The 140789-nt window shown below is 49.5% G+C and overlaps 9 protein-coding genes, 2 long non-coding RNA genes and 3 pseudogenes across 17 annotated transcripts; 9 read left to right on the forward strand and 5 right to left on the reverse strand.

Annotated features, from left to right (window-relative positions):
- The first annotated feature begins 8407 nt into the window (after positions 1–8407).
- On the forward strand, positions 8408–14088 carry LOC120700185 (5-methyltetrahydropteroyltriglutamate--homocysteine methyltransferase 1). The gene is made up of 14 exons (XM_039984406.1): positions 8408–8564; positions 9888–10241; positions 10330–10417; positions 10977–11104; positions 11181–11372; positions 11471–11670; positions 11751–11914; positions 12029–12109; positions 12190–12356; positions 12432–12537; positions 12677–12927; positions 13016–13088; positions 13188–13316; positions 13409–14088. The coding sequence occupies exons 2-14, from the start codon at positions 9892–9894 to the stop codon at positions 13775–13777; spliced, it is 2298 nt and encodes a 765-aa protein (XP_039840340.1). The 5' UTR covers positions 8408–8564; positions 9888–9891; the 3' UTR covers positions 13778–14088.
- Positions 14089–14306: 218 nt separating this feature from the next.
- Positions 14307–16197, reverse strand: LOC120700186 (vegetative cell wall protein gp1-like). The gene has a single exon (XM_039984407.1). The coding sequence runs from the start codon at positions 15875–15877 to the stop codon at positions 14522–14524; it is 1356 nt and encodes a 451-aa protein (XP_039840341.1). The 5' UTR covers positions 15878–16197; the 3' UTR covers positions 14307–14521.
- A 7217-nt stretch (positions 16198–23414) lies between these two features.
- On the forward strand, positions 23415–24993 carry LOC120701606. The gene is made up of 2 exons (XR_005686175.1): positions 23415–24652; positions 24743–24993. It is a non-coding gene; the product is annotated as an uncharacterized LOC120701606 (long non-coding RNA).
- A 1106-nt stretch (positions 24994–26099) lies between these two features.
- On the reverse strand, positions 26100–29735 carry LOC120700187 (annotated as a pseudogene).
- A 2081-nt stretch (positions 29736–31816) lies between these two features.
- Positions 31817–34170, forward strand: LOC120700188 (putative F-box/LRR-repeat protein At4g13960). 3 transcript variants are annotated; one of them, XM_039984408.1, is made up of 5 exons: positions 31817–32151; positions 32298–33189; positions 33336–33497; positions 33585–33738; positions 34026–34170. In XM_039984408.1, the coding sequence occupies exons 1-5, from the start codon at positions 32000–32002 to the stop codon at positions 34040–34042; spliced, it is 1377 nt and encodes a 458-aa protein (XP_039840342.1). In that variant the 5' UTR covers positions 31817–31999; the 3' UTR covers positions 34043–34170. The 3 variants fall into 3 exon arrangements, with proteins under 3 accessions (XP_039840342.1, XP_039840344.1, XP_039840343.1); XM_039984410.1 differs by having other exon boundaries at positions 33585–33723; XM_039984409.1 differs by having other exon boundaries at positions 32301–33189.
- A 10162-nt stretch (positions 34171–44332) lies between these two features.
- LOC120700189 (cation/calcium exchanger 1-like) lies at positions 44333–46753 on the forward strand. The gene has a single exon (XM_039984411.1). It carries the CDS (start codon positions 44789–44791, stop codon positions 46520–46522), a length of 1734 nt encoding a protein of 577 aa, XP_039840345.1. The 5' UTR covers positions 44333–44788; the 3' UTR covers positions 46523–46753.
- A 2999-nt stretch (positions 46754–49752) lies between these two features.
- Positions 49753–52108, forward strand: LOC120700190 (uncharacterized protein C57A10.07-like). The gene is made up of 3 exons (XM_039984412.1): positions 49753–50637; positions 51181–51305; positions 51463–52108. Exons 1-3 carry the CDS (start codon positions 50058–50060, stop codon positions 51781–51783), a joined length of 1026 nt encoding a protein of 341 aa, XP_039840346.1. The 5' UTR covers positions 49753–50057; the 3' UTR covers positions 51784–52108.
- Positions 52109–52520: 412 nt separating this feature from the next.
- On the forward strand, positions 52521–55256 carry LOC120700191. Of its 3 annotated transcripts, none has more exons than XR_005685793.1 (3): positions 52521–52715; positions 52801–54090; positions 54602–55256. XR_005685793.1 is itself a non-coding variant. In XM_039984413.1 (2 exons), the coding sequence occupies exon 2, from the start codon at positions 52805–52807 to the stop codon at positions 53765–53767; it is 963 nt and encodes a 320-aa protein (XP_039840347.1). In that variant the 5' UTR covers positions 52521–52715; positions 52801–52804; the 3' UTR covers positions 53768–55247. The 3 variants fall into 3 exon arrangements, 1 of the variants encoding a protein (XP_039840347.1); XR_005685794.1 differs by having other exon boundaries at positions 52801–54063; XM_039984413.1 differs by having other exon boundaries at positions 52801–55247.
- Positions 55257–55703: 447 nt separating this feature from the next.
- On the forward strand, positions 55704–58421 carry LOC120700192 (F-box protein At2g40910-like). 2 transcript variants are annotated; one of them, XR_005685795.1, is made up of 3 exons: positions 55725–55897; positions 55983–57330; positions 57772–58421. XR_005685795.1 is itself a non-coding variant. In XM_039984414.1 (2 exons), exon 2 carries the CDS (start codon positions 55987–55989, stop codon positions 57232–57234), a length of 1248 nt encoding a protein of 415 aa, XP_039840348.1. In that variant the 5' UTR covers positions 55704–55897; positions 55983–55986; the 3' UTR covers positions 57235–57516. The 2 variants fall into 2 exon arrangements, 1 of the variants encoding a protein (XP_039840348.1); XM_039984414.1 differs by lacking the exon at positions 57772–58421 and having other exon boundaries at positions 55704–55897; positions 55983–57516.
- A 2450-nt stretch (positions 58422–60871) lies between these two features.
- LOC120700193 (protein SINE1-like) lies at positions 60872–64252 on the reverse strand. Its single transcript, XM_039984415.1, has 3 exons — positions 64068–64252; positions 61973–63288; positions 60872–61577 (listed from the first exon to the last, which is right to left on the reverse strand). Exons 2-3 carry the CDS (start codon positions 63278–63280, stop codon positions 61104–61106), a joined length of 1782 nt encoding a protein of 593 aa, XP_039840349.1. The 5' UTR covers positions 63281–63288; positions 64068–64252; the 3' UTR covers positions 60872–61103.
- An 11233-nt stretch (positions 64253–75485) lies between these two features.
- On the forward strand, positions 75486–78390 carry LOC120700195 (annotated as a pseudogene).
- Positions 78391–80359: 1969 nt separating this feature from the next.
- LOC120700196 lies at positions 80360–84815 on the reverse strand (annotated as a pseudogene). The gene is made up of 11 exons (XR_005685796.1): positions 84658–84815; positions 84500–84553; positions 84283–84392; positions 83940–83997; positions 82719–82982; positions 82489–82626; positions 82339–82390; positions 81847–81926; positions 81330–81389; positions 81111–81191; positions 80360–80757 (listed from the first exon to the last, which is right to left on the reverse strand). The product of XR_005685796.1 is annotated as a cysteine synthase-like (transcript).
- A 2673-nt stretch (positions 84816–87488) lies between these two features.
- LOC120700197 lies at positions 87489–88396 on the forward strand. Its single transcript, XR_005685797.1, has 2 exons — positions 87489–87649; positions 87728–88396. It is a non-coding gene; the product is annotated as an uncharacterized LOC120700197 (long non-coding RNA).
- Positions 88397–94596: 6200 nt separating this feature from the next.
- Positions 94597–96555, reverse strand: LOC120701607 (desmethyl-deoxy-podophyllotoxin synthase-like). Its single transcript, XM_039985587.1, has 2 exons — positions 95587–96555; positions 94597–95494 (listed from the first exon to the last, which is right to left on the reverse strand). Exons 1-2 carry the CDS (start codon positions 96508–96510, stop codon positions 94859–94861), a joined length of 1560 nt encoding a protein of 519 aa, XP_039841521.1. The 5' UTR covers positions 96511–96555; the 3' UTR covers positions 94597–94858.
- Positions 96556–140789: the final 44234 nt, after the last annotated feature.

The following is a 140789-nucleotide window of genomic DNA, read 5'->3' on the forward strand; positions in this document are numbered from 1 at the left end:
GATGAGACCTCAGCTCGGAGTTGCATGTTCCTGCAGCTTGAGATCATGGTTTGGGTTGGACGGAGCTCATATAGGATACTTGGCAGAGGTAGAACATGAGACTTTTGTGAAATCTGAAATTATTTGATGCGCTCGCGTGATTGCACGGTTGGCCGCTCGTCCGCGTGCGGGTGTTGGAGTGGCAGCCACTGCCGGACGCGATCACCATTGCCGCCCGAGTTCCCCGGCGGAGGCGAACGCCGGATCGTCTCCCTCCGGGGCGCCTGTCCGCCAACGCAGCAGCGTTTCTGCCGGTGCTGGGAAACAGGCAGCGGGTCGCTCGCGGCGGCGCGGAACGCACGCAGGGGGAGCGAGGGGGGCGGCGAGTATGGCGCGCCGCGAGGCTGGCTGTCGCGGCTGCAGGGATCGTGCGCCGGTAGACGTGGGGTAGCGCCCGGCGCCGACGGTGCTGTCGCCGCGCCGTCCGGCGGTGGCCAACGGGGACAACACGCCGCCGGCGAGCAGCGCCAGCGGCAGGCACCCAGGCCGCCGGGTATCTGCTTTGCCGTCCCCCCCACGACCCCGGACGGTATTTCGTTTACCGTCCGGACGCGGAGTCATCTGGACCGTTGGATGCAAAACGTGCGGACCGGATCGACCCCACCGGTTGGGCCGCGGGAGGTCGGAGCGCTGTCTGGGCCGAGCGATGGCGGCCCAATTACCAAGGACCACCCAACGGCCCAACCATTCGTTTTCGTTTTCGTCTTCGTCTTCGTTGGCGGCCAGCCTGCGGCCGGCGCTCCTCGCCGACGGCAACGAGTATTCCTTTACTTTTTTTTCCTTCCTTCCTTCTGTAACACCCAGGTGTTAATCAACTTTAATTAAGTTTAATTCGGGGCATTAGTTTCGAACCTAAACCCTAAACCATGAGTTAGTAAAAATTCTTGTCAGCCTGGGCCGGACCGGTCTGACCAGTCGAGACAACTGGTCTGACCGGTCGAACCTGGGTCAACCGTTTTGGGCCCACAGTATTGAAATCACACTCTTCTCTCTCTCCACCAGATCACTCATCCTCACCAACTCTCACGCTAGCCCGAGCTCTCTCTCGAGCTCCCCCTCTCTCCAAACCCTAAACTTTGCAATCCTCTTTTTCCACTCGATCCAAGGCCGAGGGAAGCTTCAATCCGGCGTGGTGGATCATCTCTTCCATGTGCTCCTTCCCGGAGTGAAGTGGAATCCAAGTTTTTTTTGTGGGGAAGAGGCTCATTCAAGGTATTTTGCTAGGGATGGTCGATCTCCTCTTCTAGATGGTTTTAGGTGATTTCCTCCGATCAAATACGTTCCAATGTATCCCTGAACTGGTTCCTAGTAGGGTTTTAGGATTAGTGGCCGGATTTCACTACGACATGGATTTTAGCTTTTGTTCTGGGTAGGACCGGTCTGACCGGTAAGGGTCCGGACAGTCCGGCCATTTGTTCAGATACTCCGGGTTTGTGGTGGTTTAGACATTCCAGGTTTAGGCCCGGAAACTCCGGAATGGGGAGTCCGGATACTCTGAGTAGGTGCCCGGATACTCCGGATTTTTGGTCTCGAGTCACACACAGGCCAGACCGGTCTGATCGGTTTGGTATACCGGTCTGACCGGTGTGGCAGTGGTTGAGAGGGGTTAGTAAGGGATAGTTAGTGCAAATAAATGAAAATTAAGTTGGGTTATTGATTACATATAATTTTTGCAAATCATGCATTCATTCTGTCATATCATATGCATATGCACATGTGTAGCAGCCGCGGCGGAAGAGATTGTATACGAGGTGGTTGCGGAGCCACAGGAGCCGCAGGGGCAAGCCCCGCAGCAGGAGGTCCGTGGGGAGTCGGCCCAAGGCCCATCTCACCCTAGCACGGAGCAGCATACTCAAGGCAAGCCCCCGTGCACATCCTATTATTTGAAATTATGACACATATATATGTATTTATTACGTGTGCATTATGTTTCAGGAGTTGATTGGAACCCTAGTTGCATGATTCCTAGGTTTCCTTGAGTTATACTAGTATGTATAGGACGATAGAAGTGCTATGCTTAATGGTTCTCGGTAGAAGACGAGTGATCTCTGGTCACTCGCGAGAAATAGGATGATTAGAAGTCAAGTAATTTCCGGTTACTCGCGAGATACAAGATATATTAATATTTCAGGATATGAGTTGTTGAATTGGATATGTAAGGAATGGAGAATTGAAACCGGACGGGAATGATGAGGATATGTAGGTATGGCAGCAGGACAGGATTCCTGGGTGTCTTAGTCCCGTCTGAGTCGGTTAAGGACCGTACCGTTGTTGGCCCTGCTGATCATGTTTGAATTTGTACTAACCGCATACCGGGAGTAGGAGGTAGTCGAAACCGGTAAACCGAGTACTGTCTTGCTTCGAAAGTACAGGAATCCACACCCAACTCCTAGGGTAGTCGAGTAGTCGCGGAGAAATGGGGATGCATTGTTTACTTTTGGTGGTCTCACGTTGAGCTCGGCTGACCATATGTCGTTGGGCTGGTTCCTGTAGTTCGAGGCGGGGATGGGAATTGTTGGCATGTATAGTCCGACGGGGCAAATACGTGCCGTGTTGGTTAGGTCCACCTTGCAAGGTTAAATCGGATCGATTTGCCGTCAGTCGCTCTCGGATATGAGCACCTTGATCACTGCGTCGCATCGTAGTGTTATGACGAGATGATGAGTATATTTATATACATATGGTGATGAACACTTTGAATTATTATTGATTTCACCACCATGTTTGCTATAGTTGGTTCATGCAAATATTAGAATAGAGCTAATTTGTATAGAATCTGGGGCTAAAATACTGAAAGTAAGGAATTACTTTAGTCGCTCTTCTGCAAAATAACCACCAGCCAAAAGCCTTGCATGTCTAGATATGTGGGCTAAGTTATACACACTGGTCGGGTAAGTCTTGCTGAGTATTAGTTGCTCAGGGTTTGTTGCCACCAATTTTTGTTACAGGACACCAGGACGTGGATTTCTGTCCCTGCTGTGTCAAATTTATCCGCCGTGATGCAGAGGGGTGGGAAGTGGTGGAGCGAGACCCCTAGACTAGGGAGTTGCCGGGTTGCACACTTGTGGGCAGGGAGTGTGACATGCCTGTTTTATTAGGACCGGTCTGTGGACCAGTCTGACCGGTAGTCTCGGTGGGATCCATGCAGACCGGTCTGACCGGTTGGACTAACCGGTCTGACCGGTGGTGTAGGGGCAGAACACTAGTATAGTTCTAGGTTCTTTTCCGTTTGAAATTTGGCTACTCCATTGTAAAGTTGTAAATTATTTAGTTTATGTAAAGTATATTCACTATTTGTGTATTCGAACCCAGTTTGTAAAACTCGTTGATTATTATCGTATGTCACCTTTTTGTATTTTCAAGTTTTTGTCATGTTTGTACCATCTGCGCCCACCTTCGCGTGGGACTACCGGTGTTGCTTCGATCGGGCCGTGACTTGAGAAAGGACCGTCAAATTAAACCGTTAAGCTAATACATCCGATGTGTTCAAATGACGGCCATTACACTTAATTAGAGTTTTAATCACAACTTCTTTCCTCGGCATGGAGCGTGCTGTTACTTGCTGTAGGTCGCAAGTCAGCATCCCACGTGTCCTGCACAAGCACACATACAATCGCCATCGTCATCCCTTGGAAAGGCGATTTGTTTCTTGCAATTCTAAACGATCGGATCTCGTGGACAATGACAAGTTGTGGCAAGCCTGTGGGCATGGGCAAATAAATAGGGTCCATGTGCCCACTCGAAAAATCGTGGACCAGTAAATCGGATTTCGCAAAGGCAAAACGATTTGCGTTCGTCGCCACCCTTTGCCACGCCGCGCCGTACACGTGTAGGAGCACCTACCATACCACTACACTGCCCTTCTTTTCCCCTGCCGTCGTGGGCCCCGCAGTGACAAGAACAGAGCTAATGACCTCACTAATCTACCCGCAAAAAAAAATGACCTCGCTAATCCACTGAAAAGGCCTGGATCGGATTGGGAGTTGCTTGCATGATCCAGCCGGGCCTTCACTGACTCTGATGAGCAAGCAAGCAGAGTGGTGGCAGGCGAAGTGCGTGCAATGCATGATGCGGCCGGTGGGCGAGGAGGCCCATCAATGGTTGTTGCGGTGGTAGGAGGAGCTAGCAAGAGCAATCAGCTGGGAGCCTGGGAGTGTGGAATTGACAGCCTATGATTCGTAAGCTAAGACCTAGTAACTCTGACCGGCGACCTGGAATGGGATGAAGGTTTTTGAGGAAATTTAAGTAAGCAGCTTCTCGGCTAATGAACCCCCACTGCCGCTACTGGTCCGCCCTCCGGTCGCCATCACGGTTGTTGAGATGCTGGCCAGAAGCTGTATGGTGGGACTTGATCAGCAGGATCGGAAATCCGGATTCCTCCCTGAAGAAAGAGTACGCCTCCTCTGTCTCCGCATAGTAGTACTAGTACTGAATCATCGCTGCTCCATCCATCCGATACATGACGCGTCGACTGATGGGGGCGCTCGCTTAGCTAAATTCCCACCACTCTAACCTGGGATTTCTCATTTCGTTTCCTCAACCGATTGGGTGGTAAGTCTGCCGCTGGCTACTCTAACCTGAGATTCATTCACTGGTGTTTTGAACTGAATCACACTGCTAGTACTAGCTAGCTGACGCATCAAGGTTCATTGCACCTGGACGTGCTTGCAGATCCACTCTACCATCTGTTGTTGGCTTGTTGCACGCACAGACTAGTGGCTATTCCCAAGCCTGAAAAGCACACCACTTTCAGCTGAGCTCTGTGCTGTGCAAACCATGGTGGTTTTAACTATTCTGCGGGGGAGAATTTTGGCGGCTTGTTGCGGGCTGTCGACGCGCGCGCCTTCATTCGCCGCGTAGTGTCATTTTGTGGATCTCGTGACGGAAAAGGCCACCCGAGGCCCTGCCATTGGCCCGGGCCACCTCTCACTCTCTCAAGCGGTTTCTATTTTTCTTTCTTTTCCGGGCATACTATACAAACCCTTATGAGCAAAGCTGGACGCAACGCAACAACGGAGCTTGCAAACCTGCTGTAATTGTTAAGTAGACTACTGTTGATTGCTGAAGCAGATTGCGGCAACACGTGGCCGCACCGTCAGCACTCACACACTTCCTGCGTGTCACATGCGTGCTGTCCCTGTCCAACACAGCTGCACACACTCGATTTCTCTTCTCCAATTTCCTTTTTCAATTCTTCGAAAACTTGGCGATATTCGAAACTCGACTATGAATACACATGAACGTGATGAAATCCTCTCGCGTTACAAATGGGACCCACAGCAATGGCGGCCACTCACCTATATATCACCCGGCCTTTCTCGATGGCCGGTCGCCATTCATTTAATCCGATTATTTTTACAACACAAAGCAGGAGCTTTCCCCGATGGAGTTACCTTTGCATTTCAATGTGGGCCTTATGTATGCTGACACTTGACACGCGGAGAGCCATCTGTCTCTACGTGCTAGAATGGCATCAGGGACTTAGCGGCTGATTGGGTATCCATTTTCCCGATATTGGTATCCATTTTCCCAATATTGTAAGAGTATCTCGAAAAGTATCTATATCTTGGATCCTCCGTTTGCTAAAAAATTGGAAAAACTCAGGTAGAAGACGCATCCAACAGCCTCGGCATCATCCTCGCATAGCTATCTCGCTTAGCATCCTCGGATCCTCGTATCCAAAAAATTTCGAGCTGCTCCGCCTCGCCATCACGCCCCTGCTTTCCCCCCTCTCGCGCATCGTTGTTGTTGGATCCAGCCCTGCCCACCCCATATCCAGCAACCAAAGTACGCCCAGCCCGATTCTGCCACGGCCCTGGCATGGCGCGGGGCGAGGACCTCTGTCGTGTCGCGTCTCGCCGCCTCGAGCATGAGCTGGAGCCCATGTGGGGAGAGCGCGACAAGCGGGGCCTCGGCGGCGGCGCGGGGGGGGGGGGGGGGCGGGGGGTGGATGAGGAGAGGAGCGGAGACGACATGATAAGGAGAGGGGTGGTGCTAGATCAGGAGAGGAGTGGCAGAGATGAGGAGCTCGGAGACAGATGGCGGAGGCGAGCCACGGGAGGGAAAGTGGGTAGGGTCCATGTGGGATATGAAGACACTCATAACGCACGCACACTCACACATCTATGAATACACGTACGCAAACCCTACTCTTATGAGCATATTCGAAGACTAAGCCGGCAAATCCTCGAGATTGACGAAGTCACCACAGGCGTCTCGCTGTCGACGGGAACGTCGCCTACCACTTGATGCACAACGCCATTAAATCCCAGAATATTCGCTTTCATGGGGAGTCAAACCCAGGACCTCAGGTGCTATCGAGGGTCTTGTAACCACTAGGCTACAGACCCTTTCGCTACCGATTGCTATACTTGGGAGCGCAAAATTGTAAATGCAAAAAAAGCTTAGGGAGAGAAAGGCGCATGCATATATAGCTAGGTCAATTTAGATCTGCGAGCTCTGATAGGTGCGTGGGCAGGCACTTGTTCATAGGTTGGTTGGTTTTTTATTGTTACAATATTTCCTAAAAATAAAAGTATTTTAGCATACGCTACCTTCCTATAACATAGATAACCAGAAGCATAATGTCTCATTTTTTAAATAAAAATATAGTCCAACAGTAGTGCACGAAGGGTGGTAGAATATTGAGAAACAAATAATCGCGATGTTTTGTTTTTTTATTTTCAAAAGAAAAGTAAGCACTAAATAATAAAGCACAGTATGTAGTGCAAGTAGCGCGCCACTCTCTCACCAACCCCCAACCTTTTTTTTCGCGTCACCTACTGCCCGATGTTCTCCCCATCCCATGTGTTTGCTACACCAACCGCTACCAGTTCTCATGAGGCCTCATTTTGATTGGCAAGTTCATGGAGAATATTTCTCTTTTTTGTTCTAAAAAATGAGAGACAGACGGCCCATGTTCCTTTCTGTGCCAAACATGCTGAGGGTACTAAATGCTACTTAGTAGTAATGAATTACTATAGTGTTTCGTAAATTGCCATGCTGCATCGATCACGCATAATGATGATGAACCACTGAAAGAGAGATAAGCTTTTCGGAAAGCGTCTTTGTTCGGTGGAAACACATTTGGCATGCCTTGGACGCACACACTATCATCGTGCCGAGCAAATAATTCCTCCCTTTATGAAAGAGTGCGATTTGAATATCTTAACTAATTAAAGTCGAACAATGTGGTAGCATATTGCTTGGGCCGCTGATGGTAATACATTTTCAAATAAAGCGTCAATATAATCAGAAGCTCCTACGCAACCTATGGTAGCTGCTAAGTAGAAGTTAGAAGATGGATTAAAAATATGGAGCACATTTTGTTTTTGGTACACGAACAAATGCGGTTAAAGTAAAGTAAGCGGTCCAAGAATGAGTGCTAGCTTTGCTAGGGAGCCACGTAACTTGTTGATAAAGTCAATGTGAGAGTCAAGGTAGCCACTATCAACGTGGTTCAAAATAGGTAATGATGCACGATCTTTTTGGCAGGGCTCCAGCGCTCTGGCTTCTTTGGCGGCTCCTGTTGGAGCTCTACCAAACGCTCTAAAGGTGGAGCGGCTCCGTGCTGTAGATTGTAAAAGCCGCGAAACCGGTTTTACTTGTGAGAAGGTGGAGCAGGCGGAGCTAAAAGCTCCGCCTGCTCCAGCTCCGGCTCTCGAGCCGGAGCCCTCGTACAGGGCTGTAATTTCCCAAAAAAAAGAAGAAGAGTAGTAATGATGATGATGTGTTTATTATACTGAAGCAAGCCTAATTTTTACGGTGGCCTGCCACTTAGCATTGACAATTACCCTAACCGTACCCACACTAACGGACGTGCAAAACCAAACAGAACCACGGAGGTGCAAAGAATTTTAAGAGGGTGTACAGTACGGAGGTTCGTTAGGGGTAGGCGCCGTCATTTCCAGGGGAAAAAATGGCATGTATCCAAATTGATTTGATTTCCTTTAAAATTGGCATGTGCTGCTTCATGTATCAACTTCAAGCCATGGGCTGTTATAGACTTGGAGCATATTTATTTCGGTAACACACACACAAAAAAAAGTTTGTGATGATCCTGATGGGCATGAACTGCGCTGCATAAAAGACGAGATGGTCATCATCAAACTCACTGCTTCCTTCATCCACGTGTCATGGCCAACCAACGTGGCCAATCGGCCAATCCATGTCACTGTGGCCTCGCTGCCTTTCCTCTCCTAGGCCACAATAAATCGGTAAAATTGCCGTCGCTGCCTTTCCGGAGGCTGGAAAAGGAAATAGGATTAAAGCAGAGGAGTGAGAGGTGAAAAACTCTATTGAGAAAAACAAAAAATAAAAAACCTCCGCCACCAATCAAATCATCCCCCCCAACCTCTCTTCAGATCTCACCAACCCCCCCACCCATCCATCCCAAAACCACACGAAGCGAGGCCCTGCTTATAAATAAGGCTCTCCCAAACCCCTTCTCTTTCCCGTGCTCCTCCCCTCCTCTGCTTCCCTCCCCCAACCGCCGCGCCTCCCCTCCGCCGCTCCCGTCCCTCCGGGTAAGCAATCACGCGCCGGCCTCCTCGCCGTCTCCTTGCCTTGGCGTGCTGTCGCCGGTTCCTTTTCCTCGGGGGATGGAACGTGCGGGTGTCGTGGGATCCATATCCATTCCTCTGCTTCGATCTGCTGCTCCCGCGCGCGGCACCAGCGGGTGGAAGCCGCCCCCGCCCGATCCATCCCTCCGGCGGCGGCGAGATCAGGGGTGCCGATCCGGTTCGGTTCGCTTGGGTTTGGCTCGCTGGTGAGGGCAGAGGATGGATCGATCCGATGCGGGTCGAGTACTGCTTAGTTGGGGTCGCAGCTCAGCGGCTCGGCCGTGTAGATCTGAGCGCTTGTAGGTCGAATGGAGTCGGAATTCGATCTGCCTGCTTGTTTTTTTCTGTTTGGCTGCGTTGGGATTGGTCGATTAGATCTGCCCTTCTTCGTCCGAGAGAACCGCTTGTGCTCGCACTCATGCATCGAGAATCTGTTGTCGTTTGACTGCCCTTGCCTTTCCGTATGGTCGGACGGCCTCATCTTTCGGATTGATGGGATTTCGGGATATGCCATTAGCAAGGCTGATGAGTGAACGAGAGTGGACGAGTGGACTGGTACTGCCATGTGCCGGGCGCCCGTCCTAGATCCACCACCCACGGGTTCAGTGAGAGGGACAGTGTCATCCACCAATTATAGTTAGGTCAGGTGTATCAGTTGGCCGGCACCCACCCACCCACCCTCGGGACTCTGGGCCTACTTTCTGGTGGAGTTTGGTGCTATAAACATAGCCTTTTTTTTCTCAAACAAGTTGGGTAGGCTAGAGATGAAACTCGAAAGAAATAAGTTCAAGACTAAACTCACAGATACCTACCACATTAGGCTAAACATATTTTTTTTTGCCTTGAAACTTCAAATTTATTTATTTAGTTTTACTTTTTTATTTTTGGGAACCAGTGGATCTGATGGTAGAATCCCAAGCATAGGAATCAGAGGGGTTTTGTTCCAAATAAGATTCATCATGTATAGTGGTATAATAAGCATAATGTTTTTTCTTTGTTGGATCATCAGCGGTTCAACAAACATATAGCCATGAATAGATCATGTACTTGGCGTTTGATTTGGAAAGTATCATTCAGTGATTCTTAGTTTGATTTCTGTAACAGGATATCTTAGTACTATGCTAAACTCACAGATACCTGATCTCTGTTGCAAGATACCTTCAATGTGCTCTTTTACCAGCATGATCATAACTTTACAGTTCCCATGCATATCTGTGCACTCTGTTACAGTATCATTGCTTTCTTGTAGCCGCTGCATTTCTGATTGCAGTTATATTTGTGGCACAGAAAGATGGCGTCCCACATTGTTGGATACCCTCGCATGGGCCCCAAGAGGGAGCTCAAGTTCGCCCTCGAGTCTTTCTGGGATGGGAAGAGCACTGCTGAGGATCTGGAGAAGGTCGCCACCGACCTCAGGGCCAGCATCTGGAAGCAGATGGCTGATGCTGGGATCAAGTACATCCCCAGCAACACCTTCTCGTACTATGACCAGGTCCTTGACACCACCGCCATGCTTGGCGCTGTCCCGGAACGCTACTCATGGACTGGTGGGGAGATTGGGTTCGATACCTACTTCTCGATGGCCAGGGGCAATGCCACTGTCCCTGCTATGGAAATGACCAAGTGGTTTGACACCAACTAGTAAGTCCTTTGGCTTCCACCAACTGTAAGTTCCACTTCAGGTTTTTAATTCAAATTTTCTGAACAAACTTTTTTTCTACTTTTGCAGCCACTTCATTGTCCCTGAATTGGGCCCTAACACCAAGTTCTCCTACTCTTCTCACAAGGCTGTTAATGAATACAAGGAGGCTAAGGCGGTATGATGCTAGTATCATTTTTATTTTTGCTATCTCCATTTATTGACTCTTATATCTATTCTAATATTAATTCCCTGCTTGTGTACTTGATTGTCTCAAAGTCGCTAACACATGCATACTGATGTTGCCATCATAATTAGCCAGTAAAGTCATTCAATAGTTTATCATGCTGTCTTCTGATATTAGAACCTCAACTCAGCAGTGATAGAGCATTTTTTTTAATACTGCACTTAATTACTAATTTGGGTTAGCAAAAAAATACTTGTTTGAAGAATATTATTGTTATATCAATTGGACTTCAACGAACTAGGTACTTTTGAGCTTTGTAGTTCATGTTTGAACTTGAGCATTGGCAAAAAAGATGGCCTCTTCATGAGATTTTTAATATAGGAATGCAATTAAGAATGCTTTCAACATATTGATACAATTAGCTGCTAATTCGTTATATTGTGCTCTGCAACAAGTTGGTCTCATCTGTTGCTTTATTGTTATGTTTTTCTGTGTTGCAAGATGACGCCTGCTTGCTTGTATGGCTTATATGTTGTTGCTTTTCATACAGCTTGGCGTTGATACCGTGCCAGTTTTCATTGGACCAGTCTCATACTTGTTGCTCTCGAAGCCTGCCAAGGGAGTAGAAAAGGGTTTCCCTCTTCTTTCCCTTCTTAGCAGCATCCTTCCTGTCTACAAGTAAGATTATAAGCAAGTTACAAACTGCTGTTGGCCTCAAGTCTTCAGTTGATAATCTGATGCATAATGATTGTAGGGAGGTCATTGCTGAGTTGAAGGCAGCTGGGGCTTCATGGATTCAGTTCGATGAGCCCACCCTTGCCCTTGACCTTGATGCTCACAAATTGGCTGCATTCTCTGCTGCATACACAGAGCTTGAGTCTGCACTTTCTGGATTGAATGTGCTCGTTGAGACTTACTTTGCTGATGTTCCTGCAGAATCATTCAAGTATGTTATCAAATCGCTAGTGCATCTTTTTCACAACTATTGTTCCTTCTGTAGTCACCTTTGTAATGACATGACGCTAATTGTTCCTTTTCGTGCAGGACCCTAACATCTTTGAGCAGTGTGACTGCTTATGGTTTTGACCTTGTTCGTGGAACCCAGACTGTTGAGCTTATCAAGAGTGGTTTCCCCGCTGGAAAGTACCTTTTTGCCGGTGTTGTGGATGGACGCAACATCTGGGCTGACGATCTTGCTGCTTCCCTCAGCACTCTCCAGGCTCTCGAGGCTGTTGTTGGAAAGGGTAAGGATGCTTTCATTGTTTGTCATAAGGTTGGTTTAGTTACAACTGGCAATATCTGATGATGCCTACATTTTGTTCAGACAAGCTTGTTGTGTCAACTTCCTGCTCACTCATGCACACTGCTGTGGATCTTGTAAACGAGACTAAGCTTGACAGCGAGATTAAGTCTTGGCTTGCTTTTGCTGCCCAGAAGGTTGTTGAGGTTGATGCTCTTGCCAAAGCATTGGCTGGTCAAAAGGATGAGGTATGGCTGTTTCTTTTTTTCTTATTCTCTGATCTCTTCACTGGACCTGTGTTTCTTTTTGCCACATACAAAATTATGTTGACTTATATACATATCTTTAAATGTCATCTACAGGCTTACTTTGCAGCAAATGCTGCTGCTCAGGCCTCAAGGAGATCATCACCCCGTGTGACAAATGAAGAAGTCCAGAAGGCTGTAAGTATCTAGTTCTATATTACCTTTACATTCTAGTCCAACATTGAAATGTACCAACCTCTTTCTGTATACTGTTACAGGCTGCTGCTCTCAAGGGCTCTGACCACCGCCGTGCTACCAACGTTAGTGCTAGATTGGATGCTCAGCAGAAGAAGCTAAACCTTCCAGTCCTTCCCACGACTACAATTGGTTCGTTCCCGCAGACTGTGGAGCTCAGGAGGGTACGCCGTGAGTACAAGGCGAAGAAGTGAGTAACAGTTAATTTTGTTGCTTCACTTGACTCTATGTTGGCTGTATTGCTTATCGGAAATTCACATTGCAGGATCTCTGAGGAGGAGTACGTCAGTGCCATCAAGGAGGAAATCAGCAAGGTTGTTAAGCTCCAAGAAGAGCTTGACATCGATGTGCTTGTGCATGGCGAGCCTGAGGTCAGTTCTCCTGAAGCTATTCTGCTAGCTTCTGCTGCGTCTTTGAGAAAATAAATATGATCTCGTATATTGAAAAATTCAGTTGTTCTGCGCTAAGGATCTGTGCTCATATCTAATTATGTTGGTGTACGTTTTACAGAGAAACGATATGGTTGAGTACTTTGGTGAGCAACTCTCTGGTTTTGCATTCACTGCCAATGGTTGGGTGCAATCTTATGGATCAAGGTGTGTCAAGCCACCGATCATCTACGGTGACGTGAGCCGCCCCAACCCCATGACTGTTTTCTGGTCGAAGACCGCACAGAGCATGACATCTCGCCCAATGAAGGGAATGTTGACTGGTCCAGTCACAATCCTTAACTGGTCCTTTGTCAGGAATGACCAGCCAAGGTCAGTAACTTTTCAGAGGAGTTTATGCTGTTCAGAACATCATTTTCCTCTTCCTTTTAGAGGCTAACTTATGGTTCATACCTTCTAGGTTTGAGACCTGCTACCAGATTGCTCTTGCAATCAAGAAGGAGGTTGAGGATCTTGAGGCTGCAGGTATTCAGGTTGGCACTTTCACATTTTTCAGTTTCTCATTTAATCAAAAGGTTTCGCACAGTTATGGTCGATCATATTGCTCATATTATTCATCATTATTCTTTCAGGTCATCCAAATTGACGAGGCTGCTTTAAGAGAAGGCCTGCCACTCCGCAAGGCTGAGCACGCTTTCTACTTGGACTGGGCCGTTCACTCTTTCAGAATTACCAACTGCGAGATCAAGGACACCACCCAGGTAAACATTTGAACTGTGCTGTAGAGCATTGCCAGTATCATATTTTCATACCATGTCCTTTGACATTCCAACTGACTTCATTCTCTTGACAGATCCACACCCACATGTGCTACTCCAACTTCAACGACATCATCCACTCCATCATCAACATGGATGCTGATGTGATCACCATTGAGAACTCCCGGTCTGACGAGAAGCTACTTTCCGTCTTCCGTGAGGGTGTGAAGTACGGTGCAGGCATTGGCCCTGGTGTCTACGACATCCACTCCCCCAGGATCCCATCCACCGAGGAGATTGCTGACCGCATCAACAAGATGCTCGCAGTGCTCGATACCAACATCCTCTGGGTGAACCCTGACTGCGGTCTCAAGACCCGCAAGTACACCGAGGTCAAGCCTGCCCTGACCAACATGGTCTCCGCCGCCAAGCTCATCCGCACCCAGCTCGCCAGCGCCAAGTGAGAACTGTCTCTGTGGTGGATTTTTCGTTCAATTACAAGGAGGGTGTTCATCAAAGCCATTAAATGTCTTGAATAATCTGGGGTCTCGTGAATCCGCTCTTTCTGTGGTTAGCTTAGTTCGTTTTTCTTGGCACGATGATGGCACCCTGCTTATACCTCTGCTACTCTTACGAATTTGGTGGTTTTGACTTTTGAGGCAAGTTGCACGTGTACTTGTATTGTAAAACCGGTTGGATATCTGCAGTGTTTCATCTGCAACTCTGAGGTGTGTTAGGGCTCGTATTAATCATCTTTGTCCCGGGAAGAAAATTATCTGGCGCCATATGGCACTCTTTTTTTTTCATACAGTAGATTTTGCTTGACACATAATGAGGGTGCACGCTGAAGGAAACTTGCAGTTTCAGGGCACTCTGTTTTGCTTGTTTTCATACAAGAGAGATTTTGCTTTTGACACAATGGTTGGAACTCGTAAGAGTGCTGGATGCCTGCATGCACATTATGTGTCGTGAGCTTGCAATTGCACACACCCATAAGGAACTATTTTTGTTTCCATACAATAGTGTTTTGCTTTTGACACAAAGGAGCGTCTGAGAGCTTCAGTACATGTTTAGGATACTCTCATTCTCTGCTTGGTAAATCTGGGAATGACTTCTGCAATTGCAAGTTCAGAACAACACATAATTACAAGCAGCACTTTTAAAAGTTACTTCCGGTCCATTTCAAATGGGGCAGCTCTATCGGTCGCTCAGCTGCTGAGGTTGCGCCACGCCGTCCAGATGATCCCCACGAGGACGGCCGCCGCCGCGACAGCGTTCACCAGCAGCTGCCTTGCAGGCTCCGGCTGCGGCACCATCGTCGTCACCGGAGCATCTCCCACCGCCCGCGCTTGGCTCTTCCCTGACGGACCACCCGCCTCCTCCGTCCCCTTCCTTTTATTGCTCTTCTTCTCCTCCGGTAGACGAGGAGGCGGGGCTGCCGGAGAAGTAACATCTTGCCGAGTAGGCGGAGATGCCGGAGAAGGTAGTGACACAGCGATTGTTATATCCGGCAAGGCAGGTTCCATTTGCCCCGGAACAGCAGCTGGCGTCCCATGTGGCAACGGCGACGGCTTCGGCTCCGCGGGGGCGGTCTTTGTCCGCTCGTCAATGGCGGGCTTCGCCGGAGCTGGTAGTGGAGGCTGCTGCGGCGGTGGCAGGTATGAATAAATAGAAGGCTGAGGTGCTTTGGGTGGAGGCGGTGGCTCTGCGATAATAGGAGGGCGTGGTGGTGCCGGCGGTGGTGATGGACGTGGAGCCTGAGCCGGCGGCAGCTTATAGTGAGGAGGAAGGCGAGGTGATGGCGGCAGGGGTGGGGGTGACGGAGGCTGACGCGGCGGCTTGTCAGAGTAAGTTTGACGAGGCGGCGCGGGTGGTGGTGATGGACGCCGAATTGGTGGCTGCTCGTACTTTGGAGGTGGCGGTGGTGGTGCTGGCGGCGGAGATGGAGGCCGACGAGGCGGCGGCGACGGAGGCCGGAGCGGCAGCGGCGGCGTAGAATAACTTGGAAGAGGAGGTGGGGGTGGAGGCGGTCGCGTTGGAATTGGCGGCGCCGGTTCGGTATAACTTGGAGGATGAGTTGGTCGTGGAGGCGGTTGCCATGGAGCTTGTAGCGGCGGCCGTTCATAATCAGGAGCACGAGGTGGTGCTACCGGTGGAGGGCGAGGTGGCGGCGGGAGTGGCGGCGATGGACGCGGTTTCGGCGGCGGCGGCGGCGTCTCGGGCTCCAGAGGAGACGGCGTCGGGGACGGCGCCGCTCTGGGCGCGGCCACGATGGGGAGCGTGATGACGAGCTTCTCGCCCTCGAACCTGGCGCGGACGCCGTCGGCGTCGCAGTTGTCGGGGAGGCGGAGGTCCTTCTTGAACCGCGCCCACCGGCCGCCCCTCGCCGGGCGCTCCCCGGTGGCGCGGAGCACGCCGTGGTTGTCCACCTGCACCCTCACCTGGTCCTTGCGGAACCCCGGCAGCGAGATCTCCACCACGTCCTGGTCCTCCCCGGCCAGCTTCCACTCCACGGCCGGGTCGAAGTCTTCGAACTCCCGGGCGGCGCCCCGCCGCCGGTTCATGGTGGTCGCCGGAGACGTACGCTACGGCGAGCAATGTAGTCGCTTCCGCCGCGAGCGTACACGGACAGCGACCCCTCCGCTCGTGTTTATATATTCTCAGGGAGGAGGGATTCCATGGCGTGGCGTCGGCCGGAACTGCTGCTGTCTCTGAGAGGAATTCCATGGATGGATGCATGGTGGTCCTGGGACTGGGAGGGAGAAGAGGGGAGGAAGGGGATTGCTTGAGGAGGAGGATGCTCAGCAGCAGCAGCTGCTGCTGCAGCTGACATGGAGTGAGATGAGTGTGTTGGGTCACCTCCTTGCTTGGGCAAGGACATGATTCCTTTCTTTTTCTTGCCTCCATTGATCTGCTACGTACTAGGCTAGCTGCTACTGTAGTGGAGTGGTAGATGAAAATGGAGGCAAGTCCAGCAGCCAGAGCATCTGGCTTGCATTGCCGGTCTATGTTAATATGTTCTAACCCGGAATCAAATTATGAAATTAAGCTAAAAAATTTAACTCACTGACTAAGGAAAAAGGAATGCTTGGGTTGAAAACTGGTTGAGAAAACCTCATACTGTTCAAGGAGCAGGGCAATGTAGTAGTATGTTTTGGTTGTGATTATTGTTTTTCTGAATCTGAATATTCGCATTGCCCGGCAAACTTGGCTGCAGTTCTTTTGCAGCCTTGCGATTCAGACCTGCCGTGGCTATGTGTGCAAATGACCAATCTTGTCAGCAGCAAACTGGATGGGAGATTTTCAGTAAGCACCACGTACGGCTGAACACAATAAACAAGCGAGCGAGATCAAGGATTAGCAGAAAACCAAAAGTCAGGATGAGATCAAGGATTAGCGGCCGGGAGACGATCAAAAATCCGTTGGAGCCGGCTGCCGGGTTGCGCTCTCACCGCCGGGTTGAGGTCAAGCTGTGCTCTCTCTGCAGGTTCTGACCATGTCTCAACTAGTACTGAACTCTGCATGATGATCAAATTGCATTTCCGTCTTCGTACAACACCGGGAACTTCAAATCTGTGATCAACGTACGGTGCTTTGCGCCTTCGCTCATCTCATTCTCACACACTGATGCGGTGATGCCTGCTGCTGTTCTTCCTCTTTGCGAATGTTAACCACATCGAATGCAGGAGGAATTCAATCCAGGCCGGCCGGGTATGTTTGAAATACGAATGCAGAGACACACTAAACAAGTGCACAGTTAAATAGGAATTTAACTTTCTGTCTTGTTTACGACGTACGTGATATGAACCGCATGTGCATCTATTTGGATTTCGGTCATGCCTTGGCATGCAGCGTCAGTGAAGTGAAGCCAGCACTTCACCGGAATGGATCGACGACTCTGTACATGATGTTCTTATGCTGCACGGCCGGCTGCACTCGTGTTGTTCCTGGCTGGAGAACACTACTGATGCAGCGAGACCAGAGAGGATGAATGTGACCGACCGACAGACCGCAGCAACCAGCAGCCATGAAGCTTTGCTGACAATGGTGAGCTGACGATTGATCCATATCGTCCTTCTTTTCCTGATTACCACTTAAGCCCAAGAGGTGACTGACTGCAAGGTTTTAAATAGCCGGCAATAACTTCCGCTATAGACGGCTATAGTTTCTAGAAAGGTCAAACGCTATAGCATTTAGCCCGCTAAAGCCGGCTATAGCCCGCTAAATGCCGGCTATAGCCCGCTAAACGCCGTAGCGGCAGCTCTGCCGCTAAACATCTTAGCCGGCGATTTAAAACCTTTGACTGGTGAGCAAGCTCTACTTTTCCCTCTCTGCTACCCTCGGGCATTCATGCAGCAACAGCATACATACGCTCTGTTCTGCCTTTGAACGGAAGACAGGGAGAACAAGTGCTTCCTTCTCTGTGCCTTCAGGAGCTTTGACAATCAGGTGGGTGTAATATTCACATTTACCTTGCTATAATTCCACAAAGATTTCCTTGTCGTTTGTGTCAGGCCTCAGAATTATATGGTCATCGCGTCGTCTTCTTCATGTAAGCTCTTCTGACTAGTGATGCCCCCGAAAGTCCTAGCGACTCCCTGCCTGAAATTCACTGCGCTCATTGACTACTGGTCCGGAACCTGGTTAAAGATGACAACGGGTACAAAATATCTGCGTACCCGTACATACTAAATACGGGTCTAAGTTTGTGCCCGTGGGTCTAAACCCAATGGATATCTGCTAATGGGTTTAAAAAATTGATACCCGAATCTGCAAACTCACCGGACCCTTGACATATGGGTCCCAATACCAAGTATACAGGGTTTTAATTCATTTCTCCACCCATCCCCCAATTCCCACTCCCGGCTGCCGCCACCTAGCCTCCTACCGAAGTACTTGATTGTCCTCCTCCTCCCTTGATTTCGGTCTCCCCTGCGCCATTGCCCGCCTTCTCACCTCCTACGTGGGTCGCCCTGTCCTCCTCCCTGAGCGCCTCCCCACCCCTCATCAGCTCCTCCCTATGCGGCGTCCAACCGCCCGCTTTCAAGATCACTCGGCGGCCCAAGCGGCCGGCGCGCCGCTCCCCACACCCCTGACGGCACGGCGCGGCAGCGCCCACTGCAGTCAGTGCGCCGCTCCCCGCTCCCTCGACCACCTGGCACGGCCGCGCACACTACGACTGGCGCGCCACTCCCGTCCTACCCATCCACTCCCATCCTACCCCTCCTTCCTCCGGTCCTCATCATCCCGGCGCGACGACGCCACGGCGCCCCATGCTCGCCACACCGGTGTCCAGGGCCTCTCCCTCGTGCGCGCCCTACGCTTGGTGCGCTGCGCCCAAGCCCTTGGCGTGCTGGTGGATGGGCGTGCCCGCGAGTATATCAGATACCCGCAGATAGAGGATACAGGCACAATTTTGTACCTATAGGGGGTAGCGGGCGCGGGTACGGGTTTAATTTTTTGCTCATGGGTACGAGTATACGAAGTGTATATCCGCACGGATTTTACTCATTGCCATTTTTAGACCTGGTGGATCAACGCTGCCGACGATTCTCATTTTCAAGTGGGGATAGGACAAGCGAAATGTGGCGCCATCATACGCGCCGCTCCGGACGGCCATCAAGCCTAAGGCGGAGTCCCGAATACAAGCCGCCCCTTGGGGGCAGGGGGCTCCGAAATCCTTCGCGTCGCGCGAGCTGGGGATGCTGTGATGCGATACATGCAAGAGGAAGAAATGTGATGCGATACATGCAAGAGGAAGAAGAGGCACCAAAGGGAAGAGAAGCCCGACATGAGGCGGAGCTTCAGTGAGACGAGGTGGTGGACCGGATCGTGAACAGGAAGTTTGCACAAGACCCTAGGATTCGATCGCGATCCGATTCTTATAAAATGCCCCATGTATATTTACATTCGTCCCCCATATGGATCATGATTATTAATCTCGTTCTGATTATTTTTAAATTACCCCTAATATTTTCATTTAACCCCAGTTTGGATCCCGACTAACAATCGTGATCTGATTATTTGCAAAAAGGCCCTAGAATTTATAATTAACCCCCCTATTTTAGATCGCGATCCAGTTATTTGCAAAATACCCCTAAAATTATCATATAGCCCCCTAGTTCATATCGGGTCCGCCTCCCTCTATAAATGGCCAAATGGGCCGGCACGGCACGACTTGACCCTAACCCTACCTGACACGGCACGATTAGGTCCAATATGACTAGGCACGTGCAGTCAAGTGAGTTAAACAATTGTAAGGATCATGACCCCATTAAGCTATAATTATGATTCTGGTGATTGGGTGCGTCAGCACCATGGGAACAGAGGTACCCATCCTGCTGGACAAATTCAAGGCAGGAAGGTCAAGGAAACCTGGCCTGGCCCGGCATCAGGCCGGCCTTCTAGCTAGGGCTGCCGGAAGATGAAAAGGCATGGGAGGTCAACCGCCTCTCGAAAAGAGGGTAATTCCTTCTTTCCTTGGTCAAGAAGGAATTACCCTACCTTACATTTACTGCGCCTGCCCCGCCGTAACCATGCGGGGCCCGTAGCGGCGCGCCTTCCTCGTAAGATAACATGATTACGGGGAGACGTGGGTTCAGACGGTGCTCTGAGTCGGGCGGGGGGAGCCCACCTCCAGCTCACATCCCATCGGCTGGCAGTGGGAGGCAGGGGCGGTCCCACTACCTGCACCGTCCATCTCCCCTGACAAAAATCCCGGGGTCAGCACAGGACCTCGGGTCATCTCGGGAAGAAACTCGGGAGAGCCCGGGATGCTGCGACTAGGCTCCGCGGTGCAGAGCGGGCCCAACCGATGGGATACCGGGTAGTGAGGCACCTACATGTTGGACACCGCGTTCACACGAAAGGCAGTAAAACAGGGCATGTAAAATAGTAAATTGGCCTCCCCCAGGATATAGGATAGCCAGGCATGTTATAAAGACAGATCATATCCACCCGATCCAAGAGCAATCACAAGCTCAAACAGAACGTAGGGTGTTACGCCTTAGGGCGCCCGAACCTGTCTAAACCATCTCGTTTCTCTCTTCCACTTCACCACAAACCCCTCGAGATCCTACTGCGTGTTACACCCCTGGCCGAATCTCTAAACGGGATTCCCACGAATCCCTGCTTGCGGTACTCACCCACCGTCAGTGTGACAACATAATCAATAGGACTAACAAGTATGTTAAGCTCAAGTTGGTAGGATTTCTAGGTCCCATGGATATAGTCCAAACCACATCCAAGGTGTCCAATTTGTTGACAAGACATTCAAGTCACGGTGTGCAAATGATCGCAGCGATGAGTTGGATAAGTGGCAGCAGAAAACAGGCGCTCGGTTAAACCGACGCCACTCAAATAGAACTGACCGGTGTATCAGGCAATCAACTGGCGATCAAGTGCTGAAAAAAATTTCAAGACCGGTTAAACCGACACTATAGTTGAAGGCGACGATGCAAGTGTCAGTTGGTGCTCTAGGAGGTTCAGAAGATTGGAGTGATACAAAGCCATCAGGACCGGTTGAACTGACGCTATCAACCAATGTATCGGTGCATTTGTCAGTTAATGCTTCAGAAGGTTTTGGGAGTTGAAGCTGAAGAAAGTCTTCACAACCGGTTGAACTAACTGTGTGTCGGTTCAAGTGTTAGTGCAATGATGTTAGCAGACAGAAGATGTTGGAGTTCAACGGCTAGGAGGCAACGACAGTGTGACCGGTTAAACCGACAACTGTGACTGGTTAAACCGACGGCTATGACTGGTTGAACCGATGATTTCTGCTTTTTTCTGGCAGAAAAGCATGCAACGGCTAGGAGTGGATCTCTAACCTATATAAGGTCTCACCCTAGGTCATTTGAGACTGCTGGAGCTCAGGAGAAACACCCCATACACAGCAAAATGTCTCCAAGCCATCCAAGTGCAAGATTAATCAAATCCTTAGGTTTAACATAAGTTTTATGAGTGAGAGTGCTAGGCTACCTCAAGATTGAGTGAGTGTACAAGGTGTAGTTGCCTTGTGGCTGGTTCTTGAGTGAACCACAACTTGTATCTAGGTGTACCGGCCCCTTGGAGTTTTGGTGGCTCGCCGGCAAGTCATTGACGCTCCGGCTTAGTGTGGAGCGGCGACAACGACTTTGTGCGGGGATGTGGAGACCCCTTCCTTGGTGGAGAAGCACCTTAGTGGAGACGGCACTGAGGTGACCGGGACTTTGGCATGAGCCTTTGTGACTAAACCTTAGTGGCAAGTCAAGAGGTCCCCGGAAGAGACTTGGTGATCGAGAAACAATACTCTTTCTGAGTGCTTCAACATGGACTAGGGGTGAATTTGTGCCTACCGATACCACGTGATAAATCACGTGTCAAAGAGTTTGCATCCCCAGTTCTCTCTTCCTGAGTTCCCCCCTCTCCCCCGCTCAGCCGGCAACCCCGGCGTCCTTCGCCGCCGCCGGCAATTGGGGCTCGGGTGGAGGTGCGCCATCGCCGCCGTCGCTTGCCCCGGGGCGTTGCACCCCTGGTGGCTAAGATGGAGGCGCGGCACCGCCGCCCTTGAACCCTTGGCTGCTTGCCTCGCCCCCGGGGTGCTGTGCCTCGGGTGGCCGGGGGCCCTGTTGGTATTTTGCAACATCACGAATAAAATCCGCAAGCGCACGGATACCGCTGTAGCTTTCACCCAAGAGTATTCCAGGGTATCGTATCCACTGAGGAACATGAGTACGCTATCTACAGGTTCAGGTTCATCCAAGGACACACATGCTAGTGTGGAGAAGATAGAATAGAGGACTTTCTATATCTAGAATCTATGTCTAGAAGAAGAGATCACGTCGCCGTTATACTTCGAGCTAAAGGTATCGACCGGCTTATACAAGCCGATAGCTCAAATATGTGCTCTATCTGATATTCGAACATGGAGGATTACGAAAAGGCTCGAACAGGGCTGTCACCACCTGCCGGCTACCTCTACAAACCATGGGACTATCAGACAACTGAGTGGTATAGTCCAGCCTAGACACCACGTCTACGCCTTTCCCTACTAACCTTAGCCCTGGCCAAGACTACCCTTTTCTATCCGGGGTCTTAAGCTAAGATCAAATGCTACTCGCTAGCATACACATCAACTAATATAAGGCAGAAATAATAACTTGCGATCTAAACTCTAATTCCAAATTAACAAACAAAGAAAGTCTCGAACACTTACAACCGAATAAGCATCCATCGAGATACAAGCGAAGAAGAGTGCCGACAAACCCGGCACTTCCCCCGACTCCTCCTCACTCTCCTCCTCTTCTTCTACACCTCCTAGTCTACCTAAGCATCTAGGATGAAGGCCTCTAGCTCCAAGGGAGGAAGGGTGAGTTGAAAGGGTGAGATGTGTGTGTGTTCATTCCTCTACCCCTCCCCTTGTATTTATAGGAGGGAGCCACCCCGAGATCGCAGCTCTTCTCTGCAGAACCGACATTGGGAGCCAGTGAGGGAGCACCACGTGGCAAAGTTGAGGCGGTGGGGCCCATGGGCCTGGTCGGCCGACCAGTAGGTCGGCCGGCCACCCAGTGGGCCCACCGACCTCCCCTTTCGGTCCACAGGTTCCTTCCTGGGCCCACTTGTCATTGGCACAGGTATTGGCTTTTATACTGTTGGTTTCTTGCTCTGGTGGGCCATCTATTCCATATTCTGACACGTGTCACATCCTGATTTGCTGGAACGTTATGTCCTGGATCAAACCACACTATTATACTGCAGAATCAGCTGGAAATCACCTGCACACATTCTAGAACATCACCTGTGGAATCTGTTAGTAAATAAATCTATCCTAGCATTTATTCCACATTTTAGTCTCTTTTTGTGCAGGAGTTGACGGTCGAAATTGGTCGTTAATGACCGTCAACAAGCCCTTTGGCTCACCGCCACCGTTGCCCTTGGGTGGCCTTGGGCCCACGGTAGCCGCCGTCGCCGCCTAACCCGGGGATGCTTTGCCTCCGGTGGCTTGGGTGGCCAGGGGCCTGTGGCTGCGCCGCCGCCCTCGGCTGGCCGGTGGGCCATGGTCGCACCACCGCTCGCCGGGGGCGGGTCCTCGGCTCGCGCTACCCTTGTGGGGGGCTGGATGCCGGCCTCCGGCCTGGGGTGTCGGCGTCTACCTCCGCTGGCCTTGGCATGGATGTTTGTTTTCCTGGTGAAAACCATGTCCGTGCTGCGGACTGGCGACGATGGAGCCTAGTGCGTCATGTCCTTGTTGGGGGCATCGTTATATATGGAACACTTCCATGCCTCCTCTACTGCATCCTGTCTCCGGCTCGGCCCGGTGTTGGCATCCGCATCTCCACCACCGCCTTTGGAGACCACAAGGTTTGTTCCTTGATGAAAACCATGTCCGGTGCTCGGATTGGTGACAATGGCGCCTGGTGCGTCATGTCCCTCTTGAGGGTGTTGTCTTGGGACATCTCCACGCCTACTTTGCTGGTGGCCTGGTTTCCTTGTGGCATGCCATGGGTGGTCGCCTTTTTGGGTGTTGCCTACTTGTGCTCCCTCGACACATCATCACCATGGTCTACTAGTGCTGCGACTACTTTGGCGGATACTTTGCCGTCATTGTGCCGGCGGATGCTTTGCCGCCCTGATTCGCTTTGTCTGGCGGATACTTCACCGCCCTTGCTACTCCTACTCTGGCGGATGCTTTGCCATCATGGTTGCGCTGCTTGTTGGTCATCTCCGGCGGATGCTTTGCCGCCGTGGTGCTGCTACTTCTGGTGGATACTTGGCCACCCTCTGGTTGTTTCGTAGTCTCAGTAAGCAACCTCGGTGATATTGTTCTTTGTGTAGGTTCACCTGTTTTAGGTCACTTGGTTGGTCTTGGCAGGATGGGTGGGGTTTCCCCTTCTGTTCTGTGGTCGTTGTTCTGCTAGCTTTTGGCCGTTTGGTTTTTTGGCCTCTCTTCAGTTTTCTCTCTATTTTTAGTCCTTTGTGTGCTTGTACAAGTCAACTTCTGTTTGGCCAGCATCAAGCTATGTTTGTAAACTGCTTCCTTCTTAATGAAATATGTGCTAAGGCACGTTTATAAAAAAAGAATTTGCTTCCTCTCATCCCTCTTTTAAACTTCCGCATTTCACACTTGGAATTTGTGTGTCTTTATTTTTATAGAATAGTATCTTGATAGATTTGGCTATAGGTTGCAAAACTTATTTTGAGATGGGAGTTTCACTTAGTTGAACCCACTCTGGTTGCACATCTAGATAGTATGATCTAGTTTATGTTTTGTGCAAGAAGGTCCCTGGGCCTGCAGATCGCTACCATTTTGTGATGGATTTGTCCCTATGTTGTGTGATCTATTGGAATCTGAGGACAAACTGGTACTGTTTTCAATCCATCTTATTGAGTTTGTTTATAGCATGTGTATAGTGCTCTGCTTATATTTCTAAATGATGTAAATTTACCATTAGGGAGAATGTTGCAGCTTGCTCACCATGACTCTTTGCGGTTTAGTTGATCATCTTGACCAGCTCTGCCACCAAGGTGTAGTGGCTGCATTGCATCAGTTGAGACCTCCACACGACTACACATTATTCTTTGAGTTCTTCTAAACATTCTGAAATTGTGAAATTCGAACATAATTTTCAGTTACAAGTAACTGTTTGAAATACTCTTCTACAGTATCTCATCAGGAACATTAGTTTTCTTATTAGTTCTGCTATAGACACTTGTTGTATCGTTTCATCAATTTATTTGTAGGTATTTTAGCATGAATTTAGGTCTAAGTTGGCACCTTTCATTAGTGCTGGTAGTACAACAAAATCACATTGTAGTTTGTAATATATCCTGATTTAGGCAACACTATGTGTAAAAATCACACTATTAGGAAGATACTAGTCTATCAACCCGTGCTCCCGCACGGGCTAGTTAGAGATATCTAATAATTATCTATCTCACGCTCTTTTTAACCAATCAAATATTCTAATTTAGTACTATAAAGATACATATTTATCATTATGTAATTGTAATAAATGTGATAGGTTTATTTACTAACAATTTTTTTTTCACTTTGCATCGCACATCCATATATATTTGATATGTATTTTATTGAATACTTTGTTTGAGCTATATGAACAACATAAAAATTAGTATTCTTATCTTCTCTTATACATGAATATATGGTGACACACATTATGGTCAGTAGTTTTATATAAACAATAACATAAATAATATATTAATAATGATAGAGATAGTAATTTAGAATTTATATTGATGTTCTTAAAGATTTTATTATAATAATATAATTTAGATTTATATTTTGGGATTATTTTAACTTTTTATTATGTTATCGTTGGATAATATATATAAAAAGTTAGGGAATTATTTGATATATTTATAATGATATGAGTGGATAATTTACATGAAGATTAGGGGGTTATTTTAGATTATTTTTTATAATGGCAGAGGTGGGTAATTTAGATACATGTTTAGGGGGTTATTTTAGTTTATTTTCATAATGGTATAGGTGTGTAATTTATTAGAAAAAAATTACAGAACCAATGGATATTATGATTAGAGTTGCCGAATTGATGGCCAGATGTTTCTGATTTTTATGAGAATTTGTAAAATTTCTCTATTTTGTTATACTGTCCACCTAAGATCCTAGGTGGTTTCACCTGGAGACTTCAAAAGAAGCCTTCAATTAGTAATAGTAAGATAGATGTCCTTTTTGCTCATAGCAACGAACGAGCATTTAGCTATTGAATATATACGTGCGATCTATTTGTGCGTCAAATCTTTTATCACCCGTAGCAACGGGTACGACACTAGTTCAAACTTAATGTTAATTTGGCATGTCGACGATGGAATCATCTATGCTTGATTGCATAGTAATCACATACAGTATTACTATATAATAAACTATAGTGTGCTTTGGCCATAGTAAGCTCTATCTGCTCTTCTACTGACAATTTGACAAACCTCGTATTGACTGCGAAAATCAGCGAGACAAGCTTGCTGATAGCAAGAATTCCTGCTCCATACTGTACTGCCTGCTAGTGTTCCCGTTGGTCATTTGGCTTGGCGTGCAGTACTGCTCGGCTGAACCTCCGTGTTCTGTTTTCCTGTCTCTGTTTGATCTTAGTAACCTCTCCAGCTTAATCTCCACTTGTCTCATCGTTGGCCTATCTTCGCCCTTCAAGTTCAAGCATGTCGATGCCAGCTCTGCAAACTCTTTTGCTTCTTGCATACCCTCTGAAATTACTTGAGAATCTAGTATCTCACAAAGCTTGTCCTGAAGCATTAGCAAGTTGAAGAGTGCAATTAGACTGATACTACCTGATGAGCTGAAGACAGTTGGCTTCTGCCTTGTGAGCATCTCTACAAGCACGACGCCGAAGCTATACACATCACTCTTATCACTCAGTCTACCCGTTTGGTAATACTCAGGGTCTAGGTATCCAAATGTGCCTTCGATCGCTGTTGCTATGCCTTCTTGATTAATTGGGATACCTCGAGAGGCTCCGAAGTCCGATACTTTCGCTGTTAACCGATCATCAAGCAGTATGTTGGCAGACTTCACATCTCGGTGAACTATTGACACTGAAGCGGATGAATGTAAATAGGCCAAAGCACTAGCAGCTTCAAGAGCTATCCTTAGTCTATCAATCCATGATAAGGATCTCGGGCCTCGGACATGGAGATGATCACAGAGAGTCCCATTTGATATGAACTCATAAACAAGCATTGGAACTTGTGTCTCGAGACAGCATCCATACAATCGCACGACATTCCGATGGTTGATCTGTGAGAGGATGGCAACTTCGTTTATGAAACCATCAATCTCCTTCTGGATTGTAGCTTTTGATTTCTTGATGGCAACAACACGGCTGTTTGATAGGATGCCTCTGTAAACGGTGCCATGGCCGCCGCTGCCGAGCTTACGGGTGTCGTCGAAATTGTCTGTTGCCTTCTCGAGCACAGCCAAGCTGAAGGTCATTCTTTCGGCAATCACTCTATCAACCAGCTGTTGTAGTAACAATCCTCTGTTCTGCCTGAAAAATAGAGCTTTCAGTTTCGTGGCCTTTCGTGCCTTGAGGATGTACGCCATAGTGAGAACGAACACGAAAAGAGATGGAACGGCCAGGCCACAGGCACCTCCTATCGATAGTAGCAAACCTGTAAACAGAAATCTCCATGAACATTTGTTCTGCAACATAAGCATGTGAACCAAACCGTAGCCCGTAGGTATGCGGTATGCCACACAGGGTGAGAGAACTTCACTAAAATTTGGTGTAGATTGACCATATAAAATTTTATGTGTCGGATGTACCTTACTAGACTTGGCCACTTTATTACGCGTTAAAAAGAGATAATAGGAATTCTTACAATTTTTTTTTAAAAAAATCTGCCATCACTGAGTATGATAGCCATTAGAACTATCATATTTTCTAAAAAAAATTAACCATCTTTCTTGTTATGAAAATTGTTTAAAGTAACATCTTAAATCTTTTCTAAATTATCTTATCACTACCATTATAGAAAATAGTTTAAAGTAACCACATAATCTTTTATGTATAATACTCAACTATCCTATTATTTCAGTCTCAGTGGAGAGTATCATAAAAGTGTCATGAGCATTAAATAACATACCACATCAGCAAATTTGCTGACATGACAGTTATTTATGAGGAGAGAGGACTGGAGTGTCATGGGATGAGAGAGGAGTATCATGATGATGACACTCCTCCAGCACACCTCTCAAGTTTACAGTCTTGATAACTGTGTGATGACATCCCCACTAAGACTGAACCTTATAAAAAATGATATAAAGTAAAGTTTTAAATTTGCATCAAAAGTATCCACACTCCACCATTATTAGAGTAACCCATAAATATGCATTTGAATTACCTACCTTTATTGTTATAAAGAAAATACTCCAAGTACAGTCCAACTTACATTAAGCCTCCTCCAATAGTGCCAAGTCAGCTAAGCTTATAGAATTAAAGTATACTATTTTATCTAGGTGGAAGAGAGAGAAAGAAGAGATAGCTCTTGATCAAGAGAGTACAAGACTATGTGGGGCCGGTATGTGTACCCGTCTATATTTTAAACTATGTGTTAATAGTTAAATCATTAAAGAAGTTATCTCTTATACTATTTTTATTGCTATGAGCTAGTGGTTGACTCTAATAGTTGGAGGAGGCCTTATAAATTACCCAAATCTATCATTAATTAGTTAATATAGGAAACAATAAATGTACAAAACACTAACACAATGTATACATGCATGATGAGGGAAGTGTGAAGTAAAGATACTTGTCCATACTTGTGGGTTCCCACAGGTCTTGTGTTCGGGCGTCACCCTGGGTCCCACCCGGGCACAAACACGAAAACGTCCCCGGCCTGTTGGTGCATTCGCCGTAGCATGGGTACTCCTCTGGCAAGGGGCACTCATCAATATCTGAAAAAACATTTACAGCTCACCTCGATCAGTTGCGCATCCAAAAGCGAGAGCGTGTTCTCGCACTCGATATTTACCTTGGCACCCATCCACAACATAAGGGTTCCCTTGGTACCCTTGTTGGCACTGGCACGATGAGAAGCGCTGGTCGAGCTGCGGCAGAAGTTGTTGCTGCTGCGACAGGCCGTGTCGTTGGATCCGTGCGCCGGGCATCTTGATGTGCTGATCACCCAGTCCAGCACGGCCGGCACGACGCCCGACTGCCACGTCCCGAGCAGCTTACTAGCGTTGCCGTCGAACCACGCCTTGTCCACGATGAACACCAGCGCGGACCGGTTCACCGAGGAGGACGGAGCCGGCGTGGTGCTCCCGAAGGAGGACACACGGATTTGATACGACGTCAGGCTGGCGTCGATGGCCGACTGGCAGCAGCCGACACCAGCGCACTCGTCCGCTGGTTCGTACCGGCCGTCGTCGGCCGGCGCGCAGACGGTGGTGCACGCGCCGACGGCGTCGCGGCTTCCATTGGAGCCGGTTCCGCCGCTCCGCGAGGTAGTACGGACCGTCCGCTCCGCCGAGGCCGCGGCCCCATGCGCCGTCACCCGTGGCGGTGCCGTATCGGACTCGGACGGCGTCGCTGTCGATGACCGCCGTGGAGTTGGGGAGCGAAATCTCGAGTACCTTGACGGTGCCGTCGCCGAGGAACAGCCTCGGCGGCCGGTAGGATCTATCGCACACAACGTTGAAGCCGGGTAGGTGGCAGCCGGAGCCGATGCCGAACGGGAAGGGGATGTCTATGTTGCCGCATGAACTCGCGCAGCCTGGCAAGGAAGAGCACAGCGCGGTGGTAGCTTGCAGCAACAAGGCTACGGTGATGACAGAATACTCTGCCATCGAAGAGATTAGCTACGGTTCGATCTGCAAGAATCGATCGTCTTATTCCTCGACCGGGAGGAAGCTTGACCCGACTCAAGGATCAAACTTCCACGCATACAACAACAGCTCTTACTACTGCCTGCATGCCAATCTGTCACTGTGAGAAGCGGACGTTTTACCGTCTATTGCACGATGCCTCGTCGTGCCCACACGACCACACACGTCCGGGACAAGGACCGATATGGTAGGCTTGACTTCTTAACACGACTCGAAGAGAACCAACGACTTGGGTTCTCCGAAGAAATGGAGATAGACATCTCAAGGGACGCTGCATATTTTACGGATTTTTAAAAAACTCGATCAGGGAGGGATGAAACGGACCCCACCCGTATTTCATGAAGAGGAAGCGATACTCGGTCGACCTCACCCGGCCGAGAAACGCCCCGAACCCTGGCCCATGCCCACAAGGGCCATGCCTTGCGGCGAGCACAGCGAGAAGGATTTTTTACCCCGCGAACCGAAAATTCATCCCACGCAGGATTCGAACCCCGGCCGCGGGGGTGCCACCAGCCCCAGCCGACCATTCCGCCGTAGGGACCTTAGGCTTTTACGGATTTTAAAGGTAAGTGTCTTCTTTATAACTGTTAGATTAGACAAGCCAATGGAGAAAAGGGCAAAATTCCAGTTTAGCATTATTTGGTTATTCCCGAAATGGGAGGGAACGAAGGGGTTCGGAGCAATTAAATCCCACAACAAGTTAAACTTCCTCTCAATCCCCTCCAATCCCTCCCAATCCCCTTGTGAGGGGGATTAACCGAACAAGCCGGGGCCTAAACCTAACAAATAAATGCCACGAGCCTGCTTTAGGAATCAACTCACTGGGGGCACCTATGTGTCTTCCGGAAGGTACGTAGCCTACACATCTACAATCCAGCAACAGCCCATGAACGGCCCATAAACTATATCAGTTCGGACAGCTATTTGCTTAGACAACCAAACACTCTATATCGTAATTGGGTCATGGTATTGGGCAGCAATAGAAGCAGATGAATCTTGCCAGATGACTGATCATCGTGTGGTAGGCTGGTAAAAAATTATCGCTTTTTCTCTAGCACCAGTTACGTCTTAAAAACGTTGATATCCACTTTTGCCTAACAGTTACAATATTCAACATTTTGAATTAGAATGTCTAACATTTTTTAATTAAGTTCATCATTTTGGATAAACTAATTCAACATTTTGTATGAAAATGTTGAAATAGTCTATCTAAAATGTTGAAGTAGTGTATCTAAAATGTAGAACTTAAATATGTAAAATGTTGACATTCAAAAGTTTTAAAAATATAGGCATATTATATCTCATTTTGTTAAGAAAAATATAATAAATACTATGGTCTAAACGGAATTCAAATTGGATGGGGCATTAGAGAGAAAAATCAAGTTTGAAATTCAAAATCGAACATCGGGAGAGGTAGCAACCAACCTGTTAGCTGTCTTGTCCTTCCAGCATGCCTGGCATGATGTGTTGTTATCCTGTTCATCTGATAGCGTGCAACGCGAGAGAGGGAAAGAAATATCACCGTTCACTTTGACTATAGCACGAATCTCAAAGCAGAAGATAAGTAGATTTTCTATTTTCTGGAAGATGGATAGGATTTCCGTCAACTCAGGACACGATGGAGGGCGTCCCTATATGCCTTCCGGAAGATGTTTAACATCTATAACTATAAAGCCCATTAACAGCTGATGAAGCCCAACAACGAAGCGAATTCCCCCGCACTCACTATTCCGTCCAGTTTGTTAGCTGTGCGACGCAGAGTGTCCCTACATACTCGCAGCCCAAAGCCAAATGAACATGCTTACTTAAAAGCAGCAGCACCACACGGCCGACAGGCATGGAAACTTTTCATTTTTTCAATAAAAAAAAAGAAAATGAGAAAATATTGGATCAGCGTATTCAACATTCTATAATAATAGATTCAAACTTCTTCAGTTCTAATTTAATCATAGTAGATAAGGTAGTTCAACATTTTACGTAGCATTGTTGAAATAATATAACTAAAATGTTGAGCTAGTATATCCATAGTGTTGAACTCATACCATAAAAATGTTGATATTAAAAAAAATAGAAACTAATTCAACGATTTTGGGGGGGAAGATCAATATTATATTCAGCGAGCCCATGGAGCACGTCGACCCAGTGCCGCCCGTTTGACCCAGCCGATTTGCCCATCCATACCTCCCGGGCGCCACCGCCGCCGCCGGAAGTGCATAGCTCCACCAAAACCATCGCTCCAAAAGATCCTCAACCACCGATGGGACTGTCTCCGCCTCTCCGGGACTCCAGGAATCGCGGCAGCATCCGCCGGCCTTAGAAGCTGCTGGATACCATGGTGAACGGCTGCAGCGGCGCCGCGGAGCTCGCGCCCTCCGCTGGTACGCCCGGCGCCCACTTCACTCGCCGGCCGTCTCGTCCTCCGCGCCGCTCGCCGGTTGCCCAACTCCCGTCACCGCTCGCCGCCGCCGCCGCCCGAAACCCCCGGTCCGTCCCTAACCCTAATCCTTTCAATCCCCAACCTACTCTCCTACCAATGTGCACTAGTCTGCTGGTGGATCTTTCGCCTCTTGATCGTGGCAATCAGCTCCAGTTGGAGGCCATCTGAGACGCCCTGACCGCTATTCGTCCAGCAGCGTCGACGCCCGCAGCCTGCTCGACGGAATGCCTCGTGCCGAGAGCAAGAGAGCGGCTTGCTGCGACGGCATTGATGTCCTCCCGGACGAAGTTCTGCAGCACATCCTCGGCTTCCTGGAGGCGCAGGAGTCCGTGCGGACCTGCGTGCTTGCCCGCCGCTGGCGCCACCTCTGGAAGTCGGCCACGGGCCTGCGCATTGCCGCGGACGAGGGCGAGTTCTTGGGGTCCGTGGAAAAGCTCTGCGATTTTGTGGACAGTCTACTGCGACACCGCGGAGGCTCGCCTCTCCATACGTGCAAGCTCCGGTTCACTTCGTTCGGGCAGGTTATGTCAGATTGCTTATACAAACATGACGACCGCTTGATGCGCCTTGTGAACACCTGGTTCTGGCATGCTGTAAGGTGCCAGGTTCGTGTCCTCAGCCTCAAAGCATATGACACTGGTCGTTTCCTACAAGAACCCACCCTTGCTCTAGAGGACAGACCTATCGACTCCCGGCACCTGATGAGGCTAGATCTTTACAGCGTGGTGGTTGGCAGGAGGTTCGTTAATTTCTCCAACTGTCCGTCTTTGGAGCACCTAAAGTTTCGGAGCTGTTATTTTGAGCCGGAGAATGATTCACGCCTTCATATTTGTGCGCCAAGTCTGGTTTCACTACTTCTAGATGACATTTGGGGTCTGATTTCCTCGCTTGAGAGCATGCCATCGTTACTGAAGGCTGCTGTAACAACTGAGAATTCTTGGGAATCTTGTGACCGTGGCGATTGTAACTGTGAGTTCTGTCACAATTCTTATAGTATAGGTGATGACACTGGCAGTAACGATTGTGTGCTACTAAAAGGTTTATCCGAAGCTAAGGATTTGGCATTGATTTCTGGACCTGAAACGGTATGCCTACAATTTCATCTCTACCTCAATCATATTATGTCATACCACTATTTGTCAGGCAAGCTTTTGCCTTTTGCAATACTTGTCACCAAATGTTTGAACTCTAATCATGCTCCCTCCATCATCTTCTTTTGCGCTCTGTCCAGTTTATTTTCAAGAGGGATTTGAGATGGTGTCCGATGTTCAGTAATTTAAAGACCTTGTTGCTCAATGACTACTGGTGTGTGCCTGACGACTTCCGTTCTCTGGTTTGTATTCTTGAACACCCACCAATTCTAGAGAAGCTCACTCTTGAACTCTTTTCCAAGGTACATACTTCATAAATAGTCAACTGCTGCTTTGTAGAATTATTATATTGTCGACGGATCATGCTGAACAGCTTCTATTCTTTACAGAAGCATAGACAACAAAGGGAAAGGGAAGCAAGTCTCAGACCGATGGAGGGATCAGCTGTAATTTTGGAACACCTTAAGATAATCGAAGTCAGATGTCATGCTGTTGATGAGAGGATTTGTAAACTTACCTTATTCCTGTGTGCGTTTCACATACATAAGTTGACTTGCTAGTTACTGCACTCTCTATGCTTTTATGTTTCTGAGATTCGCTGCAACCTTTATTTGCATGAAACAAAGCAATAAGCAGTGTTGAAGTCAGTCTGCTAGAAAAAGAAAACACGATAGGGTATGATGCATACAAGTGGTCATGTTTTGTAGTATGCCATAGCTAGAAAACCATGCATCAGACAATTGACCATGTTTTGTGCAGTACCTGGTCAGTTCATTGTCTTTGTTGATAAATTTCTTGATCTAAAATGGTTGCACACTTTTTTTTTGCAGGTTTGAGCTTTACCTAGACGTGCAAGAAAACTTGGGCTGTTGATGGTTCTACTTTGCTGCCATGCTCATATGGTTTGTGCACATTTACCTGGTGACCTGGATCAATTAATTGTCCTAATCATACTTTGATTCAGCATTGAGATGGTAATAACGTAACGGGATCCTGTTTAGCTACCCCTTCGCTACTACGTGGTTGGCCAATTGCTTGTAAGCACTACAGAGTGATATCTTTGCTACTGACCATTTTTTTTTTTTTTTGAGATGTAAGGCAGCATTATATATTAAGATAACCGTTCGTTACACAATATGGTCCGGATCATCTCCGGAGGCTCATTAAACCAGACGGAATCATCAAACTTATCTGCTACCTTAGCTAAAACATGAGCTGCCTCATTACACCATCTACTGACATGAACAAAGGAGATAAAAGGATTAGCAGTGATCAAGTTTTTTACATCTCGAATAATGATTCCAACATGAGATCTGTCATAAACCTTGGAGTTTATCTTTTTTATCACATTTTGACAGTCCGAAGCCACCACCACTTGCTGGAAGTTGTTCTCTAAAGAAAAGGAGACTGCTCTTCTAATAGCAATTGCTTCAGCAAGCTCTGGATCATCAAATCTTTTTACCAGCTGACAGCTTGCAGCTATAAAATCTCCCTTATGATTACGGGCTACAAAACCAACACCCATGCGTGGTGGACTTTTGAATATTGCTGCATCTACGTTTATCATTAACCACCCATCCGGCGGCGGAGTCCACTTTGGAATGGAACAATCAGACTCACACCTATGTGATGTCGGTGGTTTAAATAAGTGCAGCAAGGCCATTTGTACATAAGCTTTCGCCTTCTCCGCAATTATTTTGGGATGAACTTGTTTTTCACCATTGCGAACTGAATTTCTTGCCTCCCACACATGCCACACAGTGATAGTAAAAATTGTTGCTTCGTCTTCAGTTGCAGTAGATAGGAAGTCAAATAGCCATTGCTTCATCGAGACTGGATATCGGATTTTACATTTGAAACCAAAAGACCTTTTAATTTCGCGCCAAACCTCAGATGCATACTGGCACATTAAAAAAACATGTTCAACAGTTTCTTCCTTGTGACAAAAATAGCATATATTAGGGCCAGTTATATTCCTGTGTTTGAGTTGAGTACCTGTTGGCAAACAGTCTTGAGCCATACGCCAAAGCACAATCTTCATCTTTGGTGGTGCCTGAACAGACCAAAGACGTTTCCATAATTTAGAAATTTCTTTTTGATTTGAACTCTCTCCCCTACCATTGGCACTCATATAGTTATGAAAACTTTCAAGTCTTATTAATGAGTAGGCTGATTTTACAGTATAAATACCTGATTTGGAAAGTGGCCAAGCTGGAAAATCGTCACATGATGTACTGCTCAATGGAATCTGTAGGATCTTTTCTGCATCTTCATTGCTAAAGCATGTTCTAATGATGGCTTCATTCCAATTCTTTGTTTCTTCATCTATAAGGAAATTGACTGTTATATCATCTTGAAGAGAAACTGTTGGTTTTAGTAAAGAGTAGTTTTGAATCCAACGATCATTTTTTAGCCTAATTTTTTTCCCATCTCCAACTCTCCACAGAATACCTTTCTCTAGAAGTTTCTTTCCATGCATCAAACTGCGCCATGTGTAAGATGAGCTTCTTGGCTGAGGTGCTTGCCAAAAATCACAATGAGGAAAGTATCGACCTTTCAGCACCTTTGAACAAAGAGAATCTTGGCATGTGAGAATTCTCCAGCATTGTTTTCCGAGCATTGCTTGATTAAAAAGCTCCATGTCCCGAAAACCCATGCCACCCATTGCTTTTGGTGTAGTCAGCCACTCCCATGAACGCCAATGCATTTTCTTCCTTCCGTTTTCAATACCCCACCAATGATTTGAAACTGTAGTTCGCATCTTATCACATATTCCAGCTGGTAGGCGAAAACAACTCATGACGTAAACAGGGATCGCTTGTATGACTGATTTCAGCATAACTTCCTTACCTGCACGAGACAATGGGCGATCACTCCAACCCCGCACCACTTTCCACATTCTTTCTGGTAGGAAATTAAAAGTATTTGATGGTGATTTTCCTACCCAGGATGGCATTCCCAAATAACTTGCCTGCCAAACTTCACTCTGCACACTAAGGATTGTTTTCACTCTTTGTTTGACATGCACCGGGCAACGATCAGCAAAGAAAAGTGCAGATTTCTGGAGATTAATTCTCTGTCCGGAACCATCACTGTAAGTCTGCAGAACGTCATTTAGTGCTTGCAGGTTCTTTACATCCCCTCTTGTAAAGAAGATACTATCGTCTGCAAAGAGAAGGTGTGATATAGGTGGACCGCTAACTCCATTCTTAATCCCTTTTAAATGCCCCTTTCTTTCTTCCTCCTTTATAAGACAAGACAACCCTTCTGCACATAGAAGAAACAAATATGGACTGATCGGATCACCTTGTCTTAATCCCCTTGATGGTATAAATGCTTGCGAGAGCTCACCATTTATTCGAACAACATATTTAACATTTGTTACACACCTCATAACAGTAGTGATCCATTTACTCGAGAATCCCAGTTTGGTCATGACTCCTTCAAGATATCTCCATTCAACCCTATCATATGCCTTCATCATATCTATTTTAAGGGCAAAAAAAGGATTGTTAGATTTCTGCTTTTTAATAGTATGCATACATTCATAGGCAATTAAAACATTATCTGTAATTAACCGCCCTGGGACAAAAGCACTTTGTTCCTGTGAGATGATAATTGGCATAATAGGCTTTAATCTATTGGCCAACACTTTTGAACCGATTTTATAAAGAACATTGCATAAGCTAATTGGCCGATAGTTAACTAATTTCTCAGGTTTTGATAACTTAGGGATTAAAACAATATTAGTATCACATAGACCATCAGGAATTTGATCACCTTGTAAGAAACCCCTCACAGCAGAGCAGATTTCTTCCTTAAAAAAATCCCAATGGCGCTGGTAGAACAGCGCCGGAAATCCATCGGGACCAGGCGCCTTGGTTGGTCCCATTTGGAATAAGGCATCACGAATCTCCTCATCTGAGAAGGGCTTGTCTAAATCCTCATTGGTGATCTGGTTAACCTTGCATGGGATGGTCTCAAGAACAACATCCATTCGCTGGCATGGCTCACTAGAAAATAAATTCAAGTAGAAGTCATGTGCCATGCGTTTGATTTCTTCTTTATCTTCACATTTTGTTCCATCTTCTTTGAGGAGATAAGATATCCTATTAGTGTTTCTCCTAGTTGTAGCTCTTGCATGGAAGAAGGATGTGTTGCGGTCACCCTCTTTGAGCCATTCCACTCTTGAACGTTGTCGTGCCATGATTTCTTCACACTCAAAAAGCTCACATAGCTTTTTCTCAATCGATCTTTCTTCTTCTGAATAGCCCGATATGGTACTTGAAGATCGAAGAGTTGCCAGTCGTTTTTCAAGCTTCTTGATCCTATTCCTGACTGAGCCAAAAGTATGCTTACTCCATTGCTGTAAAGAGCATGCCATTTTCCCCAGATTTGACCAAACTGATTGTATGTTTCTTGGACCTTCAAAACCTTCACTCCAACTCTTCTCTACTACTTCTTTATAATCAAGAGCTCTTGCCCACATTGCCTCATATCTGAATGGTCGTGATAAGGATCTATCTTCATTGCATTTTAGTTCCTTACCAACTGAAATCAATATAGCATAGTGATCTGATGAGTAGGTAATAATGTTCTCAACTTGGTACTCAACAAACAGCTCCATAAAAAGTCCATTTGCCACTGCTCTATCAAGTCTAACCTTCACATTCTTATCACCACTTTGCTTATTAGTCCATGTAAACTTTGGTCCTATGAAGCCCAAATCAAGCAGGTTGCAATCTTCAAGACAATCCCTAAAAAGCTTCATTTGTTGTTCTCCCCTTTCCACCCTGCTCAAATGTTCATCCCTGCTTAGTACTTCATTAAAATCCCCAGCACACATCCATGGACCCGCCCACTGCGATCTGATAAAGCGGAGAAGATCCCAAAGTTTGTAGCGTAAATCGGTTTTGGGCTCACCATACACAAAAGTAGATCTCCATTCCCCCACTGACTCCATTTTTATTATCACGTCAATAACATTTGTAGTATAATGTTTCAGCGACACAGAGCACTCTTTAACCCAGAACAGAGCCAAACCTCCACTGTGCCCTTCACTATTCACAGCAAAACATCCATAAAAACCTAAAGACCACAGAAAGTTCCTTACTTTATTATCCCTCATTTTAGTTTCCGATAAAAACAAGAGGGAGGGACGAAAACGCTTCACTAGAACGCGAAGCTCATGAACTGTCGAGTCTGTCCCGAGGCCTCGACAGTTCCAGCATAAGGTGTTCATGGCTGCCGGCGGGGCTGGGATCCAGCCACCGCCGAAACACTTAAAGTTGCAGCTTGCCCTTTCTTCTGCTTCTTTGACATTTCATTTTTTTCCTCCTCAATCAGTCCATCACCATCAAAGTGGTCTAAATCAAACGTTTCTGTTGGATGAGCAACCGTAATGGCCAATTCCATGGATTCTACACCTCCTGTATTTTCAATAGCCAAAGTAGAGCATGCTTCATCCTGTGATTTTAGCCCCTTCTTCCTCTTCTTTCCCTGATTTAGCATAGGGGAATCCTGGTTCCCAACTAACAGAATCCTATCACCTTTTAGAATTTTGGGTTCCATTCTAATAATCATATGTTGGCCATCTCCTCTCCCATCCTCGGAGGCATAGTTATTCTCATTCTTAGAGCTCATATTTTGTTGTCCTGCAGGGCATGTGTTCTTTTCTTTATAATCTGAGTGTCTACAAGTTGCATTTTCTGACATTGATTTCGACGAGCTTTCTGAATGATTCTTCACTTTGGATCTAGCACTCTGGCCACGTGTCTCATCAAACACCTTCTTCTTTTTTTCATCTAAAGCTCTTAGATCCACACTGTAGGGAAGCATGCCATTTTCATCCCGTTCAGCAGGAGAGGGACACTCTACAGAAGAATGTCCAATCCTTCCACAAGAATAACAGTAGCTTGGCAATTTTTCGTATCTCACTTCATACCACTCTTTTGCCTGTCTCTTTTTTGAAAAAATCGACACACCCCTTCGTAAAGGCTTTGTTATGTCAATCTTTACCCTTACTCTAAGGTAAGGCCCCCAAGCTTTGCCTTTGTCATCAACATCAACTATCTCAAAAACACCTAGCATTCCAGCCAATTCTTCTCCCCAAATTTTATTCATCAGACCAAAGGGAAGATTTAGAATTCTCACCCAAATTGACAAGTGATTGAGGTTGATATCTGTCAGCCTCAAATTGGCATCAAAATCCTGAACTAGAACTGCTCGGTTACCCACTGTCCATGGTGAACCATCCAAAACTCGGTCTTTGTCCTGTATTGATGAAAATTCAATAATCGCACAGCTCGATGTTGCTAAACCTTCTTCGACATCATCAGCTATCTCCAAAGCATCACTTTCCTCAGCTTCCATTTTTTCCCGTCCATCAGAGCACAACAACTGGTCTTTTCCCGCCATTGTTGTCTATTTTGAAGCCCTGCAGGCTGCTTGGGCATAAAAGCTCCTCACCCCCCTTTCGGACCTGCAGATCCGTGCTTCCAACCCCACCACAAGCGCAAGCCAAGGGCGGGCAGTGAAGCTAAAGTTCACCCCTTAGTCGCCCCGAACCGCGAAGGATGGCAGCCAAAGCAACAATGATCTACAATTTCCAGAAAGATTGAGGAGGAGGAGGAGCAGCGGTGCCCCGCAAGATGATCACGAGCGCACAGATCAACTCCCAACCTGAATCTCTGGCTAGACAAACAGAAATTTCAGTGGGGAGAAGAATCGCCTCTCTTTACTGTTCATACGAACAGGCTAGAGCTGGCAAAGCAGAAAGAAGAGGTTTGGATTGCGAACGGAAGTGCAAAAGCTGCAAACAGAGTGCGTCACGACATGATCATGCGCACACAAACAATCTCCCGACCTGGAATCTCAATCTGCAACAGATGGATTTTTGGTTGGAAGAAAAATTCGCCACTCTCTACTGTTCACTGGATAGAAGAGAAGGCACTCCGCTACTGACCATTTTGTGTGGACTGGGAGGCAGATGGACACCAGAATTCCAGATTAATTAACCTACTAGTTGTGTGAGGTGGTTCACTCATACCCTCGTACCAAAGGTGCTGTGAACAAAGTGGTAACAGGCACCTTAATTCTGTTTGTAATATAGCTTTGGCTTGTGGCTGTGGACACGCTAATGTGGTATGGTATATGTAACATGACATGATAAAATGCTATGGGATTCTCCCTCTTATGTGATACTGGCAGTGGTGATTATTATGCTCCCTGCTCATGCTTTGAGTTTGCCACGATGGTTAATCGTGTCAGGTTGTTATGCCCTTTTGTCGCATTTTGTGGCTTCCTTTTCGTTTTTCTGGTGCTCCGTCAACAGCCCCAAAATGTGATGGGTTTGTTTTCAAGGACGTGGACTCGAATCAGAGCTCCTTCATCGATTAGGCATGTGACCTGAAGTCAAAGTTACACACAGTTTAATAGTTTAATGGCACACAAGCTAGGAAGCCTTTCCGTAGAAGTCATGTCAAGTTTTAGTGCCAAATCACTTGATCAATAATTAGATAGGGTACTTAACTTGCAAGTCACAAATTACCATTGCATGCACTGCAAACCAGGCAAGAACATTTTGTAGAATTGACTGTAAGGGTTAGTGGCAACTAGCAAGATCACTGGTCACTTCCAGCTAACTCGTTCTAGTGGTAGTTTTTTTTCGTTTTTTTATGTTGTAGTTGAAGAGAAAAGAAGCTGGTGTGTGCGTCAGGTTTCTGACCTCACAGCGTGCCGGCAGATCACAGTGGTTGAGCCGTTGAGGACGAGCATGACTGAATCAGGCGAGCATGCGTGAAGAATCTCTGAAGCTTAGCCTTTTAAGGTTATGCTACTCTCTCCGTTTCAAAATGTAGGTCGTTTTGACTTTTCTAGATTTATATATTTTACTATGTATCTAGACATATGTTATATTTAGATGCATATCAAACACTATGAATTTAGAAAAACCAAAATGACCTATATTTTGAAACGGAAGGAGTATTATATTAGCACCACCATCAGTGTACTGGCCCGGCGATTTTAGTTGATACGTTCACACACAATTCACCTACCCCGAAAGATAAGTTCCTCAGATTATGACAAACTTGCAGGATCAGAAACCGATTTCTGACGATGCCAGGTACTCAGCTCACTACTACATACAGTATATGACTGGATCTGAAATTCTGAATGGTTCTTGGATCTGGAGCATCAACGTGCTAGAGAAGCACCGAACAGCTATAGGACAGCTCATAGTAGTCCTAGGTCCTAGTCTCCTAGGAAGAACACTGACACTGTACACACTGGCCGTGTTTGGTTACCGATAAAATTTTCCGCGCACGTTTTTCGAAAAGAGAATCTCATATGCATGGAGTACTAAATGAAGTCTATTTGCAAAACCTTTTCAGGGACGAGTGTAACTTTTTGAGACGAATCTAATAGCGGTAATTAATTGATGATTTGCTACAGTGATACTACAGTAACCATCCTCTAATCGCGCAGTCAAAGGCCTCATCAGATTCGTCTCGTGATTTACACGGGGGTTGTGGAGGTGGTTTTATAATTAGACTTCATTTAATACTCTAAATTAGCGGTCAAAGATACTACGGTAATTCCATGCAATCTAACCAAACACGGCCAAGTACGTGAGTTTTTGTAGCCCCAGCTGAGCTGGTCACCGTCGATTCTCGTTCGGACAAGCCAAGCTCTGGATGGCCACCGGTCGCCGCCGCTTGTCCTGGCTGGTGGTCCTGCCGCCGCCTCTTCTTTCTTGTCTGCATCCACGGCTGCAGCAGCAAGCATATTCTTTCAGATCACTCCGACCTCTGACAGTGTCGTCAGGATGGTTAGTTGGCGATGCCCGGATGATCTGATATCGAATTGACAGGACGGCGAGGGTTAACCTTGGAAGCACGACGAGGCGTGTCGTCCATGCAATGGCCAGGAGGAACTGGTGTGGCTGATTGCGGAGTACTAGCAGGCGATTAGCAGCGGGCAGTGCAGTGGTGGTGAATCTTTCAGGTTCCGTTCATGCCAGTCTGAAGTATCTGAATGGCTCACTCCCCCCTCCCTAGTGTAGGAGAGACTCTCAGAGCCAGATGAGTATTACCCACTTGAATTCTACCCACTTCAACCATTTTTGCTTGCTTGCATGATACTACTGTTATTGCTTGCTTGGTGAGTTTAGTGTTCAAGTTGTTGTCGCTGATGAAAGGTAGACATGGACAAGTGACACTGCAACACAGTGGTACCAGTAAACAAACAAACAATGCGGCCGGAACAGGTAGCCATCACCGGCAAGGAGAAGAAGACAGGAATCACAGAACTCTGGACGCCAGTGTTAAGTTAAATAGATTGCCCAGAACGCTTGTGCAAAGACCAAAGCGTCTGCCCTCTGTGGCACCTTTCGGAGTTCAGTCCAGTCAACTCAGCCGGTGAACGTTAGGCCAATCTGCTTTTGCAGACCTGGGCGGCTGTCTTAAAAAAAATACTAAGATGATTGTGCTGGCACGATTCGTTGACAGAGTCTGTTCACACACGCACGCGCACACACAGGGAGAGGAGAGGGAGCTCAGTCATGGCCTCTCTGGACGAATTGTTCCTAGGTCGATGACGCCGTTCGCAACCAAGTTGCAGGGGGTGTACTCTATCAGTCTATCTATGACTTGATCTGAAGATACGAACTGGTCAAGCTTACTCGGTGACCTAACCACCTGATGCAGTGGATGGATGGATGCCCCGGCCTGGCCTGTGCCATGTTTGGTTTAGGCGTGAAAAAGTTTTGATGAGAGAAAAATGATGCTTTGACCATTAATTAGAGGTATTAAATAAAGTCTAATTACAAAATTACCTCCACAACTATGGTACTGTAGCAGGTACTCTAACTAATGAGGCTTTTGACCGTACGATTAGTGAATAATTGAGCGCAGTCACTGTAGCATCACTGTAGCTAATCAAGACGGAACTTGAGTCATTAGATTCGTCTCGAAAAGTTACACTCATCCCTGAAAAGGTTTTGCAAATAAACTTCATTTAGTATTCCATGCAGACGTTTGTCTTTTTGTGCAAACTTGATTTGACTTGTATCAAACATGACCCTGGCCATGGTCGTCTCCTAGGCTCCTACTAGTAGCTCCTACCGCAGCCATTATCAGAACAACCTTCGCCGGCGGTGGCAGCAGAGACTTGACCTGTGACTTGTCGGTCGAGTGCCATGGAGAGTGTCAGTGCCACTCTGAACTCGAGCCAGGATTGACGCTACAGTTGTTCCGTGCTACAGCTACACTGTCCTGATTGCCGGCCGGGGAGAGCCTGCTGGTCAGGATGATTTCATGCTGGCAGCATCTCTATCCACTGATTTCTCGTGATCGAAACCGATCTTGCCGTTTCCAAGCCACGACCATATATCATCTCTGCAGCTGTAACTAAGGCCCAGTTCCCACCCATAAACCCGTAAACGCAAAAAAGCTGTCACATCGAATATTTCGACACATGCATGGAGTACTAAATGAAGTCTATTTATAAAACTTTTTGTATAGATGGGCTGTAAATCACGAGACGAATCTAATGAGCCTACTTAATCCATGTTTACAACAGTGATGCTACAGTAACCATCCGCTAATTACTGATTAATCATGGATTAATTAGCATCGTTAGATTCGTCTCGCGATTTACAACCCATATGCGTAAAAAGTTTTGTAAATAGACTTCATTTAGTACTTCAAATTAGCAAGATTCCAACACAAAAAGTTTTTTGCATTTCACCTAAACAGACCCTAAAGCCGAGGATCTTCTGACGTCTCGTCTACTACTACTGCAAGAAGAACCGCAGCTCGGAAAGGTTTCAGGAACGTGGACTGAGCTTTCAGGCACTTGCTTGCGGAGTTGCAGTCCCTGGCTCAACTCTCTGAACCGCTCAGAATCGAAGTCCCCAGCACGAGGGAATAGATGATCAGCTGAGTAAAACCAAGCAGCTCCTCCTCCATGGCGTTGTCGCCTAGTGCTCAGTTCAGGCGGCGCCTCCATGGTCCCTGAACGGCGCCAACGGAAGCAACCATTTTCATTTCTGCCTCAACTGACCGTGACTGGCCTAGGATCAAATTGGGAGCACGTGGTCAGTTGAAGAATAGGCACCACGATTGAACACGATAAACAAATGGGCGAGATCAGGGATTAGCAGAAAACAGCAAATCAGAACGAGATCAGGTAGGGGGGTGCGGATGATGGAGGGGATCTGTCATCAGGGAGGCCGTCAGGCTCGAGCTGAATCAGCGCCCGACCTGCACGCAGGGCACCTCGTGAGCTGCCACTTGTCCTTCCTTCTTCATCCCTTCTTCTTCTACCCCACCAACAACATTTTCCTGCCGAATTCCACACGCTCTCCCTCCCACGAGCACAAATCGAAACTCCCTTCTCTCTCTCTCTCTCTCTCTCTGGACCAACAGGCCAAGAACACACATACAGAGGCACAGAGACAAGCTGTTGCTGCAGACTGTTTCTTCTTCCCAATTCATTGCATTCATCATCCATGCCATCATAGGAAGATAGCTTATCACCACCAGAGATCAGAGGCCACTTCTTAGCTAGTACCTCACTGTGTCCGCCCCACATGGCGCTCCTGCACAGGCTCCTCAAGTGCCGGCGCAATGCCGCCGCCGCCGCGGCGAGCGCCTCCTTCCTGGTGCTCGTGCTCGTCTTCTCCGTCCTCCTGGCCGCCACGAGGCACGAGCACGGCGATTCCCCCGCGATCGCGGCGCCTTCCTTGCTGGGCGAAGAGGAGGAGCCGGGGGCCGGCTGCGAGGCGGCGCTGCGGCCGCTGCCGGACCACGCGGCGCGGTGCCGGTACCTGTCGTCGCCGGGGCGGCGCCCGCCGTGCGCGCCGGCCGGGTACGTTGACTACCTGCGCCTCTTCTACTGCGGCTTCGGGCGCGCGCCGTGGCTGGGCGGCGCGGCGCTGGCGCTGTGGCTGCTCGTGCTCTTCTACCTCCTAGGCGACACGGCGTCGCACTACTTCTGCGCGTCGCTCGAGGGGCTCTCGGAGGCGCTGCGGCTGCCGCCGTCCATCGCCGGCGTCACGCTCCTGTCGCTCGGGAACGGCGCGCCCGACGTGCTCTCCAGCGTCGTCGCGTTCGCGGCCGGCGGCGCCGAGAGCGACGCCGGGGACGTCGGGCTCAGCAGCGTGCTCGGCGGCGCGCTGTTCGTGTCCACGGTGGTGGCCGGCGTGGTCGCCATCGTCGCGGCGGGGAGGCGAGGGGACGCCGCCGGCGTGACGATCGAGCGGCGCGGGTTCGTGCGCGACGTGTGCTTCCTCCTGGTGGCGCTGTGCTACCTCGTGGCCGTGCTGCTCACCGGCACCGTCACCGTCTGGGCCGCCGCGTCGTTCCTCTCCCTCTACGCCGCCTACGTCCTCCTCGTCTGGACCTCCCACTGCTGCGCGGCCGCCGCGGAGGAGGACGAAGACCTGGGAGACGGCAGCAAGAAGCCCGCTGCTCATAATTCCGACCTCGCCGCCCCTCTCCTCCTCGACGGCGACGCGCCGTCTCCGCTCCCCGTCTCCTGCAAGGCTACCACGCCGCCGCCGAAAACCTTCTCCCAGCGCGCCCTGGACGCGCTCCACTCGCCGCTGTACCTCCCGCGCCGGCTGACGATCCCGGACATCGCGGCGCACCGGTGGTCTAAGCGCTACGCCGTGGCCTCGGCGCTCCTCGCGCCGCTCCTCCTGGCCGCCATCTCCTGCCCCTCCAGCCCCGCCGTCCTGCTCGCCGCGGCGGTGGCGGGGGCAGTCCTCGCGGGCGCGGCGGCCCGCGCCACGGCGTCCGCCGCCCCGCCGGAGACCCGGTGCGGCCGCCTCCCGTGGCTCGCCGGCGGGTTCCTGATGTCCGTGCTCTGGTCGTACATGCTGGCGCGCGAGCTGGTGGCGCTGCTGGTGGCGATAGGGCTGGTCGCCGGCGTGAAGGCGAGCCTGCTGGGCGCGACGGTGCTGGCGTGGGGCAACTCGCTGGGGGACCTGGTGGCGGACGTGGCCCTGGCCGTGCACGGCGGCGCGGCGGGCGCCCAGATGGCGGTGTCGGGCTGCTACGCGGGGCCGGCGTTCAACACGGTGGTGGGGCTGGGGCTGTCGCTGACGCTGGCGGCCGGGGCCCGGTACCCGCGGCCGTACGCGATCCCGGCGGACGCGTCGGCGTACGAGGCGGCGGGGTTCCTCGCGGCGGCGCTGGCGTGGGCGCTGGTGGTGCTGCCGGCGCGCGGGATGCGGCTGGACAGGGTGCTCGGGGTGGGCCTGCTCGTCGTCTACCTCGGGTTCCTCGGCGTCAGGCTGGGCTCCATCAGAGCATGGGGATGAATGGATGATTATATCGTTGTCATTGGGTAATTTGGGTGGCCATACCCATAGTCGATTATACATATTGATTGATTGGGATGCCAATTAATTCTTGGATAAGTAAATTACATGCATGCACAGAGATCGTTTACTGTTACAATTCTTATACTACCATTGTCAGGAACCTCTCTCGAATCAAATGAACATATATATGCTGTGAGAAGATTGAATGGATTCAAAATGACTGCATTGGTTGTATGCACAGCATGGGCACAGCAGAATGCAAGCAAGAAGCAGCATTATTGGTGTAGCTCGATCATCTCCATCCAGGCCTATCGGTGGTCTCACACAAACAGTATATGGTGGCTTGTAGCTGCTGACTGTTTTCTTGGGCCTTGTTTAGTTGCGTAAATATTTGGGTGTAAAACACTGTAGCACTTTTGTTTGTATTTGATAATTATTGTTCCGTCATGGGTTAACTAGGCTCAAAAGATTCGTCTCGCAAATTACAATCTAACTGTGTAATTAGTTATTTTATTTAGCTACATTTAATACTTTATGCATGCGTTGAAATATTCGATGTGATGGGAAATCTTGTAAAGTTTTGGAATTTTGAAGGGAACTAAACAGGGCCTTGGTTCGTTTTGTGAAGGAAAAAGCCTGCATCGCAAACAGTGCCTGCAGTGCATTATTGTACTGCTCCGGTCCACATCGTCACATCGATTGATAGATGTTGCATCGAGTAGAAACTGTCCTCTGCCTCCGGTCCATTAGTTACTTATCATTGCTAGCCTTAAACTATGGCCTGGTTATCTTAGTGCTTGGAGTTGATTATTAATTATATTGTATTATTAGCAGGTGCATGAGTCAAGCTTATACAGTATAAAACACGACTTCTCCGCAACAATAGTGGATCATCACGCCCCCCCCCCCTGCCGCCGCCGGAGCAGGGGCCCGGCGTGCGCCTGCTAGGAAGGTGGTGGTGGGGCTTCTCTTGTGCTCAACGTGCTCCCATCTCTAGTCTACGCACTAGCCCCGGGCCAGGAGATGGCGCGCGACAACCTAGGGCTCCACAAATCCGGCGTCATGTGCACTGGATCCGGTGCCCCTAGGGCCGAATGCAGTGTAGAGGCGGTGGAACCTTCCCCCGCGTGGCCGCGTGGGAACGACGACCACCTCTGCTACGGCTGCGGCAGCGGCTCGTGGCGGTGGGTGTTAAGGAACCTCGACGTCACCACTAACAAGGTGCCCCTCGCCGACCACCGAGACGTCACACACAACCTCCTGGGTGCAGTCCATGCCGACGTCAGGGGACTGCAAGGCGCACGGGCAGGTTCCTGTGTTGTCTAGCGGGTCCAACCATCCACACGCTCCTAGCCGACCTATTGACTGCTCCACCAAGAAGGCATGTGATGTCGGTCATGTCTACGGCATGACGAGGCACAACGGCGCGCCAACCTCTGGGAAGGCTAGGGGTCGTCCCGTGAGTGCCGTGCTGAGTATGTGCAAGGCTAAGGGTGGGATGTTATGGGCGAAAGCCTTTTCCAGCGATCTTGCTGGTGTCGATGGCGGCGGCGCCCTAGATCGTCATTCTTCCCGTTGTGGGCATCATCTTGGAGTCCAATCCCTACTGCACAGGTTCTCTTGGTGAAACCCTTGTCCATACTCTGAACGAACGACAGTGGCGCCACTGGCGTCGTCCCTACTAGTTCCTAGAGACCCAACTGAGTCTGGGGGATTTCTGGCTGGTTAATGGACAGGGGTCTCATCATTATCGGACTGGCTGCTTGCAGCGAACCATGGCGGCTGGCGTTGCTTGACAATTGTCAGTATGGCGTGGGGCTGCGCCAAAGGATGGTGCTTGCAACAATACTATCATAGGATGAGTAGGCTTGCAACGGACTGTGACAGGTGGCTCTGCTTTGCTGGGCTATTCTGGTGCAGTTGATCGTCAGAAGATGGCGCAAGCGACTACCGTGGCTTTCTAATGCTGGCGACGGCTGCTATCGGTGGCTATGCAATATTTCCATCCTAATGCCCTAGTGTGGTGTTTTTTCTATTCGTGGTTATGCCACAAAATTGCCCATGTGCTCGGGCTTGGTGTGGGTTTAGATCTAGTTTAGCTAGGTAGTTGTCAAGATTTTATTAGCCTGGATTCCCCAAAATAACCTAGTGATGTAGGGTTTTGTCTCTTTTTTTTAAAAAAATAATACCTTTGATCTATGGTTTGCCACATCTTTTAAATACAATTCGATGCTCTCCCACAAAAAAAATACTTATATAAGCCATCACCAGCTGACAAACAAAACAGGTACGTGCTCGGACATATATATGTTGGGATGTTCCCAAAAACAAAATGTATTTTTTTTTGCATCTATACCACCTTAAACTAACACAATCGCTTTATCATGCACGGAGTCATTATGGTGAACTAGTAGCTAGAGACAATTAATTAACAAAAGCCACCAACAACTACTCTACCATATTTGCTCCGATCCTCGCTCGAACAAAGAATCGAGTTGACGAGATCATCTTCTTGCTCGCGCAGACGACCGACGTTCGACGACTGACGGATCGGACAGATCGGCGACGATCTGCCGATATTATATATATGGATCGGAGCAGCTAACTTCTTGTAATAATTCCATCGCCATGCATGTGGCCTCCGTACATGCTGCTTGGGCATGCACCACTGCAGCGTGATCCTCATCTTATCCCATCAATCTCAACTGCTAGCTGCATATATAGCACAGCGATGTACATTATTATAAAGAAGCTACACACATGTGGGCATGCCAACCTTTTTAGGGTTTACCAAGACTTTGCAAATTTTAGAATAGCGCACTTGCTTAGTTGGGCAACCTTTTAAATTTTGCAACTAAATAAGTGCTAAACTTTGTACAATTTTTACCTATATTTTGGCATGCTCGCATTTTGGTAGCCAACTAATAAGCATGCTCTATATTCAACACAGACACAGCTAGCTACTTGCAGCTTGCACGTATGTATGCAGCTGGAGTGGATGCAGGCATGGCACACCATCAACCCAAGATTCATCTCCCTGTTGCGTGGCGTGCCCCGTAACACAACACCTCCCTCAATTCTATAAAAAAAAAAGCGTTGTGTGATCGATGAAGCTGGTGACAATGGAACAATGTTGAGAGTTCCAGGGATCTCTGCTTGCCTTATTTGATCTTGGGCTTTTTCGTCCTCATTTCGGTCCACTTGTTTTGGGCTCGTTTCTTTAGTCTTGAGCAACACAAGTTTTCTGTTGACCGACCGGCTCCCATCCCTTGTCTCTGCCTCTCTCCTCCTCTCTTGGCCGGGGCCCCCCTCTTCTCGCGGCGAGCCGGCGACCACTGGGCGAGCGGCGGCGCCATCCCCGACGTCTTCGCCGGCGACGAGCGCCCGCTAGGTGTTCCCTCCCCTTCCCTTCCTGCTGGGCGAAACGGATCACCCTAAATGTAAGCAAGCTACGCGCTTTGTATCCGGATCTGGGTCGGTCCGCCCCTGCGTGCTGCCCAAGTGATCTTGTGAGGCGGAGTTCTTGCGCGGGATGAGCGGCCAGGGGTTCGGTCCGGGGAGCCCCAAGTCCTTCCGTTACCCCACCAGAGCCGTCGGCGGCGACTTCGACCTCGAGGCCGGGATCTCCCGCAAGGGCCGCAAGCCCAAGAACCCGCACCTCGAGGCCTCCGTCGCGATGCGGCTCCGCCACTTCTACGAGGCGCACCCCGTGGCCGTCGCCGCCTCCCTGCTCGCCGCCGGGCTCGCCGCCCTGGTCCTGCTCTCCGTGCACGAGGCCCGGTCCCGGGCGGCGAGGCCCGGCGGCGCGTGGGCCGGGGAGGAGTACCCGCTCCCGAGCCTCCGGAACCTCGTCATGGTGGCCGGCCACTCGGTCTACACCAGCGCCACCTGCGGGGGCACCGACCGCGAGGAGTCCTGGTTCCTGGAGCCGTACCAGAGGCACCCCGGCCAGGCGGCCACGTTCGTCGCGCACATCAAGGAGGGCGTCGACATTGCGGCCAGGGACGACGGCGCGCTGCTCCTGTTCAGCGGCGGCGAGACGAGGAAGGACGCCGGGCCCAGGAGCGAGGCGCAGAGCTACTGGGCGATCGCCGAGTCCAAAGGCTGGTTCGGTGAGTTTTTCTCTCTCTCTTTTTGTGCCCCCTCCTTGGACATTTCTCCTTTCGTTCATTCATGTGCTTTGATAAGATCAGCGGTACTGTATATGTTTGGAAATGTTTAGTCCATGAGTCTCTGCTTGGTTTAATCACATCACCCTTATGGTATGAAATTACTTCTCATCACTGAACACTATGTTGCTCTAATCAGATGCCAAAACATGCACCATCCTTGTGTCAGGGTGACATGTTTCTGACTGATTTTGGAGTTGAGAGTAGAGAATTAAAAAGATGTTAAGCCTTGTCTATGGGATACCATCACTAAGTAATGGGTGAAAAGTTGAGTTGTCTGGTTAATTATGTGAACAAGTATAACACATGAATACATATCTGAGCATGGATAGTTAGAATACAAACAAGCTAATGCTCCCTGAAAATCGATGTAGTTTACTTTTTCATCTGTCTCCTTAGTGTGGTATTAACACCCGTGTTCATGCCCCCCAAGTTTGGGTTTCTAGCTATCCTCTGTGAGATACTCATGGTTTTAACACTAAACAGGGAACGATGAGAGTGTTAGGAGCCGGGCACTCACCGAGGAGCATGCCCGAGACAGTTTTGAAAACCTCCTGTTCAGTGTTTGCCGTTTCAGAGAACTCACTGGAAGATACCCACAAAACATAACAGTAAGCTTCTCTTCTTGTTAAATCAGTCTTGCAAAAACATCATCACCTTCGTGCATATCAGTAACTGGAGATGATTTTTTCCCCTTCCGAACTTCAATGCACATTGTGTGAGCTGAGTTCTGACACTAATCAGCACTTCTAAACGTTCGCTGTTCAGGTTGTAAGCTATGATTTCAAGGAGGAACGGTTTGCGCAATTGCACAGAACAGCACTCGGATTCCCAGAAGGAAGATTTTTCTTCTCAGGTACCCCAGCAACTCCTGCCGCAAGGGAGGCTGCTCTGAAAGGTGAAGCCGCCGTCAGGGCTCAGTTCCTAGAAGATCCATATGGATGCCTAGGCTCTCTCCACGTGAAGAGGCTCAAGCGGGATCCATTTCATCGTACCATTCCATACCCTGAGGGTTGCCCGGAGTTGAAGAGCCTGTTCTCCTATTGTGGCGCAGTGCCGTTCCCTGGTCTGCTCCCTTGGGCTGAATAGTTATATGAAGGATCAGACTGCTGCTGCCGCTGCACAATTCCAACATAGAGCACTTGCCCTGTGCCAATGATCTTGTTCTCAACTGACGGGGAAGAGGATATTTACACTAGCGACAATTGTTTTTGCAAAATAGAAGTAATGGTACATGACCAATATATAGATTTTCCTCTTCTTTTTTTTCCTTCCCTGTTGTACACGTGTTATGTAGAAAGAACTTTCCTTGTAGCTGAACCTGCGCCTGTTGTGATAATCTGGGTATACCATGAACATTGGTACTAATTGATATCCTGCTGTTTTTGCAAAAATACTGATCCTTCAGAGTTAAGTGTACATGAATGCACCCATGTCAGTGCTGTCCGTCTACTACTGGTGATCGATCCTGCTGTTTTTGCACTGCTGATCCTTCAGTGTACATGAATGCATCCATGTCAGTGCAGTCTGATACTAGTGATCGATATCCTGCTGTTCTTCCACTGCTGACCCTAGGTCATGTAGGGTTGCTCCTGTGTGTTGGGTGCTCCTTTGCAGAAAAGTCTATGGAGCAAACATGTATAGAATACCATATAGTCCTTCCTCTACGTGCATGCATATTTTCAACATTTCAAAAAAATTATGCAAGGAGGGGATTTTGGGCCGGGCTCAGACTCATTTGTAGGCCTTGGTCTGTTGCTATCCGCGGCCCAGCCCAAAAACCCACCATCTAACCCTAATCCCCCATTCCCCATTCCCCGTTGCTCTCTAACTCTAACGCCGCCGCTACGGCTTGTTCTCGCGGGGGATTGTCCAGTCGTCGCCGGCGGCCGCGGCTGGGAGCACGCTTCGTCGTGACGCTCGGAGCTGAACCTAGAGAGAGAAGGCATCGGTGTCGGGCCGCCCAGGTGGAGGGATCGGGCGGCGGCGCCCGGCGACCCCCATCATCCTCGGCGCGGCCGGTAAGCTTCCCCATCTCGGCGACCGCCGCACTCCTATCTGCCGCCGCTCATCCCCTCACTTCAAGCTCCTCCTTTTCGTTCGCAGCGGCATGGACGGCCCCAGGAGGAGCGCGGCCGCGGCGGCCTTGCTGCCCGACGACTCCATCGTGGAGATCCTCTCCCGCGTCCCGGCCAGATCCCTCTGCCGTTTCAAGTGCGTGTCCAAGGCCTGGCGCGACCTCATCGCCGACCGCTTCCGCTGCAAGAAGCTCCCCCAAACCCCCGAGGGCTTCTTCTACGCCTACGACGACAACAAGATGCGTGGCTGCAGCAGTAGCGATGATGGCGGTAGTAAGGGAAACGGCGGCGGCGCGAGCTCTGATCGCGTCGCCCATGGGCACTTCATCAACACATTGGGTAGATCTGTGCCCCTCGCTTCCTACTCCTTCCTGCTGGAGCAGCCTGGAATTGAGGCCATCGGTCTCATGCGTTCCTGCAACGGCCTCCTCCTCTTCGGGCACAGAAGGGATTCGGACACCTATGAATCACTGGGCTATATTGTGTGCAACCCCGTCACCGAGCAATGGGTGGCTGTGCCCAGCTCCGGCTGGGAACCTTTATACCCATCCGATGAGAGCGAGGACTCTGACTCTGAAACTGGATATAACTGCCCTCCTTTCACCTATTTGATTTTCGACCCTGCTGTGTCCTCGCACTTTCACTTGGTCCAGTTCTGGACGTACGATGATGTATTCGTGGAAGAGGTTCACACTTACTCGTCTGAAACTGGGGTATGGTCTGAGTGTACAAGTGAGTGGTGTTCAGATGAGGGCTTATCATTCTTTGCAGGAAGTGCCTTTGTTCATGGCATGCTGCATTTCAGTGTCACCCGCTTTGGTGGGGAAGGGAAGAACTGTCACCAGGAGCAAATTGTTGCAGTTGATGGGGAAGGGAAGAAGTGTAGGATCATTAGCGGGCTGGAGAAGCCTGGTGATGCTGTTTTTGTTGGTCAATCCCAAGGACTCCTGCATTACATGAGTCAACACAGAGACAACACTCTGCCACATGACTGAACTGTCCATTTGGGTTCTTCAGGACTACGATACAGAAGAATGGGTTCTGAAGCACAATGTGTCCTTTATGCAGCTGTTTGGAAGAACGAGTTGCCAAGTTGAACATGACTACAGTATGATTGCCATTCACCCAGATCGCAACCTGATCTTCTTTTTTCAGGACTGGGACCTGAAACTGAAATCATATGACATGGATAGCAAGGAAGTGCGCACTCTCCGCACTCTAGGGGTTGGCTGTCAGAATATTTTACCATATGTTCCCTATTTCATGGAGTCATTGGTACTTCTACTTCATAGTAAGCACTGAAATTGTGCCTTGTGAGGTACTAGTCAAATTTGATATTCCAAGTAATGTGTTCCAGCACAGGAGCATCTAGCAACATAAATATATCTGTAGAATTAGGTAATGTGTTCTGATGGTGCTTCGATGTATTACTGCTCATGCATTTTGTGTGCTAGATACTGCAAACAAATACTCGAGGCACGCGTGTAAGTTACCATTACATATGTATGTTATGCCTAAGTTGCAGAATGTATGATGTTTGAAATTCAAGTTCCTAAGTTCTGCTTTTCCTGTTTCCAGAATCATAATGGCTGTAGCACTTTCTTCAGTTATATTTTTCACTGAGTGTTCAAGAATTGTGAATATTTGTTTCCTCTGTTTTTTGTTTGTGCTGAAAGGATAAATCTTCCTTGTTGCCAGCAATGCATGGTATTGCAAATTTCAAAATTGAAAACTCCACGGCATTAACATCAAGGGCTGCCCTTGCTGATATTTATTACATTTTGTATTGAGCTTCCAGATCATTTCTTTTCTAAACTTTCGCTGTTCAGGTTGTAAGCTATGATTTCAAGGAGGTGGGGTTTGCGCAATTGCACAGAACAGCACTCGGATTTCCGGAAGGAAGATTTTTCTTCTCAGGTATGCCAGCAAGACCTGCCACAAGGAAGGCTGCTCTGGAAGGTGAAGCCGCTGTCAGGGCTTAGTTCCTGGAAGATCCATATGGATGCCTAGGCTCTCTCCACATGAAGAGGCTGAAGAGGGATCCATTTCATCGTACCATTCCGTACCCTTATGGTTGCCCTGAGTTGAAGAGCCTGTTCTCCTACTGTGGCTCAGTGCCTTTCTCCGTGCACCTCCCTTGGACAGAATAGTTACATGAAGGATCAGACAGACTCCTGCCTGCCTCTGCAGAATTCCAATTCCAATATACTTGCAATGACCAAGTTCTGAACTGACGGGGAAGAGAATATTTACACTTGTGACAATTGATTTTGCAAGGTAGAAGCAATGCTGCATGGTCGATATATAGATTTTCCTCTTTTTTCCTTCTTCCTTTCCTGCCAGTCTCCTTGCCTCTTGCACACGTGTTATGTAGAAAGAACTTTCCTTGTAGCTGAACCTGCTCCTGTTGTGATAATCTGGGTATATCATGAACATTTGGTACTAATTGATATCCTGCTGTTTTTGCACTACTGATCCTTCAGAGTTCAGTGTACATGAATGCACCCATGTCAGTGCTGTCTTCTCTTATACTACTGAATCTCGATATTCTGCTGTTCTTCAACTACTGACCCTAGGTCATGTTGGGTTGCCCTTGCTTTTGCTCCCGTGTGTTGGGTGCTACTGTGCAGAAAACTCTATAGCAAAATATGGATAAAAGACCATATAATCCTTCCTCTACGTGCATGCAAATTTTGAACATTTCAAAAAGATTACTCAAGGAGAGAGAAAAAAAGGCCAAGACCATATAATCCTTCCTCTACGTGCATGCAAATTTTGAACATTTTTTTAAAAAAATACTCAAGGAGAGAAAGAAAAGGCCCAGCCCGACAAACTCTTTGCGTGCACAAACTTGGGCTCAGATATGGCCATGGCCTGTTGTTGTAACGTGGCCCAGCCCACAAAACCACCATCTAACCCTACTAATCCCCCATTCCCCACTTCTGACGATCGCCGGCCGCCGCAACGGCTTGTTCTCGCGGCTTTCCCCGATCGTCGCCGGCGGCCGGCGGGGAGCACCCTCCCCCGCGGCGCTCCTAGCTGAGCTTAGCGAGAGAGCGCAGCGGCGTGGGGCCGTCCAGGTGGAGGGACCGGGCGTCGGCGCTCCCCATCGTCCCCGGCGGCCGGTAAGCTTCCCCATCTCGGCGACCGCCACACTCCGATCTGCTGCTGCTCATCCCCTCACCTCATGCTCCTCCTTTTCGTTCGCAGGGGCATGGACAGCCCCAGGAGGAGCGCGGCCGCGGCGGCCTTGCTGCCCGACGACGCCATCGTGGAGATCCTCTCCCGCGTCCCCGCCAAATCCCTCTGCCGGTTCAAGTGCGTCTCCAAGGCCTGGCGCGACCTCATCGCCGATCGGCATCACCGCAAGAAGCTTCCCCAAACCCTCGAGGGCTTCTTCTACGCCTACGACGGCGACGGCGACGACGACGAGATGCCCTGTGGCAACCCGGGCGATGGCGGCGGCGAGGGGGATCACGTCGTCCACGGGCGCTTCATCAACACGCTTGGTAGATCCGTGCCCCTCGCGTCTTTCTCCTTCCTGAGGGAGCAGCCGGGGATTGAGGAGCTCGGTCTCTTGCATTCCTGCAACGGCCTCATCCTCTTCGGGCACAGAAGGGCTGGGGACACCTACGAATCACTGGGCTTTATCGTGTGCAATCCTGCCACTGAGCAATGGTTGGCCGTGCCCAACTCCGGCTGGAACCCTAGTTTGTTTCACCTATGGGATGAGAGCGAGGATTCGGACTCCAACTCCGACGGTGATCCTAGCTGCAGGTTCACCTATTTGATTTTCGATCCTGCTGTGTCCTCGCACTTTCAGTTGGTCCAGTTCTGGACGTACGATGAGATATTCGCGGAACAGGTGCGCACCTACTCGTCTGAAACTGGGGTATGGTCCGTGAGGACAAGTGAGTGGAGTGAAGATGATGCCTTATCTTTCTTCGCAAGATGCGCCTTCGTTAATGGCATGCTGCATTTCAGTGTCTTCCAATTTGATGGTATAGAGCAGGAGCTAATAGTTGCACTTGATGGGGAAGGGAAGAAGTGTAGGATCATCAACGGGCTGGAGAATTCTGGTGATGCTGTTTTTGTTGGTCAATCCCAAGGACAGTTGCATTATATGAGTCAACATAGAGATGACACTCGTCAGATGACTGAACTGTCCATTTGGGTTCTTCAAGACTATGATACAGAAGAATGGGTTCTGAAGCACAGTGTCCCGTTTTTGCAGCTGTTTGGAAGAATGAATTGCCATGCTGAAAATGACTACAATGTTGTTGCCATTCACCCGGACCACAATATGATCTACTTTTTTCAGGACTGGGACCTGAAACTGAAATCATATGACATGGATAGCAAGGAAGTGCGCACTCTCCGCACTCTAGGGGTTGGCCGTCAGAATATTTTACCATATGTTCCCTATTTCAAGGAGTCACCGGTACTTGCTAGTAAGCACTGAAATTGTGCCTTGTGAGGTACTAGTCAAATTTGATGTTCCAAGTAATGTGTTTCAGCACAGGAGCATCTAGCGACATAAATATATCTGTAGAATTAGGTAATGTGTTCTGATGGTGCTTCTATGTATTACTGCTCATACATTTTGTGTACTAGATACTGCAAACAAATACTCGAGGCACGTGTGTAAGTTACCATTACATATGTATGCTATTGCCTAAGTTGCAGAATGTATGATGTTTGAAATTCAAGTTCCTAAGCTCTGCTTTTCCTGTTTCCAGAATCATAATGGCTGTAGCACTTTCTTCAGTTATATTTTTCATGCAACTAAGTGTTCAGAATTGTGAATATTTGTTTCCTCCGTTTTTTGTTTGTGCTGAAAGGATAAATCTTCCTTGGTGTTGCCAGCAATGCATGGTATTGCAAAGTTCAAAATTGAAAACTCCACGGCATTAACATCAAGAGCTGTGCCCTAGCTGATGTTTATTACATTTTATATTGAGCTTCCAGATCATTTCTTTTCTAAACTTTCGCTGTTCAGGTTGTAAGCTATGATTTCAACGAGGTGCGGTTTGCGCAATTGCACAGAACAGCACTCGGATTCCCGGAAGGAAGATTTTTCTTCTCAGGTACGCCAGCAAGACCTGCCACAAGGGAGGCTGCTCTGGAAGGTGAAGCCGCTGTCAGGGCTGAGTTCCTGGAAGATCCATATGGATGCCTAGGCTCTCTCCACATGAAGAGGCTGAAGAGGGATCCATTTCATCGTACCATTCCGTACCCTGATGGTTGCCCTGAGTTGAAGAGCCTGTTCTCCTATTGTCGCTCAGTGCCTTTCTCCGGGCACCTCCCTTGGACAGAATAGTTACATGAAGGATCAGACAGACTCTTGCCTGCCTCTGCAGAAATCCAATTCCAATATACTTGCAATGACCATGTTCTGAACTGACGGGGAAGAGAATATTTACACTAGTGACAATTGATTTTGCAAGGTAGAAGCAATGCCTACATGGTCGATTTTCCTCTTCTTTTTTTTTCTTCTTCCTTTCCTGCCAGCCTCCTCGCCTGGGGGGCACGTGTTATGTAGAAAGAACTTTCCTTGTAGCTGAACCTGCTCCTGTTGTGATAATCTAGGTACACCATGAACATTGGTACTAATTGATATCCTGCTGTTTTTGCACTACTGATCCTTCAGAGTTCAGTGTACATGAATGCACCCATGTCAGTGCTGTCTGTCTTATACTACTGATTCTCGATATTCTGCTGTTCGTCAAGTCATTTAGGGTTGCTCTTGCTTGTTCCCGTGTGTTGGACTGTTGGGTGCTACTGTGCAGAAAACTCTGGCAAAAATATGGATAAAAGACCATATAATCCTGGGGCCATCTAATACGCGCGCGTGCCAGTAGCCAAAGTAGCAAACGATTTCCGACAAAGTATATATTTCCTTTTTTAGTCAACTACACGTGTATATGTGACGTAAGTATCATTTCCTTTTCCAGCTTTCCTCACACAGACCGCGGCCCATGCATTTCCTATTTTCCTTTCCGCGCCCAGCGTGGATCCAATGTGACGGATCATCCACCGTGCCTATCTAAATTGTATACATAATTTATATACATAAATTTATAAATAAAAAATATGCACAAATATTATAATAAAAAGTATTTATACAACAAACTTATGTAAAAATAATAATACTAAATATAATTATATAGCAAGCTTATATACATAACTTTTATAGAAACAAAATGTATAATAAAGTTTTCTGAGAAAAAAATATAACAAGTAAAATTGGAGAAAAAGTTGTGCAAATGCAACACTGAACAAAAAAATTGTTGATATAACTTATGCAGAAAAGATCAAAAACTTAGCGAAAAGAAAAGGTTAGAAGAGTTTTGCTACTAGACAAGGATAGAAAAGTTTTGCTACTAGAAAAGTTATCTAAGTTATATTTGTAAGTTGTTATAAAAAAGTTATATTTATAAATTTTTCGGGGCAACAACTTTTCAAGAGAACTGACCCCCCACGTGCTCGCCGGGATCACCTCCCCCGAAGAGAGATGAGAGAGAATGGAAATGGAGAAAGGGAAGGAGAGTGAATGGATAAAGATAAAGAGAAGAGAGATGACGCGGTGCGCGACGGGAATAAAAAATTGTTGATGGGCCCACTCACGTGAAGGCGAGCTGTTAATCAGAAACGAACGCTTGCTAGCGCCCGCGCGCGGAACTGGATTTCCGTATAATCCTTCCTCTACGTGCATGCCAATTTTGAACATTTCAAAAAAATTATTCAAGGAGAGAGAAAAAAAGGCCGAGCCCGACAAACTCCTTGGGTGCACAAACTGTGAATATTTGTTTCCTCCTGTTTTTGTTTCTGCTGAAAGGATAAATCTTCCTTGTAGCCAGGAATGCGTGGTATTGCAAAGTTCAAAATTGAAATCACCACGGCATAAACATCAAGAGCTGCCCTAGCTGATGTTTATTACATTTTATATTTAGCTTCCAGACCAATTTTTTTACTTATTTACACTGCTGAAGGATAGAACCTTTTAACAGGATAATTTGGACTGAGCAGGTTACGCCTCTAGATACTGTTCGCTTGTGTCTGATAACAGCGCTGTGAAAAATGGCTACAATATTTAGAGATGCCACTTTCCCATTGGTTGCCAAATGCACCGATGGTTTATAACATCACAAACCAACTTTATCTGCAGCATTATACTTGTAAAATTTCAGAACCTTTTTTTGTTGAAAATTTCAGAACTTCAAGTAAATCTCAAATGCCAAACAAATTCATAACTTATTGCTATAGTTCACAATTTTTTTGTACTCCTCGTGATGAAGTTTTAGAGCAGAGGCAAGGTGATGATGATTTAGAAGTGCGCAAAGGGCTGGCGTTGAAGCATGAGTGTTTAACCCTCAAGCAAAAACTGAATAATTTAACGTCCAAGCAAAAATAATAGTGCTGATGCTTGCTATGATGCTGAATATTCTTTCTCATGGAGCCTGAGCCATTTGGACTGAATCGTCATAGTATCAGAGATACCAGCTTGAAAACTAACATAGGCCCTACTATTCCACAGTCTCCAACACAGGGGAAGCTGACTCACAACAATCGTGTGGGGGATTAGGAATTTTCCATTGAAAAGATGCAACCAAGTCGTAATGTAGCAAGCACCATTCCTTAAATCTTTTACTACTCTTGTGTACGCCGAATCTGGTTGACCTGAAGTGATGCGCACAGCTGCATAGCTTTGCGTGTACTGCATATAGTCTAGAAGACTAGAACGGTGCCATCAAGGTCAGACCTCGAGCAGCAACACCAGGACAAAACGCATGCTGATTAATTACCAGGTTCAGAATCCACGGGAGGCTCAAAGTACAAACTAAAATAATCAACATATTGAGTAGCTACCAATTACCAGTTAACAAATATTAGAGGTTAAACAAGAAACTGCTCGTGCATTCATAGTATAAACAAATAAACACCTTATACGCCCTTTACAAAGATTCAGCAAGTATGCTGATATCTGTCAAATGATGAAATTAACATGATTGAAGATTCAACAATCAGCATGCATAGTTGCTAGCTTTCACAAATCACAATGAAGCTCCAGCAATCATACCTCCTCAAACCACATTCCGAAGCACAAACAAGCACACCAACAGAACTTCAACCAATTTCCACAGCTTAGAAACAGTTTATTCATTTTCACCTAATAAGGACCAATCTACAACATTCTCATGTATACTGACAGATCTCTATATGGTATGACATCAAACAACTCCTGAAAGCCACTGGCTTGATGCACCAGGTACAATGCCACCGAAACGAAAAAACTTCTTACAAAGAGGCATGGTTATAAATAGATAGATGCTATGTAGGTACAAAATAGAGCTCATTACTAGGATGCTGCTTCCACCAAGCTAACAACAAAGCGATGATTAACACGGCGCAGACAAAGGAAATTACCCGACTGCTAAGACAGTTTGTTTCTCTTTTCTTCGTTCCACACATCTTTTTATTCTCTGCAGCATCAGCAGCAGCGTGGCGTTCTTCACATGAAGTCCTTGCACTATCAGAATGCCTGCTGTTGGTTGGGAACTTCAGGTCTTCGGTCAGCAAGTCGGAACTTTGTGCATGACATTGATTGCCCTGTTGAATTGACTTGCAGTAGCCTATCTTTTCCTCAAGTTCACCATTCTTTTGAAACAAAAGATGGTCTTGGCACTGTATCTGCCTAAAAGCTAGACTTTTAGGTAAGCGGTGGCTCTCTCTTTCTGAATCACTGCAAGAGGTGAAAGAGTAGACCTGCTTTCTTGGAGTTGACAAAGCTTGACGCCTGTAAACCTGGGTTCATGGTAAAACTAACTATGAATTCACTTTAATCTACAAACTCCGTAATACTCTCAAACTTCATTGCACAAACCAAAGTTCTGAAAAATGAACATCACCAGACACAAATATTTATACATCTATAGAATAACCATGGCCCACCCAATCGATGTAGATGACATTTATTGCACCATATTAAAAAAAGGCTTATCAATAGAAAAGGAAGATGAAAATATCAGTTGCTTCTGCACCAAAATTCAAAGTGATCATTTTCAGTATCATTCAAGGAACAACGTAAATACAGACAATATTCCAAAGGGCAAGAATAGTAATTCATATACCATGCCTTAACATGCTAAGTATATCAAAGATCTAAAATTGCTCAATTTAAATGATGATCTGCCATATACCTGATTAGTAGCTCGAGGTGTTAAACAAGTAGGACATGGGTCACCAACTCCTGTCAACACATCTGAGCACCTCCTACTTGCCTTAACAAGACCAGCAGAACTGGATTGTCCTATTATACCCATAGTATCACGACAATCAGGTGCCGAAATGTGGAAAAACTCATCATTGGACATTCCATGTGAAAAGTGAGATCCATTACTCCAAAGGCGCCGCCTTGCACGTGTACTTCCAAGAATATCAGCACATTGTCCAATTGGCAGCTGAGAATCAAAGTCATTAAACGAACGAACAGATTGCACATCACAAGGAGATTCACTAGAGCCACTGTCTCTAATATCCACATCATCAAGTGGAGAATTTGACCCCTTCCTGCTATGCCTCCCACTACAGTTTACCACCTGACTAAACTTTTTGTGGTCTCCACATTCCTCCTGCCTCTCAAGTAGCTTAGCAGTCTCAGCCGCCTGAGAAGCTGCAGTGCAGATATCTGCATTATAGCCAGCTTGGCATTGCTCCAAAGCTTGGATAATGCTGCTGATCTCAGAAGATATTATCCTCACATCCAGCCTTTTCATGATGGAATGTATCATTTGAATGGATGACATAATCATCTGAGAATTGCTAGCCTTAGTGCTATGATCCAATATCTGTAATCCTGATCTTGTCAATGATCGCCCATATGGCTCAAGTGTCAAAGGATTATATTTTGACAGAGCAACCACCAAGCTTAAGTGCTCAACAGTGTGACAGTGAACCTCCTCTAGAGACCCCGAGACCTTCAAGCAGACATCATTGACCAATTCACTGGATGCAAATTGCCAATTGTTAGACTGGACAAGAGCAGTGATACGGAGAGCTGAACCAGAAGAGATGCTCTTGTTGGTGTTCATCAAGTAATCTGATAAGGGATGGCAAAGGGAGCTAATGATCTCAGATTTCTCTTCTTCCCTACCCATAGGATCAATGCCATAGCGGGACAATGCGCAAACCACCTTGGAGCAACCAGCACTATGCGAAGACCCTGATGACATAATCCTGATGATTGCTGAAATAATTTGTCCGATGTGTGGTGCAATGTTGCGGCCATGAACTTCTGCTGCAGTCTCAAAAATGCATAGGATCTCCTCCTCAGAGTACGAGCTTGGCTTGTCAGGGGAGCACAAACGGGCAAGAAATGGAGGAAGTGTGTTCGAATCAAGATCTTTCACATACAGTTTCCAGCCTCTGAAGGCAGGCTTGTGGCTGATGGGATCCATCATAAAATCATCCAGTTCTTGATATTCACCCAATCCAATACTTCTAGACATTGCATACACTGGATTCAATCAAGAAACAAAAAAGAAAGAGTTGTCAGCAAAAGTAAATGCATTTCTGGGAGCAAATAAATGAATAAGAAAATCTATGTGTGACTGTTTCTTCAGTTAAAACATACGAAAAAGACAACGCAAAATTTATTCAGAGTTTTTAATTGATTTGCCGCCCAATAACAATATATGCAGAGCATGCTCATATATTGCCGCTAATTACTAGTGACTATTCCGAGGTAGAGAGCTTAGACGTTAATTTGTTTAGAGCAAAATCAATTATGTACAGATGCTACCCTCTTTTTTTCAAAAACAAATATTTCGATCAGCCATTCAGAGAAATGATGCCGGAATCATCCTGTACACTATGGACGCAAAATCCTCGATAGTAATTACTTGCCGCTCCTCACTGGCACCACCCGTGGAGCGTGGCTAAGCCCAAAAACCTCATTTGAACCCGCCCAAGAAATTCGAAATAAACAGCACCCGCGCCTTGCAAGCCCATGGATACGCCTCCTACACCCATACCAATCGATCTTGCGCGCGCTGAGGAGGAAGAAAGAGAGACCAATCGAACCGAACAAGTCAAGAACCGTCGAGGGCGGATTCGATTGGCGCACCAGCACGAGGCAAGAAACCGCGCGATGCCCCAGATCTCCCGTAGAACAGGCGACCGAAAACGATAAAGATTTTGACTCGACTTCCCATATCAGTTCGAACATCCCGCAGAACAATCCACGGTTCGGGGGGGGGGGGGAACACCCGAGGCGAGGGAGCAAGGGTTCCTTACCAGCGAATCGGGACGGATCCCCGTCCCCACGCCAATCCAAGGCCCGTGAAGCGGGGGAGGGCTACGGCGAAGACGGACGAGGAGCTCTTGCCGCGGCGGTGGGTCGCCGCCGGAGTGGACGCTCCGGTGGGTTGGTGGGGGGCGGGTTCGACGGCGCCGGCTCGGAGGGAGAGGAAGGGGGGAAGGCGGCGGTCTGAGCGGCAGTTCGAGTTTTTCGAGGTCAAACCGTCTATGTGCTTTGGGCTTCGGCTTTTGGGCCCTTTTTGTTGCGGCCCAATATAGTGAGGCCCAAGGCCCGAAATGTTCAATATGTTCTCTCTCCCTTTTTTTCAAAAAAAAAGATGAAATTCTTTCCAATCCCAATCGACCTCACATGCATTCCCACACTAATGAACGTTGGATTGAGCGGATAATTGGGCAATCATGCTTGTAACATAGTATTTTTTTTAAAAAAATGAACGGCATTATTGGCGTCGGACGTTGAATCAGAATTTTTTCATCGGACGGTCCGTCGTAACACTAATAAATAACAGTTGCAACATCACAAATCAACACTTGCAATATTATAAAAAAATATTTATGCAAATAATTCTGATATCCGATTTGAGAATAGAAATTCCCACGGCAATATTGACACTATATTTCGAGCAACATCCGCTAGAAACATAAAGAAACCACAATTGCAACATCAGTGACGGTGTCTTGCAATATGTGTTGAGCGTCACCGATGAACAGATATCGGATCGTCTGATCAGTAACGTTACCGAAGAATGAAATGCCGTTGTCACTGTTAGTTGTTATAACTGGGATGCCATTTCTTGTAGAAAACCCGGATAAAGTGGGCACTGTTACTAGAGCCAGTCTCATCTGACGTATGTTCAAATTTTGGCGCAGCCAGAAAGGAAGGACGAACGCTCTGTGCTCTCAAAAAGTCATGATGACAACATGAAGGAGGATCTTGTTTGATTACCGGTCACATCAAAATTACACAAAAAGACGAATGTCCGTATGTAGTGCTAAATGAAGTCTATTTGTAAAACTTTTTCAGAGATGGGTGTAACTTTTCGCGACAAATCTAGTGACGGTAATTAATCTATAATTTGCTACAGTAATCATCCTCTAATCGTACGGTCAAAGGCCTCATTAGATTGGTCTCGCGAATTTACCAAGGGTCTTGCAGGTGATTTTATAATTAGACTTATTTAATACTTTAAATTAGTAATTAAAGGTGCAAAAAGTTTTCGCGAAATTTTTTCCATCCCAAATCAAATATGGCCCTCGGCAATTTCTCCTCAATTTACTTTCATGCGTTTTTTTTTCTAAGCAGCACCGATGTTGTGCAGTAACATTTTTTTAAAAAAAAACACGTCCTTGTTTGCCTGTAATTTACATTTTGAATTTGAAACTTCAGGAACTGTGGGTGTGTTTAGTTAGTGAAAAAGTTTTGATTTTGGTACTGTAGCACATTTCGTTGTTACTTGACAAATAATGTCCAATTATAAACTAATTAGGTTTAAAAGATTCAGCTCATGCTAATCAATTAAATTATGTAATTAGTTATTTTTTCAACTGCATTTAATATTCAATACATGTGTCCGAAGATTCGATGTGACGGGTACTGTGTAAATTTTTTTGGAAACTAAACAGGGCCTGTAAATGGGGGCTAGTAAGATGAAGATTGCAGTTACAATTTGCTGTAAGCTTTGGTCTCTTGGAAATGATGCAAAGGATGTAACACCCAGGTATTAAACCTCGGTAATTAAGTCAATTAAAGTGATTAGTTTTAAACTCACACGGTAGAGCACAAACCAAAACATTTCCTGTCAGCCTGGCCCGGACCGGTCTGACCGGTAAGGGCGACCGGTCTGACCGGTCTAACCCGAGTTGGTGGTTTTTGGGGCCCCACATCATTTAAACCTCACCCTCTCTCTCCCAACCCCTAAGTTGTGTTCAAATAATTGATTTTCGACGATTTCTTCCATGATTCGGGTGTTAGTTGTAGTCAAGATTTTTCTTAAGTAATTAGAAAAATGTAACAAACCCAATCATGGTTGAATGCAGAATGGGAGAGCCACCAAACCCTCCTGAGTTGGCCCAGGCCATCGCGGCCATGCTCACTGGCCGCGATGAGCAAACGGCACTCCTCCGTGAGCTTGTGGCGCAGGGCAGAGCGCCGCAGCCTGAGCATCACCACCAGCCACCTATCCCTGGATATGAGCAATTTCTGAGTACTCAACCACCGCTTTTTCATAAAGCGGATGAGCCATTGGAGGCGGATAGTTGGCTCCGGACCATAGAGTCCAAGTTCACCCTGCACCCGTACCAGGATGGGGACAAGGCGGGATTTGCAGCCCAGCAGCTCAGGGGTCCTGCACGCACGTGGTGGGACAATCACGTGGCCATGTTCCCTGCGGGCACTCGGTTCACCTGGGCGGAGTTCAAGAATGCCTTCAGAACGCATCATATTCCTGCAGGGGTCATTCGCAGGAAGCTCACCGAGTTCTTGGCCCTGAAACAGGGTAACAACAGTGTTCTACAGTACTCCCAGGCCTTCAATAATTTATCACAGTACACGGGATATCATGTAGACACCGATGAGAAGAAGCAGGCATGCTTCAGGCAGGGGCTTAGCAGTAAGCTCCAGGATCGCTTGGCTATGATCAAGTTTGATACTTTTAGTGAGCTAGTCAATGGGGCTATCATTCAGGAGGACGCCCACCTAGCTCACAAGGCAGAAAAGAAGAGAAAGGCACCGGCATCGGGATCTTCTAGCAGTGCTCCTCAGAGGTTTCGCTTGGTGCAGTCGGGCCCACAGTGAGCCCCCTTTCAGCACCAGCCACAGCAGCAGTGGAGATACAGGCCCCCACAGTACACTCAGCCACTGGGGACTGTCAGGCCTCCTGCTCCTCAGTAGAATGAGCAGAAGGTCTGGGTGCAGCAGCCGGGGGTACGCCCCAATTTGTTTCCGTGCTACAACTGCGGGCAGCCGGGTCACATTGCACGGAGTTGCCCAATGCCACCCAAGCAGGGCCAGCAGTCCGGTCAGCAGAGTCAGAAGCAGCAAGTGGCTCAGTTCAATCCAGGACAGGTGCACTACACCACCCTTGATCTACATAGACCCCATGCAGATCCATGCAAACCGGTCTGACCGGTCGGTTGCACCGGTCTGACTGGTTGAGCGCAGACAGAGACCCCTAAGTTGTGTTCCAATAATCGATTTTCGGCGAATTCTTCCATGATTCGGATGTTAGCTGCAGTCAAGATTTTTCTTAAGTAATCAGAAAAATGTAACTAACCCAATCAGGGTTGAATGCAGAATGGGAGAACCACCAAACCCTCCTGAGTTGGCCCAGGCCATCGCGGCCATGCTACCTGGGCACGATGAGCAAACGGCACTCCTCCGTGAGCTTGTGGCACAGGGTAGAGCGCCGCAGCCTGGACATCACCACCAGCTGCCTACTCCTGGATATCCAGAGTTCCTGGCTACTCAACCACCGCTATTCCATAAGGCGGATGAACCACTGGAGGCAGACAGCTGGCTTCGGACCATCGAGTCCAAGTTTACTCTGCACCCATACAATGATGGGGATAAAGCGGGATTGGCAGCCCAGCAGCCCAGCGCACATGGTGGGAGAATCATGTGTTAATGTTCCCCGCGGACACCCGATTCACTTGGGCTCAGTTCAAGGAGGCTTTCAGAGCGCACCATATTCCAGCGGGGGTGATTAGAAGGAAGCTCACTGAGTTCTTGGCCCTGAAGCAGGGCAATAACAGTGTACTACAGTACTCCCAGGCTTTCAACACACTGGCACAGTATGCGGGGTACCATGTAGACACCGATGAGAAGAAGCAGGCGTGCTTCAGGCAGGAGCTTAGTAGCAAGCTCCAGGATCGCCTGGCCATGATCAAGTTTGATACCTTTAGTGAGCTAGTCAATGGGGCTATCATTCAGGAGGACGCCCACCTAGCTCACAAGGCAGAAAAGAAGAGAAAGGCGCCGGCAGCGGGATCTTCTAGCAGTGCTCCTCAGAGGTTTCGCTTGGTGTAGTCGGGCCCACAGCGAGCCCCCTTTCAACACCAGCCACAGCAGCAGTGGGGATACATGCCCCCTCAGTACACTCAGCCACAGGGGACAGTCAGGCCTCCTGCTCCTCAGCAGAATGAGCAGAAGGTCTGGGTGCAGCAGCCGGGGGTACGCCCCAATTTGTTTCCGTGCTACAACTGCGGGCAGCCGGGTCACTTTGCACGAAATTGCCCAATGCCACCCAAGCAGGACAAGCAGTCCGGTCAGCAGAGTCAGAAGCAGCAAGTGGCTCACTTCAAGCCAGGACAGGTGCACTACACCACCCTCGAGGGTATTCCTGAGGGAGCTCCAGTGATGACGGGTATGTTCTCCATAAATGATCAACCCGTTACTGTGTTGTTTGACTCGGGTGCATCTCACACCTTTATTAGTAAAGAGTGTGCTACTAGACTTGGGCTGGGTATAGAAACCATATTGAAGCCGTATCATATTCATTCACCCGGGGGTCAATTGATAACCAATCAGACTACCAAGCAAGTGCCTCTACGACTTCAAGGAAAAAATTTTACGACTCATCTGATCATGTTACCAACCCAGAAAGTGGATATCATCCTCGGTATGAATTGGATGAAATTCCATGGGATTATTTTGGACACCTCGTCACGTGCGGTGCACATAAATTCTCCTATTCATGGTCCTATGACCTTGTGTCTTATGAGCCCTGCACTGTCGACCCATACGGTGAATTATGTCGAGAACAAGAAGCTTGAGGACATACCAGTGGTATGTGAGTATCCTGATATATTTCCAGAGGATCTGCCTGGTATGCCACCTGATCGTGAGGTGGAGTTTAACATTGAATTGCAACCGGGAACAGCACCAATTTCCCGAAGATCTTACCGGATGCCACCCAATGAGCTGGCGGAGTTAAAGAAACAATTGCAGGAATTGCTTGATAAGGGCTATATCCGTCCTAGCACGTCACCTTGGGGCTGTCCTGCACTTTTTGTGAAAAAGAAAGATGAAAGCCTCAGGTTGTGTGTGGACTACAGGCTTCTGAATGCCGTCACAATCAAAAATAAATATCCCCTTCCCCGGATTGATATTCTGTTTGATCAGCTATTCGGAGCCAAAGTATTTTCCAAGATTGATCTCCGCTTTGGATATTATCAGATAAAGATTAGAGCTGAGGATATTCCCAAGACGGCTTTTTCCACCAGATACGGGCTTTTTGAATATCTGGTCATGTCTTTCGGGCTAACGAATGCCCCTGCTCATTTCATGTATCTCATGAACTCGGTGTTCATGCCCGAGCTAGATAAGTTCGTCGTGATTTTCATTGACGACATCCTGATATTTTCCAAAAATGAGGAAGAGCATGCAGAGCATCTCCGCATTGTGCTTCAGCGCCTGCGGGAGCACAAGCTGTATGCCAAATTTAGCAAATGTGATTTCTGGCTAAAGGAAGTCCAATTCTTGGGCCACATCATCTCAGACAAGGGGATTTCTGTTGATCCTAGCAAAATTCAGGATGTCCTGAATTGGAAGACTCTAGAGTCTGTTTCAGAGATCCGGAGTTTCCTTGGGCTAGCAGGGTATTACCGGCGGTTTGTACCGGAGTTCTCAAAAATTGCTAGACCCATGACTGAACTACTCAAGAAAGGGGTGAGATTTAATTGGGACGACAAATGTGAGCAGGCTTTTCAGACTCTGAGAAGGCTTCTGACATCTGCCCCTGTCCTCGCTCAGCCAGATATTACCCGACCTTTTGATGTGTATTGTGATGCATCAGGTACGGATCTTGGCTACAGTCTCATCCCTGTTTGTCTTCGCCGGATAATATTCGGCCATTAATAATTATTGTAATGCACCAGGTACGGGCCTAGGCTGCGTCCTTATGCAGGACCAGCAAGTGATTGCTTATGCCTCCAGAGCCCTCAGGCGACATGAGGAGAATTATGCCACTCATGATCTGGAGCTGGCAGCAGTGGTGCATGCATTGAAGATCTGGCACCATTATCTCCTGGGCAATCCTGTTCATATATACTCGGACCACAAGAGTCTTAAGTATATTTTCACCCAAAATGAGTTGAATTTGCACCAGAGACGGTGGTTGGAGCTGATTAAAGATTATGATATGGAGATTCATTATCACCCGGGCAAGGCTAATGTTATAGCCGATGCATTGAGTCGTAAAGCCAGTTGCAGTTGCATCTCAGCCACAGCAGTGCATGACACTTTGTGCCAAGAAATGGAGAAGATGAATTTGACTATGGTGTCTGAGGGTACTCTTGCTACTCTTACTCTCACTCCAACACTGCGAGATCATATTATTGCGGCTCAGAAAAATGATATTGGCATGGAGAAAATTAGACAGAGGCTTATGGAAAATGATCCTAAGGCTGCATGTTTTCACCAGGATGGTGAGGGTGTGATATGGTTTGATAGTCGCCTGGTGGTACCTAAGTACTTGGAGTTACGGAAGCAGATTCTTGATGAAGCCCATCTCTCTAGGTATTCCATCCACCCAGGCAGTAACAAAATGTATCAAGATTTGAAGCAGCGATTTTGGTGGACACGGATGAAGCGGGAAATTGCTAAATACGTATCCGAGTGTGACACCTGTCAGAGGGTTAAGGCAAGCCACTTGAGACCAGCCGGCCCATTGCAGCCCCTGAGTATTCCCTCCTGGAAGTGGGAGGACATCAGTATGGATTTTATTGTCGGCTTACCTAGAACTTCTAAGGGGTTTGACTCGATATGGGTTATTGTGGATTGTCTCACCAAGACCGTGCATTTTCTACCAGTAAAGACCACACATACGGCGAAGCAATACGTTCGGCTGTATATGGACCGTATTGTGAGTCTTCATGGGATTCCAAAGACAATCATTTCAGACCGGGGTGCTCAGTTCATTGCCTGGTTTTGGGAGCACTTTCACGCCGCCCTCAGCACTCAGCTCCTCCGCAGTTCGTCTTATTATCCCCAGACTGATGGCCAGACAGAAAGGGTAAATCTAATCTTAGAAGACATGCTTCGAGCATGTGTGCTCACTTATAGTCAAAAATGGGATGAGTGCTTGCCATTGGCTGAGTTTGCATATAACAATAGCTATCAAGAGAGCATTAGAAATGGCTCCCTTTGAGGCCTTATATGGACGGAAGTGCAGAACGCTGTTGAATTGGTCAGAAGCTGGGGAGAGAACGTTCTTTGGACCCGATATGGTAGATGAAGCAGAAGAGCAGGTTTGGGTTATTCAAGAAAATTTGAAAATTTCCCAATCCCAACAAAAGAGTTACGCGGATAAGAAGCGTCAATCTATGCTGTTTCAAGTGGGGGATCATGTCTATCTGCGGGTATCTCCAATGAAAGGGGTTCAACGATTCGGTGTGAAAGGAAAGCTCGCACCTCGCTATGTTGGGCCTTTTCTCATTGTTGAGCAATGTGGGCCTGTGGCATACCGCCTGGAACTTCCTGCTCACTAATCCGCGGTCCATAATATATTCCATGTCTCCCAGCTCCGGAAGTGCCTCCGTGTTCCAGAAAAGATAATTGACATTGAGAAATTGCAACTGGAGCCCGATCTTGTCTATCCGGAGCAACCAATAAAAATTGTTGATTTCAAGACCCGGGTTACTCGCAATCAAACCAGCAATTTTTATAAGGTTTAGTGGAGCAATCACTCCGAGCGAGAAGCCACATGGGAAACCGAAGAGTTTCTTAAATCCAAATATCCAGAGTTGTTACAAACTTACCAAGGTACCTACCCTTTTATATTCCTCGCAATTTAACACCTCCATTAAATCTCGGGATGAGATTTATTTTAGGGGGTAGGATTGTAACACCCAGGTATTAATCCTCGGTAATTAAGTCAATTAAAGTGATTAGTTTTACACTCACACAGTAAAGCACAAACCAAAACATTTCCTGTCAGCCTGGCCCGGACCGGTCTGACGGGTAAGGGCGACCGGTCTGACCGGTCTAACCCGAGTTGGTGGTTTTTGGGGCCCCACGTCATTTAAACCTCTCTCTCTCTCTCCCAACCGCTCTCTCCCCTCACCAGAGCCGGCTCAAGCCCGAGCTCTCTCTCCCTCTCCTCTTATTTCTTCCCCCAAACCCTAGGACTCAAATCCATTCATCCTCCATTGATCCAAGGTCCAAGGGAGTTTCATTTGGGTGGAGAATCATCCTTCCCGCGTGCTCCATCCCGGGGTGCCTTGGTTTCAAGCTCTTGAGGCAAGGACCCAAGGTAATAGCTTATGGTTTGAATTGATCTCTTGCTCTAGGGGGATTTAGGTAGTTTCCTTGGTCATGAACCTTTGCTTGCACCTTAGGCTAGAGCCTAGATGGAATTTGTGCGGTGGAATCAAGTTCTTGTGGGAAAAAAGGGACTTATTCAAGGTAATTTAGGGGTTTGGATCGATCTCTTGTTCTAGAAGGTTTTTAGGTGGTTTTCTCTGGCCAAAAGCATCCACATGAACCCCTGAACTAGATCCTAGGAGGTGTTTGCAGTTGACGGACGATTTTTGCCACGCCCAGTATTCTAGGTTCTGGTCTGGGTAGGACCAGTCTGACCGGTAGCTCGCTGCGAGAGTACGACCGGTCTGACCGGTGTTAGAGACCGGTCTGACCGGTATAGCTGAGCTGAGCTGGGGTAAATATGTGGTTGTTGATACAGTTAGTTGGAAATTTAATTGGGTATCGATTACTTGTAATTTTTATAAATCATGCATGCATTCTCATGTCATATGCATATGCACACGTGTAGCAGCCGCGGCGGAGGAGGTCGTATACGAGGTGGTTGCGGATCCACCGGAGCCGCAAGGGCAAGCCCCGCAGGAGGAGGTTCGCGGGGAGTCGGCCCAAGGCCCGGCTAACCCCAGTGTGGTGCAGCAGACGCAAGGCAAGCCCCGATGCATGTCCTATTATTTTTAAATTATGATTCACTATGAATAGTTTTATATATTACTTGTGCATTACGTAATAGGAATTGATTGGAACCCTAGCTGCATGATCCCTATGTTTCCTTGAGTTTTTACTAGTATGTCTAGGTCGATAGCGATGCCATGCTAAATAAGTCCGGTAGAAATCGGGTGACCTTGTGTCACTCGCGAGACATAGGAAACTTTAGAAGCCGAGTAATTGCCCGTTACTCACGAGATACATTATTATCTTTATGCTTCAGTGTTTGAGAAATGGATTGAAATGGTTATGGAGATGTGAGACCGGGCGGGGAGGATGGTATTAGGTTTAGCAGCAGGACAGGGTTCCTGGGTGTCTTAGCCCTGTCCGTGTCGGTTAAGGACCGGTCGTTGTGGCAGTGCTGATCGGGGATTGAATTGTACTAACCGCATGCCGAGAGTAGGAGGTAGTCGAAACCGGTAAGCCTAGTACTGCCTCGCTTCGAAAGTACAGAATTGCATCACCACCCCGTAGGGCGAGTCGAGTAGTCGCGGAGAAACGGGATGCACATGTTTACTTTTGGTGGTCTCACGTTGAGCTCGGCTGACTATATGAAGGTGGGGGTGGTTCTGTAGTTCGAGACGGGGAGGGGATTGGTTGGCATGTATAGTCCGACGGGGCAAATACGTGCCGTGTTGGTTAGGTCCACCTTGCAAGGTTAAATCGGATTGATTCGCCGTGTCTCGCGGTTATGAGGGCCTTGATCTCTTTGCTGCATCATAGCAAAATGTTAGAATGTGAGTTATGTATATTTATATAAAATATTGAGTACATTGAATTATATTTTTGCTTGCACCACCATGATTGCTATAGTGGGTCTATGCAAATATTAGATGAGAGTTTATTTATATAGAACCTGGAGCTAAAATAATGAAAGTAAGGAAACTACTTTAGTCGCTCTTTCTGCAAAAATAACCATCAGCCAAAAGCCTTGCATGTCTAGTTATGTGGGCTAAGTTATACTCACTGGTCGGGTAAGCCTTACTGAGTATTAGAATACTCAGGGTTTGTTGCCACATTTATTATTACAGGACACCCGGACGTCGACTTCTGTCCCTGTTGTGTTAAGTTCATCCGCCGGGATGCAGAGGGGTGGCAGGTCGAGGAGCGAGACCCTTAGGTTAGGGCGCTGTCGAGTTGTACGCTTGTGGGCGGAGTGTGTAGCCTTTCTATTTTGCGTAGACCGGTCTGACCGGTCCGTGGGACCGGTCTGACCGGTGGAGTCGGCAGGCATTGCCGACCGGTCCGACCGGTTGGTTGAACCGGTCTGACCGGTCCTGAAGGAGCAGAACTGATGGAAGCTAAAGTAGTGGTAGGATCTTTTATATTCGAACTTCAGGCACATCTATTGTAAAGTTTTGTAAATTATATTATGTATTTGAATTCAGCTTGTAAAACTTAATGTTCGTGTCGTGCTCGCTCTTGTATTTTTAAGTAATGTGTTGTGCTTGTACCATCTGCGCCCGCCTTCGCGTGGGACTGCCGGTGATGTTTCGATCGGGCCGTGGGTTGAGAAAGGATCGCCAAATTAAGCCGTTAAGCTAATGCACCTGATGTGTTCAAATGACGGCCATTACGCTTAATTAGAGTTTTAATTTGGCGGTTCTGTCACAAAGGATATAAAGGCAGCACATGTTTGGCTTTGGGCTTGCGTTTGCATCAGTTGCCTAGGACCAGACGAAACTGAAACGCCACCACCACACACCAGCAGAAAAGAAAAGGAGGGAAAGCAGTACGAAAATTGGAAGCAACCGGCACAGTGCATTCGTTTCAAATCCATACGCCCGGTACACAAATAAATGAGTCAAAGTAATTGAAACCCATGCATGCATGTCTTCGCAAAAAAAATTTTTGCACAGAAATGTTTCTTATCCTCACTCAATAATTGAAATTGATATTCACATGTTTATGATATTGTGTATCTTTTTCTCATTAATTGAAATAGGTAGATGCATATCAGCAATATCCTCTCTTTTTTTTATTCTATATATCTATTGATTTAGTCATCTTGGGCAATTAATAAATATCACCCACGATTTTGATTTGAATTTACCTTATAGGATAGGGTGCTTCACCTTGAAGGAAATACTTTTTTAGAATAAATATATTTTCATAAAAAAGGGATAATAAACACTAAAATTTTCAAAAAAAATTATGTTTCTTCCCTCATGAAACTTCTTATTTGCCCTAAAAAACACCTCGATAGAGTAGTACAAACTTTATAAACTTGAAGAAAGGGCAAATACTCAAGTAACCGACCCAAAAAAGCATGAAACACAAACCTAGGGACAAAGCAAATAAAAAGTGTGAAAAGGGACCCAAGAAAGAAAATGAATTTCCATTTGTAGCTCTTTCACAGCTGTTGCCTACAGTACAAAAAAAAACCAATAAACCCGGCGCCTTCCCATAAAACCCCATGAATTGCACCCAAACAAAAAGCACCCGAGCCTCACCTACTCGTCTCCCTCCCTCCTCCGCCTCCCTCTCCCTCTGGCCACGCCGCCTCGCCGGCGGTTGCCTGCCTGCCTGCCAGTGCCAGCCCTCCGTCTCCGGCTTCTCCTGCTCCCTCCCGGCAACGCGCAAACGGGCATGGACGTGCACCCGGCGAATGCGACCCCCGACTCCCTCGGGGACCTGTTCCCGCACCAGGCCGCCGCCTTGGTCAGTTTCCTGGCCGCCTCCCCTCCCCGCTAGAGCTTCTTGTGCCTTGCTGGCTGCAGATTTTTTCAGAAGAATTTTTCTTCTAGGGTTTTGTTTCGCCTGGAACTGGGGTTTTGGGTGTTCTTTCTTTGAAGGAAGGAATTGGAATAGGGGGTGTTGTTCTTTCTTGGTACTTGCGCTCAAGAACCCTGGGTTTTAGGCGTAACCTGTTCAAGAATTTTGGGGCCTATTGCGTGGTTTCTTGAGGTTATTGTTCACTGAAACCTAGGCCCTGGTGTTCTTCTCATGGTTGCAGTTTTGGCTTGCATGTTTGGGGGAAGAAACAGTTGCTTCGTCTCTTGGCTGTTAACTGCTTTAATCTCCACTTTGGAACAGTTTCACGGTCATTTTGTTTAATTTTCGCATATGTTAGACGGTTTCTTTTCTTCTGGTAGAAGAAATTTACCGTGCAATTCTAATGTTCTTGTCCTGGCGAACCGCCACGGCCACTGAAAGCAATTGCGGCCTTATTAGTTTTCGACAGGGTTTAAGCAGTGCCCATCAAATTCTGGCGATTGAGCAATGGGAAATTCTGCTGTGTTGTGACCTGCCCTTTTTGGCCGTTTCTTTGTTGTGAGGTCATGTAAAAGAAGAGGGGAGGGGGGAGGGGAGAGAGAAATGTGTTATGTTGCTGTGCTGTGACCTTTATTGTTGATGTGCATATGTTCCTTCCCTCCTGTCATTGTCGTTGCTCAAGTGCATCCATTGTTTAATACTCTTCAGTCCCTGTGATATGATGCGTATGCGAGATTGCGATGGTGATATTTTTGGTTATGTGTCAATTCGAGTGGAAATTTTACCACTGGAGACAATGACAACAGTTTATTTGAGAATTGTTCACTTTTCGGGTGGAATTCTGAAGTTGTAGTTGTAAGAATTCAAAGAGATATGCTTAATTCAAAGAGATATTCTTTCCCCCCTTTCCTGCTCCCTGTTTCGGATTTCATCACATTATTTCTGTTTACAATACACGGTTTGAGTTTTTCATTTAGTCCATTCTGTTTCTAGCATTTACGGCTATTCATTGTATTGTGTGCCAACTGTAGTACTTCATTAGATTGTAATAACTGAGAAACTGCCATAGTGGTTTCTGCTTGTGGCACAACCACAATTGTAAATGCAGGACTTTTCTGTTCAATAGCTTGTTTTGGCAAATTTATTTTCCATTAATCCCTAGATGCTTCTAATGCTAAATACTTCATTCATGATATCAGCTACAAGTTTAATCTATGCTAGGTTTTTCATCAGAATGTGTTGGGGAGGAGAAATTGATTACTTAATATTTCATTTCTTCTTTGTTTGGAAGCCATATATAGGAATAATCCCTAGCTGAGCAATTTACACTTGTTTGTATGTGTAGGAGGAATAGAATGCGTGGGATAATGGATTAATTGATTGTATTGCATTGAGGCCCCCTATTACTAGAAATTCCCATGCGTTTATCGATCCTAAAGTTACTCTAAAGCCATGCGATATTGAATTCTGGAATGACTATTCTGTTCTTACTAACTGTTTCCATTTCATGCTCCTCTTTACATTGCAGGAGAGTGATGAGAGCAACCTAGAGTGGCTCTCTGGCTATGTAGAGGACTGTTTTCCAACTCTACATCCTACACAAATCCTTCCTTCGCAATACCTGCTCCTACAATATCAAATGAAGGTGCTGGAAAACCGAAGTTACCGCCACCTTCATCTTCCAATGGCAGGAGAAAGAAAAGGAGCCTGGCCTCTGTTATGGGCAACGATGATGATCAACAGTATATCATCCCATTGTATGTTGAGCCACCACTACTCCTAATTGATCAGAAACATTGGATGGCTGAGAGTGAGTTGATACTACCCAAGAAAGAAGAACAAAAAGTCTGCCAACAACAAGAGCAAGAACAGGAGGAAGAGAAGTGCCAAAAGGGTGTGTTGGTGCAGTTTCGACAAGAACGGCTGGTGAAGAGGTGTAGCAATTGTTTGTCCTGCGAAACACCACGGTGGAGGAATGGTCCATCAGGGATTCAGATGCTGTGCAATGCGTGTGGCCTGAGGCTTAAGTCAGAGAATAGGTTCGCCACTATATCTGAGGAGCATTATGGCCAAGAAACCAAGAAAGAACAAGAACCAGGAAAACGGCAAGATAAGAAGAAGAAGATGATCAAGAAGACATATGTGAGTGAGGAGCTGTCATCGGATAAGCAAGAGAAAAGGTGCACCCATTGCATGTCCTCAAGGACCCCACAGTGGAGGAGCGGTCCTTTCGGCCCGATGACCCTATGCAATGCCTGCGGCGTGAGGTTCAAGTCCGGTAGGCTGCTGCCGGAGTATAGACCTGCCAACAGCCCAACTTTTGTGAGTTTCTTGCACTCCTACTCTCACAAGAAGGTCATGCAGATGCGGCAGGCAATTGCGTACAAGGAGTGAATGATGGCCAAGAATTCCGCCTGAATCTTTCGCATTGGAAGCTTAGGGTCTCCCTTAGATTGTAGTTTAGTCAGTTCTCAGAAGAGGAGAGCAGAGTCTGGTTAGTAGGCCTCTTTATTAGCTGTAGCAGTGTCCTGCTTGAGAGACCGATTTGTTAGGTGTTTTAGATGTTGGATTCAATTTCAATACCATCTGGTGGTTGCTACAATATTATCCTGAATTGTGCTATATACTAGTCTATCAACCCGTGCTCTCGCACGGGCTAGTTAGAGATATCTAACAATTATCTATTTCACGCTCTCTTTAACCAATTAAATATTCTAATCCAGTACTGCAAAGATATATGTTTATCACACCTCCATATATGTTTGATATGTGTTTAATTGAACACTTTGTTTGAGCTATATGAACAACATGAAAATTGGTATTTTTATCTCTTCTCTTCTACATGAATATATGGTGCCAAACACATTAGGCTAGTATATATATTTATATAAATAATAACATAAATAATATATTAATAATGATAGAAATAGTAATTTAGAATTTTATATTGATGCGCTTTAAAATTTTATTATAATAACATAATTTTGTTTCAGATTTGGGGTTGATTTTAACTTTTATTATGTTATCATTGAATAATATATATGAAAATTAAGGGGGTTATTTGATATTTTTTATAATGGCATAAGTGGGTAATTTACATGAAGATTAGGGGGTTACTTTAGATTAATTTTTATAATGGCAGAGGTGGGTAATTTAGATACATATTTAGGGGGTTACTTTAGTCTATTTTCATAATGGCAAAGGTGAGTAATTTATTATAAAAGATAACAGATCCAATGGCTATTATGATTAGAGTTGGCGAATTGATGGCCGGATATTTCTGATTTTTGTGAGAATTTATAGGATTTCTCTATTTTTTTAGACTGTCCACCTAGGATCCTATGTGGCTTCACCTAGAGGCTTCAAAAGGAGCCTCCAATTAGTAATAGTAAGATTGGGTGGCCCTCTCTGGATTGTTTGCAAGGTTTAAATTGAGCAGCCTCTGAAATTGTTTTCTTGCATCACGTATTCACATCCATGCTTGGGAGTGGTTGCCCCAAGCATCTCATATCTTGTGCAGAAGTCTTGCTTTGCTAGAGAATAGAAGCAAGAACTGCAAGTCACATCAAAGGCCTGGTAACTTAAGGCCGTCTGTTGTGTATGCTCAATTGCTCATAACGTTTTGTGGTAGCTGAAGTTAGATGTAAATAACAGTGTTTTAAACAGCCATATTTTCCTGGTAGATTCGGGAATGTACATTGAATCTCGCCCCAAATGAATGGCCTTTGGCAGCAAAGACCTCCAGGCGCAGTCAATGCTTTGAACCAAGGGCTTGCAAGTCCCAGGCTCCCAGCAAGTTCAGAACACACAGATTTTATTACACTGCTTTTTGGGGTTTAGAGACAAGTTCATTCTGTCCACTCATGATGATAGGTGCCTTTTCACCTTTTGTGTTGCGCATGGAAGGCATGTCTTTTATGCAACAATGAAGCTAGGGTTGTCCGCACCCTAGCTTGCATTTTGGAAGGTGGGCATGCTACATCTCCAGCTCCCGGGCAGCAAATGCGTGATGCATTCTGGCTGACTTTGGTCAAGTCTCTGTGGCTGCAAGAACATGGTTGCAGTAGCTGGTGTTGATGGCGGACGGACGTACTCTGTTCTGGCATTGCCTACAGTGCTGACGGTACAGTAGTGACTCTGCAACACATGAACACAGCCCTGCTGGCTGTGCATTACATACACCCTTTTTGACTTCGTTGGCTTTTGTCAGTTTTTACCTGTTACTGCAGCAGCATCAAGGACTAAGCACATCAATGGCTGTGTTTAGATCTGTAAAATGGTGGTAAAAAAAACCACATCGGACACTATGATACTTTTCATTTGTTTGTGGTAATTGTTGTCATACCAAGACCTAACTAGACTCAAAAAATTTGTCTCGTCGTGTACATCAAAACTATGAAATTAATTTTTTTTATTTATCTATATTTAATGCTTCATGCTTGAGGCAAAAGATTTAATGTGATAGATGAATATTGAAGTTTGGAGAGAGAAATTTTGGAACTAAACACAGCCAATGTTCCTCGGTACTGTGTGTCACTGACCATTCTTCAATTCTGGCATGAAAATTTCACCTAGTTCAAGTGTTCAGCAATTTGGCAAGTCATATACACGAATTCATTTTTGCACGATTTGCACGAGAAATCTTCAATAAGGATACAGGCATTAACACACTGTGACACTTTATTTCACACTGGCTGACACGATATACAGAAAAGAGAGAATTTCGAACTGTAAACTAAAGTCCCAAACGATGTTATTCTTCAATGAACACGGCTAGACTGAACTGGACATCGACAGGGAGATGTATGCTTTAATTAGCAAAAGCGAAGGGCACCAAAGCTTTATTTATGTGGAAATGGAGACCTTCTCCCAAAATATCTGCTCGAATTGTGTACTCTAGGGCTCGACCACCATGCTCTCCGCTTCCTTCTTGATGGACTGGAAAAGCACAGACGACAGGTAGCGCTCACCAAAGCTTGGGAAGACGACCTGAATAGAAAATGATGTCAAGATCTCATATTTTCAGGACTGCTCACATTAGGATGCAAATGTGAGCCATGGCAATGAGATAATATCTAAACTGCTGCGTGTAAAATCTTCCCTTTCGATTACTGGAACATTTTAATTTCATATTTCACTGTTTGCCACACAAGAATTGAGAAGCACATAAGTTGCATGGCATAATTTGTTTGTGCTCCTATAGGGCACTGATGTCCAAATATAGATTAGATGTGTTTATTTGTGATTCGATAATCATCAGATAAATTTCAATAAGTCACCCATGCAATTGAAAGATCTACAAACCTATAAGTGCTAGAAATTCACAGGGAGGTAACACTTACAACAAATAGCTTTCCAGCATTTTCAGGCCTCTTAGCCAATCTAACGGCTGCAGACGCAGCAGCACCAGAAGAGATTCCAACCTACAAAAAAAATGATATCATCAACGGCCAAGGCATGCCATATGGCTGATCTGTAAGTTGAGAGGCCCAAAGGAACAATGGGACTACCAGTTCTTAATTATAAAAAAGGCATAGGTAAATTTTATACAAATGGCTTACCAACAATCCTTCTTTCAAAGCAAGTGCCTTTGCAGTCTCAATAGCTTCATCGCTTGAAACCTGGGAAACAATAGAAGGCACCAAATGGTTATGCCACTGTAGAAGAAGGTGAATGCAAAGACACACGTTGATGGATCAACGAACAAACTTCTGTTAATGGGGGAATTGTGGTACTGCAACCAAGGCGAGCAAAAAAAAAAATAGTGTTCTTGCTTATATACTCCTTTGGCACCAAAAATAAGTCCTTTAGGACATTAACATGGTCTTCAATGTAACACAACGACTAATAATACATATGAAAATACTATATCATTTCAAATAGAAGTGGTTAAATGTGACAAAAATGTTTTTAGGATGAATCTAGGAGCACCAATCTTATGACAGCAATCTATATGGTTCTTCCTTTAGCTATTTATGGTCAAAGTTAAAAAGGTTGGATCAACAATCCCAAATGGACCTATGCTTGGGATCAGAGGTAATGTGTCCTTTCTACAATCCGACTTAATGGAGAACATACTTGTAGAGTTTCATTAATGAGGTCAACATCCAAGACCCCAGGAATAAAACCAGCTCCAATTCCTTGAATCTTGTGTGGCCCTGCATTATGGGTACTTAATCTCATGAGTCCAAAACAAGAAGCATCGATAAGAATTTGTTGGTGCAAAATGGTTCACAACGTTAAGATATCTTTATATGTATAGTTGAAAAGAAAAGCCTGCTTACAAGGTCACATTAACTATTAATGGCCATCTGATAATTCCTATTTCAAAACACAGCTATCCGGATAGCATCTGTTAAATATCTGTCATTTAAAAATATTTCACAAGACCAAGACCTAAGCAATTCAAATAAAAAAGAGAAATTCACATGTATTTTTTTCTCAGAGTTTGGTAATAGTGGGAAACACAAAGCACAGTAAGCAATTTATACTAGCGTACACTAATAACTAAAAATGACCATAAACTATGTACTTCGGAACGCAAAGGAATATTCAAGATGCAAACTTTACCGGGTTTTCCACCATTTAAAACAGCACTCTCTACTGGCTCCACACCATAGAGCTAACATAGAGATAAAAAAATAAAATCAGATACTTTGCTCCATAGAGGAAAAAAGAACAATTATCAAAGTGATAGCTAAAACAGCCACGCATGCGTACCTTGACATTAGGATTTTGTTCTCTGAGGTATCGACCAGTTCCAGTTATGGTACCTCCTGTCCCAATACCAGATACAAGGCCATCAATCTTTCCTGATGTAGCTTACCAGATTTCAGGCCCCGTAGTCTCATAATGAATCTGCATAACATATTTCAGCATGTGATCTCAGAAATTAGTTATAAACAAGAACAACAGCATGTTCTCCAAGTATAAATGCTATTGTGCTGCACCTTTGGGTTAGCAGGATTTTCAAATTGTTGAAGGATGTACGAGTTGGGTGTCTTTGCTTGAATCTCCTCCGCCTTTTTGACAGCTCCTTTCATTCCCAGGAGAGGGTCAGTAAGGACCAGTGCAGCACCAAAAGCCTTCAGTATGATTCTCCTCTCCATGCTCATGGAAGCAGGCATCGTGAGTATAAGTTTGTAACCCTTTGCAGCAGCCATAAAGGCCAGTCCAATTCCTGTGTTGCCGCTAGTTGGTTCAATCAGCACACTCTGGCAACAATTGACATGGAAAGCAAAATATTAGTAAATCCAATATCAACATTCTGAAATTCAAACGAATCTATAAATAAAAGCAGTTTGCTGAAAGTTATGAAAACCCAATAATTGAATTCCCTTGCCGCTATGGAGATTCAGTTAAACTAATTCCAAAACAAGAAAACAACAATTTCTAATCTTATAAATGGTCAAAACTAGACAGACACTTTATTAGATGATACTAGCACCAATCAAGCTAAACAATGGCTTCTGTTTAGTCCTGGATCAATTCAAAATATTTTGTATGATGGAACTAAAAATACCATATTAGGCACAAGCAATAATCATAATGTCATTTCAGCTGCAGAACAATGCTAATGGGATTCTCCATCGAGAACTAGGACAGCTATGCTATTGTAGGATGGAGGGAGAGCTATCCAATAATTCTTAAGTTATAAACTTATAATCATGCAGTCGGATGGAGAAGAGACAAAGATTGCTTTTCACTCCTCTAAAAATATGTAAAGCTTGTTTCTTGTACTATGACGTACACACTACATTATGTAACGTTTGAAGACTGGTAACACCAATTTATTTATTGTGACTTCACCATATGGACAGATCAGAAGCAGATACTTTTAACTGAAGCATCTGCTCCACTCTATAGGTAGTACTAGGCACAAAAGAATGCAGAATAAATTAATTCTGTAGTCAACTCCATAGAAATAACAACCACTAGGTATGCAACATGCAGACCAGCACATTAGACAACTTTCTTATGCAGACTAAATCCGTCAAAAACGAAAAATGGCAGAAAGCACATGCTTCTGGATTTGATGGTATATAAAACTTAGTATTCCTATTGAACATATAATATGTCTGAACTAAGGCAGTGGACAATGTGCAAATCAAGACACAAGTTATTTTCCTTCGAACAACAAAGGAAATGCTCGGAGAGGTTCAGTCACCCACCGTGCCTGGAGTGATCAGGCCCTTCTCCTCTGCGTCAGTGATCATGCTGTAGCCAATCCTGCACAAAACAACGACACACAGCATGAGTTTTCGGCTCAAGATCCTGAAGGCAAAGGACCACCATGACACCAAAGTGACCGCAGATATTACTTAAACAACAAGGAAAAACTTGAAATTCTACTCAAGTAATCCATCCATCTGAAGTAGCAACAAAAAAACTTCAGTCAGACTGTCAGAGTATGCAGGAAGAACCGATCTGTCTCGCATAATCCATCCCTCGATGTACAGTACAAAGGACGAGAAGTGCGAAAGCTTTACAGAAGAAGAGAAGAGAAGAGCCCACCTATCCTTGACGCTGGAGCAGGGCTCCATGGACTCGAGCTTGGCGGCGACGCGGCCGACGCACCCATCTGTCACCTTGTTGAGGTACACCAGCGGCGTGTTCCCGATCAACTGCGCATCACGGAAGATTCAGTTTTTCCGGGCCACACACACAAACACTGACCAAATCCCCGCAAAAGAAGCAGGCGGAAATCAAGAGGAAATGGGCGGGCGCTCACCTCGGTGACATCCTTGGCGATCGACGGCGAAGCCTCCCCCATTGGGTCACGAAGCTGGAAAATCCAAGGGAAAGAAAAAGATAAATCTTTTAATCCTAAACAGACAGCACAATCGGTTCCTCCGCCAATTGGCGAGAACAGCGAAGAGGAAAACCTACGGATTCGGCGCAGAAATCCTTGCTGCGGGGCCGGGGTTTGTCGAACCGGCGGCTCTTGTTGGAGTGGGAAGCCGCTGGAAGGGTGGCTCTCGGCTTTATGCAGGGAGAGGCTGGGGGAGGAGATTGGGAGAAGAGGAGGAGGTCCGGGAGACAGAAGAAGTGCTCGGTCCACGGCGAGCCGTGCCACTGCAGGTGGGCCCAGACTGGGAGGTGTCTTGGCTGCCTGGTGCACGGAGCCCGTCGACGGCTTGTCCAACGGCGTTCGTTGAACCTGGACGGCGTTCGATAGTCAGACAGGGAAGATGGAGGCGCATAGCAGCCGGAGCTAGCGGCGTTCGAAGAGTGTGATCCGGCAAAAACAAATTTTCTAGTAGCTTACGGCAAAAGCCACACTTTACCAATGCCCCGCTATCAAATTTTTTCTAAGTACCCGGCCGTTTCAAATTATAAGTTGTTTTGACATTTTAAGTTTATAGTTTATATATATTTTTTATGTAGACATAATATATAATTAGATGCATACTAAAATTTATGAATTTAGAAACTATCAAAACGACTTATACTTTGGAACTAAGTGAGTAGTACGTTGTTTCAGAATTTTGAGTTCTGGGTTCTAGACGATGCTATAGAAAATTAGAAGATGACCACTTGATCCTTTTCAGATTTTAAATTAAAATGTGTTTAGCACTCAAGATCGCGCCCATCGCATCGATATCTCTCCCTTCCTGCCTAATTAACTATGTTTTGCTCGGAGCCGAATCAATCATGCCTTATTATTATATTAAAAAAAACCCAACCATGCCTTCTTTTGATTTGGTTGTTAGACAATAATCATCCATGTTCGAGCAGACAATGCTTGCACACGTCATTCCCGTAGACATGATCACACATGAAACACTCTCTTTTGTTTCAGTATCCTGTGTTCCCCTAAGCAAAAAAACAATACTTTATACACTACATGATCAACAATAACGTAGCTTTGTTGGTTGGCTGTAAAGATGTATTATTATTGGTGCCGAATTGAGCGACCTGCAGCTTGCTTGCTTGCTTTATTAGCATCTGGCTGGCTCAGCTCCTAGCTAGCTGCCAGTCGTTGGAGTTATCGGAGCGAGGAGCCGTCATCGGTGACGTCGCCGTCCGGCCGGTGCACGCCGGCCGGCGAGGAAATGGTCGCGCCAGATCCTCCGGCGAGGGCCCGCCGAGCCTGGTTGACCCCACCCAACTGCCTTATCCCTCCATCCCTGCCTGATTCCCCGTTTCGCCCACAGCATGGAGGATCCTACACCACCGTCAGGCAAAAGTATTTTTTTTAACGCGATGGCAGAGCTCTGCTGGCTTTCAATTAAGAGAGAAAAAAAGGAGAGTTTAAGGTGACAGAAAAGAGGATCCGATCGATTATTACTTCATTCTTATTCCAAATAATTAATTATTGTGGTGGCAGTTTTCGTTTCGTGTCAAAGACTAATTACCGATCTTTTTTTTTCCATCAGACATGCATGATGTGCAAATATGTTTCGGTTTCATGGTGCGGCGCTACGGGGACTAATTAAGATGTTTGGGTTCAAGTGCTAATGTCCAAAGTGATAAATTTTAGCACTAGTCTAAATTTTAAACAAGATTTAACAACTTTAATAAATTTTAGAGGAATGAAACTATTCCCTTTCAAATAAATAAATAAAAGTATATGTTAATATATGCTAAAGGTGAGCATCCAATTTTTCACCCATCCGAACAGGACCTAGCTAATTCGTGCTTGTAACGACAAGGTAGTTGACTTGACCTGCAGACAGGATTACTTGTAAGCTAGGCAAAGCCATCCTGCTGCTACATCACTGCAGAATCTCGTGTTGTTCCAATCCGAACTTCACTAGGGGACGGGGAGAGACGGTGAAACCGTTAAGCAACACCGATGGAGCTACCTAGTGCTGTTTGGTTTGTAGTCTAGAAGTCTTAGAACGGATTTTGATCGCTAATTAAGGGTGTCAAATGAAGATAGTTTATAAAATCAATTTCAGAACTCTAGCGTTAGGAACCTTAATGAATCTAATAAGACTTTTGACCACGTGATTAGAGGATGGTTACTGTAGCATCACTGTAGCCAATCATCGATTAATTACCATCATTATATTCGTCGCGAAAAATTACACCCATCCGTAAATAGATTTTGTAAATAGACCTCATTTAGTACTCCATGCATATAATATTTTCTTCTCGACTTGTGTGTTCTAGAATCTTTAGGATCTAGCGTGGCTAATGCAATCGTTTTTTTTTTCGTTCACATGCATGAACCGCATCCAAACATCGCAACACGTCAATCGAAGCACTCTTTTTCCACAGAACAAAGTGGACAAGAAAGATTTGTAGCGGATCTAGATGTAGACGACGACGCGTGCATCAGGACGTTGTTTGATCATGGTACGGCAGATCGCGGACAGGGAAATATAATCCGGATTTTTTGTCACATTTTCGTTGTATGAATCTGTGGTTGCCAGCAGTTGCTTATCAGTTCCAGCGTTTTCATCTCTGAGAGCCCTTGCTTGGACCGATCTCCTCCCAACAGTAGGGCCCGGAAACAAAATGTTTCACAAAAAAATCTATATTCTTCTATATATCTATCTATATCTATATACTATAAAGATCGAAAATAATTGAAAACCTTTCTCACCTAAATTGGGCCCACTGTACCCCTCACGGCGGACCCATGTGTCAGGGTCTAGGGAGGTGGAAGAGAAGATAGACCCATAAAAACTGCAGGTTAGAGAACATTTCCGTCATAAACGAATTATTTTTTTCACCGTGCGATTTCTACACCCGCCGCCGTACCCGCCTAATATTTCCGCACCGGACTTCTCTTCCGCGCAGCCGCGCCGCGGTATCTGCCGAGAAACCCCGCACATGCCGAGTCCCTAGCCGCACCTGGCAGTCCACGACGGAGCGCGCCTACGCTGGGAAGCCGTCGCCGTCGGGGACCAGAGGCGCTGCTTTACCAATGGTTGCGCCCTTCCTCTTCTTCAGCAGCACCGTCTCGACACCCTCGAACTCCCCGCTGAGCCCCTAAGACTCCATGCAGTATTCGGTCGTGGCGGTGGGGAGGCTGCTATCGCCGTTTCTCGGCAGCCTGGGCGACCGGATCCACTCAACCGCCGACAACCTCTTCCGCTGCCATGGTTGATAGGTATTGATTTTAGGTTTGAATTTTTTATTTGATTTATGCACTGCCATGGTGGAGGAGGATTCTTCTCTGGGATAGGAGGCAGCCGCGGTGGCACGAGGGTTGAAGGGGAGCGAGTAGAAGGGCCCACGATAGAGGTAAAAAAGATGGATGCTTTTTTTTTTTTTTTACTTTTGTCGTCCTAGACATGATGACATTGTTTTGATTTACTTGCTTTCTGGATGTTGATTTATGGCTTAAAAAATAGAGGATCTCATTGGGTTCTTAGGTGTGGAGTGGATGGAGATTTAGCGTCACAATTTACACCCATCTAGCATAGAGCTTCATTTGCTTCAATTTGCTTATCTCGGTAGTGAGGTACTGTTTGTTAAGCATTTGCATTTCATGCAAAAGTTGTGCTGGATTTATAACTATTTGTGCTTGTTGGTTTGATACATATTTTTTCTCATGCCGAATTTTATTCATAGCTATTAATCCCGTGAGGTAGCTACTATCAATTTTAGAAAAAAAATATGATTTTTGGGCATGTTTTTTTGTTACAAGATATGAGATATTTTTGCATTCTTTTTAATCAAGGTGATATTAGTCAAGGTGACATTTTTGACCGAGCTAAACTATTCTACTTATTCTTTTTCTTTGTATATACCTAAACAATGAGATATTAAAATATTAAACTATGTGGGAGAGATGTCAAATAAAAAAATGATACTATTACATGTGTTCTATGAATATAACACATGTGATCAATAGTTTTTTTAAAACATGTGCGTGCCGCACGTGCCTCTCTGCTAATATACTATAAAGATCGAAAATAATTAAAAATGTTTCTCACCCAGATCGGACTCACCGTACCCTCACGTCGGATCCACGTGTCAGGGCCGAGGGAGGTGAAAGGGTGTGGAGACCCATAAAAATTGAGAGTTGAAGAGCGTTTCTGCCCGAAACCAATTATTTTTTTCACCCATCATAGTCATACCCGCCTGGGCCCACACGGTCACCTAACGAGCCCTCCGCCGCCGGCAGGCAAAGCTACCCAACTCCCTCCTTCCCTCGCTCTCCGATATGTCACAGTTTCAGCATAGATTGAGAAAACTACTACTCCCTCCGTTTCAAATTATAAGTCATTCCAAGAATTTTGGAGAGTCAAACCATCTCAAAGTTTGACCAAAATTATAGAGAGAAATATAAAGATTTATGACATTAAATAGGTGCACTATGAAAATATAACTAACAAAGAATCTAATGATACTTGATTGGTATCATAAATGTTATTATCCTCCCTCCCACCTCCCTCAACTCTGACAGGTGGGTCCAATGTGAGGGGTACAGTGAGCCCGATTCGGATAAAAACGTTTTCAATTATTTTTTAATCTTTATAGCATAGATACAAATAGGAAGCCCTTGCATGTCACGCGTGTGCCGCTCGCATCTTGTGCTATTCAACGTAAGTTATGCGCTTTTCATGATGCAAAGAAGACCAAGCAAGTCCAAACTACTCCCGCTGTTCATGTGCTGCTCTGGAAACATGATATCAATGTTAATTCATTTAATTTTGGCGAGCTACAGAAGGAATAAAGTCAGACAGACAGACACCATGGCGAGCGTGATCCTGCTGAATTTTGAACAAAAAAACATGGTATTAAAAAAAAAGGAGCTCGAGCAGTGCGTGACGGACCCACATACGTCATATCAAGTGCTGCCACCGTATGGTCGCGCATCAGTCCGGTGATCAACTTTGATAACAGAGAATTCCTTTTATTCGGGCCTCCGCATGATTTGTAAAGCGGCGTCAATAAATAGATGTTGATTCTGGATCCCTAATTTGTAAAGCTTTGTTCATTTTCCCGAGAGGACTAGTAGATAGAATGACAAAAAATAGAGAAAATTCCAGGCAAAACAATTTGTCGATGCCGTGTTTCAGATTAAAAATAAAATGAAATGAGAAATCGATGCTATGGGCCTCAGCAAAACGAACGGAAGAATCCGGTAGTTGGGCCTCCGTCCGCTCGGCCCATACGGCGCCCCTCTCTCCTACAGGCTCCTCAGAACGGCGGATCGTCGGATCGTGGCCGCACCGTCCGCATCCAACGGCCCGGATGACCTGACGTCTAGGACGGTGGCGACGATACCATCCGCTTCCGCTTGATTAAAATCTAGCTCTTCCCCGCATCCCACGCAAAAAAGAGGACATGCGCGCGTTCTGCAGCGGACGAGCGCGCCGCGTCCGGCCCCGTCTACCACAGTGTCACCTCTCACGCTTCTCTCTCCGCTCCGGCACGTAAAGGACCAACCACCCTCTCTTTGCTCGGCGGCCGGGCGTGGCAGCTTGGGCGGAGGAACGGCGCGCGGCAGCCGGACACGACAAGCTTGGGCGGAGGAGGAGCGGCGCGGGCAGCCGGGGGTGAGGAGTTCGGAGGAATGAAATGGGCTGATTTCACTGTAGAAAACAAATGTCTAGGCTGGCATACTGAACTGGTGAAAAAATACGAATGCTTTTAGTTTTAGGTAGTCCTGTCCGGCCGGATGCTATCATGGGCAACATGCTCGACCGGGCGGCAAGATGTTACAGAAGGCCCATGGCGGCCCACCACATGCTCGCCCCGTCTACGGCACCGCCTCTGGCTCTGGTGCCGCGCCGCCGCCCTCCACCACCGTCGACATTAACCCGACACCCATGCTCGACGGCCCTGCCTCTTTCTTGCTCCCACCGCCGGCCCCGCCCACTGGGATCCAACCCCGACCGGCCGGCAGCGCGGGAGCGCTGCCTTGCCTGCGCCGCCATCCGAGCCGCCACCACTGTGACAGACCCGTCGAGTTAAAATAATTAATTAAACATAACTGCCATCATTTGGCGCATTAGCTTAATAAAGTATAACTTGACAGGCTGTTTCAAACCCACAGGCCGACCGAAACACACCAGAAGGCTCGCACAAAGGCGAGCGCAGAAGGTACCAGCATGATATAATTTTACAAAAATAGCAAATTATATTAAGACTTTTACAAAACAGCTTAAAATTTAAAATTTACAAATGAAAAGATAGCAGCGGAAAAGAATCTAACTTACAGAGCATTTTTACTAGAGAATAAATAAAACAAACTAAATAAATCGAGAACTACCGAAACGTGAAGACAAGGCGCCACATCGAGCCCACCGATATAACACCTAGTTAGCTCCTAAACCTGAAATAGGGTAAACAACAAACCCTGAGTAACTAATACTCAGCAAGACTTACCCGACTCCGGGTATACATATCCCACATATCTAGACATGCAAAGTTTTTGGCTGGTGGTTTATTTTGCAGAAAAGCGTCTAAAAGTGAATCCTTATTTTCAAGATTTTTGCTCCAGGTTCTATATAGATTAACCATGATCTAATATTTGCATAAACCATCTAGATCAAACATGGTAGAACATTAAGCACAATTCAAAGTAGAATCAATATATATAAAATAATCCATGTTCCATCTCATATTACTACGCTACGACTCGGTGATCAAGGTGCCCATGTCCGAGAGCGACTGACGGCGAATCGATTCGATTTAACCTTGCAAGGTAGACCTAACCAACACGGCACGCAAAATCCCCGTCGGACCACACGCACTAACCCTTCCCCTCCCCACCTCGAACTACAGGACCGCCCCACCATCATATGGTCAGCCGAGCTCAACATGAGACCACCAAAAGTAATACATGCATCCCCATTTCTCTACGACTACTCGACTACCCCAGGAGGTGAGATGGAGTCCTGTACTTTCGAAACAAGGCAGTACTAGTCTTACCGATTTCGACTACCTCCTACTCCCGGCATGCGGTTAGTACAGTTCAAACATGATCAGCAGGGCCGATAATGGTACGGTCCTTAACCGACACAGGCGGAACTACACCTCTCCCGCCCGGTCTCAGATTCTATTCTTTCTTTCATTCCATGACTTTCATCCCGAGATGCGTAACTCATATATGGAAACATAAAACTATCCTATATCTCACGAGTAACCAAAAGTTACTCGACTTCTACCGAACCCTATCTAGTATAGCATCTATATCGTCCTATACATACTAGTATAACTCAAGGAAACCTAGGGTTCATGCAACTAGGGTTTCAAACAACTCCTAAACGTAGTGCACAAGTAATAAATAAATATATAGGTGCCATAATTTAAATTAATAGAATGTGCACCGGGGCTTGCCTGGGGTAACACTAAGTCAGTGTTAATGCTATTAAGGCCTTGGGCCCTTCCGACCTTGGGTCGGGTCTTTGGTTGCTTCAGCGGGTCCTTCCATCTTCTAGCGATATCCGTCGAACACCGTCTTGTGGGTCGACTCCAACACCGCGTGCTTCACGTCCACACGTGTACCTCTAGCGCACCTAAATGAGGTGCAATAATGCATATGCATGAATATATATGAAATGCCAATTAATGCACATGCATATGACACAAATTAGTGCAGCTAAAATTTCTTACTTACAAAAGAATCATACTAAAAAATGAACTAGTTGGCGGATTGTCCGCTATGCAGCAGCGGACTGTCCGCTACTCAAACTTTCCGACCTACCAGACCTACCAACGTCTCTGGATAAACTTACAACTATACGGCGGACGGTCCGCGATCCAGTAGCAGACTGTCCGCAGTACACCTCTGCCAACTCGCCAGAACCTACAACGTCTCTGGATGAAATTCAAGCTCTATGGAGGACTGTCCGCTCCCGATTAGCGGACCGTCCGCAGTTCACTTTGCCAATCCACCAGAGACAACGACATCTCTGGACAAATTTCTAATCTTACCGGCGGACCGTCCGGCCCTCCTTGGCGGACCGTCCGCGGTTCATTTACGCGAGACCACCAGAAACACAACGTTTCTGGACAAACTCTAACCTAACTTGCGGACTGTCCGGCCCTCCGTGGCGGACCGTCCCCAGTTCGCCTCTTTGACACCACGCGACAGGCGGCAGCAGGTGCGGCGGCGGCCGTTCACCGGCGCCGGCGGCGCACAACGGAAGGGGAAAAAGGCCGGGGAGAACAAGTAACTCACCACGAATCCATTGTTGCGATTGGTTCGGGCGGAGGATGACCGGAGAAGCGGATCGACGGTGGAGCAAAGCTTCAAGCGGGCTCCAATGGTGACCGGCGGCGGCGGGGGCGATTCCGGTCGGGAAGAGCTGGGCTAGGGGTTGGGGAAGGTGGAGGAGGTGCTGGGGAAGATGCTCGCGCAAGGAATCGAGGTATGGTGGCCGGAGGAGGGAGATCGAAGGAAGGGGGCGACGGCGGAGCGAGCTGACGAGCGGAGCTCGTCTCTGATCGATGGGGGAAGGAGGAAGGAGGAGATGACGACCGGTCCCACAACCAGATAAATATCTGGGCGTTACTTTGGCGGACCGTCCGCAGTTTCCTAGGTGTTACAACCACCGCCGCCCACAGTCGGCTAGCATATACAATAGTTCGCGTTTGTAAGCTTATAAGAAGGATTTGAATGTGTGGTAGTACGGAAGAACGTGGCTACATGCTTTGCTGTGTAACCAGCACACGGCTATACAAGTCAACACACTATCACTGTATTTTGGTTTCCTCCAATGCTTCAATGCTTCCCTAGACTATAAGCATCCATGAAAGAGGAAACTCAGGCATTGCAGGCATAAGAGTATATATGGTAGTTGTCTTTGGTATTGGTCTAACTTATAACCATGTAACTGTTGCTGCAAGTCATCCAATAACTGTTGATGCATCATTCATCTATCGTGAGTGGACTCTGAAATCATGAGTTCGTTTCATAACGCATCAGTGATTGGTTGTTTGGTTTGCCTTGTGCCAATATTATTGTGTGACTTGAAGCATACGGGGCTGAAGCTGAAGCTGAACTGATGACACCATACGTACACGCTTTTGATGCTTTGGTGAGTCTTAACAGAGTCCGTCTCACCCAAGTTGTGCTGCCGCTTCAGAGTAGCCCACTCGATCATATAGCTATCTTACTGCTTACCCACCGGTCATTGCCGGTTGTGGCGGACGCCGTCAAGATCCTCATGCTCGCCACCGGCAGCTGCTTCTGACTCCAGTCTCTATTAGAAGCTTTTTTTAGAACACTGGGTTTGTATTCATAAATATTGTTTTGGTGGTTACATCTAGATCTTACAAAGACACCCTTGAAAGAAAGTAAAGTTACAACCCAGTCCTTGTAAGTTCCTTCCGGTCCTCCTCGCCGTCGGCGATAGGAGCGCATCGCTTGAAGCCGACCTCCTCACCGATGAAGAAGCATAGATTTTTTATGCCGTCTTGAGCAGCAGATCGAGACCAATCTGTTTTGTACCCGCTGAACCACCTGGCTGAAGAAGAAGATGGCTCATGGCCATCGCCTCGCCGGACGCTGAGGAATCTGATGCCACAAGAAACGCCATACACTCCAACACACTTATGGCGGCTTCCCTATCTCCGTTGGTAGCGTCTGCATCAGGTTCGTTGTGTCCCAACACGAGGAATCGCGGGTTGGTTTTCTGCTGCCATGTGCTTGGTGGTTCGGTTTTCCTTCGGGGATTCGTTGTTTGGCAAGCTGGGGTTCTTGGCTGAGGCGCCAGATCCCTCACAGCTTGGCGATGTGTTTTGGCCGGGGCATCCATCGTTAGTTCTTAAGGCATGTTGAAATTATGTGCTGCTCAATATGACAACAAAAACCTACTTGCCACTGCCATTTTGCCACAGAGGAGGTCGGCTTTAGGCTTCAAGCTCTGGCCACCACAGGCGATGAAAATTGGGAGGAGTTTACAGGGACTAGTTTGTATTTATCTTTTGTTTCATGGGAGTCGTTGTAACAACCGGACTGTAACCACCAAGATTTTCATATGAAATACAAACCCGATTTCTCAAAACAAAACCTGTAAACTAATTTAGTTCCCTAAAAAACCCCTGTAAACTAATTTAGTGCGGTAATGTTGGTGTATTTTTCTATAAAGTTTATTAAACTCTAAAAAATGCCAATCACTAATATTTGGTCCTATATGTGAAGCCCTTAACTTTTTATCAGCAACACCATCAACAATCAATTCTTGAGGTCAAACGGAGCATGCATGCTGGGGATCAACCGCAGTGGCTCCTTCCGGAATACTGATAGCGCACTGACTGATGTCTCGCTCATGTCGAGGTCCTCTGGTGCCATGGCGCCCGGAAGCTTCCAGTCGAAATAGAAGAGGAGCTGAGCCAAGCAAAGCTCGATGATGGCGAGCCCAAACTCTATTCCGGGGCAAATTCTCCGGCCAGCACCGAACGGCAGGAACTCAAAGCTCGTCCCCTTGAAGTGGACGTTCCTGTCAAGGAATCTCCCCGGACGAAACGTCTCTGCATCCTCCCAGTAGCTGGGGTCCCTGCCCATAGCCCACACGTTGATCACCACCCTGTTGCCGGCCGGGATCGTGTAGCCGCCGAGACGGCACTGCTCCTTGGAGACCCTGGGGACTAGTAGAGGCGCCGGCATGTGCAGCCGGAACGTCTCCTTGACGACGAGCTTGAGGTAGCTGAGCTGCCCGACATTGTTGTCTCCCAGGTGCGTCTCTCCTACCTGCATTTTCGTCCTCACCTCCTCTTGCACTTTGGCCATCTCTTTTGGGTTCTTCATCAGCTCTGCCAGTGCCCACTCCATCGTTGTCGATGTTGTCTCTGTCCCACCGACAAACATGTCCTGCATCGTATCCATTTCATCCCCATTAGTTGTTGATAGATTATGCATTATGGATAGATTTTTTTTTGAGATAGAGACTATATATGTACTACCATGATCACGGCCTTGATGTTGTCCTGCGTAATGGGCACCTCCATGTCCTGCCGTTCCATGGCATCGAGAAGCACATCAAGCATGTTCTCCGTGGTGTCCTTGGACTTGTCCTGCCGGAGCTTCTTGCGCTCTCCGATGATGTCCTCGAGGATCTCGTCGACCTGACGGTGCACCCGCCGCAGCCGGCGCCTCGTCAGGACGTCGAGGAAGCTCAGCGACGGGAAATGGTCCGACAGGTTGAACCCCGACGTGAGCTTGAGGCCCTCCTTCAGGATGGCGCCCCTGTGCTCGAACGTCTCGCCCAGCACCGTCCTGCTGACGACGGCGCTGCTCAGGGCCTCGAGCATGGGCCGGAGGTCGACAGCCGTGCCCGGCGGCTGCCCGGCGATCCTGCCCACGAGGGCGCGCGTCTCCTCCCTCCGGACGGGCGCGAAGGACCTGACCCGGCTCGAGGAGAGGAGCTTGACGACGCACATCTTGCGCAGCGGCGCCCAGTGGGCGCCGGAGGCGAAGGCGAGGTCGGCGCAGCCGTAGAGGAGGGTCTTGGGCCCCGTGAGCTCCGGGCGGTGGGCGAAGTTGGCGTCCTGGACCTTCATGACCTCCCTGGCCGCCTCGCGGGAGGAGACGACGACGAGGCCGACCTGCCCCGTCTGCAGGTGCATCACCGGGCCGTGCTCGCGGGCGAGACGGGTGATGGTGTGGTGGGGGAGCTCGCCGCCGGTGGCCATCAGATGGTGGATGCTGCCGATCAGCGGGAGCTTGGACGGGCCAGGTGGGAGAGATGGCGTGGAGGAGCCAGCCCCAGCATTATTCTTGATCATGAATACTGCTGCTGCTGCTGCTGCTCGTATAAACAGGAGTAGTGCTACAACTACAACTAGAGAGATTAGAGCAGCAGGTAATAAAGCAGTTAACATTTCCATAACGATTGCGTTTGTGTGTGTGTGTGAGAGAGAGAGGCTGCAAGCACGATGTCAAATAACATGATGCTATGCGATGGCCTATGGAGGCAACATTTATAGTGATCTTTGATCGACCTTACTCCTAGGACATTATTATTATTCCCCATACACACGTCGATCGTGTCAGTCTACACACGTACGTGTCTCGTCGATCCCATGTCTGCATGCCGTGTGGAATGTTGACTGAACATACTTTCGTTGCCAGAAATTAAACTAGTAGCATTTCCATGCACGACAGGACTTGTTGTGTCTTTGCTGTCTCAATTTCGCCTGTTTGAATCTGAACTTCTTCTATCCAATGCAAGTCGTAGTCGTCGTTCGCCAGAGATGGACTGGACTGAGCACATTTTGAAGGCTGTTAGAAGGACCGGTAGTGCGCTCTAGTCTAAGAGGAGGAGGGTATGAATTATGCAATCTAAAAACTTAGACCTATGGCTCCAACTATTTGCACAATATTAAATTATTTCAAGCTATCTAGATGTGCAACTATGGTTATTTTAGTGTGAAACCCCTATCTCAAAAGAGTTTAGCAACATATAGCCTTTTCTATCAAGAAATTACTCTATGAAAGTAAAGGCACACAAGTTGCTAGTATGAAATGCGGAAGCTTAAAGAGCGGGATAGGAGAAATCAAACTCTTGATGCGGGTGTTTATCCCGTGGTTCGGTTAGCCACAAAGGCACACCTACGTCCAAGTTGTTGTAGCACTCACTAAGAGTATCGCTACTCGGACACCAAGTCTCTTCCGTGAACACAATCACGGTCACCTTGGCCCTGGGTTCCACTAAGGAGTTTCTCCACAAAGGATGGTGGTCTCCACATCCCTCGCACAAAGTGTCGTCACCGCTCCACACCAAGTCGGAGGGTCGATGACATTGCCGGCGAGCTTCACAGCTCCAAGGGGCCGGCGCACCAAGCTCTTCTTTTGGTTCACTAGAGAACCACAGCACAAGGGCTCAAAGCCTTGCAATCTCACTCACTAAGAGCTAATCCTTTACACAACACTCTCAAAGTGTGCTAAGGGCTAAGAATATGAACACTAAGCTCTTGGATGGCTTGGAGTGGTTATTGGATGTGTATGTGACTTCCTTGGACTCCAGCAAGCTTCAAATGGCCGGGGTGAGGCGTATATATAGGCTACCAAGTCTTGTAGCTGTTGTTCCAACGGTCAGCAGAAATCTGCGTATCATCGGATGAACCGATGTCTTTGGCAGGGGTAGCGTCGGTTCATCCGGTCACTCTAAGACCCGAAGTAGCCGTTGAGCTCCTGACAGCTGACACAGTGAACATCGGTTGAACCGATGCTTGCCCGTCGGTTAAACCGGTCACTCACAGCACTCAACTAGCCGTTGGCCTTCTTCTCTTCTGCTGACGTCATTACACCGGTGCTTTACTCCGATGCATCACCGGTTCATCCGGTGCTGAAGGATCTTCTCCTCGGCGCTTGACATCGTCTCTGGAACATAGTATGCCCAATGCACCGATGCCTGTCGTGGTACCGTCGGTTCAACCGGTGCCTCACAAACACCAGGGCGTCGGATCTTCCGACAACCATAAGATGCACCGATGCTTAAGCATCGGTTCAACCGGTGCTACTGATTTCTGCAGAAGTCGTCCAATTCAGTGTTTCTTTGAGTTCTTTCTTCGTGTTTTGCTTTGCATGGCCTTTTTACTTCATCCCTGGGATCTAGAAATGTTCACTTAACAATACCATTAGTCCCATTGATTGCGTTGTCATTCGATCACCAAAATCACTCAAAATGGCATAAACGGTGTCATGTTCGTTACAATCTCCCCCTTTTTGGTGATTGATGACAACACAATCAAAGCAAGCATAATATTTGCAAAAAATGAACAATTTAATCGCTTGATATCAATTGAAAGCAATTGAAACCACTTACACTTGCTTGGATGCTTACCACCATCCAATGATGGCTTGGCCTCCCCTAAAACCATGATTTCCCCCTTTGTTCCTCCCCTATCTTGCTACTTCTCCCTCATGACTTGATTCACTTGGGTATTTCTCCCCCTTTGGGATATGTTTCTTTCTCTTTGAGAAAATACCTTGCTTTGATCTACATTTTCTCCCCCTTTGGGATATGCTTCTTTCTCTTTGAGAAAATACCTTGTTTTGATCTACATTTCTCCCCCTTTGGAATCAAATCACCTAAAAGGTCTTGCTCCCAGAAAGGTCTACATAGCTCAAGAGAAGATTAGTAGCCTAGGGAGTTAGTTGCATGACTCATAATCCAATGATATGATATCAATGAAGATACCAATTGTAAAATTCACTATGGTGGATCACAAAATCACGAAACTAACATGACATGAGCTAATCTCTCCATAAGTATGTGCACAAAATGATAATGTGAAAATCAAGTGCACAACTAGATGTTATAAATTGTCGGTGTCCCGACCTGGGGGCCTGGATCCCAACTAGTAAATGCTGCGTTTTTCCTCGTCCCAGATGATGATGCAAGAGGCAATCACAGTAACGCACGGTTTATCCTGGTTCCGGCCGGGGCCGTACGTCCAGCAAAGGGGGTGTGCGAGGGCACTGTATTATCTTGCACCCGGAGTGCTTGTAGTAGGGGATACAAGCGAGGCGAGAGAGGGAGAGAAGCTCCCAAGTCTCTGCTAGGAGTGGAGTCGGTTGAGATGAGTGCTCTAGTGCTGAGAGTTCTCTTGGGAGATAGAAGCCAGAGAGCCCGCTACCAACCCCCCGGCTAAAGGAAGCCCACCACCTCCTTTTATAGTCATAAGGAGGGGCGGTGCACATGAGTGGGGGCATGGAAGTCGTCGTTTTCCCCTGAATCGCGGGGGTACAGTGGTTGGACACTGTAGGAAGTACACTGTGGGAAGGTGGCGCGCGTCGCTGTCGTACTGGATTTCGTCCTTGGTTCTGCGAGGATCGCGCCGGTCGTCCTGCTGTGTCCCTGTAGGCGGCGCGCGTCGCCGATGTGTGGTCTTCCATATACGACGCGGTGGCATTCGGTGGGCCCTGCGGACTAGAGTCCCGCATGCACCAGCGGCAGCGGGGCGCATGGCGGCCCCGGACCACCCGGTCGGAGTGCGGGCGTGCACACTAGGAGGTCCGGGGGACGCACGGCGGTCCCGGACTCCACAAGAGGGGAGGTCCGGGACTCCGCTCGTGCGTGCTGAGTGCCCCTCTTGGAAGGACACGTGACATCACCGGACCCCTTCCCCAGTGGGAGGTGAGTCCGGATGGTCGGTGTCGGCAGAATAGTAACGGGAGCAGTGCCGGACCCGTCTTGTCCCGCGTCGCATGTCCCACAGTGCTGCTACCCGCCTCTGGGATGGCGGAGCGGTGACCGAAGTCAACGGATGGGACCCCGGTCACATCCACTGTGGGAGTGGTGGCCTGACCCGCATGTCCTTTGAGCCGTGGCAGTGGCCGGCTTTCAATGCCTTCGTACGGCGAGCGGTTGGGCGGCGGGGCCGTTTGTCCCTTGTGCTGAGAGACGGCCTCAAGCGAGGCGGAGAATGAGTCACCGCTCGAGGGTAGATCCGCTACCCTCGAGCGAGGCGGAGGTGCGTCGCGCGATCGAGGGTCCCGAAGGGAGCCCTCGATCGCGGCGGAGAATGAGTCTCCGCTCGAGGGTAGATCCGCTACCCTCGAGCGAGGCGGAGATTGTCCAGCCGGCCCGAGAGGGACCCTCGAGCGAGGCGGAGATCGTTCCGCGGGTTCGAGGGGGATGTGAATGGGCCGCGTGCTAGGCTTTATTGAGTCGTTTCCTTTCTTCCAGATTGGAAGGAGGCCGTGGGCCTAGTTGCCTTAACAGGTATTTGTGTTTTTAAAAGTGGTCTTAGTACCCCGATTAGGGTGTCCCTAATTGTGATACCCGACAGTAGCCCCCGAGGCTTTGGTTGAATCAGTGGGTTCGGCCAAAGGGTAATTCGGGGATTTCCCTTTTGACGTGATCAGTCAATGTCGCGCACCCGCCAGACGCGCCTGAGCACCAGCCCGTGACAACACGCCGGTCGGGATAGTACGCCGTGGGGGGGGGAGTACTTCGAGGCACGCGCTTCTTTGTTTGTTTGTTGTTTGTTTGAAGGACAAGACGTGTCCGTGCGCTGAGGGGGGCCAGGGTGATGGTAGCGCCCGCTGCTTGGCAGCTGGTGCTCCCATCGCGCTGTCCCGCATGTAAGGCCTTGGCCCCGGCGTTCCTGGTTGCTTTACGGTGCGCCGTTCGAAGGCATCCGGCCAGAGCCGATGCTGCACCGCTTAGCGTCCAGGGGATCAGCTCCGCGCTATTTCGCTTGGTCATGTCTCGGCGCGGGGACTGAGGGCATCCTTTGCTCGTGGAGCGCCACTTCGTCACGAACGATACAAGCCTCTGCTCTTTGATAAGCTTGAAGCTTTGTGCCCGGCGCAGCTATAAATAGGGGTCGGGGGGTTCCCCTTCTCCCAGCCTCCCAACTCTTTCTTCCAGCATTGCCTAAATCTTGTAATATTTCCTTTGCCTTTTTGTGACCGGCCCCCAGATGGGGTGGCCCGGCTTTTTTAGGCTTTTGGCGCTAGAAGAATGCTTGCGAGCGGTAGGGGAAGACCGGAGTGGGCGTGCGCTCCATCCCCAGGCTCAGTGGGATCAGCAGAAGAGCATTGGGCCCATGGGTCTTGCTCCTGCGATGTCCCCCTAGCCTGAAAGGGGATGGAAACGCCTGACCGTGGCGCTGGCGCCAGGTCTTACGGCTGTTTTTTCACATCGTCCCCCCCCGGCGACAAAGTTGCTCTCGGGGAGATGGTGCGGAGGGCGCTGTCCGCCAGCTCGCACCCCCGCGTGGTCTTCGGTGGAGGAGACGCTGGAAGAAGGCTTGCGAGGAGAGCATCACGCTGGACCCCGTTAGCGGTCTGGGGGCTGCTTCTCGCATCCCTCAGCAGCCTCGCTGTTGCATCAGCTAGGGGCTCGGTGCCTTTCTTCGTCGCTCGCTCCTCACCAAGACAGGGAAAATTGCCACGTAGGTGGCAACGTGTTTGTATCTTTCGATGGCTTCGCGCCGGTTACCCTTTGTAATCTTATTTGCATTGAGCAATAAAGTTCCCTTCCTCCTCTGTGGGGAGGATCACTGAGGTATAAGGGGTGTACATAGAGTCACGACCCTCGAATATGTGTGAAGTCACCTTCGCGGGGGGCGCTCAGCGCACCCGCGGGTGTAGCCACCGAGGCCTTGGAGGCAGAGTTTGTGCTCGTCCAAGGGCTATAAACGCTGCCCCCTGTGTAGCTTTACTGGGGCGGCTGCCCATCATCTTTTTTCAGCCGGCATCGGCACTCTTTCAGCCGGCCTCGGCACTCTCAGTGCTGGTACAGTGGCCGGCGCTTAGCTTAACCTTCAGGAGAGCGCACGTCAACAGCGGAGGGTTTGGTTAGACACGTGGAGCTTCACAATGGACGGTTGTCGACTTATTCGAGGTGCGTTCGAACCGTGGTGTGCGGGAGCCCCCGAGCCCAGGCCCGTGTGAAGGCGTTCAGGGGAACCCCCTCGACTTCGATTACGACCCTCGTCGCCCTTCCGCAGGGAGGAGGGGTGATGAACGCACCATGCTACCCATGCCCGGGCCACGAGCTATGGCTGCTTCAGTGAGCTATTGGCGGGTTGTTCAAGCGAACGTCCGTGTCCCGTTCGATAGGGGGTCGGCTCGTGGTCCATAGACACGTCCTATAAAGCGCTCGCGAGGGTTCGCTAGGCGGGGCTCGAACCCATTCGGTAGGGTTCGAGGGCTCGATGCTCTCCCTCGATGGGATCCCTCCCCTTCTAGGCACCCTCGACTGGCCTTGAACACTGCGTAGGATGTCTCGAACTCCTCGTTCGAGGGTAGCTTGTATGGCACATCCCTGCAGTCCCTGACTCTGGTGATCTGGGGCGCCTGTCGAACCCCCTGAAGGGCCAGGCTTCGACCCCCTGATCAGTAAGGCCTCGAAATGCGATTCCTTCGAGGGTAAAGAGACCCTATGAAGGAATATTCCGTCGTGATATGAAAACATCGCAGAGCCGCGAGCCACGCGCACGCGGGGTCCTTCCGCCGGTAGCGTGCGACGTTGGCCCGATTTGTGCGGCACGGTGTGGGTGTGCCTTTTCAGGCGTCCGGCCTCGGGCAGACGAAGCGGGGCTGGGCGGCGGCTGACGGATGGGATAGCACAACAGTCGCGCCGCGCCCGCCGGTTACCGTGCCGCATTTATTGCTGCGTGGGCACGTGGGAGACTCCGCGGTCATGGGGCCCATGCCGTCGGTGATAGCAAAATCTACCGCACTCAATGCGGTAGATTTGGGCCATGGCTACGGATGTGCCCGTCATGGTGAATAAATATGAAGAGAAAGGGGATGTTTCGGGTTCACGTGGCCATTTTCCTCCATCCTGCTTTGCCTTCTCCGCCTCTGTCGCTTCCTGAACCCGTAGCCAAGAGCGAGAAGGAGGAAGAAAGAGAAGAAGAGAAAGAGAGAGAGAGAGAGACTTAGCCGTTTCGGTGCCTCCTTTCCCGCATCCTCCCTCGACTCGCCGAGATGTCGGACATCCAGGAGCCTCTGCCGTGGGGGAAATCCTCCACCACCGTGGCGGTTCTGGAGCAGCTGGTCGCCGACCGGCTGCTGCCGCGGAACCCCGACTCGGGAGCGCCGGCGTGGATTTCCCCGCACCCAGACGAGACCGAGCCGAAGCCCCCGCAAGGCTATGTTGTAAGCTTCGTGCGCCTCCATGAGCGAGGCTTCGGCGTCCCCGTCAGTGCGTTCATGAGGGCCTTGTGCGAGTACTACGGAGTGGAGCTGCACAATTTCAGCCCCAACTCCATCTCGCAGGCGGTGGTCTTCGTCGCCGTCTGCGAGGGGTACCTCGGCATCGAAGCCCACTGGGACCTCTGGGTCCATCTGTTCCGCGGCGAACTCTTCATCGAGAACGCGCGGAATCAGCCGAGGCGGTTCGCGCGTGCCGGTGGCCTGACGCTCCACGTCCGCCCGACCCGGAAGAAATTTTATATCTCGAGTAAGATGACGACAAACAACTCCGGGTGGAGCCGAGGGTGGTTCTACCTTCGGAACCACAAGGACGCGCTCCCGGCGTTCACTAACAAAATTCTCCGTGAGCGACCGCCGAAGTGGGACTGGGGGGTGTCGCCCCCAGCGCAACAAGCCAGGCTCGAGGGCCTCACCGACGCGCTGGCGCGTTTGGCGAGGAAGGGGCTGACGGCAGCGGCCGTTATCGCGAACTTCCACCGGCAGAGGGTTATCCCTCTCGTGGAAAGGGCCCTGCTGATTTTCGAGCTCACCCCCGGGAGCAAGGTTGAAGGCTCGAGGACGTCAAGCAAGCTTCTCTCCCACACCAACGCCGCTCGGAGGGCGAAGTACGTGGTGGCGGAGTTTCCCCAAGATCCCGCGGATCTTTGGAGGATCAAGATACGCCCCGAGCCGGGGTATATTTCCCTAGTAAGTTTTGGCTCCGAACTCGTCGTGCGTCGTGTAGTTCCCTTCTCCTGACCCTATCTCGGGTGTGTTTTACAGGGGTTGAGGTGCGGCACCTCGAGGCCCCCGGTCCCAGAACAGCGCCTGATGAATCACCTCCACGCGGAGAAGATGAAGAGGTGGAAGGACGCGGTAGAGACGAAGGCCGAGAGGAAAAGGAAGAGGAAGGCGAGGCACGACAAGGCGTGCAACCTCGCTGGCGCGGAGGGGAAGCCGTAGCCCGCCACACCCGAGTCCTCGGAGGAGGACGAGGAAGAGGCCTCGGACGCCGAGGACCATGCTCCGAGGAGGGACGGGGAGGGCGCGAGCCCTCCACCGTTCTACCTGTGGGACGAAGAAGAGGGAGCGACCGTGGTGCCAGAGGAGCCGAGGGTCGCAGCAGGGTCGTCGGCGAATCCCTCCCTCGAGGGTGCGGCGCGGGAGTCATCCCCGCCGGCGGCCGGCGAGGAGACGCGCGCGCCCCAGGTGCTGATCCTTGGTAACGAGGCTGCAGCGGGAGAGGAGTCGTCCGTGCTGGCAGCCTCGAGCCACCGGGCTGACACGAGGGGGGCGCCTTCGGGGCAGTCTTCGAGGGACAGCACGATGCCCCGGGCTCGAAGGAGCGCCACGAGGAAGCGGAGCATGAGTGCTCGATCTGGGTAAGTATTTTGGATTTCGTTTTTATTACGTATTTGGTGGATTTCTCGATCCTGCTCAACTCGCGTCTCTTGATTTCCAGCCCCGGGGCCGTTCCCAAGGATGCAGTGCAGCTTGCCCCGGCCAAGGCTCTCAAGACCGGGGCACGCAGCACTCCGCACACGGCGCCGCAGCCCCAGCCCGCCGTGGATCTCGAGGCGGCGGCAGCTAGGCTACGGGAGGGCCGTGGCGCGAGGGGCCCAGGCGGCGCAGCAAGCTCGGGCACAGGAGGAGGAGGGTGACGCCGGTCAGAGCGACGCCGGCCATCGTGGTGCCGAAGCGGCTGCTCAGGCGGTCGATGCCGGCGAAGAGGCCGGCCAGGGCCGTGTCGGTGGCGCTGCCCAGGTGGCCATCGAAGTTGAGGCCGGTCAGGGCGACGCGGCCAGCACCGCCCGACCGGATACGGAAGGAGAGACCAGTGGGGGCGCGCAGGAGCGCCTTGCCGACCGTGTGGAGGAGACCCTCGTCTTCGAGCCCTCGAGGGCCGAGAGCGGGGGCGTTGCGGAGGAGGGTACGGCGCAAGAGGCGCCGACGGTGGAAGGAGCCCCTGCGCCGGGGCCTGCGGAGGCCCTGGATGAGGGCACTGTTGCGGTAGTGCCTCAGCCAACGGCGCAAGGGGGTGTGACAGTGGTGGTGGAGCTGCCGGACAGCAGCGAGGAGTATGGGGATTCGATGGACATCGACCCCGCTGCTGCGGCAAGCGCTGCCGCACACATCGCCGAGTTTGCGTCGGCCAGCGCGGGCGTGCTCGAAGCGGGGGCGTCCGAGGGGAGCCACCTCGGGGCGATCGTCCCGTCCGGGGTCCCCTCGGAGTTCCTCCGCAAGGAGCAGGAGGAGGAGGAGGCCTGGAACAAGCAGATGGGCGTCGGTCGCGAGATCTTGCAGGCCCTCGACCGCGCCTATCAGCTCCATCAGAATGCGGATTACCAGGTCAGCCAGGTAAGTATTTCCCCCCGGAAATTGCTCGGATTCGGTTTTAGCTTTTACGCGTCTTCACCCGCGCCCTCCCCCTTTGCAGCAGCTGAGGGAAATCTCGTGCGAAAAGAGCGTCGAGATGAACCGGCTGTACTCCCAGCTGAGCCAGCTCGGGCAGCACAACGCCGAGCTGGTACTAAAGAACATTGACGCCAACGCGAAGATGGCGGATCTGGGAGCGCGTCAGCAGGCGCTGGAGGAGGAGCTGGCGCGGGTTGCTGGTGAGCGGGACGTCCTGAGGGCGGCAGCGGAGGAGAAGGCCCGGGAGGCCGAGGCACAAGCTGCCGAGCTGCAGCGCCTTTGGACGGCGCTCGAGGAGAGGGCTCGCGAGGCGGAGGTGCGGAGCACTGACCTGCGGCGCCTTAGTACGACGCTCGAGCAGCAGAAGGCCGAGCTCCTCCATAAAGAGGTGGCCGTGGTCGCGCTCACCGGGACCCTCCGGGAAAAGGGCGAGGCCCTTGCGGGGAAGGAGGTGGCCCTCCAGAACATGGGGACCGCCCTTAGAGAGAAGGAAGCCTCCTTGTCCTCACTCGAAGAGGCCGCCTGTACCCAGAGGGAGGAAGCGCAGAAGAACAGGACGGGTGAGTACCTTCAATTTTTCGTCGATTTGTTTTCTTTCGTGGCTAATGTCAATTTCCTTTGCTCAGAGCTGAGGCAAAAGGTGGCGGACGAGACCGCGGCGAAGGAAGCGGTCCATACCGTGCTCATGGCGGCACAGATGGAGTTTGCCGAGCTGGAGCAGACCGCCGTGAGCGTGTGTCAAGAACTCGAGGGGGAGGGTGCCGTCTCGGGCAGTTCGGTGATCAGCCGCCTGCGCGCGCTAGGCGGTCGGATAGCCGAACATGCTAAGAGCACCTTCCGCCTTGGTGTCCTGCGGGCTCTCGCCGTGGCTTCGACTCACTACCTCATGGATCTCCAGAGGGTGTCGTCGGGGTACGTCGTTCCTGATGATGCGGATGCGGACGCCGCGTCGGTCATCATGGATGAAGCTGACGCAGCCGCGGAGGAGTTCGCCACCGTTCTCGCCGAGAAGCTCGAGGCAGACATCCCTCCCATTGCCAAATTCGACGCCCCTGAAGACCCGCAAGGGGGGGATGGTAGCCTGTAGGAAAGTTGGGCCTCAAAGCCCATTGTAAACAGATTAGTGTTTATATCATAGTCGCGCTTTGTAATCGCATCCTATGAATATAAAAGATTTTGTCTCGTAATTCGAATGTGTGGCCCGTCGAGGCCTTGCGTGTTCGAGCCTGTGTTCCTTTACTTTATTCCCGTGTTCTTGTATGCGACTTGGACGAACGTCTGCGAGGGGGTTCGCGTTCATAAGCAACGTAGGCGTAGGGTGGTGAGGGGGTGCCGTATCCCGGAGGCGTAGGCGGCCCCACGACTCGGCCGGCCCCGTACCGTAATTGCTTACGCCTCGCGTCCGTTTTTTCCAAGGATACGAGAAACTTAGGGTCGAGACGAAAATATTTCGAAAAACATTGGCGACTTTTTGGGGACGTTCGGGGGTTCCCCCGTAGTAGCCCCCGAGGGAGGCTCGGTTTTGCCGAGGGTAAAGCCGAGCGTACCTCAGAGTTAGCGCGCATCCTAGCCTTCGAGGGCCCGGATGGTTCCCAAAAATAAACCAGTGAAGCGTACTTTATTATTTCGGGAAATTGAAGATGCGAGTACAAGCAAATGTACAAAAAACTTAAGTTCTAGGGATAGAAGCGACGTAGCTGTTGTATATTCCAAGCGTTGGTGAGGACTTCGCCTTTTTCGTTTGCCAGCTTGTAGGTGCCGGGTTTGAGCACCTCGGCAATTATGTACGGTCCTTCCCATGGAGGTGAGAGCTTGTGGCGGCCCCTGCTGTCCTGTCGAAGCCTCAGCACCAAGTCCCCTTCGTTGAGATCTCGGCGCTGGACCCTCTGCGCTTGATACCTTTGTAAGGACTGCTGGTAGCGCGCAGAGTGGAGGAGCGCCACGTCTCGGGCCTCGTCCACTTGGTCCAGCGAGTCTTCGCGAGCTCGCTGGTTTCGTTGCTCTTGGAATGCCTTGAGCCTCGGCGATCCGTACTCCAAGTCAGTGGGGAGAATGGCCTCGGCGCCATAAACGAGGAAGAACGAGGAAAAGCCCGTAGCTCTGCTTGGAGTCGTCCTCAGGCTCCAAATGACCGAGGGTAGCTCCGCGAGCCACCTCCGACCGAATTTGTTCAGCTTGTTGAAGATCCTTGGCTTTAGTCCTTGGAGGATCATGCCATTGGCACGCTCCACTTGCCCGTTCGTCTGTGGGTGTGCCACAGCCGACCAGTCCACACGTATGTGGAAGCTGTCGCAGAACGCCAAGAACCTCTTGCCTGTGAACTAGGTGCCGTTGTCGGTGATGATCAATTTTGGGACCCCAAACCTGAAGACGATGTCGGTGAAGAACAGGACTGCTTGCTTTGATTTGATCTTGCCGATGGGTCGAGCCTCGATCCACTTGGAAAACTTGTCGACCGCCACCAGCAAGTGGGTGAAGCCCCCGGGCGCCTTTTTCAGCGGACCGACGAGGTCTAGTCCCCACACGGCGAATGGCCACGTGATGGGGATGGTCTGCAGAGCATGGGCCGAGAGGTGTGTTTTTCGAGCATAGAACTGGCAACCCTCGCAGGTCCGCACAACGTCGGTGGCGTCGGCGACCACGGTGGGCTAGTAAAAGCCTTGCCGAAACGCGTTACCCACGAGGGTGCGCGGCGCGGCGTGATGGCCGCAGATGCCAGCATGGATGTTGCGGATCAACTCCTTGCCCTCGGGGATGGGGATGCATCGCTGCAGGACACCTGAGGGGCTGCGCTTGTGTAGCTCGTTGTCGATCAGAACGAAGGACTTGGCCCGCCTGGCGAGGCGCCGCGCCTGAGCGCGGTTCGAGGGTAGGTCCCCTCGAATCATCCAGTCTAGATACTGGACGCGCCAGTCTCGCGAAGCGGGGGCCTCGTCGACTTCCATTGCTTCGGCCTCGTCCGCGGAGGTGGTCTCGAAGTCAATGTCCATGGGCTCGACCTCGTCCGCCGGGGAGTTCCCGCCGGAGGGCCCAGCGGATGAGGGGCCTGACTCCGTCGGGTCCTTGAACTCGATGGAGGGCTTGATGACGTCTCGAGCGAAGATGTTCAGGGGGACGGTAGTCCGCCCCGACGCGATCTTCGCTAGTTCGTCGGCGTCCTCGTTGTGCTTACGTGGGACATGATTGAGCTCTAGGCCGTCGAATTTGTCTTCGAGGCGGCGCACTGCATTGCAGTACGCCTCCATCTTCGGGTCGCGACAGCTAGACTCCTTCATTACTTGGTCGACGACAAGCTGAGAGTCACCACGTATGTCGAGGCGTTTGACGCCGAGCTCGATGGCGATGCGAAGGCCACTGAGAAGGGCCTCATACTCCGCCATGTTGTTTGACGCTGGGAAGTGTAGGCGTATCATGTATCGCATATGCTCTCCGAGGGGTGAGATGAAAAGGAGACCGGCACTGGCGCCGGTTTTCATCACCGACCCGTCGAAAAACATGGTCCAGCATTCGCCCTGGATCTGTGGTGGGGGTAGCTGAACAGCCGTCCACTCGGCCACGAAGTCAGCCAAGATTTGGGACTTGATCGCCTTGCGGGGGGCGTAAGTAAGGGTTTCCCCCATCAGCTCTATAGACCATTTGGCGATTCTACCCTCGGCTTCCCGGTTGCGGGCTATCTCTCCCAAAGGAAAAGACGAGAAGTCGATGTCGTCGGCGATCGAGCTCGCCGTCTCGGGGTAGGATTCGTCAGGAGACGATGCGATGAGGCTGCGAATCGACCGAAGATGATGACCTGGCAGATCCTCATGCTTGATGAAGTTAGCGCTGGTTGACGAGGCGTGGGTGGCAGCGTTGCGTATCCCGAAGGGGATGGGCGACGCCGAAGTCGAGTTCCCCCTGGGAGGCACTAGTGCTGCCGCAGGCGCTGGTGCCGGCGCAGATGACGCCGAGGCACGCGATGACGAAACGGTGGCCCCGTTGGCCGTGATGCTGAGTTGCGACATGCCAGCCTCGACCCACGTGGGGGAGCTGTGGTGTGCCGCACGACGACGCTCTGCACGTGCTTGTCGCGAACGCCGACCCGAGCGCCCGTTGCGCCGGGCTGGCGAAGTCGGAGCGATGGGGTTGCGTCCGGGAGAGAGGAGCTGCATGAGGTAACCGTTGCCGGTTGCCCTGAACTCGAGACTCCCGAACGAGATCACGCGTCCCACTGGGAACGGATCCAAAACACCCATAGGGTATGGGTTGGATCTGCCCGCAATCCCTGAAGATCAAATGGGAAAAAGAGAGAAAAAAGTCACGCAGCGTCCCCTACCTGGCGCGCCAACTGTCGGTGTCTCGACCTGGGGGCCTGGATCCCAACTAGTAAATGCTGCGTGTTTCCTCTTCCCAGATGATGATGCAAGAGGCAATCACAATAACACACGGTTTATCCTGGTTCCGGCCGCGGGGCCATACGTTCAGCAAAGGGGGTGTGCGAGGGCACTGTATTATCTTGCACCCGGAGTGCTTGTAGTAGGGGATACAAGCGAGGCGAGAGAGGGAGGGAGGGAAGCTCCCAAGTCTCTGCTAGGAGTGGAGTCGGTTGAGATGAGTGCTCAGTAGTGCTGAGAGTTCTCTTGGGAGATAGAAGCCAGAGAGCCCGCTACCAACCCCCCGGCTAAAGGGAGCCCACCTCCTCCTTTTATAGTCATAAGGAGGGGCGGTGCACATGAGTGGGGCATGGAAGTCGTTGTTTTCCCCTGAATCGCGGGGGTACAGTGGTTGGACACTGTAGGAAGTACACTGTGGGAAGGTGGCGCGCGTTGCTGTCGTACTGGATTTCGTCCTTGGTTCTGCGAGGATCGCGCCGGTCGTCCTGCTGTGTCTCTGTAGGCGGCGCACGTTGCCGATGTGTGGTCTTCCATATACGACGCGGTGGCGTTTGGTGGGCCCTACGGACTAGAGTCTTGCATGCACCAGCGGCAGCGGGGCACGTGGCGGCCCCGGGCCCCCCGGTCGGAGTGCGGGCGTGCACACTAGGAGGTCCGGGGGACGCGCGGCGGTCCCTCACTCCACAAGAGGGGAGGTCCGGGACTCCGCTCGTGCGTGCTGAGTGCCCCTCTTGGAAGGACACGTGACATCTCCGGACCCCTTCCCCAGTGTGAGGTGAGTCCGGATGGTCGGTGTCAGCAGAATAGTAACGGGAGCAGTGCCGGACCCGTCTTGTCCCGCGTCACATGTCCCACAGTGCTGCTACCGCCTCTGGGACGGTGGAGCGGTGACCGAAGTCAGTGGATGGGACCCCGGTCACATCCACTGTGGGAGTGGTGGCCTGACGCCGCATGTCCTTTGAGCCGTGGCAGAGTGGCCGGCTTTCAATGCCTTCGTACGGCGAGCGGTTGGGCGGCGGGGCCGTTTGTCCCTTGTGCTGAGAGACGGCCTCGAGCGAGGTGGAGAATGAGTCACCGCTCGAGGGTAGATCCGCTACCCTCGAGCGAGGCGGAGGTGCGTCGCGCGATCGAGGGTCCCAAAGGGAGCCCTCGATCGCGGCGGAGAACGAGTCTCCGCTCGAGGGTAGATCCGCTACCCTCGAGCGAGGCGGAGATTGTCCAGTCGGCCCGAGAGGGACCCTCGGGCGAGGCGGAGATCGTTCCGCGGGTTCGAGGGGGATGTGAATGGGCCGCGTGCTGGGCTTTATTGAGTCCTTTCCTTTCTTCCAGATTGGAAGGAGGCCGTGGGCCTAGTTGCCTTAACAGGTATTTGTGTTTTTAAAAGCGGTCTTAGTACCCCGATTAGGGTGTCCCTAATTGTGATACCCGACATAACTAGAGAGCTTAGATCATATCATGCACGGAGGTAGCTCTAAGATAAATAGAATATGACAAAAATACCAATTGAATGAATTTAGAACCTTGCAGACCTTCGGGGGACATTTTAATTACCTTGCATGTACCAATTTGAAAGTGACTTGCATATGATATCAATTGAAATTGAATACCAATTGAAAGTCTTTGAGGTCAAAGAGCACTTGGTACACCAAGGTTGAGCAAATATATGAGCACATAGCCTATGAACTTAGATATGAGCATATAAGTTCAATAGAGCATGGCTCAATATGCATGAAAGCACAATTTATCTAATCACTCTTATAGAGTTGTTTGTTCACATTGATCATGAGAGACATTCTCTTAGAGTGTTAACTCCACTTGAGACTACAAAAGATAAGCTAGCAAACATGTTAGTCTCAAAATCACAAGCCATAGAGTGAACTCCCCCTAAATGTGTGCATTTAGTATTTGAATCACCAAGCAAATGTATGCACATTGATTTTGACACAATTGGGAAGTTTACCCTATAGCTTGTGTTCATGGTACACATATGAAGAACATACCTTATGAAGTCCATGTACCATGAAGGGTAACCTTGTGTAGCTTTCTACACATTTATCAAACCATGTAGGTTGCTCATGGGTTAGAATCATGACACAAGCAACCCACCAAATATAACACTAGGAGATGCAATGTATGCAAACAGCCTAGCAAGAGCAATGGATCTACATGATGCTTGAATTGAAATTTAGATACCATTACCTTCTGGGGGACTTGGGCAACAAATGTCCAAGTTGTGAGCTTAGCTTCTTTGGCTTGAATCTTCACTTCAACTTGTGAGCTAAGCCTCCAAATCCCCCGTAGCCATTCTTGGGCTTCAAGTCTCCTTTGGAACCCACACCATTTGAGGCCCCTTCATATTGATGATGACATCCTTGGGCACCCAAATGGGGCGGTTCCAACTCCTTTCTTGCTTCCCAACCTTGTGAGCAACCACCTTGCCATTTGTTTTCTTCTTGATCACATAGGTGGTGCTATTGCTCTTGTTTGTCCGGTTGGGTTTGGTGTAGATGAGAGAACTCTTGCTTGTTAGCTTCTTCTTGTTCTTCTCATCCGAAAGCTTCTTCCTTGGTTGAGGACACTTGTTGGACTTGTGGCCTTCTTTGTGGCACTTTGAGCAAGTCACGGTGGACCCCTTCTCAAGCTTCTTCACCATGTTTTCACGGTTATCTTGAGAACGTTGGACATTGCTCTTTATGTCTTTACCCTTCAATCTATACAAGTCCTTCATGAGCCTTTCCACTTCTCGCTTGAGCTCATTATTTTCCTTGGCAATGAGATCATCACATGATTCTACAACAACATTCTCATTGCAAGGGTTAGAGCAAAAATCATCAATTAAATCAATGCAAGAAGTTGAAGCATCTACCCTAGAGATAGAAATTGCATAAGGGATAGTTTGCTTTATTTCCATAGAGTCATTAGTATCATTAATGCTCTCAAATTTTAATTTGAGCTCTTCATGCTCCTTGCTAAGCAATTTGAATTTGCACATTAAATCTTCAGAATTTGTAGCAAGAGAAGCATTTAGATCTTCGAGAGCACTAAGGTTTTTGATTTCTTTTGATTGTTTCTTAATGACTTTTTGGTGCTCATGAACAAGGTCAAGAAGTTCATTAATTGAAGGAGAGTCGGAGTCATCATCACTTACATCGCTATCCATACTTTTGGCCATAAAGCAAGTGTTGGATGATGATCCCATGCGGGTGGTAAATTTCTTGTTTGATTCATCACTTGAACTTGCACTTGATTCTTCACCACCGCTAACCCATTCACCAAATATGGCAAATGATTCATGCTTGGGTTTCTTCTCCTTCTTTTGCTTGTTCTTCTTGAATTTCTTCTCAACCTTCATAAGTTGATGGTGAGGCCCATCTTTGAGGAATACCACATACCCCATGGAGTTGATTTCTTTCAAGCATTTGTTCATCTTCTTTACTTGCTTGTAAAGGTAGGGGTTCATTGGCTCTTGATCATCACTTGAGGAGTTTTGGCATGCCTCCTCTTCTTCCTCTTCACTTGAGTTACCTTTGATGGCCATCTTCTTCAACTTTTTGACTTGTTTGCATGCAAGTGCACTATGTGTTGGTGAAGAAGGTTGCGCTCTTGGCTTGATATCATGACGTAGCTCATGGGCGATCACCTTGTTGAGGACTTGATTTGGTGTCATTGTGTTGATATCTTTCTCATATAGAATTGTGGCCACCAAATCATATTCCGGCCTTCGGAGTGAGTGAAGGATCTTGCAAATGAGTTTCAAATCTTCAATTTTCTTCACATCTAAAGAGTTAATCTCATTCACAAAAATATTCAACCGTGAGTACATAGTTTCGGCATTTTCATGATCAAGTTGCTTGAAGCTATTAAGTTTATCAGTGAGAACATGATATCTTTCATTTGCAACATCTTTTGTGCCTACATGGTTCTCACTAATAGTTTTCCATAAGACATTAGCATTTTCGCAAGCAAACACACGGTTGAACACATTTTCACCAAGAGAGTTTAAGATAGCACACTTGGCTATAGCATCATATTGCTTCTCTTGTTGACTATTGCTTTTAGTTCCTTCACTTGTTACTCTCCAAACATTTAGGCCCTTAGCTTGGAGGTGTGATTGCATCAAAATCTTCCATCGTTGGAAGCCCGTGCCATCGAAACGTGGAGGAGGTACTAAAGAATCCATCCCTTCCCCTAAAAGAGGTAACTCAATAGGCGGTGAAGCCTAACCGATCAAGTGAGCCGGTAAATACAAATTTGCCAATGGAATTGGCTTTCTTTGTGAGAGAAGTGAGTCCCGGCTCTGATACCAATTATAAGGACCGGTAGCGCGCTCTAGCCTAAGAGGGGGAGGGGGTGAATTAGGCAATCTAAAAACTTAGACCTATGGCTCCAACTATTTAAACAATATTAAACTATTTCAAGCTATCTAGATGTGAAACTATGGTTGTTCTAGTGTGAAACCCCTATCCCAAAAGAGTTTAGCAACCTATAGCCTTTCCTATCAAGAAATTACTCTATGAAAGTAAAGGCACACAAGTTGCTAGTATGAAATGCGGAAGCTTAAAGAGCGGGATAGGAGAAAACAAACTCTTGACGCGGGTGTTTATCCCGTGGTTCGGTTAGCCACAAAGGCACACCTACATCCACGTTGTTGTAGCACTCACTAAGAGTATCGCTACTCGGCCACCAAGTCTGTTCCGTGAACGCAATCACGGTCACCTTGGCCCCGGGTTCCACTAAGCAGCTTCTCCACAAAGGATGGGGGTCTCCACGTCCCCCGCACAAAGTGTCGCCGCCGCTCCACACCAAGTCGGAGGGTCGATGACGTTGCCGGCGAGCTTCATAGCTCCAAGGGGCCGGCGCACCAAGCTCTTCTTTTGGTTCACTAGAGAACCACAGCACAAGGGCTCAAAGCCTTGCAATCTCACTCACTAAGAGCTAATCCTTTACACAACACTATCAAAGTGTGCTAAGGGCTAAGGATATGAACACTAAGCTCTTGGATGGCTTGGAGTGGTTCTTGGATGTGTATGTGACTTCCTTGGACTCCGGCAAGCTTCAAATGGCCGGGGTGAGGCGTATATATATGCTACCAAGTCTTGTAGCCGTTGCTCCAACAGGCAGCAGAAATCTGCGTATCATCGGATGAACCGATACCTTTGGCAGGGGTAGCGTCGGTTCATCTGTTCACTCTAAGACCCGAAGTAGCCGTTGAGCTCCTGACAGTTGACACAGTGAACATCGGTTGAACCGATGCTTGCCCGTCGGTTAAACCGGTCACTCACAGCACTCAACTAGCCGTTGGCCTTCTTCTCTTCTGCTGACGTCATTACACCGGTGCTTTGCTCCGATGCATCCCCGGTTCATCCGGTGCTGAAGGATCTTCTCCTCGGCGCTAGACATCGTCTCTGGAACATAGTATGCCCAATGCACCGGTGCCTGTCGTGGTGCCGTCGGTTCAACCGGTGCCTCACAAACACCAGGGCGTCGGATCTTCCGACAACCATCGGATGCATCGATGCATAGGCATCGGTTCAACCGGTGCTACTGATTTATGCCGAACTCGTCCAATTCAGTGTTTCTTTGAGTTCTTTCTTCGTGTTTTGCTTTGTATGGCCTTTTTACTTCATCCCTGGGATCTAGAAATGTTCACTTAACAATACCATTAGTCCCATTGATTATGTTGTCATTCGACCACCAAAATCACTCGAAATGGCATAAACGGTGCCATGTTCGTTACACCTGTGACATGACACCACAATTTTTTTGCTGATGTCAAACCCTTCTCATTTGCAAAGCGCGTGCCCCCACCGGTCAAGAGCCGGCGCCGCCATTGGATCCTGGGCAGAGTTGTCAAGTCCGTTTCATGACCGGCCGATCTACTCCCATCAACGTCGTGGCTGCTGCTGTTGGGGTTTGTTTGCAGCCGGCCTAACTTCTGTCAACATTGTGTAAGAAATATGGCACAAAGCCATAGCTCCGGATTTTAGTGATTGTGTGACAAAATGAAACTAATTAGTGAGATGGCCCGCGCATTTGCGCGACTAGTATCGAGAATCTAAATGTTTATATATATTGGTATTATTATTATTATTAAATTTATACTTTTCCTTTATGTTGTTCTTTTACTATCACGCTCTATGTCTAGTTCTTAAAAGTAATTTAAATGTAGATATATTGTCACAAGTTTTTTTGTTAGGGCTCTATTACTAACTCCATTGGTCAATCTCTCTTTTCTTTTAACTTGTTCCTATTCAACTAAATAACTTTTGTTGGCTTTATTTTTTAATCAATAATATAAGTTGATAATTTATACATAACTTGAGGTATCTTTGCAAAGAAGGCAGCTAAAGGTATTTTTGATTAATTTTTTCATAACAACAATGATTAGTTATTTTCATTAGGCATATAATTTTTTTGGCTAATATTATCATAATTGTAGTGGTCAATATTTTTTTATTTATTTTCTGATTAGCATGATTATTTATATGTCTTGAGACTGAATATACATAAAGAAGAAAGTGTGTTAGCAATAGAGATTGGAAAAATAGAAATTGACTTTTTATCTCGCTTGATTCTTTTTCGCAGTACTTCTCCACCGTGTATTGTGCACTGCTAGAAAAACAGGCTTTAGTACCGGGCCGGAACCCACCATTAGTACCGGGTAGCTGACCGGTACTGCTTGTCCGGTACTAAATGGCACCTCATTTAGAACTGGTCAAGCTGCCCGATGCTAAAGGGTTTCTTTAGTACCGATTGGTGTTACCGACCGGTACTAACATCCTTTGTGCCCAAATGTTGCTTTTTCATTCCCGCCTCTTTTTTCCATTTTCATTCTTTTCTCTTTCCCACACCGTACCACCGTCCATCATATTCAAAAAATCACATCACAATCACAAATATTACAATCATTTTTTTTTTCTCATTTTCTTTCTTTTTTCTTTCCCACAACACCGGTCACAATCAAATAATCACATAACAATTACAATCACAAATTTTAGATTAATACATTTTACAATCACAAATTTAAAAAAAATAAAAAATGTGATGAGCAGCGCCGCCAGGAGGGCCGAGCCCCCGCGCACCGCCGGAGGACAGGCCGGGCCTCCGCGCGCCGCCGGAGGGACGGCCCGCCCCCGCATGCCGTCGGAGGGCAGGCCGGGCACCCGCGCGCCGCCGGAGGGCCGGCCGGGCACCCGCGCCCCGCCCCTGCGCGCCGCCGCTGGAGGCCGGCCTGGAGGCCACCGCGCCCTGCGGACTGCCTGAGGAGAGGGAGGGAGGGAGGGAGGGAGGGAGGGAGAGAGAGGATGAGAGGATAGCTGGAGAAAGAAGATTGAGATAAGAAGATGTGTGGCGTACTGGACGGTGGTCGGTATTTAATAAGGACGGTGGCGGTGGAGAAATTTAGTACCGGTCTGTGTCTCCGACCGGTATTAAATGTCGCATTTTAGTACCGGCCGGTGTTTTGGTCCGGTACTAAAATAGTCGCGCCATTTTAGTGCCGGACCAAAACACCGGCCGGTACTAAAATGCGACATTTAATACCGGCCGGTGTCTTGGCCCGGTACTAAAATGGCTCCGGGGGCTTCCAAATTTGAGTCCGGTACTAATATTGCCCCGTGCCAACGTTTGTACCGGACTAAATCATGCCCGGTACTCATGGTCATGGACGAATGAGACTTTTTCTAGTTGTGCCATGTCTGCATGCCGTGTGGAATGTTGACTGAACATACTTTCGTTGCCAGAAATTAAACTAGTAGCATTTCCATGCACGACAGGACTTGTTGTGTCTTTGCTGTCTCAATTTCGCCTGTTTGAATCTGAACTTCTTCTATCCAATGCAAGTCGTAGTCGTCGTTCGCCAGAGATGGACTGGACTGAGCACATTTTGAAGCCTGTGACATGACACCACAATTTTTTGCTGATGTCAAACCCTTCTCATTTGCAAAGCGCGTGCCCCCACCGGTCAAGAGCCGGCTCCGCCATTGGATCCTGGGCAGAGTTGTCAAGTCCGTTTCATGACCGGCCGGTCTACTCCCATCAACGTCGTGGCTGCTGCTGTTGGTGTTTGTTTGCAGCCGGCCTAACTTCTGTCAACATTGTGTAAGAAATATGGCACAAAGCCATAGCTCCGGATTTTAGTGATTGTGTGACAAAATGAAACTAATTAGTGAGATGGCCCGCGCATTTGCGCGACTAATATCGAGAATCTAAATGTTTATATATATTGGTATTATTATTATTATTATTATTATTATTATTATTATTATTATTAAATTTATACTTTTCCTTTATGTTGTTCTTTTACTATCACGCTCTATGTCTAGTTCTTAAAAGTAATTTAAATGTAGATATATTGTCACAAGTTTTTTTTGTTAGGGCTTGTCGGGTGCCACAATTAGGGACACCCTAATTGAGGTACTAAAACCACTTTCAAAAACACAAACATATGTTAAGGCAACTGGGCCCACGGCCTATTTCTCCCTCAGAGGAAAGGAAAGGACTCAAAGAAGTCCAGCATGTGGCCCAGCCACATCCCCCTCGGGCAGGTGGCCAATCTCCGCCTCGCTCGAGGGCCCCTCTCAGGCCCACCAAACAAACTCCGCCCCGCTCGAGGGTAGCGAATCTACCCTCAGGCGGGTCACTCATCTCCGCCTCGCTCGAGGGCTCCCCTCGGGACCCTCGACCGCGCAATCGCATTTCCGCCTCGCTCGAGGGCAGCGGACCTGCCCTCGAGCGGGTGGCCAATCTCCGCCTCGCTCGAGGACAGCGGACCTGCCCTCGAGCGGGTGGCCAATCTCCGCCTCGCTCGAGGACAGCGGACCTGCCCTCGAGCGGGTGGCCAATCTCCGCTTCGCTCGAGGCCATCTCTCGGCACAAGAGACAAATGGCCCCGCCGCCCAACCGACCGCCGTACGAAGGCATTAAAAGCCAGCCACTCCACCACGGCTCAAAGGGCAGGCGGCGTCAGACTGCCACTCCCGCAGTGGATGTGACCGGCGTCCCGTCCACCGACCCCGGTCACCGCTCTGCCACCCCAGTCGCTGTAGCAGTAATGTGGGCATTCAATGCGGCACGAGGCAAGTTGGCGCCGCCCCCGTTACTGTTCTGCCGACATCCATCGCCGGACCCATCTCCCGCTGGGGAAGGGGTCCGACGATGTCACGTGTCCTGCCAAGAGGGGCACTCAGCACGCACGGGCGCGACCCCGGACCTCCCCCTCGTGGGGTCCGGGACTTCTACGCGCTCCCGGACCTTCTAATGTGCACACCCGCACTCCGGCCAGGGGGTCCGGGACCGTCCCACGCCATTACTACCACTGGTACACTGCAGGACGGCCGCCGCCATCTCCACGGGACCAAGGACGAAAATCCAGGACGACAGCGACACGCGCCGCCTTCCCACAGTACACTTTCTACAGTGTTCGACCACTGTACCCCGCGATTCAAGGGAGAACGACGACTTCCGCGCCCCTACACTCATGTACACCGCCTCTCCTTACAACTATAAAAGGAGAGGATGGGCTTCCTTTTGTAAAGGGGGGACGGATCTCTCCAATCGAAGGGTGGAAGCAGGCTCCCTGAACTTCCCCTTTCAGAACTTTCAGCACGATTGAGTACTCATCTCAACTAACTCCACTTCTAGCAGAGACTTGGGAGCTTTCCTCCCACTCTCGCCCCGCTTGTATCCCCTACTGCAAGCACCCCGGGTGCAAGATAATACAGTGTCCACGCACACCCCCTCTGCTGGACGTACGGCGCCACGGCCGGAACCAGGATAAACTGTGCGTTATTGTGATTGCCTCTTGCACCATCATCTGGGACGAGGAAACACGCAGCATTTACTAGTTGGGATCCAGGCCCCCGGGTCGGGACACCGACAGTTGGCGCACCAGGTAGGGGCGCTGCGTGACATTTTCTCTCTTTCTCCCATTTGATCTCCCGGAATGGCGAGCAGATCCAACCCATACCCTATGGGCGTTTCGGATCCGTTTCCAGCGGGACGCGCGGTCTCGTTCGGGAGTCTTGAGTTCAGAGCAACCGGCAACGGTTACCTCATGCAGCTCCTCTCCTCCGAACGCAACCTCATCGCTCCGACTCCGCCAGCCCGACGCAACAGGCGCTCGGGTCAGCGTTCACGACAAGCACGCACGGAGCGGCGTCGTGCGGCCCGCCACAGCTCCCCCACGTGGGTCGAGGCTGGCGTGTCGCAACTCAACATCGCGGCCAGTGGGGCAACCGTCTCATCATCGCGTGCCTCGGCGTCATCCGCGCCGGCACCATCGCCTGCGGCAGCACTAGTGCCTCCCAGGGGGGACCCGACTTCGGTGTCTTCTTTCCCCTTCGGGATGCGCAACGCCGCCACCCGCGCCTTGTCAACCGTCGCTGACCTCATCGAGCATGAGGATACGCCGGGTCATCATCTTCTGCCGATCCGCAGCCTCAGCGCGTCGTCCCCTGACGAACCCTACCCCGAGACGGCGAGCTCGATCGCCGACGACGTCGACTTCTTCATGAACAACTTCACGGCCGAGGAGGCCGAGGACTACTCCGGGGTCCGCGACCCCGATGCTCTCCGCGCGTTCCAGCTGGCGACGGCCTACTGCCTCACCTGCTCCGAAGACTCCAGCGAGGGGGATTTCGATCCTTCCAGGGAATGCTTCATGGCGGACCTCGCGAACGAGCAAGACGACAATACTCCAGCCAACGACGAGGACGGCGGGGCGGACGTACGGGCAAAGCAACCGGTGGTCCCGCCCGCAGCCCCTTCCTCATCAAGTTCAGCGGCGCGTCAAGCCCAGCTAGCGCAGCTCAACGAGCTTCAAGCCAAGCTCGACGAGCAGCGTCGGCAAACCCAGGAGCTACGCGCCGCACTCGAGCAGCAGCGTACCGTGCCTGGTGCGCACGCCCGGACGGCGGGACGTGTGGCCCGGGAGCGCATCCTGGCTGACGACAACGTCGACAAATCTCCAGAACTGCAAACGGCCGGCGAGAAACTCGTCGCTGCGGCTTATCTACTTCAAGCTATGCCTGAGCCATCGACACCTTCGGGCCGCAACCTGCGCCGCGAGGCACAGGAACTCATCGAGCAAGCTGCCGTGCAGTAGGCCGAGAGTTCTGCGTCTCGCATGCGCTCGAAGGCCCCGGAGCAGTGCGCTGGGACTGCGCACCAGGACCGTGAGGTTTCTGTGCACACACCCCCAGCAGGGAAGGGCAAGGCAGCCGTAGCACCCGGTGCGAGGGCACCCCCGGTACACGAGCGCATCGGAAGAGTTCCCGTAAGGGAGCGAATCCGCGACACTCGCGGGCACGCTGGCGACGGCGACGCCCGCAACGTCATCGACGGCAGGAGGTACACCCCTCGACGGGGTGGACGCTTCGACCCTGAGCACGACAGGGGTGAGTCACCGGAGCCTCCGGGCACCCGGGTGTTCAGTCGGGAGATCCGGACCGCGCCTTTTCCCCCGCGCTTCCGACAACCCAACACCCTCGTCAAATACTCGGGCGAGACTGATCCTGCAGTCTGGCTCAACGACTACCTCCTAGCGTGCCAGCTAGGCGGCGCGACGGAAGACGCGGTCATCATCCGCAACCTCCCCCTTCATCTTGCTGACGCCACACGAACGTGGCTCGAGCACTTGCCTGCGGATCAGATCTACAGCTGGGCCGACTTGGTCCATGTCTTCGTAGGCAATTTCCAGGGCACGTACGTGCGCCCTGGGAACTCCTGGGACCTCAAAGGGTGTCGCCAGAAGCCCCGCGAATCCCTGCGTGACTACGTGCGGCGCTTCTCCAAGCAGTGCACCGAGCTCCCCAGCGTCACCCACGTCGAGGTCATTAACGCTTTCCTCGAGGGTACGACGTGCAGGAATCTGGTGCATGAGCTCGCGAGAAGCCGACCCGTTAATACCAATGAGTTGTTCGACGCTGCCACCAACTTCGCCGCCGGCGAGGAGGCTGTTGGTGCCATCTTCGACGACAAATCAAGCAAGCGCAAGGACGATGCGCCCGCGGAGGGCAGCAACGTCAAGCCCAACGCCCCCGCCAAGAAACAAAAGCGGGGGAGGAAGGGAAGGAAGCCGGTCCCGCTGGACCAGCGCGGGACGGGGCAGGCAGAAGACTCCGAGGAGGCCTTCGCAGCCGCCCCGGACCGCAAAGGGCCTCGAGGCCCCCCTCGAGGCTGTGGTGGCCAGTTCGACGACATGCTTAAGAAACCGTGCCCTTACCACAAGGGCCCGGTCAACCATACCCTCGAGCAGTGCGAGATGCTCAAGAAATACTACAACCGCGTCGCGCATCGCGATGAGGACAAGAAGAAGGATGCTGGCGACAAAGGTGGAGATGACGAGTTCCCCCCAGTGGAGAACGCCTTCTTCATCTTTGGAGGAACGACGACGAATATGACTTCTCGGCAGCGCAAGCGTGAGCGCCGCGAAGTCTTTTCCGTCACCAAGGCCACGCCATCCTACCTCAACTGGTCGAAGGACACCATTGCCTTTGGCCGCGAGGACCACCCCGACTACGTCCCGCATCCGGGACGTTACCCGCTCGTTGTCGACCCCATCATCGGCAACACTCGCTTCTCCAAGGTGCTCATGGACGGAGGCAGCAGCCTCAACATCATGTACGCCCCCACCTTGGAGCTCATGGGGATCGGATTGGACAAGCTACGCCCCAGCAAGTCGCCATTCCACTGCGTCGCGCCGGGGAAGCGGGTCCAACCCCTCGGCCAGATCGATCTGCCGGTCTGCTTCGGCACGGCAGCCAACTTCCGCAAGGAGGTACTCACCTTTGAGGTGGTGGGGTTTCGAGGATCCTACCATGCCATCCTCAGTCGTCCTTGCTACGCCAAGTTCATGGCCGTCCCCAACTACACCTACCTCAAGCTCAAAATGCCGGGACCAAAGGGCGTCATCACCATCGGCTCTTCGTTCGAGCACGCCTACGAGTGCGACGTCGAGTGCGTTGAGCGCGCGGAAGCTCAAGCGGAAGACGAGGCCCTCACAGCCACCCTCGACAAAATGGCAAGCGAGGCCTTGGATTCCACACACCGACATGCCGGGAGCTTCGAACCCACCGAGGGTATCAAGAAGGTGCCCCTCGACCCGAGCCACTCCGACAACAAGGTGTTGCAGATCAGCGCCACCCTCGACGACAAATAGGAAGTGGTGCTCGTCGATTTCCTCCGCGCCAATGCTGATATCTTTGCGTGGAGCCCCTCGGACATGCCTGGCATACCGAGGGAGGTCGCCGAGCACTCTCTTGATGTCCGACCCAACTCCAAGCCGGTGAAGCAACGCCTGCGACGCTTCGACGAGCTCAAGCGCCGGGCGATCGGCGAGGAGTTGTAGAAACTTCTGGCGGCCGGGTTCATCAAAGAGGTATTCCATCCCGAGTGGCTCGCTAATCCAGTATTAGTAAAGAAAAAGAGTGGAAATTGGAGGATGTGCGTAGATTACACTAGTCTAAATAAGGCATGTCCGAAGGTTCCCTTTCCTTTGCCACGAATCGATCAGATTGTAGATACTACTGCGGGATGTAAGCTCTTATCCTTTCTTGATGCTTACTCCGGTTACCATCAAATCAAGATGAAAGAGTCCGACCAGCTCGCGACTTCTTTTATCACACCTTTCAGCATGTACTGCTACGTTACGATGCCCTTTGGCCTCAGAAACGCCGGAGCCACTTATCAACGGTGTATGCTCCACGTTTTCGGAGACCAGCTCGGGCGGAGCGTAGAGGCATATGTCGACGACATCGTTGTCAAAACCAGGAAGGCGGACGACCTGGTTGCTGATCTCAGGATCGCATTCGATTGCCTACGAGCCAAAGGGGTAAAACTTAACCCCGAGAAGTGCGTGTTCGGGGTCCCTCGAGGCATGCTCTTGGGCTTCATTGTCTCCCAGCGGGGCATCGAACCCAACCCTGACAAAGTCTCGGCCATCACTCGGATGGGACCGATCCGAGACCTAAAGGGGGTACAGAGGGTCATGGGATGCCTAGCGTCCCTTAGCCGTTTTATCTCGCGTCTCGGCGAGAAAGGCTTGCCCCTGTATCGACTCTTGAGGAAAACCGAGCGCTTCACGTGGACCCCCGAAGCTCAAGAGGCCCTCGAAAGGCTGAAGGCATCGCTCACCCGTGCTCCCATTCTTACACCACCTACGGACGGCGAGCCCCTCTATCTATACGTGGCCGCGACGACCCAAGTGGTCAGCGCGGTGATCGTTGTGGAAAGACAAGAGGAGGGTCAAGCTCTGCCCGTCCAGCGGCCGGTGTACTATATCAACGAGGTGTTGTCAGAAGCTGCTCTACGCAGTAGTGCTAGCTCGACGCAAGCTGCGCCACTACTTCGAGGCTCACCCCGCCACCGTGGTCTCGTCTTTCCCCTTGGGAGAGATAGCCCGCAACCGGGAAGCCGAGGGCAGAATCGCCAAATGGTCTGTGGAGCTAATGGGAGAGACACTCACTTACGCCCCCCGCAAGGCAATTAAGTCCCAAATCTTGGCTGACTTTGTGGCTGAATGGACGGACATTCAGCTACCCCCATCACAAATCCGGGGCGAATGCTGGACTATGTACTTCGACGGGTCGGTGATGAAAACTGGAGCCGGAGCCGGCCTCCTCTTCATCTCACCTCTCGGAGAACACATGCGGTATGTAATCCGCTTGCATTTCCCTGCTTTGAACAATATGGCGGAGTATGAGGCCCTCCTCGGTGGCCTCCGCATCGCCATCGAGCTCGGCGTCAAATGCCTCGATGCGCGCGGTGACTCTCAGCTCGTCGTCGACCAAGTAATGAAGGAGTCCAGCTGTCACGACCCGAAGATGGAGGCGTATTGCAACGCAGTACGCCGCCTCGAGGACAAATTCGACGGCCTCGAGCTCAATCACGTCCCACGCAAGTACAATGAGGACGCGGACGAACTGGCCAAGATAGCTTCGGGGCGGACCACCATCCCCCCGAACATCTTCGCTCACGACATCTCCAGGCCCACCGTCGAGTTCAAGCAACCGACGGAGGCAGGCCCCTCGTCCGCCGGACCCTCCGACGGGAACCCCCCGGCGGACGGGGTCGGGCCCATGGATACTAACTTCGGGACAACCTCCGCGGACGAGGCCGAATCAATGGAAGTTGACGAGGCCCCCGCTTCGCGAGACTGGCGCGTTCAGTACCTCGAATGGATGGTTCGAGGGCTCCTACCCTCGGACCGCGCTCAGGCGCGACGCCTTGTCAGGCGGGCCAAGTCCTTCTTTCTAATCGACAACGGGCTATACAAGCGTAGCCCCTCGGGTGTCCTGCAACGTTGCATCCCCATCCCCGAGGGCAAGGAGCTGATCCGCGACATCCATGCTAGCGTCTGCGGCCACCACGCCGCGCCACGCACCCTCGTGGGTAACGCGTTTCGGCAAGGCTTTTACTGGCCCACCGCGGTCGCCGACGCCACTGACGTCGTGCGGACTTGCGAGGGATGCCAGTTCTATGCCCGAAAAACACACCTCCCGGCCCATGCCCTGCAGACCATCCCCGTCACGTGGCCGTTCGCCGTGTGGGGACTGGACCTCGTCGGTCCGTTGAAGAGGGCGCCCGGGGGCTTCACCCACTTGCTGGTGGCGGTCGACAAGTTCTCCAAATGGATCGAGGCTCGACCCATCGGCAAGATCAAATCCGAGCAAGCAGTCCAATTCTTCACCGACATCGTCTTCAGGTTCGGGGTCCCGAACTCGATTATCACCGACAACGGCACCCAGTTCACAGGCAAGAAGTTCTTGGCGTTCTGCGACAGCTTCCACATACGTGTGGACTGGTCAGCTGTGGCTCACCCACAGACGAACGGGCAAGTGGAGCGTGCCAATGGCATGATCCTCCAAGGACTAAAGCCGAGGATCTTCAACAAGCTGAACAAGTTCGGCCGAAGGTGGCTCACAGAGCTACCCTCGGTCATCTGGAGTCTGAGGACGACCCCGAGCAGAGCTACGGGTTTCTCTCCGTTCTTCCTCGTCTATGGCGCCGAGGCCATCCTCCCCACCGACTTGGAATACGGATCGCCAAGGCTCATGGCATATCAAGAGCAACAAAACCAGCGAGTTCGCGAAGACTCGCTGGACCAAGTGGACGAGGCTCGAGACATGGCACTCCTGCATTCCGCGCGCTACCAACAGTCCCTACGAAGGTACCAAGCGCAGAAGGTCCGGCGCCGAGACCTCAACAAAGGGGACTTGGTGCTAAGGCTTCGGCAGGACAACAAGGGCCGCCACAAGCTCTCACCTCCATGGGAAGGACCGTACATAATCGCCGAGGTACTCAAGCCCGGCACGTACTAGCTGGCCAACGAAAAAGGCGAAGTCCTCACCAACGCTTGGAATATACAACAGCTACGTCGTTTCTATCCTTAAGCATTTCAAGCAATTTCTATATTGTTCGTAATCGCATTTTCGATTTCCCGAAATAATAAGGAAGCACCCTTCACTTATCGCTTTTTGGGAACCTTCCCGACCCTCGAGGGCTCGGGCGCACACGAACATAGAGGTACGCTCGGCTTTACCCTCGGCAAAGCCGAGCCTCCCTCGGGGGCTACTACGGGGGGAACCCCCGAACGTCCCCAAAAAGTCGCCAGTGTTTTTTCGAAATATTTCTGTCTCGATCCTGAGCTTCTCGTATCCTTGGAAAAAACCGACGTGAGGCGTAAGCAACCACGGTACGGGGCTGGCCGAGTCGCGGGGCCGCCTACGCCTCCGGGATACGGCACCCCCCTCACCACCCTACGCCTACGTTGCTTATGAACGCGAACTTCCTCGCAGATGTTTATCTAAGTCGCGTACGAAGAACACGGAAATAAAGTAAAGGAACACAGGCTCGATCACACAAGGCCTCGACGGGCCACACATTCAAATTACGAAACAAAATCCTTTATATTCATAAAGTGCGATTACAAGGCATGACCATGATAAACACTAATCTATTTACATGGGCATCGAGGCCCAATTGTCCTACAGGCTACCATCCCCCCCTTGCGGGTCTTCAGGAGTGTCGAATTCGGCGATGGGAGGGATGTCCGCCTCGAGCTTCCCGGCGAGGACGGTGGCGAACTCCTCTGCGGCTGCGTCGGCTTCATCCATGATGGCCGATGCGGCGTCCGCGTCAGCATCATCCGGGACGACGTACCCCGACGGCACCCTCTGGAGATCCATGAGGTAATGCGTCGAGGCCACGGCGAGAGCCCGCAGGACACCGAGGCGGAAGGTGCTCTTGGCATGTTCGGCAATCCGGCCGCCTAGCGCGCGCAGGCGGCTGATCACCGAACTGCCCGAGACGGCACCCTCCCCCTCGAGCTCTTGACACACGCTCACGGCGGTCTGCTCCAGCTCAGCAAACTCCATTTGTGCCGCCGTGAGCGCGGTATGGACCGCTTCCTTCGCCGTGGTCTCGTCCGCCACCTTCTGCCTCAGCTCTGAGCAAAGGAAATCAACGTCAGTTACGAAAAGTAACAAATCAACGGAAATCAAAGGTACTCACCCGCTATGTTCTTCTGCGCCTCCTCCCTCTGGGTACAGGCGGCCTCTTCGAGCGAAGACAAGAAGGCTTCTTTTTCCTTAAGACTAGCCCCCATGTTCTGGAGGGCCACCTCCCTCTCTTCGAGGGCCACACCCTATTCCTGGAGGGTCCCGGCGAGCGCAACCATGGCCACCTCTTTGTGGAGGAGCTCGGCCTTCTGTTGCTCGAGCGTGGCACTGAGGCGCTGCAGCTCAGCGCTCTGCCCCTCCGCCTCACGAGCCCTATCCTCGAGTGCCGTCCGAAGGCGCTGCAGCTCGGCAGCTTGTGCCTCGGCCTCTTGGGCCTTCTCCTCCGCTGCCGCCCTCTGGACGTCCCGCTCACCAGCCACCCGAGCCAGCTCCTCCTCCAGCGCCCGCTGACGCGCTCCCAGATCGGCCATTTTTGTGTTGGCATCGATGTTTTTGAGCACCAGCTCGGCGTTGTGTTGCCCGAGCTGGCCTATCTGGGAGTACAGCCGGTTCATCTCGGCGCTCTTCTCGCGCGAGAATTCCCTCAGCTGCTGCAAAGGGGGACGGCGTGGGTGAAGACGCGCGAAAATTTAAAACCAATCCGAAGCAATTTCCGGGGGAAATACTTAACTGGCTGACCTGGTAATCTGCATTCTGATGAAGCTGATAGGCGCGGTCGAGGGCCTGCAAGATCTCGCGCCCGACGCCCATCTGCTTGTTCCAGGCCTCCTCCTCCTCCTGCTCCTTGCGAAGGAACTCTGAGGGGACACCGGACGGGACGATCACCCCGAGGTGGCTCCCCTCAGACGCCCCCGCTTTGAACACGCCCGCACTGGCCGATGCGAACTCGACGATGTGGGCGGCGGCGCTCGCCGCAGCAGCGGGGTCGATATCCATTGAGTCCCCGTACTCCCCGCTGCTGTCCGGCAGCTCCACCACCGTCGTCGCGCCCTCCTGCGCCGTTGGCACGAGCACTATTGCGACGGTACCCTCGTCCCGGGCCTCGGTGGGCTCCGAGATGGGGGCTCCTTCTACCCCAGGCGCCTCTTGCGCCATGTCCTTCGTGAGGCCCTCGTCCTCGGCCCTCGAGGGCTCGAAGACGAGGGTCTCCTCGGCTGCTTGACCGGCAGGGCGCTCCTGCGCGCCCCCGCCAGTTTCTCCTTCTGTGGCCGGGCGGGCAGCGCTGTCTGCGTCGCCCTGACCGGCTTCAAGTCCAATAGCCGTTTGGGCGGCGCCACCGGCACCGCCCGGGCCTGTCTCCTTAGCGTCGGCCGCCGGAGCGGCCGCCCCGGCACCACGCTGGCCGGCGTCGCTCTGACCGGCGTTACCCTCCTCCTCCCGGGCTCGCTGAGCCGCCTGAGCCCCTCGGGCCACGGCCTCCCGTAGCCTAGCGGCCGCCGCCTCGAGATCCACGATGGGCGGGGGCTGCGGCGCCGTGTGTGGAGTACTGCGAGGCCCGGTCTTGAGAGCCTTGACCGGGGCAAGCCGCACTGCATCCTTGGGAACGGCCCCGGAGCTGGAAATCAAGAGACGCAAGTTAAGCAGGATCGAGAAGTCTACCAAATGCATAACAAAAAACGGAATCTAAAATGCTTACCCAGATCGAGCACTCATACTCCGCTTCCTTGTGGCGGTCTTCCGGACTCGAGGCATCGAGCTGTCCCTCGAAGGCTGCCCCGAAGCCGCCCCCCTCGTGTCAGCCCGGTCCCTCGAGGCTGCCAGCGCGGACGACTCCTCTCCCGCCGCAGCCTTGTGGCCATGGATTAGCACTTGGGGCGCAGGCGACTCCTCGCCGGCCGCCGGCAAGGATGACTCCCGCGCCACACCCTCGAGGGAGAGGTTCGCCAACGACCCCCCTGCGGCCCTCAGCTCCTCTGGCGCCACGGTCGCTTCCTCTTCTTCGTCCCACAGGTAGAACGGTGGGGGGCTCGCGCCCTCCCCGTCCCCCCTCGGAACGTGGTCCTCGGCGTCCGAGGCCTCCTCCTCATCCTCCTCCGAGGACTCGGGTGTGGCGGGCTGTGCCTTCCCCTCCGCGCGAGCAAGCTTGCACGCCTTGTCGTGCCCCGCCTTTCTCTTCCTTTTCCTTTCGACCTTCGCCTCCGCAGCGTCCTTCCGCCTCTTCATCTTCTCCGCGTGGAGGCGATTGATCAGGTGCTGCTCTGGGACCGGGGGCCTCGAGGCGCCGCACCTCAAACCCTGTAAAACACACCCGAAGAGGGGGTCAGGAAAAAGGGAACTACACGACGCACGACGAGTTCGAAGCCAAAACTTACCAAGGAAATATACCCCGGCTCGGGGCGCATCTTGATCCTCCAAAGATCCGCGGGATCTTGGGGAAACTCCGCCACCGCGTACTTAGCCCTCTGGGCGGCATTGGTGTGGGAGAGAAGCTTGCTCGACGTCCTTGAGCCTTCGACCTTGCTCCCGGGGGTGAGCTCGTAAATCGGCAGGGCCCTCTCCACGAGGGGGATCACCCTCTGCCGGTGAAAATTCGCGATGACGGCCGCCGCTGTCAGCCCCTTCCTCGCCAAGCGCGCCAGCGCGTCGGTAAGGACCTCGAGCCTGGCTTGTTGCGCTGGAGGTGACACCCCCCAGTCCCACTTCGGCGGTCGCTCCCGGAGAACTTTGTTGGTGAACTCCGGAAGCGCGCCCTTGTGGTTCCGGAGGTAGAACCACCCTCGGCTCCACCCGGAGTTGTTCGTCGTCATCTTGCTTGTGATATAAAAGTTCCTCCGGGTCGGGCGGATGTGGAACGTCAGGCCGCCGGCGCGCGCGTACCGCCTCGGCTGGTTCCGCGCGTTCTCGACGAAGAGCTCGCCGCGGAACAGATGAATCCAGAGGTCCCAGTGGACCTCGATGCTGAGGTACCCCTCGCAGACGGCGACGAAGACCGCCGCCTGCGAGATGGCATTCGGGCTGAAATTATGCAGCTCCACCTCGTAGTAGTCGCATAAGGCCCGCATGAACCTGCTGGCGGGAACGCCGAAGCCTCGCTCGTGGAGGCGCACGAAGCTCACGACATAGCCTTGCGGGGGCTTCGGCTCGGTCTCGTCCGCGCGCGGGGAAATCCACGCCGGCGCCCCCAAGTCCGGGTTCCGTGGCAACAGCCTGTCGGCGACCAGCTGCTCCAACACGGCCACGGTGGCGGAGGACTTCCCCCATGGCAAGGGCTCCTGGATGTCCGACATCTCCGAAAGTCAAGGGGGGATGGGAAAAGGAAGGCTCCGAAGTGGCCAAGTCTCTCTCTCCCTTTTTCTCCTTTCTCCTTCTCGCTCTTGGCTACGGGTTCAGGAAGCAACGGAGGCGGAAAAGGCGAAGGCGAAGGCGAAGCTGGATGGAGGCAAATGGACAGGTGAACCCAAAACGCCCCCTTTCTCTTCATATTTATTTACCACGGGGGGCGCACCCACCGCCACGGCCTAAATCTACCGCATTCAGTGCGGTAGATTTTGCTATCACTGACGGGTGGGCCCCACGGCCGCGGAGTCTCCCACGCGCGCACGCAGCAATAAATGCGGCACGGTAACCGGCGGGCGCGGCACGACTGTTGCGCTATCCCATCCGTCAGCCGCCGCCCCCGCCGCTTCGTCTGCCCGAGGCTGTCGCCTGAAAGGGCGCGCCCACACCGTGCCGCACAAATCGGGCCACGCCGCCCGCTACCGGCGGAAAACCCGCGCACACGCGTGGCTCAGGACTCTGCGACATTTTCAGATCACGACGGAATATTCCTCCATGAGGTCTCTTTACCCTCGAAGGAATCGCATTTCGAGGCCTTACTGATCAGGGGGTCGAAGCCTGGCCCTTCAGGGGGTTCGACAGGCGCCCCAGATCACCAGAGTCAGGGACTGCTGGGATGTGCCGTACGAGCTACCCTCGAACGCGGAGTTCGAGACATCCTACACAGTGTTCAAGGCCAGTCGAGGGTGCCTAGAAGGGGGATCCCATCGAGGGAGAGCATCGAGCCCTCGAACCCTACCGAATGGGTTCGAGCCCCGCCTAGCGAACCCTCGCGAGCGCTTTATGAGACGTGTCTACGGACCACGAGCCGACCCCTATCGAACGGGGCACGGACGTCCGCTTGAACAACCCGCTAATAGCTCACTGAAGCAGCCATAGCTCGCGGCCCGGGCATGGGTAGCATGGTGCACTTCACCCCTCCTCCCTGCGAAAGGGTGACGAGGGTCGTAGTTAAAGTCGAGGGTTCCCCCGAACGCCTTCACACGGGCCCGGGCTCGGGGGCTCCTCGCACACCATGGTTCAAAACCACACCCTCGAATAAATCGACAACCATCACTTATGAAGCTCCACGCGTAAACCGAACCCACCGCTATTAGCGTACGTCCCCCTAACAGCTAAAGCTGAACGCCAGATCGCCGTACCAGCACTAAGAGTGCCGAGGCCGGCTGAAAAAGTGCCGATGCCGGCTGAAAAAGACGCTGGACGGCCATCCCAGTAGAGCTACCCAGCGGGACAACATTTATAGCCCTTGGACGAGCACAAACTCTCCTCCAAGGCCTCGGGGGCTACACCCGCGGGTGCGCTGACGCGCCCCCGCGAAGGTGACTTCACACATATTCGAGGGTCGTGACTCTCTATACACCCCTATACCCTCGGTAATCCTCCCCGCAGAGGAGAAAGGGAACTTTATTGTTCAAATGCAAGTAAAGATTACAAAGGGTCACCGGCGCGAAGCCATCGAAAGATACAAACACCTTGCCACCTATGTGGCAATTTTCCCTGTCTTGGGGAGGAGCGAGCGACGAAGAAAGGCACCAAGCCCCTAGTTGACGCAGCGGCGAGGCTGCTAGGGATGCGAGAAGCGGCCCCCAGACCTCACGGGTCCAGCGGGACGCTCTCCTCGCAAGCCTTCTTCTAGCGTCTCCTCCACCGAAGACCACGCGGGGGGTCAAGCTGGCGAACAGCGCCCTCCGCACCGTCTCCCCGAGAGCAACCTTGTCACCGGGGGGGACGATGCGAAAAACAGCCGCCGGACCTGGCGCCAGCGCCCCGGTCAGGCGTCTCCATCCCCCTTCAGGCTAGGGGACATTGCAGGAGCAGGACCCCACGGGCCCAATGCTCTTCCCCTGATCCCACTGAAGCTGAGGGATGGTGCGCACGCCCACTCCGGTCTTCCCCAACCGCTCGCAAGCATTCTTCTAGCACCAAAAGCCTAAAAAAGCCAGGCCACCCCATCTGGGGGGCGGTCACAAAAAGGCAAAGGAAACATTACAAGAATTGGGCAATGCTGGAAGAAAGAGCTGGGAGGTTGGAGAGGAAAGGGAACCCCACGATCCCTATTTATAGCTGCGCCGGGCGTAAAGCTTCAAGCCTGTCGAAGAGCGGTGGCTTGTATCGCCCGTGACGACACAGCGCACCACGAGCAAAAGATATCCTCGGTCCCTGCACCGAGACACGACCGAACGAAATAAAGCGGAGCTGAGCCCCCGGATGCTAAGCGGTGCAGCATCGGCTCTGGCCGGATGCCCTCGAACGGCGCGCCGTAAAGCAACCAGGAACGCTGGGGCCAAGGCCCTACGTACGGGACAGCACGATGGAAGCACCAGCTGCCAAGCAGCGGGTGCCACCGTCGCCCTGGCCCCCCTCAGTGCGTGGACACGTTTCGTCCTTCAAACAAACAAACAAAAGGGCACGCGCCTCGAGCACCCTGCCCGCAGGCGCACTACCCCGTCTGACGAGTTGTCACATCTGCGGGGCCGGCGCCCAGGCGCGCCTGGCGGGGGCACGGCAGTCTCCGATCACATCGAAGGAGAAATCGCCGAAATACCCTTTGGCCGAATCCCTTGACTCGACCAAAGCCTCGGGGGCTACTGTCGGGTGCCACAATTAGGGACACCCTAATTGAGGTACTAAAACCACTTTCAAAAACACAAACATATGTTAAGGCAACTGGGCCCACGAAGGCCCACGGCCTATTTCTCCCTCAGAGGAAAGGAAAGGACTCAAAGAAGTCCAGCATGTGGCCCAGCCACATCCCCCTCGGGCAGGTGGCCAATCTCCGCCTCGCTCGAGGGCCCCTCTCAGGCCCACCAAACAAACTCCGCCCCGCTCGAGGGTAGCGAATCTACCCTCAGGCGGGTCACTCATCTCCGCCTCGCTCGAGGGCTCCCCTCTGGACCCTCGACCGCGCAATCGCATTTCCGCCTCGCTCGACGGCAGCGGACCTGCCCTCGAGCGGGTGGCCAATCTCCGCCTCGCTCGAGGACAGCGGACCTGCCCTCGAGCGGGTGGCCAATCTCCGCCTCGCTCGAGGACAGCGGACCTGCCCTCGAGCGGGTGGCCAATCTCCGCCTCGCTCGAGGCCATCTCTCGACACAAGAGCCAAATGGCCCCGCCGCCCAACCGACCGCCGTACGAAGGCATTAAAAGCCAGCCACTCCACCACGGCTCAAAGGGCAGGCGGCGTCAGACTGCCACTCCCGCAGTGGATGTGACCGGCGTCCCGTCCACCGACCCCGGTCACCGCTCTGCCACCCCAGTCGCTGTAGCAGTACTGTGGGCATTCAATGCGGCACGAGGCAAGTTGGCGCCGCCCCCGTTACTGTTCTGCCGACATCCATCGTCGGACCCATCTCCCGCTGGGGAAGGGGTCCGACGATGTCACGTGTCCTGCCAAGAGGGGCACTCAGCACGCACGGGCGCGACCCCGGACCTCCCCCTCGTGGGGTCCGGGACTTCTACGCGCTCCCGGACCTTCTAATGTGCACACCCGCACTCCGGCCAGGGGGTCCGGGACCGTCCCACGCCATTACTACCACTGGTACACTGCAGGACGGCCGCCGCCATCTCCACGGGACCAAGGACGAAAATCCAGGACGACAGCGACACACGCCGCCTTCCCACAGTACACTTTCTACAGTGTTCGACCACTGTACCCCGCGATTCAAGGGAGAACGACGACTTCCGCGCCCCTACACTCATGTACACCGCCTCTCCTTACAACTATAAAAGGAGAGGATGGGCTTCCTTTTGTAAAGGGGGGACGGATCTCTCCAATCGAAGGGTGGAAGCAGGCTCCCTGAACTTCCCCTTTCAGAACTTTCAGCACGATTGAGTACTCATCTCAACTAACTCCACTTCTAGCAGAGACTTGGGAGCTTTCCTCCCACTCTCGCCCCGCTTGTATCCCCTACTGCAAGCACCCCGGGTGCAAGATAATACAGTGCCCACGCACACCCCCTCTGCTGGACGTACGGCGCCACGGCCGGAACCAGGATAAACTGTGCGTTATTGTGATTGCCTCTTGCACCATCATCTGGGACGAGGAAACACGCAGCATTTACTAGTTGGGATCCAGGCCCCCGGGTCGGGACACCGACAGGGCTCTATTACTATCTCCATTGGTCAATCTCTCTTTTCTTTTAACTTGTTCCTATTCAACTAAATAACTTTTGTTGGCTTTATTTTTTAATCAATAATATAAGTTGATAATTTATACATAACTTGAGGTATCTTTGCAAAGAAGGCAGCTAAAGGTATTTTTGATTAATTTTTTCATAACAACAATGATTAGTTATTTTCATTAGGCATATAATTTTTTTTGGCTAATATTATCATAATTGTAGTGGTCAATATTTTTTTATTTATTTTCTGATTAGCATGATTATTTATATGTCTTGAGACCGAATATACATAAAGAAGCAAGTGTGTTAGCAATAGAGATTGGAAAAATAGAAAATGACTTTTTATCTCGCTTGATTCTTTTTCGCAGTACTTCTCCACCGTGTATTGTGCACTGCTAGAAAAACAGGCTTTAGTACCGGGCCGGAACCCACCATTAGTACCGGGTAGCTGACTGGTACTGCTTGTCCGGTACTAAATGGCACCTCATTTAGAACCGGTCAAGCTACCCGGTGCTAAAGGGTTTCTTTAGTACCGGTCGGTGTTACCGACCGGTACTAACATCCTTCGTGCCCAAACGTTGCTTTTTCATTCCCGCCTCTTTTTTTCCATTTTCATTCTTTTCTCTTTCCCACACTGTACCACCGTCCATCATATTCAAAAAATCACATCACAATCACAAATATTACAATCATTTTTTTCTCATTTTCCTTCTTTTTTCTTTCCCACAACACCGGTCATCACAATCAAATAATCACATAACAATTACAATCACAAATTTTAGATTAATACATTTTACAATCACAAATTTAAAAAAATAAAAAAATGTGATGAGCAGCGCCGCCAGGAGGGCCGAGCCCCCACGCACCGCCTGAGGGCAGGCCGGGCCCCCGCGCGCCGCCGGAGGGGCGGCCCGCCCCCGCACGCCGTCGGAGGGCAGGCCGGGCACCCGCGCGCCGCCGGAGTGGCGGCCGGGCACCCGCGCGCCGCTGGAGGGGCGGTCGGGCACCCGCGCGCCGACGGAGGGGCGGCTAGCCCCCGCGCGCCGCCGCTGGAGGCCGGCCTGGAGGCCACCACGCCCTGCGGACTGCCTGAGGAGAGGGAGGGAGGGAGGGAGAGAGAGGATGAGAGGATAGCTGGAGAAAGAAGATTGAGATAAGAAGATGTGTGGCGTACTGGACGGTGGTCGGTATTTAATAAGGACGGTGGCGGTGGAGAAATTTAGTACCGGTCTGTGTCTCCGACCGGTATTAAATGTCGCATTTTAGTACCGGCCGGTGTTTTGGTCCGGTACTAAAATAGTCGCGCCATTTTAGTGCCGGACCAAAACACCGGCCGGTACTAAAATGCGACATTTAGTACCGGCCGGTGTCTTGGCCCGGTACTAAAATGGCTCCGGGGGCTTCCAAATTTGAGTCCGGTACTAATATTGCCCCGTGCCAATGTTTGTACCGGACTAAATCATGCCCGCTACTCATGGCCATGGACGAATGAGACTTTTTCTAGTAGTGCCATGTCTGCATGCCGTGTGGAATGTTGACTGAACATACTTTCGTTGCCAGAAATTAAACTAGTAGCATTTCCATGCACGACAGGACTTGTTGTGTCTTTGCTGTCTCAATTTCGCCTGTTTGAATCTGAACTTCTTCTATCCAATGCAAGTCGTAGTCGTCGTTCGCCAGAGATGGACTGGACTGAGCACATTTTGAAGCCTGTGACATGACACCACAATTTTTTGCTGATGTCAAACCCTTCTCATTTGCAAAGCGCGTGCCCCCACCGGTCAAGAGCCGGCTCCGCCATTGGATCCTGGGCAGAGTTGTCAAGTCCGTTTCATGACCGGCCGGTCTACTCCCATCAACGTCGTGGCTGCTGCTGCTGGGGTTTGTTTGCAGCCGGCCTAACTTCTGTCAACATTGTGTAAGAACTATGGCACAAAGCCATAGCTCCGGATTTTAGTGATTGTGTGACAAAATGAAACTAATTAGTGAGATGGCCCGCGCATTTGCGCGACTAGTATCGAGAATCTAAATGTTTATATATATTGGTATTATTATTATTATTAAATTTATACTTTTCCTTTATGTTGTTCTTTTACTATCACGCTCTATGTCTAGTTCTTAAAAGTAATTTAAATGTAGATATATTGTCACAAGTTTTTTTTGTTAGGGCTCTATTACTATCTCCATTGGTCAATCTCTCTTTTCTTTTAACTTGTTCCTATTCAACTAAATAACTTTTGTTGGATTTATTTTTTAATCAATAATATAAGTTGATAATTTATACATAACTTGAGGTATCTTTGCAAAGAAGGCAGCTAAAGGTATTTTTGATTAATTTTTTCATAACAACAATGATTAGTTATTTTCATTAGGCATATAATTTTTTTTGGCTAATATTATCATAATTGTAGTGGTCAATATTTTTTTATTTATTTTCTGATTAGCATGATTATTTATTTGTCTTGAGACCGAATATACATAAAGAAGCAAGTGTGTTAGCAATAGAGATTGGAAAAATAGAAAATGACTTTTTATCTCGCTTGATTCTTTTTCGCAGTACTTCTCCACCGTGTATTGTGCACCTCTGAATGCTTGCTTTATAAACGATTTGTGATTTTTTTTCCATCTTCGTTATCATATCTTGTATCGCTGCCGCCGCACGCTGTCTCAAACTATCGATCGTCTTGCTCAACATGTTACTTCGTCCAGTCGCCTGTCTCTCAACGACATGTGATTACCATATTCAAGCCTGATAACAACACTGCTTATTACTCTTCCGGGCCAACTCACAGCCGTCATAGACTACTGCTCCTGCTAGTCGCGACTCCGATGTCCCATATCCGGTTAAGCTATAACTTGGTCAAGATGAACACTCAACGATCTGTACATGTGAGATCGATTGGATTGTAGGCTCAAAAGGTGGTTGCTTCATTTTTTTAATCTTCCCAATCCGTGTGTACAAATAAGTTTTCTATTTCCATGACTTAAGTTACCGCAATTCATATAAATAAGATATAGAGTATTTTAGATTATTTTTTTATTGGCAGTGGTGGGCTAATTTTAATTAGGCATAAGGGTATTTTGGGCAAATTTTATCGTAATGGCAGTGGTGGGTAATTTTATTTTTTTCTCCAATTAATGTGAGAATTTCTAGGCTTTGCGAGCGAACATGGAGGCTCCTTTTGTTGGCCAAATAATAAGATAATAGATAATAATACTAGCCTATCAATCCGTGCGGCTAATTAGAAGTAACTAGCATATCAACTCGTGCTTACACATAGGCTAATTATAATTAATATAAAAATAAAACTTATTGCTAATAATTATAATTATCTATCTCACGTCCTCTTTCATATATTAATTAAATATTCTAACACATGTGTATCATATCTAGTTGCAGCAGATTTCATTTCGATAACACCTCCATGTGTCTTTGCTATATATTTAATTGAGACATTTGTTTGTGAATTAGTATTCTTGTCTCTTCCATCATAATCAAATGCAGGGTGACACATATCATGAGTAGTATTTTTATATAAATAATACATTAATAATGATAAAAATAGTAATTTAGAATTTTATATTTGTTGCACTTTAATAATTTTTATAATTATATAATCTAGATTTAGGGTTATTTTAACTTTAAATAATTATATAATTGGATACTTTATATGCAAATTAATGGGGCTATTTGTATTATATTTATAATGGCATAGTTATGTAATTTACATGAAGATTCGGGGGTTACTTTATCTTTTTTATAATGGCAGAGGTAGGTAATTTGAATACACGTTTAGGGGTTACTTTAGTCTATTTTTATAATGGTATAGATGGGTAAATTATTTGGAAAGATAATAGATCCAATGACTATTATAATTAGAGTTGTCGTATTGATGGACGGATATTTCTGATTTTTGTGAAATTTTTAGAATTTCTCTATTTTTTAGAATGTCAACATAGGATCTTAGGTAGCTTCATGTGAGACTTCAAAAGGAGCCCCCCAACTAGTAATAGTAAGATATAAAAATAAAGCTTATAGATAATAATTACAATTATCTATCTCACACCCTCTTTCATCTATTAAATATTCTAATACATGCTCTAAAATATATATTTACCATTATCTAGTTGCAATAGCATTTTACGTCACACCTCTATGTATGTTGGATATATATTTAATTGAATTATTTGTATGTGAATTGCTATTCTTATATTTTTATTATAACTATATAATATTAGATTCAGTTTTATTGGTTACTTTAACTTTTAAAAATGATATATTGGATATTTTACATACAAATTTAGGGGGTTATTTGCATTATTTTTTATAATGGCATAGGTGGGTAGTTTACACGTAGATTAGAGGATTACTTTAGATTTTTTTATAATAGCAGAGATGGGTAAGTTAGAGACATATTTAGGGGGTTAGTTTTAGTCTATTTTCATAATCGCAGAGGTGGATTATTTATTAGGAAAGATAACAGATCCAATGACTATTGTAGTTAGAGTTGTCGGATTGATGGCCGGGTGTTTCTAATTTTTGGGAGAATTTCTAGGTCTTCTCTATTTTTGTAGAGTGTCCACCTACAGTCTTAGCTGGTTTCACGTGGAGACTAGAAAGAACCTTTAATTAGTAATAGTAAGATTTGTAAGGTCGTACTTTTAGAATTTCGAGATTCTGTGGATGTAGTCCAAACTATATTTGAGATGTCCAATTTGGTGTCAAGATCATCAATTTCAGATTTTACATTCATGATGGCCGTTGACCTTGCTTGGCACTCAAATATTTGACGGCATTTTCTTTTGACCAATCAATGCTCCAAAAAAATGACAGAGAGAGATCTTGAAGTGAAGCATCTTATTTGTTTTATTAAAAATTAAATAGTCTGGCAATGAAAGAAAAAAGATAGCAATGAAATTGGGATGGATTTCAAGACCGATCAACTTTTGTTGGAATCATGTTGTTCGTCGTGACATGAGACAAATCATTTCAGGGTGATGTTAAATGCAATGCGTTTCTGCGAATGGGACTAGTTTAGTGGTTTTAAGGAAATGTAGTTTAGTAGTTATAAAAGCGTCAATAGCACGTCTCAAGTTTTAGGTTCGACTCTCCGTGAAGCGAATATTATAGAATTTAACGGTGTCATGCTTTCAATGGTAGGTAATGTTTCCATCGACGAGATATCTATGGTGATTTCATCAATCCCTGGGATATCTCACCTTCTCTTTGGAGATGATGCCCTTCTATTTTTCAAGGCAAATAGCACCCAGGCGCAGCGGGTGAAGGAGGTGATCAGTAGCTTTGAGTTGGGCACTGGCCAATTACTAAGCCCGACAAAATGCTCCATACTGGTTCGGGAGAATTTACCACCAGAGTTCAAAGCTGAGATCTGTAGTGTGCTTGGAGTGGAGAAAGCCCAATTTGAAGCAAAGTATCTTGGCCTGCCTACTCCGGAGGGCCGGCTGAAGAACAAGCGTTTCCAACCACTCAAGGAGAGGTTTGCAAAACGAATGGCAGACTGGACGGAGAAACTTTTGTCCTCAGCAGGGAAGGAAGTCCAGATCAAATCGGTCGCCCAAGCAATTCCTACATATATCATGAGTGTGTTTCAGCTGACAGCTGCGACCTGCGAGGAACTTGAACGTGGCATTCGGAATTTTTGGTGGGGTGCACGTAAAGGTCAACGTAAAACTCACTGGATCTCCTGGGACAAATTCATTCGCTCGAAGGACCGGGGTGGACTGGGTTTCAGGGATCTCCAAACTTTCAATCAAGCACTGCTAGCGCGACAGGCGTGGAGGATTTCAGCTTTCCCGGATAGCCTATGTGCCCGGCTTCTGAAGGCGAAGTACTTCCCGAATGGAG

Source organism: Panicum virgatum, chromosome 3K (assembly GCF_016808335.1).
Source record: "Panicum virgatum strain AP13 chromosome 3K, P.virgatum_v5, whole genome shotgun sequence".
Lineage (NCBI taxonomy): Eukaryota > Viridiplantae > Streptophyta > Magnoliopsida > Poales > Poaceae > Panicum > Panicum virgatum.

Coding starts and splice junctions, on each gene's coding strand:
- LOC120700186 (XM_039984407.1), bottom strand. CDS start 15,877: ATGAACCGGCGGCGGGGCGCCGCCCGGGAGTTCGAAGACTTCGACCCG.
- LOC120700185 (XM_039984406.1), top strand. CDS start 9,892: ATGGCGTCCCACATTGTTGGATACCCTCGCATGGGCCCCAAGAGGGAG. Junction 11,105..11,180: donor AGCATCCTTCCTGTCTACAA/GTAAGATTATAA, acceptor TAATGATTGTAG/GGAGGTCATTGCTGAGTTGA. Junction 12,928..13,015: donor GTCAGGAATGACCAGCCAAG/GTCAGTAACTTT, acceptor CATACCTTCTAG/GTTTGAGACCTGCTACCAGA.
- LOC120700191 (XM_039984413.1), top strand. CDS start 52,805: ATGGACGGCCCCAGGAGGAGCGCGGCCGCGGCGGCCTTGCTGCCCGAC.
- LOC120700188 (XM_039984408.1), top strand. CDS start 32,000: ATGGTGAACGGCTGCAGCGGCGCCGCGGAGCTCGCGCCCTCCGCTGGT. Junction 33,190..33,335: donor TGATTTCTGGACCTGAAACG/GTATGCCTACAA, acceptor CGCTCTGTCCAG/TTTATTTTCAAGAGGGATTT. Junction 33,498..33,584: donor CTCTTGAACTCTTTTCCAAG/GTACATACTTCA, acceptor TATTCTTTACAG/AAGCATAGACAACAAAGGGA.
- LOC120700192 (XM_039984414.1), top strand. CDS start 55,987: ATGGACAGCCCCAGGAGGAGCGCGGCCGCGGCGGCCTTGCTGCCCGAC.
- LOC120700189 (XM_039984411.1), top strand. CDS start 44,789: ATGGCGCTCCTGCACAGGCTCCTCAAGTGCCGGCGCAATGCCGCCGCC.
- LOC120701607 (XM_039985587.1), bottom strand. CDS start 96,510: ATGGAAATGTTAACTGCTTTATTACCTGCTGCTCTAATCTCTCTAGTT. Junction 95,495..95,586: donor ACATCAAGGCCGTGATCATG/GTAGTACATATA, acceptor GATACGATGCAG/GACATGTTTGTCGGTGGGAC.
- LOC120700193 (XM_039984415.1), bottom strand. CDS start 63,280: ATGTCTAGAAGTATTGGATTGGGTGAATATCAAGAACTGGATGATTTT. Junction 61,578..61,972: donor CACCTCGAGCTACTAATCAG/GTATATGGCAGA, acceptor CCATGAACCCAG/GTTTACAGGCGTCAAGCTTT.
- LOC120700190 (XM_039984412.1), top strand. CDS start 50,058: ATGAGCGGCCAGGGGTTCGGTCCGGGGAGCCCCAAGTCCTTCCGTTAC. Junction 50,638..51,180: donor CGAGTCCAAAGGCTGGTTCG/GTGAGTTTTTCT, acceptor AACACTAAACAG/GGAACGATGAGAGTGTTAGG. Junction 51,306..51,462: donor GATACCCACAAAACATAACA/GTAAGCTTCTCT, acceptor TTCGCTGTTCAG/GTTGTAAGCTATGATTTCAA.